The 144,179-nt window shown below is 43.2% G+C and overlaps 4 protein-coding genes across 4 annotated transcripts; all 4 read right to left on the reverse strand.

The window, feature by feature from the left end:
• Positions 1-41,015: 41,015 nt before the first annotated feature.
• LOC311236386 (tubulin beta-4B chain-like) lies at positions 41,016-62,399 on the reverse strand. Its single transcript, XM_084324052.1, has 4 exons — positions 62,252-62,399; positions 57,525-57,633; positions 54,516-54,626; positions 41,016-42,570 (listed from the first exon to the last, which is right to left on the reverse strand). Exons 1-4 carry the CDS (start codon positions 62,306-62,308, stop codon positions 41,510-41,512), a joined length of 1,338 nt encoding a protein of 445 aa, XP_084180178.1. The 5' UTR covers positions 62,309-62,399; the 3' UTR covers positions 41,016-41,509.
• Positions 62,400-69,617: 7,218 nt separating this feature from the next.
• Positions 69,618-79,553, reverse strand: LOC311236840 (tubulin beta-4B chain-like). The gene is made up of 4 exons (XM_084324623.1): positions 79,414-79,553; positions 73,467-73,575; positions 72,218-72,328; positions 69,618-70,864 (listed from the first exon to the last, which is right to left on the reverse strand). Exons 1-4 carry the CDS (start codon positions 79,468-79,470, stop codon positions 69,804-69,806), a joined length of 1,338 nt encoding a protein of 445 aa, XP_084180749.1. The 5' UTR covers positions 79,471-79,553; the 3' UTR covers positions 69,618-69,803.
• A 6,517-nt stretch (positions 79,554-86,070) lies between these two features.
• Positions 86,071-93,063, reverse strand: LOC311237380 (tubulin beta-4B chain-like). The gene is made up of 4 exons (XM_084325215.1): positions 92,923-93,063; positions 89,699-89,807; positions 88,910-89,020; positions 86,071-87,321 (listed from the first exon to the last, which is right to left on the reverse strand). Exons 1-4 carry the CDS (start codon positions 92,977-92,979, stop codon positions 86,261-86,263), a joined length of 1,338 nt encoding a protein of 445 aa, XP_084181341.1. The 5' UTR covers positions 92,980-93,063; the 3' UTR covers positions 86,071-86,260.
• Positions 93,064-100,971: 7,908 nt separating this feature from the next.
• On the reverse strand, positions 100,972-109,382 carry LOC311236560 (tubulin beta-4B chain). Its single transcript, XM_084324240.1, has 4 exons — positions 109,248-109,382; positions 105,198-105,306; positions 104,391-104,501; positions 100,972-102,222 (listed from the first exon to the last, which is right to left on the reverse strand). The coding sequence occupies exons 1-4, from the start codon at positions 109,302-109,304 to the stop codon at positions 101,162-101,164; spliced, it is 1,338 nt and encodes a 445-aa protein (XP_084180366.1). The 5' UTR covers positions 109,305-109,382; the 3' UTR covers positions 100,972-101,161.
• Between the last annotated feature and the right edge of the window lie 34,797 nt (positions 109,383-144,179).

Consider the following 144,179-nt stretch of genomic DNA (forward strand, 5'->3'; position numbering starts at 1 on the left):
AGTAGGATATGAAATACCCCAGACAGGTCTAGTACTATACCTAGGGAACTTGTCACAGAAAGACATTCAGGGAGAAGACAAATATTTGATTAAGATACTATTAGTAGCAACCAGGGGCGGAGCTAGGGGGTGGCTACCTGGGCTCAAGCCCCGGATGTATTCTGAAAAGCCCCAAATCTATTTAAAAAAAAATTAAAAGAAATAATAAAAAAATTCATCATTGTTACATGAAAATATGTTTGCACCAGATTTAGCAGAAGCTAATTTCCATCTGTAGTCTATCCAGCTGCTAACTGTATTTGAGTGAGTTAAGTCTTGGTGTTATGGTAGACTCAGACCTAAGCTTTAAATTAGGGATGTCCGATATTATCGGCCGACCGATATTATCGGCCGATATCGGTCGTAAAATGTGATATCGGAAAATATCGGTATCGGTTAAAAAAAAAAAAAAAAACAATAACAATATTTGTTATATATATATATACAGTGAAATTATTAGTTACCTGAAATTATAACGTTTTTTGGGTGGGGAAACCCTGCATATATCGGTATCGGTTGATATCGGTATCGGAAATTAAGAGTTGGACAATATCGGAATATCGGTATCGGTAAAAAAGCCAATATCGAGCATCCCTACTTTAAATCACAATCAACAAGTTGACAAAAACTTAATTCTTCCACCTTAGAAACATAGCTAAAGTACGGCCATTTATAAATCAAAAGGATGCTGAAAACCAGATCCATGCCTTTATCTCAAGCCAACTCGACTACTGTAATGCACTCCTTACCGGCCTCCCGATTAAATACGATGATAACTATTTTATTGCAATGCACTATTGCATTATTTTATTCTATTTTACTAACTATTTTATTGCACTGCACTATTTTACTTTGTATCAGTGAATCATAGACGCCTGGCCATAAGAGCATTCGGAGCATCTCTGCTCTCCCACTATTGAACTTGGGGGAGCAAAGGTATAATCTTGCTCCACCACTTTTTGATTATATGGAAAATATGATATACTGTATCCCCCCCCAATATATAAATCTAACCATAACTACGTTATGGTTAACTGAGTTTTATAGTGAAAAGAGCAGCTTTATTGGTCAAGGTTGAAGGCTCTATATTGCAGGAAATTGCACGTACAGGTACATTAAATTCAAAAAAAATCTGTCGTGGAGGGGATCGTGCCTGAGCCCCCCCAAACCACCCATTGCCTGCCAAAAAATAAATTAAAAATAAATTAAAAATAAATTAAAAAAAAAAAAAAAAATTAAAAAAAAAAAAAAAAAAAAAAAAAAGGGGGGGGGGGCCCATCTGGGCTAAGCCCCGGATCTCCTACAATCCTAAATCCGCCCCTGGTAGCAACCAAGAAAGCACTGACTAAGCTGTGGTACAGGGTAGAAGCACAGACGGAGGAACAATGGACAGAGATAATAGAGGGGATACAGGAAATGGAGAGAATCACACATATGCTAAGGCTGCAAGAGGAGACATTTTAGTCAAAATGGGAAAAGTGGGAGGAATATAGGAAGAAAAGGAACGACATCACAGAAGGATGAAAAGGAAACAAGAAAATAAATGTAAATGTAAATAAACAATGTAAAGATAGAAATGACCAATGAACCCATGTCACCCCCTGACTTTTATTTCAGTTTTCTTTTTGATATTATAATTTTTTCTTTATTGTTCCTGTCTGTTTAATGGTATTGTAAATTCTGTCTTTGTATTTTGTACCTGAAAGAACAACTGATCTAATGTTAATATTCACTGATGATGTTGTTTGTATGTTTGTAAATCAAAAATGAAAAGAAAAAAAATGTAAGTAAAAAAGAAAAAGAAAAAAAAAAGACCAACCCTTGTATGACAAGCCCCTGTACGACCAGCCCCTTTAAAGGGGACATGCATTGCTATTCCTTGTACTATTTGGGCAACTTTACACAATTCCTGTGAGTCTATGGAAGACATCTGTACGTTTTTTTTTTTTTTATTCATTATTTTATATTTCTAATGAAGTACTCAAAAGCATCAGAGAGAGAGAGAGAGAGAGAGAGAGAGAGAGAGAGAGAGAGAGAGAGAGAGAGAGAGAGAGAGAGAGAACAAGCAAGCGAGTCAAGTCAAGTCAAGAGTTTTATTTGACACGGCATACAAGCATACAGTGAAATGCGGGGGCAGTGGCGGCTCTGCCACTAGGGGCGCAAGGGCGCCGACCCACCTGCTGTTAAATCACAGAAGAAGAAAATAAAACTTTTTAGTTTTTTGTTTTATAGCCCTATAAATAATATAAACATGTTTAAAATGAATAATATTTACTCATTTTAAGTATGTTTGTATTTCCAATGCACAATATAACGTTATTATCTCAAATAAAAAAACACTCGTTTTCCTGAGCAGGAAGTGACATCACGTTTTTTTTATTTTTTTTTATTTTTTCGTATTTCTCGGCCCGGGCTAGACGCGATAGCGCTCTGAGTGCGCGTCACAGTTTGATCGCTGTATCCGTCACAGCCAATCAGTGCATAACGCGTTGTGCGTTGAAATATGACTATTATGTTGGAATCCGGGCGCGATTTGAAGCGGTCTAGCCAGTAGCGTCAAGAATTTCTGTAGCCGCATTTCGCGGAGACGCTCTCTGATTGGCCGACGCCAGTATTTTTTTCCGTAGCAGAATTTCACAGAGACGATCTCTGATTGGCCGAATCCAATTTCTAATGTTCCAATTCTAGCTTATTCCTACGTTGGTTCCTAGGTTGGTCCTAGGTTGTTTGTCTTAGAGCGTGCCGTGACTGCAAGTTCTTTAGACTGTTAAGCTTAGGCACTCTTTCAAAGTTGGTTAAGGTTAGAGTTTGTCTTAGAGCATGGCAATAGAACGCCAGGTAGTTTGCAGTCTGTTCGAGCGGAAATGGACAAAGGAATGAAGTACTTGTGACTGTTGTGTGGTGCTGCTAACAAGCTAACACTTGGCTAACAAGCTATATGGCGGATGCAGTCTGGACACAGTGGACAGTGGTCTGGAATACATCAACAGTGATACACTACTTTATCAAGGCAAGCCCTCCTGCCCTGGACGTGTCAACTAAACAGTGAGTGTCTCTCTCTCTCTCTCTCTCTCTCTCTCTCTCTCTCTCTCTCTCTCTCTCTCTCTCTCTCTCTCTCTCTCTCTCTCTCTCGCGTTTGGATTGAAAATACGTGGATTATGGCTTGTTCAATATCGTCTGTTTGAATGAATGAATGAATGAGAACTTTATTAACAGATTGCAGAATGGGTACAATACAGTACGGCTCAATACACACAATTGTTAAGGGGATGCAGACCAGAGAAAGACGTTTGTCTTGTTTACATCAGGGTCCCAGATTTTCGATTCATATCGATAGTTTAATAGCTAGCCTTGGCTCGTTTAACAATATGCAAAATATGTGTACAGCCCTGTACTCATACTGAAGTTATTCTTGGTATATAATAGGTCTGATTGTGTAACGAATCGATTCCACGTCGCGCTGTGTGTGAGAGAGAGAAGGAGAGAGGGAGAGATCTGCCTGTGTTTGGAGACGGGGCGAGTTTTGTTTCTAACTTTTCTATTTATATATTGTGTTTCAAGTTGTGAATTAGAGTCTAGACTATACTTTATTTGACTGGTTGTGTGTTGTTGTAGTAACAGCTGAGCGACTCGTTCATAAGAGCCGATTCATTGCCGTGAGCGTGAGTCGAATCGCTCACGTCTTGCCATGAGTCTGTTGCGTGGTACTGTACATGTTTGCAAAATGTTTGGTATAGCGCCCCTAGTGGCGAAGCACCCACCGGCCGCCACTGTGCGGGGGGTCATGCCTGCAGCGATTGTGCAATAATATAGTAATAAGAATAGGATGAGAATAAGACATGTGTGCAATAATACAAGTAATAAGAATAAGACATAACAGGTATATGTACATAAAGTTTACAAAAAGCATGGTAAGACATGCTAAGGTCCTGCAATAGTGCAACACACTGTTAGCTACGGATGAGGCACTGGGTCTTATGTACACTACTATACAATGCTATACTATACAATCTACAGTTATACTATGTGTCCTTATGCTAGCTTGCTATATCCATCTGTTTACTATACAAGAACCACTCCCGTTCTTGTTTTTAAAGTGACCTTTCATTGTGTAAAGTGACCATTGAGTGTGAGCGTGTGCAGCAGCGTTTCCGTTAGCCGGTAATTACCGGTATTTGACCGTTAAAATCTGTTGAAGTCCGACATATTTAATCTCTCCGGTCATAGTGTCCGGTGAAAATAGTTCCCTCTGGGCACAGTTTGATTATTTGAATTGTATTTGGATGGGCTGGAGTTGGGTGGCCTATGCGATGAACGAAACAATCATTGCGTGTGTTGTCGTTGCTTCGCTCAGCGAGAGCTTGCTGCTGGATTTGCGGAAGGCATGCAGCTGCAGACCCACAGAACCCACCAGCTTTGCTGGCACAGTGCGGTCCCCAGACCTGGAAAGCTGCTCTGCGGGTCTGCAGCTGGATGCTTCTTGCAAACTAACTGCGGCCGGCTCGCGCTGATAACAGCTTTCATTGTTGGACTGGCTGCTTGGTGGAGCAACGATGAAACGAATGTAATGAATCGTTCGTCGCATGGGCTATTTAATTTTGGCCTGTTTTGGTACGGTTCGGGTGGTCAAGTTGTGCTTGGAGGGAGTTGTTTTCACCGGACATTATGACCAGCACCAAGTCGTTGGGACGTGGAGATATACATCACGCAAACCCACGATAATGTTGCCGTCTCTCTCTGCAAACTTTCTCAGTTCTTCGCTTGATATAATTAATACAAATGTCCAATATAACGGAATTCGTTAGCTCATAAAAATGTGATTATAACAGACTGCTGTTTAGTGTCGGACCGACTGCCCACATACGCGGTCTATTTTATTTCAAGTCAGCAGCAGCACGGAGTATCGAGGGACTTATTTTATTTGGAATATATTAATGACTATACGCAAAAGTAGCCTCGTTTTAAGTAATAATATTATAAATCTACATGCCTTGAGGATGACATTCTTTATATAGCCTATATCAATTGTTTTAAAGCTCAATAAACTATGACCGGAATTAATCTCATTTGTCCGGTAGATTGAAATCTTGCAGGTCACGGAGACCGGCAACAATTTTTTCTAACGGAAACCCTGGTGTGCAGCATGTGTGTGTGTGTGTGTTCATGCTAAAGTGACTGCTAGTGTGTGAGCGTATACAGTCTGTGTGTTGTGTGTGTGCTCATGTGTGCTTGAGTTCAGTGTTCAAGACTCTGATGGCCTGGGGGAAGAAGCTGAGCCGAAGTCTCTCTGTCATAGTTGCTGGTGTTCGCAGGCGTTTGCCTGACCGCAGCAGCTTGAACAGGCTGTTGTTGGGGTGGTGAGGATCTTTCATTATTCTGCAGGCTCTGGATTTGCACCTCTTGTTATATAAGACCTGCAGGGGTGGTAGTGCAATGCCCGTAGTACGCTCAGCTGAGCGCACCACTCTCTGTAGGGCCTTCTTGTCCTGTGCGGTGCTGTTTCCATACCAGGCAGTGATGTTTCCAGTCAAGATGCTCTCTACAGCTCCGGAGTAGAAGGACTGGAGTATCTTCCCTGGAACTTCCTTAACTGTCTCAGGTGGTAGAGGCGCTGCTTCGCCTTCTTTACGACTGAGTCTATGTGTTGTCCATGTCAGGAGATGTGAACCCCCAGGTACTTGAAGCTGCTCACCCTGTCCACGGTAGCCCCGTTTATCCCCAGTTTATCCGCGAGAGAGAGAGAGAGAGAGAGAGAGAGAGAGAGATAGAGAGAGAGAGAGAGAGAGAGAGAGAGAGAGAGAGAGAGAGAGAGAGAGAGAGAGAGAGAGATAATAATAATAATATAATGCAGGACCTCTTTAGCGGGTCTTTATTCGGCATGCAACGAACTGGACATGCAATTGGAGCGGCACACACACACCGGGATACACACATGCATTGTCTTTTTCTCAGTCGCCGATGCGATTGAGTCTCTGCACTTGACCCATCCCGTCGTCCTTCCCCCCATGGGCAGCCGGGAGCAGATAGGGCGTCAACGTGAGCCGCGCCCCGGGGACCAATCCAAGTGCTCCTGCCTGTCTTCGTCAAGGACGCCACAGCGTTAGCGATCTGTTGTTGTGCATGTTTTTCCATTGGGTTTATCTTATCGGGGGGGAAACCCTTGCAAGCACGGGGAGAACATGCAAACTCCACACAGAAAGACCTGGGAGATACCCCACCTGGGTACCTGGCATCATGGAAACCTGGTCGCCAAGCGGGAATCGAACCCTGGACCTTCTTGCTGTGAGGCGACAGTGTTAACCACTACACCACCGTGCCGCTGTAGAGAGAGAGAGGGAGAGAGAGAGAGGAGAGATGCGTCCCCGACACACACACAGTCAAGTTTGTGTGTAAATGCTCTGACGAGGGAGAGGGAGAAAGGAGAGATGCGTCCCCGACACACACACAGTCAAGTTTGTGTGTAAATTCTCCGACGAGGGAGAGAGATGGCGCACACAAATTTTTACACACACTTCTGCACGGTCCCGCCGGTCCCTCTCTCTCTCTCCCTCTCTATCTCTCTCGCTCGCTCGTTCTCTGCCTCTCTGTCAAAACCCGTTTGAGGAAGTGTCGAGTTACACTATGCGCTACAACCATATAGGGGGCGTTACTGCAAATCAGTACCTTATTCACGTCAGCAATACCGTAAAATCAGAACAGCTTAGTTGAGTGAAGGAAGATCTCGTGAACTCGAGACTAGACTGATGAGTCAATATGATAATTAACGACACAGACCACATTGATATAATCCCCAATTACTAGGAAACAATGCTAAACACTGGAAAAGGCCATAAGACTAACCTCTGTAAGACAAACTCCTGTAAGACTAACTCCTGTAAGACTAACCCCTGTAAGACTAACCCCTGTAAGACTAACCTCTGTAAGACCAACTCCTGTAAGACCAACCCCTGTAAGACTAACCTCTGTAAGACCAACTCCTGTAAGACTAACTCCTGTAAGACTAACCTCTGTAAGACCAACTCCTGTAAGACTAACCTCTGTAAGACCAACTCCTGTAAGACCAACCCCTGTAAGACTAACCCCTGTAAGACCAACTCCTGTAAGACTAACCCCTGTAAGACTAACCTCTGTAAGACCAACTCCTGTAAGACTAACTCCTGTAAGACTAACCACTGTAAGACTTACCCCTGTAAGACTAACCTCTGTAAGACCAACTCCTGTAAGACTAACTCCTGTAAGACTAACCTCTGTAAGACCAACTCCTGTAAGACTAACTCCTGTAAGACTAACCTCTGTAAGACCAACTCCTGTAAAACTAACCCCTGTAAGACTAACCTCTGTAAGACCAACTCCTGTAAGACTAACTCCTGTAAGACTAACCTCTGTAAGACTAACTCCTGTAAGACTAACCCCTGTAAGACCAACTCCTGTAAGACTAACCTCTGTAAGACTAACTCCTGTAAGACTAACCTCTGTAAGACTAACCCCTGTAAGAATTACCTCTGTAAGACTAACTCCTGTAAGACTAACCCCTGTAAGACTAACCTCTGTAAGACCAACTCCTGTAAGACTAACCCCTGTAAGACTAACCCCTGAAAGACTAACTCCTGTCAGACTAACCCCTGTAAGACTAACTCCTGTACAACCAACTCCTGTAAGACTAACCTCTGTAAGACTAACCCCTGTAAGACTAACCCCTGTAAGACTAACCTCTGTAAGACCAACCCCTGTAAGACTAACCCCTGTAAGACTAACCCCTGTAAGATTAACCCCTGTAAGATTAACCTCTGTAAGACTAACCCCTGTAAGACTAACCTCTGTAAGACTAACCCCTGTAAGACTAACCCCTGTAAGACTAACCTCTGTAAGACCAACCCCTGTAAGACTAACCTCTGTAAGCCTAACCCCTGTATGACTAACCCCTGTAAGACTAACCTCTGTAAGACTAACCTCTGTAAGACTAACCCCTGTAAGACTAACCCCTGTAAGACTAACCTCTGTAAGACTAACCTCTGTAAGACCAACCCCTGTAAGACTAACCCCTGTAAGACTAACCCCTGTAAGTCTAACCCCTGTAAGACTAACCCCTGTAAGACTAACCTCTGTAAGACTAACCTCTGTAAGACCAACCCCTGTAACACTAACCCCTGTAAGACTAACCCCTGTAAGACTAACCCCTGTAAGACTAACCCCTGTAAGACTAACCTCTGTAAGACTAACCCCTGTAAGACTAACCTCTGTAAGACCAACTCCTGTAAGACCAACCTCTGTAAGACCAACTCCTGTAAGACTAACTCCTGTAAGACTAACCTCTGTAAGACCAACTCCTGTAAGACTAACCTCTGTAAGACTAACCTCTGTAAGACTAACCTCTGTAAGACTAACCTCTGTAAGACTAACCTCTGTAAGACCAACTCCTGTAAGACTAACCCCTGTAAGACCAACTCCTGTAAGACTAACCTCTGTAAGACTAACCTCTGTAAGACCAACTCCTGTAAGACTAACCTCTGTAAGACTAACCCCTGTAAGACCAACCTCTGTAAGACTAACCTCTGTAAGACCAACTCCTGTAAGACTAACCCCTGTAAGACTAACCTCTGTAAGACCAACTCCTGTAAGATGAACCTCTGTAAGACTAACCTCTGTAAGACCAACTCTTGTAAGACTAACCCCTGTAAGACTAACCCCTGTAAGACTAACCTCTGTAAGACCAACTCCTGTAAGACTAACCCCTGTAAGACTAACCTCTGTAAGACCAACTCCTGTAAGACTAACCTCTGTAAGACTAACTCCTGTAAGACTAACCTCTGTAAGACTAACTCCTGTAAGACTAACCCCTGTAAGACTAACCTCTGTAAGACCAACCCATGTAAGACTAACCTCTGTAAGACTAACCTCTGTAAGACTAACCCCTGTAAAACTAACCTCTGTAAGACTAACCCCTGTAAAACTAACCCCTGTAAAACGAACCCCTGTAAGACTAACTCCTGTAAAACTAACCCCTGTAAGACTAACTCCTGTAAGACTAACCTCTGTAAGACCAACTCCTGTAAGACTAACCCCTGTAAGACTAACCCCTGTAAAACTAACCCCTGTAAGACTAACTCCTGTAAGACTAACCTCTGTAAGACCAACCCCTGTAAGACTAACCCCTGTAAGACTAACCCCTGTAAGACGAACTCCTGTAAGACTAACCTCTGTAAGACTAACCCCTGGAAGACCAACTCCTGTAAGACTAACCCCTGTAAGACTAACCCCTGTAAGACTAATATGGTGGTAATGGTGATGGTAGCGGTTGTGGTAGATGGTGGTAGTGGTGGTGGTGGTGGTAATGGTGGTGATGGTGATGGTGGTGGTGGTGATGGTGGTAATGATGGTGGTGGTAATGGTGGTGATGGTGATGGTTAGACACAGAACTAATGTAAAGTTGACATGGTCACTATAAAAAGCTCTTTAATCCTACTGGAAAACAAACTTCTTTGCTTTGGGTGCACTGGACTAGCACTTATACAGGGCTTGTACAGACTGAAGCGTGGCCCCATTACTGTACACTCGATTCTGTGGCTAATTAGCTGGCTAGCACCTAATCACTAAATTCTTCAGATTTTGGAATTACTCCATGAGAATGACTCCATGGTCACAAGGGGCACTTCTATCAACACTATGCTCTGTATGTTCGTTAGGTCTGAGAACCTGGAAACCATTAGTGTTGTTAATTCCCACAAGCCAATTTAATGTCTTCCCGCTCTCTTAGGGCGTTTTCACACCTGTAGTTTGTTTGCTTTGTTCCGATTCAGGGAGACACAGGGACTATAATGATACAATGTTGCACTTGTCCCTTAGTTGGTTTGTGTTCACACGGCTGTGTTAACAGCGGACCAAAACAAACGCACGCGCGAGCAAACTGTCACTCATTGGTCAGATTTTGGGGTGTGCCCCCCCCCCCCCCCTGAATCTCTGCGTTACATTGAAATCGGGGAGGAGAGAGCGGAGGGAGCAAATGAATGAATGTGGATGAGAGCTGTGATGTAAATCGGCCGATTTAGTTCTGATCGATTAGGAATGGGTCGCGCCGTCTTCAGGAAACTCAGGCGCATAAAAGTCTATTCAATCATGTCTCTAGCACCCCCACAGCCGTAGCTGCAACCACTTACGTCAAGGCTCTCATCCACATTCATTCATATGCTCCCCCCGCTGTCTTCTCCCCGATTTCAATGTAACGCGGAAGTGCAGTGGTCTATAGCTAACTTTACCGATCTAGCTGCCTAAAGACCAGGGACGTGCACAGGACTTTAGAAAGGCAGGTGCCCGGAATCATAAAAGGGCATTAATTAGTAAATGTAAGGCGAGCGCGCGCAGCGCGCGAGCCCGATTTTTGGGGTTAATACAAGTCTATCATGGTACATTCAGTTTCACCGATAGATGTCACCAAAACTACATTGTCCCTTTAATAACACAATATGCGCTCCAGACCAACAGCTGCGAGAGAGAGAGAGAGAGAGAGAGAGAGAGAGAGAGAGAGAGAGAGAGAGAGAGAGAGAGAGAGAGAGAGAGAGAGAGAGAGAGAGAGAGAGAGAGAGAGAGAGAGAGAGAGAGAGAGAGAGAGAGAGAGAGAGAGAGAGATCGCATCATCGCAACTATACCTTGTTAAGTTGAAACGCACAGTGGTCCAGCAGGGCAGAATGGCTTGATAAAGTATATCCACTCCACTCCACTGTCCAGACTGTGTTGATGTCCATTGTCCATGCATGTCCAGTTGTCCACACTGCATCCATATAGCTTGTTGTTAGCCAACAACGGCAACAAGTACTGTGCAGAGCTGTGTCTTTGCCCATTTCCTCATCAAACAGCCTGCAAACTACCTGGCGTTCTATCGCCCTGCTCTAAGACAAACTCTAACCTTAACCAACTTTGAAAGAGTGCCTAAGCTTAGTTAACCGTCGAAAGAACTTGCCTTCACGCTCTAAGACAAATAGCTGCATCTCACAACAACACAGCCAGAAAATGGTGTTGGCCAATCAGAGAGAACGTCTCCGCGAAATGCGGCTAAGGAAAAAAATGAGAGAGAGAGAGAGAGAGAGAGAGAGAGAGAGAGAGAGAGAGAGAGAGAGAGAGAGAGAGAGAGAGAGAGAGAGAGAGAGTATGCTGCGTAGGCTGGAAGGACCTATTATTTACGAGAGGGGTGGCATTTCTCTCTCTTTCTTTACCTAATATTTAGATTCTATCGTGACATCTTTCATTTGGAAGGGCAGGGCAGTATATATATATGTGCAACTGTAAAAAGAAAAAAAAAAAAAAAAAAAGAGGGTGGCATAAAAAGGGCACTTTCTAATGAGAAATAAAAGGCAGGTGCCCGGGCACCCCTTCACCCCTATGTATGCACGTGCCTGCTAAAGACTACAAACTGATCCGCCCACAATTCAATGCGAAAGCGTCATCATGCAATGCGTATACAGTACGGCAAGTGAGTTGTGTCGGTTTGTTAAGTCGATTGCATTCTCACAGCGTACGAGTCGCTTCGGGTTCGGTTGGAAGTGCGCCGAGACCACCCTCTCTAGGCGTCTCGGCCCGCTTGTTTTGTTCCACAACATGTATGAATACTGATGTATGAAGCAGATAAGACGATTTCTCAATCTAATCTGGCAACACATATCACCCACACAAGATACATGGGAAATGTCAACAAAAACTGCACAAGCAGCTGCATTAAATGTGTGATTTTTCAGGACTTCTCCTGCCTTTGGTGTGGTTTGCTTTCACACCTCAAACAATCTTCACCAGGGTTCATTTGCAAGTGAACCGAGACCAACGTTTTCAGGCAGACCAGAGTCTGCTTGTTTGGTCCCCACCAGAGTTGGAATGAGCTTTCACATCACCCAAAACCAACCCGACTATCCAGGGTTCGATTAAAGCGGACCAATGAGCTCAGGTGTGAAAGCGAGCTTAGATGCACATACACATGGTCCCCTGCCTATACATGTCTGCATTTCCTCTCAGAGGTCAGAGTGCAGCAAAGCCGTAGCACCTTGGAGTCAAGTGCCTTGCTGAAGGGCACTTTGACAGGGATTGTGGACACTGTAGGTCTAATAACAACCATCCTCCAGCTGCTGCTGGAGACGCTGGGCTCGTCAGTCAGCGATCCACATTTGCTTTTAGTTTAGCTGGTCGTCCGTACTAATACACATTGGCCGTATTAGGGGGTGGGAAACTGATGGGTGGGGATCGGGCGTTGTGGACAGCGACTCCTACAGGTCGGTTGGTGCGCCTGCGCAGTAGAATCAGGAAGTGTCGGGGGCAGCGTGAGCCTCCCACGCGTTACTCCTCGCCACTGAGAGATCGAGCTGCGCAGGTGAAAAGATGCGACTGCTGTTACCTCAAGTACCGGAGGGGACTCGTGCTATGTATGACTTAGTCCACATTGCAGCCGGCTTGTGGGAGGCAAGAAACAGCGTCCGTGACAGGGGAGGGTTGAATTGGATGATACGAAATTGGGATGGGAGAAAATATAGAAAATGGGAGAAAAAGTGGATAAAAAAAAAAAAAAAAAAAATCTGCTTTGACAATGTTGACTGGAAAATGAGTCTTTGATAAGCGACGGGCAGATTAGACACATAGCCATAATTTAAAACATAGATTAGGCGATATTAACGTTAACATTGGAGTGGATTTGGGCATTCAAGGGGGTAAAAAGGAAAACACGGACTGGCTCTCAAAGTGTTAAGGTGAGTGATCTGCACAAACAAAAATACTCTTAACTTGCTGAAATCTTGACAGATTTACAAACGGTTTGGTTTATTACAAACGTTATTAACTCATTGGACGCCACCGCTTAAGTGCGCGAGAGGGCGCTAGAGCGCCACCGCTTTAATCAATGGGAGGACTGGGAGATTTGCGAGTGCTTAAAATATATCTTAAATTATGGCTATGGGTCTAATACACTCGTCGATTATCAGTGAGTTGCTTGCAGTCAACATGTACAAAACGGATTGTTTTTTCATCGGTACATTTCCGTTTTATACCATTTTGAATACGAGTATAGTTTTGGTGATTTCTAGTTATTACAGAGAAAGACGCGATAATAGCCCTTTAGTGGAATACACAAAACACGTAATTTTTCGGCTGATTATCGAATCTTCCTGAAATCAACGCTAGATCATCATTATTGTCCTTCCTCGTGCATATGAAATGGCCCTCGTAGCGCAGTGAGTCATCTAGTCTTTATATATCTATGGTTAGGCTTAGTAGTAAGTTCCTGGGAGAACTGAACTGTAGATACTTGCTTATATATTCACTGTATATATCCTCATAGTCCTGTGCTTTTGATCACTTCTTGTGATGGTTAATGTGTGTCTGTATGTTTGTATGCTGTGTTGTTGTTGGAGATACTGTAAGTGCAGAAAGCTATGCCGTATACCAGTGGTCACCAACCTTTTTAAGCCCAAGATCACTTTTTATTTTTTTGGTGAAGGCAAGATCTACTTATTGAAGCGTTGAGAGAAAAAGACAGCCAAGATTGTACTTTAAACTAAATGACTTTTATTTGCCTGTATTCTAATTACATGCAATGCTTTGGTCCAACATTAAAACGTCAAAGTAGAACTGTAATATGTACTTTCTCAGTCAGTGCTAAGTGCCGTCATCTTAGATAGATAGATAGATAGATAGATAGATAGATAGATAGATAGATAGATAGATAGATAGATAGATAGATAGATAGATAGATAGATAGATAGATAGATAGATAGATAGATAGATAGATAGATAGATAGATAGATAGATAGATAGATAGATAGATAGATAGATAGATAGATGGATAAGATAGATAAGATAGATAGATAGATAGATAGATAGATAGATAGATAGATAGATAGATAGATAGATAGATAGATAGATAGATAGATAGATAGATAGATAGATAGATAGATAGATAGATAGATAGATAGATAGATAGATAGATAGATAGATAGATATATGAAATATGAAATATGAAAAAAAATATATATATATATATAAAAATCTTTTTTAATATAGTTTACATTCTTTTTCATCTGTGCATCTGTGTTATAATTTTTTTTTTTTTTTTAAATGTCTCCCTCCTCTCCTTCTCACTCCCTCTAACACACTGTCAGACTCACTGTGCTCACTGCAGCTATAGAGGAGAGGAGGCAGGGGGTAGGTCTCTTTCTCCAGCCTCAACCATGTGATTCATGTATCTAGAGTCCAAATCCGATCCTAGCCAATCAGATTCGAGCTGACTGCCACACAGTGTGGCCTCCCCTCTGCACACCTCCCCTCTGCACTCTGAACATTGTATTAACCCGTGACTGCTCCCACGGGCCGAATATTGCCCCGATCCTCGCGAGATTAAATCCACGGGTACCTCTCGGCGTGCCGAAGCTTTTCCTAAATCACTTCCATCATCGAAAACGAGGGGAAAAGGTCGGCTCGCGACCCTGAAAATGTTGCGTGATTTTAAAAACGCTGTATTAAGTGAGCCTATAATGGGATCCACGCAAGCTTTCTATCATGGAAACATCTGGGCGTCCCGCAACTTTTACTCATTCACATGTAGCCCCGAAAATGCTTAGAAAAGGAAAACCGAAAGCGTGGAATAAACTCGCAGAAACGGAAAAGTGTCCCACGGGCGCGCCGTGATTCCGATCCACGTGAAATATTCACGGCCATAGAGGAGACCGTGGGACACCTTTTTGCAACCGAATATGTGTCTCGAATTTGCTCCCACGCGGCGCGCAAAATCGTGCAAGGAAAAATCGTACCAAAAATGAACCAATGCTCCAGCAGTATTAATGACCCTGATGTAAACAAGACAAACGTCTTTCTCTGGTCTGCATCCCCTTATACAATTGTGTGTATTGAGCCGTACTGTATTGTACCCATTCTGCAATCTGTTAAATAAATAAAAAGAAAGTTTGACTGGCCGCCGAGCCAGTATTTAATAATTTTTTTTAATAATTTTTTTTTGGCTTCCCCTGTTATTTTACCCACGCGACGCCACTGCACAGTGCAGCATCACTTTTCACATCAAAACAAAAGTAGAACTGTAATGTGGACTTTCTCATATTATTAACATTGACAAACATATTTACAATTAGCATTTTATAAAGTAGAACTGTAATGTGTACTTTCTCAGTCAGTCCTAAGTGCAGTCATCTTATGCAGCATCACTTTTCACATCAAAACAAAAGTAGAACTGTAATGTGGACTCTCATATTATTAACATTATAAAATGCTAATTGTAAATATGTTTGTCAAAGTAGAACTGTAATATGTACTTTCTCAGTCAGTGCTAAGTGCAGTCATCTTATGCAGCATCACTTTTCACATCAAAACAAAAGTAGAACTGTAATGTGGACTCTCAGGGAAAGATCTAAAAAAAATTATAATAATAATAATCTTTTTCAGGGAAAGATCTACAGGGAAAGTCTCAAATATCTATCAGTCGATCGCGATCGACGGGTTGGTGACCACTGCCGTACACCAATCATATATATGGATTGGTAGGCTATTGTCAAAATGCTGATATCAGAGAGTAGGACCGACAAGGAAGGTTTCTGATAACACAAGATTATGATGTGTACAGTGACCAAGGAATTGTGTCAACATTGCAGCTTTCAAGCCTGTTGCTGGTATTGCTTACTGTATTATCAGCCTTAGTTATTTGGGTTCTGGCATTTTTTTTGCAAGCAAATTATTCATATGATATTCATATGATATTCCAAGTCATATGGTAAAAGTTTTTAATTAAGTGCTTATTCCCCTTTAAGGCAGTCAAGAGTGTACAGAGAGAAGCCAACGCAGGCCAAAGCCCCGGAGAGGAAGTTGTAATTGAGGTCCATCCCCTGAATTGAAAAGGAAACAAACTGACCCCAAATAAACACAGAGCTGCATCATGTTGCTCCACTGCCATAAAAAGAAAAAAGAAGGACATTCATTTTCTACTTCGGCCTCTCTCCTCATTGGTGCAGATAATGGATGGTCCTGTTTCCATGGCGAGGAGGAGTCGGGAGGAGGAGACCATTTGCATGCGGAGGAGCTGCAATCGGGAGGCCCATCTGTCCACCGAAACGTTCTCCTAATTTATGTTAGCTGTTGTTGTTGTTGTTGTTGGTGTTGTCACCACCGCAGCACCCCCCCCCCCTCTCTCTCCTGGCTCACTGGAAGTGACAGCAAAGTAGCTCTGGCAGCAGAAGAGCAATCCATCATGTGTTTAGAGTCCTGCTCTGACACCACGCACAGCCTGGCAGTAACACCCAGGAAGATTATGACGAGAAGGCCTGGGGTGATCAGAGAACAGGAGAACATCCACCAGGAAGATCAAATACCAGATCTAAATAAAACTATTCATTGGGATTGAACTGGGAAAGAAAGAGAAAAGAAATATACTTTTTGAGTTTTTCCAAAGAATGTTTTGAGAGGGAATTTGGGGCCTGTTTTTGTGGAATACTCTCCTCGTCTGGCACCAAAAAGAATTGTTCATAATCGATAGTCCACCTATTTTAAGAAGCGTATCTGCCGTGTATGTGCATTGTAATTCATTGAAATTGATTGTATTGATTGTAATTCATTGAAATTCCACCAATTTCAAAAGCTATTAAAAACTTACAAAAAAGAAAGTTATCTAAATTGCTAGTGGAAGTCAATAGGGAATGACACTGAGGCACGCTGAAGATATATTATATATTGGGATATATTAGGATGTATTGTGGATATATATGTGTGTGTGAAGGTTGGTTTTATGAAGATGCATTGCGTGGTTCTACTGGGCATTTCTTTTAGTTGAGATGTTATAATAAAGAACAAGTCAACAGGGAATGAAAACACTGGTATAAATACTTTTTTAATGGACTGAAATGGCTCCCAGTTCATAACATACAGTATCAGATGGGCTTCTGTCACAGACAAGCGTTAATCAGTCGAGCAAAACAGCTCAGCGCTATAGTAGGGGCAAAGGAAGAAACCAGCTGGCCATGTCCAGGGCCGCCCTGGCGACTAGGCAGATTAGACACAGCGCTCAGAGCCCAGTTTTCCTTAATAGGGCCCCTAAACCACTTTTTTTTTTTAAATACAATAAAATCTCAGTATGACTGCCATAAACTAGCAGAATCGCTAGCCGACTTTCCAGCTACATCGTCAAGAAAAGGTAAAATATGTAATTCATCAAAAGATCTCTTTTAAAAAAGCTTCGCCAAACAACATTCAGAGTTTAAAATATCAAAACATAAGCCTCATGTACTTAAGCCATTTTACATTTCACTACATTAATTTTGGAGCTCCAAAGTAGCCACTCCTGGTCTATGATACTCCTGTCAGTGTAACCTTTACTAGTCGACAGAAAGGCTCAGAAAGGCTCAGGCCTGCCTTCAAAGTCAGTCCTCGAGTCATTCGCTGAAAGAGCTCAGGTGTTGGCTGCTGTATCTCTGACCAGCCCGAGCCTCATGCGTCGAGCCCAGACGTGCCTTCAGCATTCAGTAACACAGACGTGATCGCACAGACTACTTGAAACCAAACCAACACTAACCGGATGTGGACTCAAGTCAAGTATTTTTCCATACTAAATCAAATATTTTCCATACTGAGTTGAGTATTTTTCCATACTCAAAGTATATATTGTTAGTGTGTCAAGTCTTTTAAAAGTATATTTCCACCGATATGTACATTTCTGTGTTAGTTTGCAATGTATTTTGGTACTTCTTATGTGCTTCCATCATGTACTAATTCAATGCACTCATTCATATGCTATAAGTATATATACATTTTCAAAGATTAGATGTTTACCGTATTAAAAGCACACCTTAAGTACACATTTTAACACAGTTTTTTTTTATTGGGGACGTTACAAACAAGAAACAATGGTCCTCATTCTCGAACGGACATGTGTAAAAGTTACCAAGGAATTCTTTCGTAACTCGATTTGCATACTTATTCGGCATTCTCGAACAGCTTCGTATTGTAAATTCATTCTAGGATTTATGCAGGATTTACGAACTCAAAAAGGCAGTCGTAAGTTGGACAGACGGGTGTGCGCCCGAGTTTTCAACAGCTTTCTCTGGGACAAGTCATTGGGGGTTGCCGCCGATACTACAGACATCCGTGGAATTAAATAATTATAATGATAATAAATACGACAATATTTGTATCATTAACAATTATGTTTTGCAAACTAAATTAATAAAAACTCAACCGATTGCCGCGGATATAGCTAACCAACACTCAATATAGTGGAATATACTGTATTAATATGCCATATACTGTCTTCTTCTCTATGATATTATTTATTGTTGGTTTGATTCATTCCACTTCCTAGAACTAAATAAATGCGTGGAGAAACGGCTTAGTGAGCACACACACACACACACATACTGTATGCTAAATGAATCGTTCCAGCAAAGTAGGCTTCTATTATTCTAATGACTTGTTTTATTAGGTATTATAGTAGTAGGTCCTACTGTAGAACATGCCATAATTAGCATGACATGATTGGCTCTTGACAAGCGCGCATTCATTCAATATTGACATTACTAAATGAGATGTCTGGGTTTCATCACTTGTGCATTGTATGTTACTATTGCACTTCACTGTTACATTTTCACTCTGGTTGGATGGTGTGTTGTACTTGTGCTGTATAATGACAATACATTTGAATCTAATCTCTGTTATGTTGAGAATAATAAGACAACACGTTGTTGTAGCTTGACTGTCTTTACTGAACTTCAGACACACACAGTCGTACATCACAACGTCGACGTAAAGCGTGACATCCGGACCATATTCCTGTGAGGTTTCTGTCCTTGCTCACCTACTCGCTCTGTTCCTTTAAACCACCTCGCTCTGTTTTCCATTTGTTTCTGTTAATCATTTCATTCCCCCATTCACACGCTTCTTCCCAGAGACGTCGTTGATTGGTTCTCTCCCGTCCACACGCTTTTCAATCACATCCCCCAGCTGTCACTGCTTGTCAATCAATCAATCCCGTATTATTTATACCCCGTTTCCCCACTCAAGTTTTGTTGGATCGTTTTGATATTTTCTGTTTGCATTCGCCGTTCCTGCTGCTGCTGTTGTTCCCTGTGCTTTACCTCCAGGATATCCAAGAAGCCTTCCTCTTGGACACCTTTTTCCCGTGGCGACGCGCTCGCTCCGCTGCTGTTCCAGCGCTCTTTACGCACAACGCCTGGGTGAGTTTTTAATTACTGTCTTTGATCAAATTCCGTTTTGTGTGTTTTTATAACACTGAAGATTACCACCTTTTTATCAGACAGTCACTCACCCAGCGGTTGCCTTTTTTGATTGTTTCACTGGGATAATATTTTGACCTAACATCTCCCACTGTGTGTTTTTCACACCGAAGATATTATCACATTGGATTGTATTTTGGACTTCGCTCTCAGTGTCTATTTCTGTTTAGTTAGTCTCAATAAACAAGCCCCTGTTTTTGGCAACTCTGAATCCTACTCTCTTGTGTCGTTGCGTTTGGGGTCGGTGTCAAACCATAACATTACGATCCAACCAATGACGACCCCAGCCGACACAGAGAGAGTAGTCACCTTGGGCATCGAGGGGGTGGTAAGGCGTGCCCTACGCTTCCATCGCGCTCCAGGCAATGTACCGGTTAATCGTCTCTTTGTCCCCAACTCAGTCCGGTCCCGGGTCCTCCAGTGGGGCCATACCAGCCGGTTCGCCTGCCACCCGGGCGTTCATCGCACGTTCTCCTTCCTGGCTCGTCGATTCTGGTGGCCCACCATGAGGAACGACGTCAAGGGGTTCGTACTGGCCTGCGCGGTCTGCGCCCGCAAGAGAGTCAGCACAGCAGCGGCAGTCCAGTTAGGATGCGGCTGCAGCTGCTGTACAGGGACTCCGAGAGCAGGTCCTGCTTATTCAAGGGTCCCTGGCCGCTCTGGCAGGACAACAGTCAGGTATTCTCGTTCAGCTTCACACGCTGAGCGACACCGTTAACGCTTTAATTCCCTCACTTCCTTCAGGAGCATTCCCCGCAGTCCCAGCAGTTCCCACGCTTCCCGATCCCGCACCTCGGGAACCCCGTCTCTCCGTCCCACGGCTGTTCGACGGCAATCCCGAGGATTGTGCCACATTCATCATGCAATGTGAGTTGGTTTTCCGTCATCAACCAAGCCGTTTTACTGCTAGAGGGTCCCAAGTGGCCTATATGACGAACTTGCTCTCAGGCCGGGCAGCCCAGTGGGTCACTTCCTCCTGGGCAATGGATGCAGATTTTTGTTTCTCCTATCCAGACTTCGTGGCTGAGCTCCGCAGGGTGTTCCACCATCCAGCCCGTGGTCTGGACCCTGGAGCCCGGTTGGGTACCTTCCGACAGGGGAGCGGCGGGGTAACAGACTACGTCCTGGAGTTTCGACTGGCGGCGGTGGAGAGTGGTTGGAACGACTCAGCACTTCGCCTAACCTTCATGAGTGGGCTCAGTGACGCAGTCAGGGACCAGCTCGCGACCCGGGAGGAACCTGATTCCCTCGAGGACCTGTTCAGCCTCGCCATCCGCATCGACGGACGCCTCCAGGAGAGAAGACGTGAGGGAACCCGACGGGGACCCCCAGACGCACCCCCTGAGGTCCACGACCTCGAGGAGGTTTTCAGTACCCCAGACGTACCCCCCGAGGACCACGACCTCGAGGAGGTTTTCTGTACCCCAGACGTACCCCCCGAGTACCACGACCCCGAGGGGGTTTTCAGGGAGTCCAGGGCTCAGGTTTTTCCGCCTCGCCGGCTTTATGACTGTGCCATCGACCTCCGCTCAGGGGCCCCCTTTCCCGGCGGCCGCCTCTACAGTGCTGACCGCCCTGCCCCCTCCGTGACTGGTGGGTTTGTTCCCTCCCGAGCCGTGACCGAGGGGGAACCCATGCAGCTGGGACGCAACCGCCTTAGCCCGGCCGAACGGGAGTCCAGGCTCTTCTCCGGCCGTTGCCTCTACTGTGGCCGGGGTGGACACCGTGTCTCCAATTGCCGTGCCCGGCCAAGAGGACCAGGCTCGCCGAGACCCCGGGAGATCCTGGTGAGCCGTCTTTCCTGTTCCCCCACCCGTGCACCACCCAACCGTCTGGCGGACGTCACCCTAGCCTGGGCGGACCAGCGGGCGACGGTGGGTGAACTCATGGACTCTGGTGCTGATGGGAGTTTCATGGACGTTGGGTTTGCCACCCGGGCCAACATTCCACTTGAGGACCTCGAGAGGCCCTTGGAGGTCTTCGCAATGGATCATCGCCGCCTGGCTGACGTCACTCAACGCACCTGTCCAGTCCTTCTCACCGTTGCTGGTGACCACGTTGAGAGGCTCCAGTTTTTCGTCACCAGCTCTCCTCTTGTCCCTGTGGTCCTGGGCAGGCCCTGGCTCGCGCTGCACGAGCCCCACATCGCCTGGTCCTCCGGTACCATCAAGGGGTGGAGCTCCTCCTGTCGTGCTCGGTGTCTTCAGGTGCCGTCCAGCCCTCTCACCGGGTCCCAGTCCCCGTCTCCGGCCTCCCTCGCCGGTCCTCTGTCCACGTCTCCGGTCCCCCTCTCCGGGCCTCTGTCTTTGTCCCCCTCTCCGGTGCCCCTGATCGCCGGCTTCCTTGGGTCCCGCACAGGAGGCGGAAGTGGCAGTTCCCTCCGTGCAGGACCACCTCGACCGCTGCCGACGAGTTTGGGAGATCACCAGGACCGCGCTGCTCCGGACATCTGAGCGCGCCTGTCGTGGTGCCGACCGGCGCCGGGTTCCCGCGCCGACTTACCGCCCTGGGCAGAGGGTGTGGCTCTCCGCAAAGGACCTGCCGCTACGGTCCTCGGCCAAGAAACTCAACCTCCGTTTCGTCGGACCTTTCGAGGTCCTGAAGGTACTCAGTCCGGCGGCCCTGCGCCTGAAACTTCCTGCGTCCATGCACATCCACCCCGTGTTCCATGTCTCCCGGGTTAAGCCCGTCTCCCTCAGTCCCCTTATGCCTCCAGCTCCTGATCCTCCGCCTCCCGTGTTGGTGGATGGTCACCCCCAGTGGCAGGTCCGCCGGTTGATGGGCGTTCGTCGGCGGGGCCGGGGGTTCCAATACCTGGTAGACTGGGAGGGTTACGGTCCTGAGGAGCGTAGCTGGGTCTCCCGGCAGCTCATCGTGGATCCCAGCTTGATCACTGACTTCCATCGTGCCCATCCGGACGAGCCGGGTCGGCCTGGTCGCCGGGTGGCTCCCGTGGAGGAGGGGGTACTGTGAGGTTTCTGTCCTTGCTCACCTACTCGCTCTGTTCCTTTAAACCACCTCGCTCTGTTTTCCATTTGTTTCTGTTAATCATTTCATTCCCCCATTCACACGCTTCTTCCCAGAGACGTCGTTGATTGGTTCTCTCCCGTCCACACGCTTTTCAATCACATCCCCCAGCTGTCACTGCTTGTCAATCAATCAATCCCGTATTATTTATACCCCGTTTCCCCACTCAAGTTTTGTTGGATCGTTTTGATATTTTCTGTTTGCATTCGCCGTTCCTGCTGCTGCTGTTGTTCCCTGTGCTTTACCTCCAGGATATCCAAGAAGCCTTCCTCTTGGACACCTTTTTCCCGTGGCGACGCGCTCGCTCCGCTGCTGTTCCAGCGCTCTTTACGCACAACGCCTGGGTGAGTTTTTAATGACTGTCTTTGATCAAATTCCGTTTTCGTGTGTTTTTATAACACTGAAGATTACCACCTTTTTATCAGACAGTCACTCACCCAGCGGTTGCCTTTTTTGATTGTTTCACTGGGATAATATTTTGACCTAACATCTCCCACTGTGTGTTTTTCACACCGAAGATATTATCACATTGGCTTGTATTTTGGACTTCGCTCTCAGTGTCTATTTCTGTTTAGTTAGTCTCAATAAACAAGCCCCTGTTTTTGGCAACTCTGAATCCTACTCTCTTGTGTCGTTGCGTTTGGGGTCGGTGTCAAACCATAACAATTCCATAACGTGAACTAGAAAATGACACTGTCGTAATAGTCAAAACACTGGGTTAGGTGCTGTCACTCGCTAGAGTGTCAGACGTATACAATCTTTGCATTTTAAGAATGAGTGACGTATTTCATTCATGGAAACCCAGCTGTGAAGATTTTGTGTGTGTGTGTACGGAGACTGTTTCACGCGTTCAGGAATCTGGAGGAGGATTTTCGTAAATGTGTCAGTACAAATTTTTACCAAGATATTTACAAAGGTACTTACGAACATATTCGAGAATGAGGTTCAATGTCTGTGGCGAATCACGCATAATAAATATATAATGTGTAGATGCAAGTATTTATAGGCATGTCAGACTTTCTTTTGGCAGTGGGATTGGGTTTATTCATTGAGCGCTTATCCTTATCATTAGGGCACAAGTATCTTGTTTGATTATAAATTCAGACCATAGCCTGCTGTGAATAGAGCAGCTGACAACTAGGGAAACCCCATGTAATGGCCTGCAATGGAGGGAATAGACAGGGATGGAAGATGACTCACAGGCAGATTACACGGTTAAAAACCATGGAACGGACAGGACAATGAGTCAGATGAGCGATTCAATGAAGGACAGGGTCCTCAACTTCAACACCTTAATGAACATTGTTACTCAGCTGATCGTACAGAACTTGTAGCTAAATGACGAAATGGGAATTTTAATGTTTTGCAGGAAGAGCTAAGAAGTCTGTTAGCAGTACTCAGGAGGGCAGAACAACTTCGGAGGAAGAGAAAGAAGAAGGAGCGAGTCAGGACAGCATTTTATAGGGATCCATTTTAAATTGTTAAAGGAATTTTCAGCCAAGGAAAGGGAGGACAACTCAAAGCTTCAGAGCAAGAGAGAGGAATATTTAAATTAAAGCTGCCAAGGTTAACGTTATTAACACGTTAACGCACAATTATTTTAACGCCACTATTTTTTTCATCGCGAGATTAACGTTTAAAAAGAAATTTACAAAATGTATAAATAAAAAGATTTCTCATAATTTCTTTTATTTTTTTACTAGACTTCACTCAGTGTATTATTGACACTATCATTGATACTATGTTTGTTTCGGACTCAAAGTTTGTGTGTGTGAGAGAGAGAGAGAGAGAGAGAGAGAGAGAGAGAGAGAGAGAGAGAGAGAGAGAGAGAGAGAGAGAGAGAGAGAGAGAGAGGCCAAAGAGAAAGATCTGGGAGAGTGTGTGTGTGTGTGTGTGTGTGTGTGTGTGTGTGTGTGTGTGTGTGTGTGTGTGTGTGTGTGTGTGTGTGTGTGTGTGTGTGTGTGTGTGTGTGTGTGTGTGTGTGTGTGTGTGTGTGTGTGTGTGTGTGTGTGTGTGTGTGAGAGAGAGAGAGAGAGAGAGAGGGGGGGGCTTGCGAGTACTCAGCCCTTGTGTGGGTGAATGTAACAAGTTCCTAACTTTTTCTTTCCCCTATTATTTCATGCACACTTTATTCATTGTTTTAAATTATTATTTTCTTTTAAGTTATTTTGTTTGTTTTGAATTTGATGCAAATTTGCAATGCATGAGGGTCATCCTTTTGTGTTAAATGGCTGCTTAAACAAAAAAATGGGGATGAATAGTTCAAGTGTAAAGTTCAACACACTACTGTGTTAGTAATCATTACTATGTAATGTTACAGTTAGTAAATTGGTATGCCCATCTGCAATTTTTTTGTTGGCCTTTTTTTATGGAGTTTACACATCTTAGTTACTTGAAGATTCTGGACAGTATTTCTCAGTCGTGGGTTATGAGAATTAGACCATGCCTAGGGAGTCATAACCCACTCCTGCGCGTGATGTAATGCTTTAGTGCCTGATGTTCTCAGATTCTTGTGGAGGTTATTGAGAGTAGTATGGGATAAACAGGTTAGACCAATAGCTTGGTGGAATCATAATGCCCAAGGGAAAGAAGTCCTCAGTTTTAAGCCAGTTTCGGACCATATTCTTCCTGAATGTAGAAGGTAAGATTATCGTTAGTATAGTGGCACAGAGGCTAGCAGATTCAGATTCAGATTCAGATTCAGAGTTTTTATTTGCCACATGGAATCATACAATCAGAGTTTCTTCATTACACAATCATAAATAACATTCCATGGAATTCTCTCGCTATGGAGAGAATTCCACAACTTTACACCAATAACTGATGGACACATCTGTTTAAGTGGTACGTGCAAACTGATGTTTAAAATTGTATTTTCTCAAGTTTCAAGTTTCAAGTTTCTTTAATAGTTGTCATACAGAAGTACAGAATACTTTTATACAAAATGCTTCTTACTGTTACGCTCCAGAGACTGTGCAAGACAAGATAAGTATGAAATAAAATAACATAGTATAGCATGTAAATTAGAAGTAAAAAAATGAGGTCACAGTGTTCAGTATAGACATATGTACAATGTTCGATGCAGAATAGACGTAACTGAGTTACCATATAATATACAATACTGTGCAGTGTACTAATATACAATACTATATAGTGCAAGGCAGAAATGGGATGAGGTGCAATTTAGGTACAATTTACAGTAGGTGTACGAGTTGTAGTGCAAATCCTTTATCAATAAATATAAAGTGTGTTTGTGTGATCTAAAGTGTGGAGAGTGGGTGCTGCAGTGTGTTGTTTGTTTAAGTGAGTGTGTGCGTGTGGGTGTGTGTGCTGTGTGCATTTGATGGTTGTTGTTGCATAGTGTTTATTGTTCGTTTAGCAGCCTGATGGCCTGGGGATAGAAGCTTCTTCTGAGTCTTTCTGTGCTCGCCTTAAGACTCCGGTATCGCTTGCCTGACCGCAGCAGTTCAAAGAGGCAGTTGTTCGGGTGGCTCGAGTCCTTAATAATTCTCTTAGCCTTCCCCTTGCACTGCTTGTTGTAAATGTTCTGGAGGGTGGGAAGCCCCCCTCCAATTGTGCGTTCGGCTGAACGTGTCACTCTTTGTAGTCTGCTACGGTCTTGTGCAGTGCTATTCCCAAACCAGGAGGTGATGTTGCCAGTCAGGATGCTCTCTATTGTACATGAGTAGAAGTTCCTAAGGATCTTCTGACTGACTTGGAACTTCCTTAGGCGCCTGAGGAAGTAGAGGCGTTGTTGTGCCTTCTTCACAACACTGTCAATGTGTGTGGTCCATGTCAAATCCTCGGATATGTGGGCTCTGAGGTACTTGAAACCTACTAAACTCACTTTCTAAATGAAAAAGATTTTGTAGTTTTTCTGGCAGTGTATTATTTCTTGCCCTAAACATAATTAACATTGTTTGAAACTTAACCATGTCTTCAAGTTTAATTATTCTAGATTTAATAAATAATGTATTTGTGTGTTCTCTATAACTTACTTTATGTGTGATTCTTATGGCCCTCTTCTGTAGTATATATAATGGTTTTATATTGGTCCTATAAGTATTCCCCCACACTTCAATACAATAACTGATATAAGGTGAGATGAGTGAACAGTAGAGTGTTCTCATTGCCTCATACTCTAACACATCCTTTACTTTATTCATAACAAAAATACTCTTGGACATATTTTTTTTAACGTGTGCTATGTGCGATTTCCATGTTAATTTATCATCCATAATCACACCAAGAAAACGAAATTCATTAACTCTCTCTATATCAACTCCATCTATTGTCAGTACTATATTTTCATCTAGTTTTCGATTGCCAAAAATCATAAATTTAGTTTTTTTCAGATTCAGTGATAGCTTATTTACATCAAACCATTTCTTTAGCTTTGTCATTTCATACACAATATATTCTGCTAGTTCCTTTAAATTATTTCCAGAGCAAAAAAAATTGGTATCATCAGCAAACAAGACAAACTGTAATAGTTTTGAAACATCACAAATATCATTCATATATAAAAGAAAGAGTTTGGGCCCCAAAACCGAACCTTGCGGTACCCCACATTCAATTTTCATGAGCTCAGATTTGACATCTGCCAACTGCACATATTGTTGCCTATTGTGGAGATAACTACTCAACCATTCTAGAACCATTCCTCTCACACCATATGTGCGTAATTTAGAAATTAGAATATTATGATCTAAGGTATCAAATGCCTTTTTTAAATCAATAAACACCCCTATTGTTAATTTCCTTTTATCTGTTGCTGTTGTTATTTCTTCAATAATATTCATTAAGGCAGTCGCTGTTGATCTGTTTTGCCTAAAGCCATACTGGCTTTCGCTCAGCAGTTTGTTCTTTTCCACAAAACCATCTAACTTATGCGAAAACAGTTTTTCAAGCACTTTCGAGAACTGTGATAGCAATGACACTGGTCTATAGTTAGTGAAGCTGTGCTTATCTCCTACTTTGTAAAGTGGGATCACTTTTGCTACCTTCATCCTGTCTGGAAAAATACCTGTCTGAAAAGAAAGATTACAAATATAACAGAGAGGTTTGATCATACAATCAATTGTCTTCTTCACTATAATCATATCTATCCCATCACTGTCAATGGATGTCTTATTCTTTGACTTTGATACAATGGACATGATTTCTGCTTCACTGACATTTCCCAAAAACATAGACTGCAGTACTTTACTATCTCCTCTCCATCCTTCCTGTACTGGTTCATCATGTTTTTGAATGGCATCTGCCAGATTTGGCCCCACATTTACAAAAAAATAGTTGAATTCATTAACCACCTCATTCATGTTTTTTATTGTCTTACTATTACTAATGAAATGGCTAGGCATTTTTATGGACGCTGATTTATTTCCCATTACCTTATTTAGAATGTCCCATGTGCCCTTTATATTATTTTTATTTTCGCCTAACAATCTATTGTAATAATCTTTCTTAGCCCGTCTCATAATTAATACTAACTTATTCTTATACACTTTGTATTTAGTTTCAGCATTTTTTTTTCTACATTTGATAAAATCTCTATATAGTTTGTTTTTCTTTTTACATGCATTCTCTAACCCCCTCGTTATCCATGGTTTTCTATTGTCATTACTCTTTTGTTTATGTTGAACCATTGGGCAGTGCCTATCGTAAAGTGTCCGATAGATATTCAAAAAAGTATTGTAAGCAGCATTGACGTCTTCTACATAGACCCCCTTCCATTCTTCATTCAAAAGATCATTCCTGAACATGTTTACAGCATCATCCCTTCTTAACCTTTTATATCTGTACCCATTCTCATCCTTTGTTCTCTTCAATTGACAATCAAAAGTAACAAAAACAGGTAAGTGGTCACTTATATCATTTATAACTAATCCACTTATGATGTTATCCTTAAAGCTATTAATAAAAATATTATCTATTAATGTAGCAGAGGTTTCTGTTATTCTACTTGGCTTGCTGATCAGTGGATATAACCCTCTTCCATACAATAATTCAAAAAAATCTGCTGAAGCCTTATGCTTAGAAACCTTTAGTAGGTCAATATTATAATCTCCACAAATAATAAATGTCTTATTTCTGTTTACCCTACTCAACAAATCATCCAATGTGTCTGTAAATGTTTCTATCTTTGACCCAGGTCTCCTGTATATACAAGTAACAATTATATTGCTTATTCTTTCCATTTCGATTTCCACCGTTAAACATTCCATTATGTCATCAATAGCCATTGTCATATATCCAACTGGTTTACATTTAAAATCTCCATCCACAAAAAGTGCCACACCTCCTGCTTTCTTACTTGTTCTGTTTATATGATATAGTTCATACCTGTCAATGTGGAAATCAACACCCCTTTCATCCTCCAACCATGTCTCCGATAAGGCTATCAGCTTAAACTTGCCTTTAAGAGTATTCAAATAATCATTAATCTTATCAAAGTTTTTGTAGAGGCTTCTACAGTTGAAATGTATTAACGAAAATGTGTTATCTAATACTATACATTCACTAAATTGTTCCTCAGTATAATAATTACAATTGGCTTCAATGGAATTAAACACATGTCTTTCTGGGTCGATATCGCATTCAAAGTCTTGTATTTTATCGTCACATAAATATTCGTCTGTTGATTCTGTCATATTTCATGGAATATATATATATATATTCAACTGCTTTGCATTTCAAGTCACCGTCGACAAACACAGCTGCATTGTTGTTAAATTGTTCCTCGGTGTAGTATTCACAGTTTGGATTGATTGCATTACATAGATGATTTTCTGGGTCAACATCATATTCAAAATCATGTAATTTGTGTTCTGTGTATTCAGCTTTTGAGAGCAATTGGTACTCATCTCTATCGGTGTGCAGTCCCACTCGGTCATGTCCTTGTTCTTCCGTCATGATGGGTTAGTCATCTGAATGGCTCCAGATCCTTCACCTCTCGAATTGTGACAACCCTGGCTTCTTCACGTGTCTTCCCGTTTAGCCGGATCATGATTGTACAATTCCTCAAAACTATTTAGAAAGGAATAGTTTAATAGATACCACAGTGCAGAAATCAGGAATCTCATGTATTGCAGGGTGCATAGAATACATTAAAATACCATGGCACTAGATTCAGGCAGACCTGGTAAATGCATTTTGTTTGGTACCACATAGCCTAATTTGGAGTGCTTTTGATTCATTTAGAGTGCCAGGGCTGATTGTAAACTTGGTGAAAGCATACTTCCAAGATATTAAAGGAGCACTTCACCCAGAAATGATCATTTGTATATCAATTCACCCTGTGATGTCTTATTTTCTTCTCACATGTCTCCACGTGAGTTGTGGTGGTCATTAGGGGTCATGTGGTAGGGTATGCAACATCTATCTATCTGCACTATGAGTTGTACTGTTACATTTGTGACATATACGATATGCAAATATACAGTATTGTTACCCATAGATCCTGACAGAGAGTATATACATATGATGGGGAGGGGTCTGTACATTAGGAGGGGGTGGGTGGGTGGGAGAGAAATATACATACGGTGGGGAGAGAATATATACATACGGTGGGGAGGAGACTGTACATTAGGAGGGGGTGGGTGGGTGGGAGAGAAATATACATATACGGTGGGGAGAGAATATATACATACGGTGGGGAGGAGACTGTCTAATAGGAGGGGGTAGGGGGGTTTGGACATTTACGATGGCCAGTTTCGAATTGCAGCCTCCCGTAGATGCTCTTTAACACATTGGGCGCCATGCATTGTGCCCATCATTATGCCCTCTCTGCCACTGCTGTAAGCCTATGGAGATGTTTACCTTCTTTGCAGGGCTATTACTTTTTAAATATTATAGCTATATCTGCATTACTATGGCCCATTCAACATCGGGTATCTATCGTTCCGGATGTGGGAACGTTATATTTTTTCATTCATACATTGTTGTGTTAATACCGTCGAGAATATAAGTATGTTTTTAAGCTTTTCTGCTGTAATTCCAAAAACGCTAGTTATAGGCCCTGAAGCATATGATAGATTATCGATTGGCGTTTCTTTCCTATACACCATAGGTGTCAAACTCATGGCCCGCGGGCCAAATGTGGCCCGCCACGTCATTTGATGTGGCCCCCCAAGAGCCCTGGTAAAAAAATTAAAAATTAAAATTAAACATTAATCTTTGGTTAAAAAATAGCGGCGTTAAAAGAATTGTGGGTTAATGCGTTAATAAAGCTTTAACTTTGACAGCCTTAGTTATTACACATTCTTACACATACATGTATGTTGAACATCTGAGGTATTGATGAAGTAACAAAGGAAAAAAGCCAAAAGCACTTACTCCTCAGACATTCTTTGACAATTTTACAGCCCAAAATACAAAAAAGATCCAGGCGGAATAGGTAACAAAGGGTTGAAGAAATATTGTCTGAACTGTCAGATGCAAACTGGCTGTGTGACATAACCGAGCATCTCGCTCAATTGAATAAGAAGCTGTAGGGACGCAAACAAGTCCCACCCAAAACTTGACCAATATAGTTGAGAACTGAGACAACCCTTATTTTGTTATTTTTGAGTACAGTTACAGTTGTGTGTTCATGCAGACACATAATAGCAATTTCATTACGAATTAAAAATGGGGGACCCTGATGTAAACAAGTCGAAAGTCTTTCTCTGGTCTGCATCCCCTTAAAGGGGAACTCCACTTTTTTTGGAAATTAGCTTATTTAACATCTTCCCTGGAGTTAGACAAGAAGATGCATACTTTTTTTGTCTCTGTGCGTGCATTTTAGCTTTGGGAATAGACGCTCCGTTAGCATAGCTTAGCTTCATCACTGGAAGTGAGGCAGGACAGTAGCCTTACAGTGCCTTACAGTGTATTGCAAGGTCTGACATTGACCAAACTTGATATGCATGACCTTGGTGGGCTCTAGGTCAACTCCTGAAAAGGGGGTCAATGTCAGACCTTGCAATCAAAAGTTAGGGGGCGCACTGAAATTATGGCAAGGGTTATTAGCCCCCTAACTTTTGATTGCAAAGTCTGACATTGACCCCCTTTTCAGGAGTTGACCTAGAGCCCACCAAGGTCATGCATATCAAGTTTGGTCAATGTCAGACCTTGCAATACACTGTAAGGCACTGTAAGGCTACTGTCCTGCCTCACTTCCAGTGATGAAGCTAAGCTATGCTAACGGAGCGTCTATTCCCAAAGCTAAAATGCACGCACAGAGACAAAAAAGGTATGCATCTTCTTGTCTAACTCCAGGGAAGATGTTAAATAAGCTAATTTCCAAAAAAAGTGGAGTTCCCCTTTAACAATTGTGTGTATTGAGCTGTACTGTACTGTACCCATTCTGCAATCTGTTAATTAAAGTTAATTAAACTATCTTCCATTAGTTGGATGTATGGCCTCTGCAAGGTTGTGTGCAGCCATTTGTTTTTGTAACATCTGCTACATCTGTCCCACGTGTTCTTTGCAGCTCACAGTTGTTAGTTCTGCCCCTCTTGACTGTGACAAAAAGGTTTTGAACAAACTTAATGTCATAGCTTGTATTTGATGATATTCTTCTTTGTTATTTACTTGAATGGTTTGATCATTGATTGATGGAGTAATATGGGGTTCTGATAAACTAAAATTATTTGTTAAAATAACATAAGCTAACATATATTTTTACATCTATGCATATGCAATATGTATAACTTGAATAAGTAATAAATACAGAAACAACATGTTTAACAATATGTAAATGAGTAGCTACATTTATTTGACATTACATTAACATTTATACGGTCTTTGGCCCTTTGAGGGCAACCATAATGCTGATGTGGCCCTCTGTGAAAATGAGTTTGACACCCCTGCTATACACGCTATATTAAAAAATTCAAATGTATATGATCGGTATACATTATGCTTCATCATGCGTGAAGGAAAGGGGGAGGGGGTCGTTTATAATTCCTTGATCGTCAGTAACGGCTTTATTTAGTATGGGTTGATATATTGATCAGATGGATTGCAAACAAAGAAATGGACAATCAAGCTGAAAGTAACGTTAGTTTCCTCTTACCGTTCGCCGATGAGACTGGAGGAAAAATATCCCAATTATTTGATGTCGATCTGCTAGATCCATTTCCGGTTTGTATGACGCAATAAACGCCGAAATCATATCGATTATTGCGTTTCGAAAGCAATCCAAATGCACTCGAGTGTGTATATTGATCCACTCCACAATATATCTCTGGCGGAGAAATTTTCTCGATGCACCGATTGCCACTTCCGGTTGGTAGAGTATGTAGCATCAACATTGTCATTACCTGAAGCTCACATCAAAGGGCCACAGGTCTGTTGAAGTTGGCAATGCTGTTTGGGGGCCATTATGGGCCATAATAATACATTCATAGTATGTAGGTCCATAGTATTTATAGGCAGGTCAGACTTTCTTTTAGCAGTGGGATTGGGATTGGTTGATTCTTTATTGAGTGCATATCCTTATCATTAAGACACAATCTTGTTTTTATTATAAATTCAGGTTGGCACTTCCCTGTTATGCCACCCTACCACAAGTGGAAGTAAGAAAACATATCAATAACTCCATTCACATAACCCTATCTGACCTGTGACACCTCTTAAAACACACTGTGTAGGGAGGCTGGGTAGCGCAGTGGACTAAGCACTCGCCTACCACCGCAGAGACTCTGGGATCGAATCCAGCTGTCAGCTGTACCTCCGGCTTGGTCAGTCGTCCCTACTAACACAATTGGCAGTGTTAGCGGGTAGGAAGCCGGTGGGGTATTGTGTCCTGGTCGTTGTAAACTGCGACTCCTACTGGTCGGCAGGGAGGGGATCTGGGGGAAATAGCGTGAACCTCTGCATGCGTTACGTTCCCCCAGTGAAACTCCACGCTGTCAGGTGAAAAGAAGCGGCTGGCGACTCCACATGTATCGGAGGAGGCATGTGGTAGTTCTACACACCCTCCCCAGGCCGACAGTGGGGCAACGACCAGGAAGGGAATTGGCATAACGACTAAATTGGGATGGGTGAAAAAATACAGAAAGCCCAAAAATAAATAGAATACATTTTATTTTTTATTTTTTAAATACACTGTGTTTAGATTTGACCATCATTTGTGAATGAGGATTATGTAGACTCAACCACACACAAAATGATGTCGGAATTATGTCTACACAGCTCTCTTTCAACACGGTCCGGCAATGACATGTGTAGACTCAACCGCAAGAAAAATAGTCTTATTCTACGTGGTACGAGTCAACACAGTCCTCATTTCAAATGAATGAAAACCTTGTAAAATGCATATTTAAACATTGAGATTGGAGCAAGGCTTTGTCTGTGGAAGAAGTACACAGTTCTTAAGTAAAAGTAGGGGTCGTTAGGGGACTGTTAGGGGTTGTCACAGCGGATCATTTGATTCATGCTTTGCATATTTGACTTGGCATAATGTTTTACACCGGATGCCCTTCCTGACACAACCTGGTAACCCGGGGGGCGTTGCATGTCTTTGGTGAGGGAGGAAACTAGAGTCACTGAAGGAAACCCACACAAGCACAGAGAGAACATGCAACCCCTCTGGGGCTCGAACCCACAACCTTCTTGCTGTGAGGGACTGAGGGAACAGCATTAACCACTGCGCCACTGTGCCTCCATAGTAGTAAAAAGGTAAAAATACCATCTACTATTTTTCTACTTAAAAGTGGATAAGTACTTGATATTGGATGTACTTATGTATCAACCTTAAAAGTACACATTATATATGATGTGTGTGTATTCCAGTGCTTGGGAGCATTCAAACCATCCATCCACTGACCTCTAAACAAAGGTTATGTTGAAGTGGTATGTGGTCCAGTTATGTTGGCCCTGATTATGTATTGATTGGCAGGCTTCAAATGTAAAATTAGCCCAGGTATATTTTTCCTCAAAGTAACTATAAACGGATGAGTTCAGATACACCTATATTACAAATATTTATTTTGAAATGTAGTGGAGTAAAAGTAAAAATGTCCCTAAAATGGAAATACACGTATACCTCCAATTTTCTAAAGGTACTTACGACGTACGATTTTACTCCAGTAAGGGCTTGTGTCCATAGCGGACGTTGTATGAGTTGTCAGCTCCTTCCTGTCATTCATTTCTATGCTACAGCCCTATCGATTTTACTCCAGTAAGGCAGTCTTTCCATGAGTAAATCAGATACTCATTGTCCAGTTATGCAGCACAGGGTGGAGTGTTAGAGAGCTGCCGGTCATTAAAAGAAAACTCTGAGTAACTGTATGAACACGAACACACACACACACACACTCACACACACACACCAGATGTGCATATTAACAAACGCACAAGTCCACAGGCTCCTCGCGCTCAAAACAACGTCTCTTAACTGCTCATCTAATTTCAAAGATTTCCATTCCCGCAGATTTAGAGGGAAAGGCGATTACATTTGGCACGACAACAAATTAATTAATGCCACGTGTGGCATAAAATGCTATTACTTCAGTAATGAGTCACTCTCTCTTCTGTTTCTCCTTTAATGTACGGCAGTGCACAGATAGTTGATTCAATTAATGCCCCCCCCCCCTCTTCGCTTTGCTCGGTATAGCAGTTTAGAAGGCGGCTCAATACAGCGCTCCCTCAATGTTCCATGAAATTGGGCCATATTGTCATGTCTCTTTAATTACTTCTCTTACATGGAGATGGCCTCGCGGTGTAATGATTTCACTGTGGCGAACGACAGGCAGGCGTGGAGTTCTTTTTGTGACTAATTAAGTAACGCAAACAAATTCAACTTGTAATTATTTACATTTTATTATCGCTACACCACCGTGTGTGTTTAGGCGGTCGTGAACATTGTAAATTCTCCAAATGAGAACAAATTATTTGTTGAGGTCAGTGAGTCGAACGACACAAAGAACATAGATATCTATAGAACACTAGATAGCTTAAGGCGGAGTCACCAGCGTCACTGAACCGCCGCCATCTCGCTCCAGTTAGCCTTGAGTGAGAGTGAGTGAGCTGCACAGACAAAAATACTCATAACTCGCTGAAATATTGACGGATTTACAAACGGGTTGGTTTGCTATAAACATCAAATATGTGGTTATGATACTGCATACTTATAAAAAAAAATTAAAGATGTTTTTTTTTACAAACCACTTGAATCATAGCCACGTTAATAATGCTTGTAATAAACCAAACCGTTTGTAAATCCGTCAATATTTCAGCGAGTTATGAGTATTTTTGTCTGTGCAGCTCACTCACCCTCACTCAAGGCTAACTGGAGCAAGATGGCGGCGGTTCAGTGACGTCGCTCTCCATTGGCCGGCAGCGCGGGCAAGCTATCTAGTGTTCTATATATATCTATGCAAAGAATGCCCCAAATATTACCAGAGCATTTATTTAGAAAAGGTTTGAAAATAATCTAGGACCGTAACGTTATGCCTGTATGAATTTATGTTGGCATGAGGTTTTACGAGAAGTAACCTTTCATTGTCTCTCAAAAGGAATGAGTAACTGCATTGTCCTTGCGCAGTGACTTGACTACATCCATCTGGTATCGGGATTCGGGAATGAAAAAAAGTTAAATGCTTTGGTAGAATATAAAACTTTTTTCCTCTTGGATTTTAATCGTCTTGCTATATAACTCAAGCATGTAGGTCAATATAATTTGTAAAGGGTGTCATAATGGTTTACTTAATTTATTTGAGCTTGATGTGATATTGCCATCTACTGGCACAATTGTTTATTGTTTCATACACTAGTCCAGTAGTTACCTCAAATGGATTTTCATCATCATTTTGTTTTCTATTTTATTTTATTTTATACATATATAGTTTTAGTTTTTTGTTTTGCATATATATATTTTTTTTTCTTTTCTTTTTTATGTTTAAAATAGTACACTCATTTGAGTAGTGGAAAAGGGGTAGGATTAAATAAGTGTATACTTCTTCCTACTCCTTTTCGAACATGCAGATTGAGTTGTTTTTCTTTTTTGTTATTGTTTGTTGTATTCATTGCATGTTCGAAATAAAGACTTCAAATCAAATCAAATCAAATCATCGCATTTGATCAGATTTGGCCCCAGGGACAAATGAGTAATGTACATTATGCATATGGTTGTTGTCAATAGGTCAGATGATAACAGTGGAAACCCATAGTATATGTTTGATCAGAATAGTCTCCTTAAATATTCTCTCATTGGTTCTTACTTATAATCAAGTGAATGAAACAACAGTGATTTTAAACTATGCCTAATTTTGATATTGAGAGAATGACACAATAACTTAATTAATGTTAATGTGCTTTTCCATTAATGAAAAATATGTGTGTGACTGTGGGGGGGGGGGGGGGGGGTAGCTGCTTTGAGTGACCCATGGGCCATGCCATGTCTAGTTTTGACAAGCTACAACTATCACTATAAACTTAAATCATCTGAAAATGTGGTATTTGGATTGTTATTCCATCAATGGTAACATATCTATCTGCATCCTGACATTAATGACATGTTTGACAATTATTGTCTTGATACAAAAATGATGTCTACAACCTTTCAAAATATTGTATAGGCTTCCATTGTATCCGAAAAGGTGTCTTAAACACCACATCTGACTAACATACCATGCTAATATCTGACTAATACACCATGCTAACATCTGAAAGGTTTTGTTTGCTCTCCCTGAAAAGTTGCTCTATTGTGTCAAAATATGTTGTCTAAAAAGGAATTCCTCCTCAGACACTGTATTACATCACAATGGAAAAACATTTCAGAAAACAAGTGACATACCGATATCAAAATGACATTTTAAGATGACATTTTAAAGTCAGATCAGATGTGGTGACTTTCTTTAGTTCATGTGGTGTTTATAGTTAATGTGGTGTTTAAGACACATTTTCAGATACACTAGAAACCTGGCAGTGGTTTTATCTTAAATTATGAAAGATTGCAGACTTCATTCTTTTTTTATTAAGGCAAGAATTATTTAGGACCCACATGTCAAAACATACTTGCAAATATTAAAGCATCGAGTGTGTAGTAGGCAGGTATGGTGAATATGAGTTATGACAACCGAGTGGCAGTGTACTTGTTATTTGGTTGCCAATCACACCAGTAGATGGTAGTAGCACTTGGAGTTGATATTATGGTGGACAGTCTTTGTTACAGCCACAGCCAGGGCTTTTCTCTCCCCTGTGTGTGTCAGCAGGTTCCCAAGCCCATACATGGTCCTTCCTGTCCTTCCTGTCTAATCTACGAATTCCAATCTGGCTTCAGAACATCCCACTCCACTGACACATGCCTTCTCTATTTGAATGACCACATCAAACAAGAGGTGGAAGCAGGCAAATACTGCGGCATGGTCATGCTGGACCTACAAAAGGCCTTTGACACGGTCAATCACTCCATTCTGATTGACAAGCTAAAAGCAATCGGTTTTGATAGTCTATCAGTGAGCTGGATGCAATCCTACCTTGAGGGGAGGGAACAGATGGTGGAGGTAAACGGTACCCTATCCCCCCCCCCTCACAGTGAGCTGTGGTGTTCCACAAGGAAGCATACTAGGACCGCTACTCTTCCTAATTTATGCAAATGACATGTCGTCAGCTTGTGACTGCAACTTGTTCCTGTTTGTGGACGACTCAGCCCTGCTGGTCTCTGACAAGAACAAGTTACAGGTTGAAAAAACCCTCAGCTCGGAACTAGGCAGAATCTGCATATGGCTCGCTGATAACAAACTATCATTACACATGGGCAAAACAGAGTCCATTCTCTTCGGTTCAAATAACAAACTCAGCAAGACCGACGACGGCTTCTCAGTTACAGTGGGTGACAATATTGTCACAAGGAAAGATGAAATTACCTACCTGGGATCCATCCTAGAGGCTAATCTCTCCTGTGACAAAATGGCATCCAATGTAATAAAAAAAGTCAACCAACGAACTCGATTCTTGTACCGGATCTCCTCTCTGGTAAACAAGAATACCCTGAAGACTCTGGCAGGAGCACTCATTCAGGGGTACTACGACTATGCTTGCACCTCATGGTACCAAAGCACCTCAAAGGCGCTAAAAACAAAATTACAAACATCTCAAAACAAACTGGTCAGACTACTGCTTGACCTTACTCCTAGAACCCACCTCACCCCTGCCCACTTTGACAACCTAGGATGGCTTAGAGTAGACGACAGAGTACAGCAACTTGCAATGGGCCTGGTCTACAAGATACACTACACGACCAAGGTACCCATGTACATGTCAAAATACTTCCCAAAGGTCAGTGAATACCACGATCACAACACCAGAGGAAGCTCCACAAATCATGTTAAACCCAGATTCGGCTCAAATAAGGGACTAAACACGTTTCGCAATTATGCCACATCAATGTGGAACGCCCTACCCAAAGCTGTAAAGGAATGTGGATCACTACCCACTTTCAAAACCTCTCTCAAGGGACACCTACGGGAGACTGCAATTCAACACTGGCCCCTGTAAATATCCTAACCCAACCCCCTCCAATGTACAGTCATTTACCTAGTATGGTTTTGTCAATAGTCCAATGTACAATTTTGTTTGTTTGTAGTGTCTCCCCCCCCCCCCCCCCCCCTCAATGTACAGTTTTGCTTGTTTATACAGTGTGCCCCCCCCCCCCCCCAACCACCTCCAATGTAAATTACCCAGTATGGTTGTCAATATCCCAATGTACCCAACCCCCCCCACCCAACCTCCTCCAATGTACAGTTTCTACGTCAAATGTATATACTCCCTTTTCTTGACTCCTTTTGTATCACAAACAGTACTGTATTTGCAAATCTGGTATGTCATAAATGTATAGATGTAGCAGTACTGACTATCTGTATGTCATGTATGTCATATATGTCCTGATGAATTGAAAATGGGGGACCCTGATGTAAACAAGACGAAAGTCTTTCTCTGGTCTGCATCCCCTTAACAATTGTGTGTATTGAGCTGTACTGTATTGTACCCATTCTGCAATCTGTTAATAAAGTTTTCAATCAATCAATCAATCAAAACCTCACAACCATTGTCTACCTGGGTGCGGCCTACACGCGTCTATACTTTCCGTAGCCGCATTTCTGGCAGACGCTCTCTGATTGGCACTGACTGACGCTCTCTGATTGGCCACTGACGCGTTTGCCCAATAGCGTGACGAGCTGTGTCTTTGCCCATTTCCACGTCAAACAGCCTGCAAACTACCTGGCGTTCTATCGCCATGCTCTAAGACAAACTCTAACCTTAACCAACTTCGAAAGAGTGCCTAAGCTTAACCGTCGAAAGAACTTGCCGTCACGCTCTAAGACAAACTCTAACCTTAACCAACTTCGAAGAGTGCCTAAGCCTAACCAGTGTAGAAACTGGCGTTGGCCAATCAGAGAACGTCTGCCAGAAATGCGGCTACGGAAAGTATAGACGCGGCCTACACACCTGAGAACCCTCACATCAACAAGGAGCCAAGATAAAGAGGCCTGCACTCCTGTCACTCCTTGTCTGAGTGTTGTTCTCACCTCCCGTGGTATAGGACTCTATTCAGACATCAGCATTCATGGAATCATGTCTTCTTGTGCCCACTGCTGGCCAGTGACTTTTTGCTACTAACTCTTGTTCTCTGATATCCAGGATCTCACCTCTCCAGACTACACCTCAACCACCAACCCTCACCAGGCTGAACCATCATGGACCTCACACCCACCCACCCAGTCTGTCGCTCCTCCACTCCTTGAACCATGTCTCTGAGCTCCTCTCACCACCTTGAACCTTGCTTCCCATACTCTCATTAAATATTCTAAACTGCTCTATTCTCCTGTGCCCCGCTCCTGGGTTCTAGAAAAGACACGTAACCCTAACAGTCTTTGTATGGCTGTGGCAGTCTGAAATGTTATTTAATGTTAGATATGCACATGATTTAATTATTAGTTAGATGCATGGTTGAATTATTGTTAAATATGCATATTATTATTATTCATTAGATATGCATATTATTATACGCATATGATTTAATTATTGTTGTTAGATATGCATATGATTTAATTGTTAGATATGCATGATTTTATTATTGCTATACATGATTTAATCATTTGTATGCATTATGATTTAATTACTATTGTCAGATGTGCATGATTTAATTATTATTGTTAGATATGCATATGACAATATCCATACCTCATTTATGCATTTTTTTTAAGTTTGCATTTTGTACCTCATGTTGTACTTTGTAGTGTTGACTTTATTCTTTTTACTGTATGAAGCACATTCTCAGGGGCTCATACAGAACCAAGCATAAGCATTTCACTGTAATGTACTTTGTGATAAATAAAACAACTTGATTTAATTATTGTTAGATATGCATATGATTTTACTTGGTGTTATTACATGTGTGAATTCATAAATTGGGTGTAGTCCCCCTTTAATTCAGTTTTGAATTATTTTAGACAGCTCACCCATTTGCAGTTACGTCAATACAACTCAGTTGGATCACCAAAAAGTACTTAACCTCTACTCTTTAGCTTTGAATGTAAGTTACACAACTTACCATCTTGAGATAATTCGGTTTGAAAAAACACTGTTCATCTGAAAACGTAATAATGGACTTATATGGTTCTTAGTCTAAAAGTATTCAATTATGACCTTTTCAGGTGTACTGTGAAGCTCTGGGAGAGAAATTCTGAAAACTATTCAACATACATTTTCATAACTGATTTAATAAACTGTCCTCAGTGGATCAGCTACCATGTACAACAGCAACGGACCACAATTATGATTGCAAATATTTAACTCTTCAAAAGTAGAATCATCCGAGACTTGTTAAGTCAATGATTTTGACAAAATTATATCTGTGACGAAACATAGAATTACATAGTAAACGTTTTGTAAACTATTGCAAATTAGCATATTCATCTCCTCAATCTGCATAGTGCACCTTCAGTCTGTGACGGCTTCCAAAACAAGAGGACTGTAAACAAAAGACGACTCGCGACACAAGACTGTTATCAATGTCATTCTTTTAAGTTTTGGTAGCTTGAATTATTAAAGAGATTTGCACTACATTCATACCTCATTTGCACATTACCCTAAGTTTTGTACCTCATCTCATTTCTGCATTGTACCTCACTGTTACTCATTTTACTCTGTATTGTATATTGACTGAATATTCATAACTTGAACTTGAAACATTCTTAGGCCAAATCCTCCTCTCCCTCCTCCTCAAACTCCCCCTCCTCCTCTGCCGTAGCCTCCTGGTACTGCTGGTACTCGGACACCAGGTCGTTCATGTTGCTCTCCGCCTCCGTGAACTCCATCTCGTCCATGCCCTCGCCCGTGTACCAGTGGAGGAAGGCCTTGCGCCGGAACATGGCGGTGAACTGCTCTGAGATGCGCTTGAACAGCTCCTGGATCGCCGTGCTGTTGCCGATGAAGGTGGCGGCCATCTTCAGGCCGCGGGGCGGGATGTCGCAGACGGCCGTCTTCACGTTGTTGGGGATCCACTCCACGAAGTAGCTGCTGTTCTTGTTCTGCACGTTCAGCATCTGCTCGTCCACCTCCTTCATGGACATGCGGCCTCGGAAGATGGCGGCCACCGTCAGGTAGCGGCCGTGCCGCGGGTCACAGGCGGCCATCATGTTCTTAGCGTCAAACATCTGCTGGGTGAGCTCCGGGACAGTGAGGGCGCGGTACTGCTGGCTCCCCCTGCTGGTCAGGGGGGCGAAGCCGGGGATGAAGAAGTGAAGACGGGGGAAGGGCACCATGTTGACGGCCAGCTTCCTCAGGTCGGCGTTGAGCTGCCCGGGGAAGCGCAGGCAGGTGGTGATGCCGCTCATGGTGGCTGACACCAGGTGGTTGAGGTCTCCGTAGGTGGGCGTGGTGAGCTTGAGCGTGCGGAAGCAGATGTCGTAGAGGGCCTCGTTGTCGATGCAGAAGGTCTCGTCCGTGTTCTCCACCAGCTGGTGGATGGATAGTGTGGCGTTGTAGGGCTCCACCACGGTGTCAGACACCTTGGGGGAGGGCACCACGCTGAAGGTGTTCATGATGCGGTCGGGGTACTCCTCGCGGATCTTGCTGATGAGCAGCGTGCCCATCCCGGAGCCAGTGCCTCCGCCCAGGGAGTGGGTGAGCTGGAAGCCCTGGAGGCAATCGCAGCTCTCCGCCTCCTTCCTCACCACGTCCAGGACAGCGTCCACCAGCTCTGCTCCCTCCGTGTAGTGACCCTTGGCCCAGTTGTTGCCTGCACCACTCTGGCCTGACAGGGAATTACAAAAGAATTACCAAATATTCCATAAGATGTCCTTGTCCTAAATCATTTCAATGGCTTCTGAAGCTCCATATAGACACAAATTAAGTAAATACCCTGCAGAATGCACAAACACTGATCTGTGATGTCTGCAATATGGGAGAAATCAATATCATGATAATCATAATCATAATAGTTCTCTATATCGATATATATATCACAATACTTGCTCACACATTATGTAATCGAGTTGATGTTTATATCATTGATAATGTGAAGTGTGACATAATAACCAAAACTGACATTTTCAAATGACATATTATTATTTCAAATATTTCAGAAGTATGTGCTTTTTCTGGCATTTTACAACAGGATTGTGTATCAATATATGATTCCATTGTAAGAAGATAATTGATCATATTGAATTGTCCCTCAGCCCTAATGAAGCTACCCAAATATAACTATGGTCTCTACTTGACTAGTGGCATCCGAATAGGCTTCTACAATGTTAAAGGAACACGCCAACACAGAACTATTTTTTGCCGAACCACTGCTGCAGGGCTTTTGAGGTGATGAAATCCCTGCGCCCAGGCAGCAGTGGTTCGGCAAAAAAAATTCTGAGTATATATTATCTGCTTAGAGAATGAAAATGTAAAAAAATATATATATATATATATCTCCACATATCTACACAGGTCACAACATGTTTACAGGAACGTTTTGGAGTTGTATTTCGTGACTGTTGGGAACTAGGCTACACTGGCACACCTACTTCCAGTGAATGACGCTAAGCTAGGCTAACGGAGCGGCTGTTCCCTAAGCCTAATACATGCACAGAGAAGAAAAGGGTATGTATCTGCTATCTAACTCCAGGGTAGATGGCATAAGCTAATTTCCCAAAAAGTTGTTCCTTTAAATGGTAAATGGTGCATTTATATAGCGCTTTGCAATCTTTGCTCCTCACATTCACAGACGGCGGAGGCAACCATGCAAGGTGCCAACCTGCTCATCAGGAGCAATTAGTTAGGTGTCTTGCTCAAAGACACTTCCACACCGAACCTGGAACCTTCAGATTACATTTACATTTACACATTGTAATTTAGCTAACACTTTTATCCAAAGCAACAAGTTCTGTACGACAAGTCAGCAGGAAGGGTACAACTCTTTCAGCTGAGTAACAATGTTCATCAAACAGTGTTGAAACTTGGGTGCTGCAGTTTTGAGTGCATAGTAGTAGAGACATATTAGTATAGTAGGTAGTAAATTACCAGACAATTACCAGGCGACTGCTCTACCTCCTGAGCCACTGTCACCCTCCACAATGACAGTGCTGTATAGCCGTATATTACGTGTGACACATTACAGGCATAATTACATAAGTAGGAATAACAAATCATTTCAATGATGAAATCCAGTGACACTACAGTAGCATGTACTTTAGATTAAATACGTTCACTGTTGACTTCATGTTGAATGCTACAGGTCGCCTCTATACATCTCAATCACCTACTCGAGATATAAACCTGCGGCCGCTCGATATCCCCCGGCGAGGTGCTAAACTCACCAAGTTCTCGAGTCAATTTACTATTTCTGTCTAGATTACTTCAAGTCACTGGTCTTGTGATATCCAGTTGATATGAAATGTAATCATGAAGAGTTGTTAATCTCTTCTTGTTTGAAATAAACCGAATATTTTGTTTAGGAGAACTATTATATCATGTAATAAAAATAATATTATTATTATCATTATCATCATTTTACGAAAGGGCTTGTAATACTGCTCATTTGAAAGCTTGGTTGTATTACTACTTTTTTAATAAGTATTACCACTGTACTAACACGTAATCATTGTTTGCACTCCCCGGCCTTCTTTGTCCTCCTCCTCCTCCTCCAACGGAACCGACCGTCTGACCCTGCAGTGATTCAGACGGTCGAGGTCCCACACAAGACAGAGTCAGTCTGGACACAGAGACACCGGAACCCGCAAACAACACTCATCTACATGCTTAGTATTTCTTATCAGTACATAGCATATACATATATAAATATATATATTTTAGCTGAAAAGCATTAACCAGTCAATTGATTCAATCTGTATTTCAGGACATAGTCACCTCAGAGGAAATCAGGGCGCGGCTGGTATTTGCTGGCAGGGATCAGTCCAAGAACTCAATGGATTATAAAAAGTCATCTTTATTTCAATGAAGTTACAGAAAAAGACTAAATAAAAAATATCCATTACAGTTTAAAAGATTATATAAAAACAAAACATGTCATCTGCATCTTGTCTTCCAAGTCACACACTGGTAAAAACTTCAAAATCTCTCAAAGAAGTCTGTAGGCACCATTCTTCTTCTCTCTCCTTCTCCGTGTAAAAATCCCCTGTGCTCTCGCCAGTTGGCCCTTTTTATAAGGTCCGTCACGTCACGCCATCATCCGTACATAGCTCCAATCACTGTACAGTACGTGTCATATCCCTCCTTCAGTTATTTGTTACTTTGCAGTTACATATCAAATCAAGTAATTCATAAGAATACAATGCCCCTCTGACTAGAGCTCCCTCTTCTTGGCCTTGCATTCCAGCCGGTCACTTCCCTACTGCATGGGGCCTCTTTCGTTCTGAGACGAGGACGAGGCAGACTGCCGTAATATATCTTACATAGCCCACCACATACATATACAGATATATACAGGTACAATAGGTTACAGGTACAATACAGTACTCGGTGTACTATATTACATTAGTTTACATTACATTATAGTCATTATAGTCTGCTCTCCTCTCCTTCCTCTTCTGATTCAAGACTTCAACCAGCAACCCTTCCCGTCTGAAAGGGTTAACATTACACAGCTCTTTCTCCTCTGTCTCTGTCTCTCTCCTCTCCAGAGGCCCACATTCCGCTGGTTCACTCCCTTTTCACAGCTTTTCACAGACATTTTCTATGGAGACATTTAAAGGCTCAGTTCCATTTTTTTATAAGTAGAGCCATCATAGAGCTGTCTTTCCAGAGTTCAGTTTAAAGATTTATAATGGTCATATAGGAACGACCCAGGATGTCATTGTCAAAAAGTGTCACTTGTTCTGTGGCACTTCTCACCCACTCTGTCATTCTGGGCGGTCATTGTCCATCATCAACTGAATAATGAAGCATATAATTACATGTGAAAAATAGGTATATACGGCTATATTGGAACGACTCAGGATGTCATTGTCAAAAAGTGTCACTTGTTCTGTGGCACTTCTCACCCACTCTGTCATTCTGGGCGGTCATTTTCCATTGTCTTAATAGCGTCTGTACTGGGGGACGAGATGGCGATTGTGGGGTCACGTGGCTGTGACTCTCCACACCCCCTCTGCCATCTCGGTACCTTGTTACCCTGGTAGCCGGCGGGAAGACTTGCATCTGTTGTTCCCTGGCTGGACGGCTCGACAGGATAGGGGTCACGTTGTTGCTTGGTATCCGGCAGGAAGACTTGCATCTGTTGTTCCCGGCCGATGCACCCAGGCTGTTGTCGTCTCGGTCATCTTGGTCATCTTGGTCATCTTGGTCATCTTGGTCATCTTGGTCATCTTGGTCGTCTTGGGGTCGCCCCCTCTGACCTCTTGGATCTCTCCCATAGTTTGAGGTAGGTTGATTTGTCACTTCTCGGGCGACCCCCACGGGTCCCCGAGAATTGTAGCAGCAGTCCTCTATTGAAGTGTGGTTGCCCTGGTCGTGTGACCCTGTCCGTAGGCCTCGCAGGACATCACAGATACAGTCCACAGAGGACTCATTCCTTTTCTCTCTTTCAGGTCCATTCAGGGCTCTCGTCGCCCTGTAACCTGGGTCCAGGCCGATGTCTCTCTGTCCGGTCTGGGAGGTCTAGGAGGTCTGGGAGGTCTGGGAGGTCTAGATGAGGACCTTGAGGATGCTCTGGAGCTTGACCTATCGTGTGACCCTGTCCGTAGGCCTCGCAGGACATCACAGATACAGTCCACAGAGGACTCATTTCTTTTCTCTCTTTCAGGTCCATTCAGGGCTCTCGTCGCCCTGTAACCTGGGTCCAGGCCGAGGTCTCTCTGTCCGGTCTGGGAGGTCTAGGAGGTCTGGGAGGTCTGGGAGGTCTAGGAGGTCTGGGAGGTCTGGGAGGTCTAGGAGGTCTGGGAGGTCTGGGAGGTCTAGGAGGTCTGGGAGGTCTGGGAGGTCTGGGAGGTCTAGATGAGGACCCTGAGGATGCTCTGGAGCTTGACCTATCCCGGTCTTCCTCCATTTCCGATTTCTGACCTGAGTCAGTATATTCCTTTTTGCCATTCGCTGCGTCGTCCGCTGACTCCGGGGGACCCCCCCCCCCTGTCCAAGAATGCGGCACTGGTTCAGGTTTTGTCCCTTTACCAGCGCACATTGTTCACAGGCCTTTCGGACTGTTATCGCTCTTTGTTTGGCTTTATGTATGAGAATGTTGTTAGTTCTCAGGTATACCAACATCCTCCTGCTTCCGGCATGTCCAAGGTTATCATATACCTGTCCGATCATGTGAGTAGCCTCGTCCTGTTAGCAATGGCTAGTTAGCCTGCTATTCGCTCCTATTCGCAATGGCTATTTCAGCCTGCTCGCAATGGCTATTTCAGTCTGCTATTCGCAATGGCTATTTCAGCCTGCTATTCGCAATGGCTATTTCAGCCTGCTATTCGCAATGGCTATTTCAGCCTGCTATTCGCAATGGCTATTTCAGCCTGCTATTTGCAATGGCTATTTCAGCCTGCTATTCGCAATGGCTATTTCAGCCTGCTATTCGCAATGGCTATTTCAGCCTGCTATTCGCAATGGCTATTTCAGCCTGCTATTCACAAAGTAGAGTTTTTTCTACTTAAGTTCTGACTTTAAGTAAGCATTTAGTTACTTCAAGTTCAAGTGACTTTAGGGCTCCCTAGCCCTATTAGTCGCGAGTAAACGCCACTTCAAGTGGTTTCTTATGAACCCTCTCTTGTTCCTGATAGATTTTTTACCTCTTAGGCTGTCTGCTGCGCTTTGCAGACCTCTACGTCACTCATTGTTCCAGATCTCGAGCACTTAGGAGGAGTCTTGGTTGGAGAGGATTGCTTGCTGATAAGATCACACTTGAGTAAGGTTTTAACTCAAATCTGTAATAAATTTTACTCCAGAGGCCCCTGACCGCAGTTATTTCAGTTCATATTCTTTCGGCTTTTGATACCTATTCAATTAGCATAAAGCCCAACTCACGAATGTTCTAAGCCCCAGAACCTCCAATCCGTTTTGACAGACCTATAAACCAGTGACTCGGCCGCCCAAGCATCACAGCGTCCTGTATGCTGAAGCTTCCGAGTCCCCACAAATCTGATAGGCCCGTCGGATATAGAGACCCTGATGCTCGCTCTGTCCCCCCGCGTCAAGGTGCTAAGCTTGATGAGAGTTTGCAGAGTCTCAATTTTTATCCATAGGCGCTGGTGAGTGTACATCTCACGCAACTGATATGGTTGGTACAGGTGCTAACCTACCAGATGGTAGCTGTCAGGAAATCCCCTTTGCATGAAATAGATTACAAATTCTTTCGTCCTCTCTACTCTGGTTTAGAGAAAAGACGGACATCTTTACAGTATTTGTGTTGAGAAAGCATTTTGACTTGGTCATACAGCATGCATTCCGTCCGTAACTGGTCTCGGGACCATGCTGCGCATTTGGCTGCAAGACGGTTACCACCTGGTACACCGATGAATAGCTTTTCAAGCAGTAAGCCTGATCTTTGCCTAGGCGTTCCACGTATGACTGATTCTGCTGCAACAGTGAGAGACAAGCTCCCGTCTCGCACCTGTGGGATTAGTTTCTCCACCATATTTTCCCCTGGATCTTGACCGGGGATTCTTACTTCCATTTCCATCATTTGGGCCATTGAAGCCCCTTCGGGGACCTCCAGTCCTTTGAGGTGTCTCAAAATGCGAGCGGCCTCCGGGTCATCATAGAGAGGTGACCCATGGAAAATCTGAGCACACTTATGGATATAAGCAGCCTGGGTCTCCCCTCGAAGCATTTCTGGGGCCAGTTTTTTGAGCACTTGGGTTTTGCTTAACAATTCTTGTGCTTTGTTGCTTTCTCCATATTGGGTGCTGTCACGCAGACTCCTGCCTGTATGTGAACTCTTTCCTCTCGGTCGGTAAATGTCTCCGGGAGATTGGGCTAGTATGGAGTGAGGGCTCACTTCCGGTCGGTGTTCCTCTGTGCTGTGTCTCAGGGCTCGGATTGGGCTTATGGACGGGGCCTCGTTCAACCAGTTTCTTTCTCTCTTGGCTATTTCAGCCATGGCCCTGTCTAGCTTGTACACCTGTTCACGTAGTATGTCATAGCCTGCATGTAAGTGTGCATGCTTGTATGGTTCTGTTACCCCAGGGTGAGACAACACTTTTTCTGCCACGGGTGACCGGGCTAAGGCCTGAGCCGTTCCCCATCTCACGGGATATGCTGGCATAATATCCCCTGTCTTCTTTCCTTCCAAGTCTCCTTCACTCTCTTCGGAGACGTCCTCCAATCCTGAGCTCCAGGTCAAGCCCGAGGGTGACTGAAAGGTGGTGCCTTTCAGAGTAGGCCCCTTGCCTATAGGTCTCAGTTTGACCGGTTTCGCTCTCTTGTTTCGAGGTCTAGGAGGTTCGCCCCTCGGGTACCGAACTCTCTCCCTAGATCTTGATCGAGATGAAGACTTGGAGGATGCTCTGGAGCTTGACCTATCCCGGTCTCCCTCCATTCCTGAGTCCTGATTTAGGTCAGTATACTCCTGTTCGCTACTTGCTGGGTCGTCCCCTGAGTCCGGGGGACGGCCTAGAAGTCTATGGATACTCCTGGCCTGAGATCGCGCAGGTTCCGCCTTTTCAGGTTTGAACGGTACTGTCGGTCTCCTGGGTGTGGATGATCTCCCTCTCTCCGCTGCTCGGGAGGAGTTCTGGGAGTTGGACCTTTCTTTCCTGGGTACGGGTCCCGATCCCTTAGGGTTCGGAGGGGGAGTGAGAGGTACCAATGCAGGCTCATCGTCCTCGTCTTCCTCACCCTCCCCGGCTCTATCCACGGCCAGGGTTATTGACTCATGGTCCCTAGGTTCCATCATGAGACGGATCTCCGTGTGCCCTGCACTCCTTAGGCTTGAGATCGCGCTGATTACAGCTTTCCCCAACCATATGCCTCTTTGGCCATATCCTCGAGACCTGCCCCACATCAGGTTTATGGCTAGTCGGTAGGGCATGTCCTTAGTACCGTGGCCAGCATAGATTTCCCTTTTCTGCAGTAGTTCCTTTATACGGGACACCAGTCTGTCCCAGTTTATGTGTGAGGACTCTATCTCCTTGTATTGGTCTTGACTTAGTGTCACATGGACAATTTTCTCCGCGTGAAACACCTCATAATCACACTCTGTGATTACTGCCTTGCCTGGTTTCAGGGGCTTTTTGGTCCTTTTTTCCATTACCTGTTTCCTCAGGTTTCGGTAGTAAGAGCCTCCTGCCGTTACCATGCTTGTTTCCCATCTACCATAGTTCGTCAATGACGGTCCAGTGAAGGTGAGGATTGACCATGGTGTATCAGAGTTATCGGTCCAGACTGGGTGGTTAGTGACTGTTATGTTTGGTGATTGTCTGTGAGACCTTGTAGATGTCACTCTCACCCCTGAGTGTTCACCACGGGGAGATATATAGGTTGCTCTCGCTTGCCTCACTTCCTCGTGACCACGTGGTCCTGGGCTTATGCACTGCAGGGAGTGATCTCGCTCCTGCAGCTCCTTCGGCTCCTCCTCAAACTCCTCCTTCTCCAGACGAGACTGCAGCAGCTCCTGTTTGGTGCTTCGCAGTTCGTCTCTGGTGGTGTGGAACTGCTCCATCCAGTGGGCACTCTCGTCCCTGCAGTCCTCTAGCTGCTGCTGCAGGGAGCGCACCGAGGTGTTCACACGCTGCCGCTCTGCCTCGATACCTGCCAGAGACTGGGACACCTGCTCCATGCTGCTCCTCAGCCTCTCCATGTCGGTGCTGTACTGCTCCCTGAGGGTCTCGGATCTCCCGGTCGTGCGTGGCCACCTCGTCCTTCAGCGCCCCCTTCAGGGCCGTGAGCTCCCGCTCCCGCTGCCTCAGCGTCTCCTGGAGCTGGAGGTTGTCATCCAGTTAGCATTCAGTTCACTCCTGGCTTGTTGGCGGATGGCGAGCTAGTTAGCTTCCGTCTGGCTAAAGCCAGCTCATGGGTGTTAGCACTGGCTTGTTAGCCGATGTAGTGCTAGTTAGCTTCCGTCTGGCTACGGCCAGCTCCTGGGTCTTCCGTCTAGCCAGCTCATGGGTGTTAGCACTGGCTTGTTAGCCGATGTAGTGCTAGTTAGCTTCCGTCTGGCTACGGCCAGTTCCTGGGTCTTCCGTCTAGCCAGCTCATGGTTGTTAGCACTGGCTTGTTAGCCGATGTAGTGCTAGTTAGCTTCCGTCTGGCTACGGCCAGCTCATGGGTGTTAGCACTGGCTTGTTAGCCGATGTAGTGCTAGTTAGCTTGCAGTTCTGTGAATTCGTTTTGGCTTCGCTTCACATCCACACTCCGCTCATACAAAGTGTCTCTGGGCTAGGGAGCCCTCGCCTTTCTGTGAACGGCCGTTTTGGCTCGCTTCACATCCACACTCCGCTCATACAAAGTGTCTCTGGGCTAGGGAGCCCTCGCCTTTCTGTGAACGGCCGTTTTGGCTCGCTTCACATCCACACTCCGCTCATACAAAGTGTCTCTGGGCTAGGGAGCCCTCGCCTTTCTGTGAACGGCCGTTTTGGCTCGCTTCACATCCACACTCCGCTCATACAAAGTGTCTCTGGGCTAGGGAGCCCTCGCCTTTCTGTGAACGGCCGTTTTGGCTCGCTTCACATCCACACTCCGCTCATACAAAGTGTCTCTGGGCTAGGGAGCCCTCGCCTTTCTGTGAACGGCCGTTTTGGCTCGCTTCACATCCACACTCCGCTCATACAAAGTGTCTCTGGGCTAGGGAGCCCTCGCCTTTCTGTGAACGGCCGTTTTGGCTCGCTTCACATCCACACTCCGCTCATACAAAGTGTCTCTGGGCTAGGGAGCCCTCGCCTTTCTGTGAACGGCCGTTTTGGCTCGCTTCACATCCACACTCCGCTCATACAAAGTGTCTCTGGGCTAGGGAGCCCTCGCCTTTCTGTGAACGGCCGTTTTGGCTCGCTTCACATCCACACTCCGCTCATACAAAGTGTCTCTGGGCTAGGGAGCCCTCGCCTTTCTGTGAACGGCCGTTTTGGCTCGCTTCACATCCACACTCCGCTCATACAAAGTGTCTCTGGGCTAGGGAGCCCTCGCCTTTCTGTGAACGGCCGTTTTGGCTCGCTTCACATCCACACTCCGCTCATACAAAGTGTCTCTGGGCTAGGGAGCCCTCGCCTTTCTGTGAACGGCCGTTTTGGCTCGCGTCACATCCACAATCCGCTCATACAAAGTGTCTCTGGGCTAGGGAGCCCTCGCCTTTCTGTGAACGGCCGTTTTGGCTCGCTTCACATCCACACTCCGCTCATACAAAGTGTCTCTGGGCTAGGGAGCCCTCGCCTTTCTGTGAACGGCCGTTTTGGCTCGCTTCACATCCACACTCCGCTCATACAAAGTGTCTCTCTAAACTGCCAGACATTTTAGAGAGGGTTTTCTTTACCCCCTTTTTTTTTTTTTTTTTTTATCCAATTTTGCGGGCTCAACCGCTCCACCAGCAATGCCCCCACTATGCAGATGCCTTTAATTTGCCACTGCTCTCCATCGAGGGCCCTACAGATCAATATCCTTTGACTGGTGTATTCTAAAACTCGGTTCTCCGTTTTTTTTTTTTTCAATATTTCTAGTTTATTTTATTTTGGCTGTTATCTTACCGATCTCAGCCCTAACCAGGGACGCCATGTTGAATGCTACAGGTCGCCTCTATACATCTCAATCACCTACTCGAGATATAAACCTGCGGCCGCTCGATATCCCCCGGCGAGGTGCTAAACTCACCAAGTTCTCGAGTCAATTTACTATTTCTGTCTAGATTACTTCAAGTCACTGGTCTTGTGATATCCAGTTGATATGAAATGTAATCATGAAGAGTTGTTAATCTCTTCTTGTTTGAAATAAACCGAATATTTTGTTTAGGAGAACTATTATATCATGTAATAAAAATAATATTATTATTATCATTATCATCATTTTACGAAAGGGCTTGTAATACTGCTCATTTGAAAGCTTGGTTGTATTACTACTTTTTTAATAAGTATTACCACTGTACTAACACGTAATCATTGTTTGCACTCCCCGGCCTTCTTTGTCCTCCTCCTCCTCCTCCAACGGAACCGACCGTCTGACCCTGCAGTGATTCAGACGGTCGAGGTCCCACACAAGACAGAGTCAGTCTGGACACAGAGACACCGGAACCCGCAAACAACACTCATCTACATGCTTAGTATTTCTTATCAGTACATAGCATATACATATATAAATATATATATTTTAGCTGAAAAGCATTAACCAGTCAATTGATTCAATCTGTATTTCAGGACATAGTCACCTCAGAGGAAATCAGGGCGCGGCTGGTATTTGCTGGCAGGGATCAGTCCAAGAACTCAATGGATTATAAAAAGTCATCTTTATTTCAATGAAGTTACAGAAAAAGACTAAATAAAAAATATCCATTACAGTTTAAAAGATTATATAAAAACAAAACATGTCATCTGCATCTTGTCTTCCAAGTCACACACTGGTAAAAACTTCAAAATCTCTCAAAGAAGTCTGTAGGCACCATTCTTCTTCTCTCTCCTTCTCCGTGTAAAAATCCCCTGTGCTCTCGCCAGTTGGCCCTTTTTATAAGGTCCGTCACGTCACGCCATCATCCGTACATAGCTCCAATCACTGTACAGTACGTGTCATATCCCTCCTTCAGTTATTTGTTACTTTGCAGTTACATATCAAATCAAGTAATTCATAAGAATACAATGCCCCTCTGACTAGAGCTCCCTCTTCTTGGCCTTGCATTCCAGCCGGTCACTTCCCTACTGCATGGGGCCTCTTTCGTTCTGAGACGAGGACGAGGCAGACTGCCGTAATATATCTTACATAGCCCACCACATACATATACAGATATATACAGGTACAATAGGTTACAGGTACAATACAGTACTCGGTGTACTATATTACATTAGTTTACATTACATTATAGTCATTATAGTCTGCTCTCCTCTCCTTCCTCTTCTGATTCAAGACTTCAACCAGCAACCCTTCCCGTCTGAAAGGGTTAACATTACACAGCTCTTTCTCCTCTGTCTCTGTCTCTCTCCTCTCCAGAGGCCCACATTCCGCTGGTTCACTCCCTTTTCACAGCTTTTCACAGACATTTTCTATGGAGACATTTAAAGGCTCAGTTCCATTTTTTTATAAGTAGAGCCATCATAGAGCTGTCTTTCCAGAGTTCAGTTTAAAGATTTATAATGGTCATATAGGAACGACCCAGGATGTCATTGTCAAAAAGTGTCACTTGTTCTGTGGCACTTCTCACCCACTCTGTCATTCTGGGCGGTCATTGTCCATCATCAACTGAATAATGAAGCATATAATTACATGTGAAAAATAGGTATATACGGCTATATTGGAACGACTCAGGATGTCATTGTCAAAAAGTGTCACTTGTTCTGTGGCACTTCTCACCCACTCTGTCATTCTGGGCGGTCATTTTCCATTGTCTTAATAGCGTCTGTACTGGGGGACGAGATGGTGATTGTGGGGTCACGTGGCTGTGACTCTCCACACTTCATTACACACCCAATCCCCCACACGCATACAGTAGCAACACAATCCCAAATCACATCAATCTTACTGTACTTTTACACTTCTAAAAAATCTGTCAAAATGATATTTATCTCTACCATTCTGAACTACAGCCATATGTAATCCATTCACACACACAGACACAAAAAAACTCACCAAACACAAAGTTGTCCGGTCTAAAGATTTGTCCAAAAGGACCAGACCTCACTGAATCCATGGTGCCAGGTTCCAGGTCCACCAACACAGCCCGGGGTACATACTTGCCACCTGAACAAGAGGAGTCATTAGTAACTTATCAGGATGCAGTCCTGAGAATCACAACTGGGGATAAAGGGGCACATTTGTTTTGTGCATAATCTCACACATATCCATAAACTCTAAACAGTTTTGCGACAGGCTGGAATGGTCGTATCTATGGGCAGTATTAGAAAGGATGGGGTTAGGAAAAGGATTCATTGATATGATTAAAGTAGTATACAAAGACCCATCGGCCATGATTACAACAGGTACAATCATCTCCAAAATCTTTCCGGTATCACGCTCAGCCAGACAGGGTTGCCCTCTTAGTCCCGGACTATTCGATCTATCATTAGAGCCTTTAGCACAATATATAAGACAATCCCAATCCATAGAACCAATCGTAATCAAGGGCACACAACATAAAATTAGTTTATATGCGGACGACGTAATACTGTTCATGCAAAACCCCAACACCACATTGCCTCATCTGCTCAAGTTGATTGAGAACTTTGGTGACTTATCGGGATTTAAGATAAATTGGCCGAAGTCGGCTTTCCTTCCACTTAACACCCCTGCAAAAAAAGATATAACCCTTCCAGGAGAGATACCTATGGTAAAACATTTTAGATGGTACTTGAGAGTGGAAATATTCCCCACCATAAGACAAACGGTGAAGCACAATTACACAAAAATCCAAAACAAAATCAAAGACGACCTTGATAGGTGGGCAAAACTTAAAAACTCAGTACAGGCACGGATATCAATAGTTAAGATGGACGTACTACCTAGAATCAACTTCTTCAGTTCAATGCTACCGTTACCCCCTCCAGAGGGTTACTGGAAAAGATTACACTCCTCCACATACAAATTTATTTGGAATAACAAACCACCACGTATAAAAAGATCCACCGAACAGAGAAATAAAGCAGACGGTGGCATGGCATTTCCAGATTTTTTCCATTATTTTAAGGCGTACACATTAAGACCATTGACAACATGGTTTGATCCCCACGCATTAGTATCCTGGAGAAAATTAGAAGAAAACATAGTAGCCCAACATAGACTGAAGGACATAGCATACACTAAACTACCAATCAAGCACTGTGAACGGAAATTTGGCCCCATAATTACTCATGCGATCCAGATATGGCGTGAAACACAAAAAAAATATCCTAACCCACATAAATGGCACAATCATACTCCCTTATTCAACAACAATGCACTCTTAATTGAAAAACGACCTATAAGATTCCCTATATGGGAAGAGCAAGGCATACACTCATTAGGGGATGTTTTTAACAAACAGGGTTTTTGTAGTTATGGAGAAATATGCAAAAGAATTAATCTCACCAAGTCCACATGGCTTTTTTACATACAGTTACGGCTATGTTTGAAGTCTCACAGTGTTCCATTAGACATACCAATTGAACACCACAGATACCACAAATTCTTCTATGAAAGAGAGACATCGAGAGGTTTTGTTTCAGATTTGTATCATCAATTACTAACGTCCTCGTATGAAACCCTCCAACTAGACTCTGTCTGGAGGAGGGATATTATACCAGACCTGGAAAGTGACTTTGATTGGCAAGGAGCCTGGGCAAATGTCCGACTTACATCAAGGAACCCGGACCATCAACAAATCAATCTTAACTATATTCACAGGACATACTTGACTCCTATAAGACTGAACAGAATGGGTCTAAAACAAGACTCCAAATGCTCCCAATGTACAAATGGGGACGAAGGGATTTATGTATTGGGACTGCCCACCAGTTAAGATATTCTGGAAAGATGTGACCCAACAATTATCAAAACTCGTATCTTGGAATATACCTGTACACCCCTCTGTATTACTATTGAATGATGTTTTTGAGTTTGCAGTACATCCACAGCTAAAGAGATTGGTTTTATCGGGTATCACAGTGGCTAAAAAGCTGATAGCATCACGCTGGTTTCAACCGGAAAAAATGTGCCGGAAAGTTTGGTTTCTTACATATCTCGATGTGATTTATCAAGAAATATCTACAGCAAGAATTCTGGGTCTCAATGAATCCAAAATGACAATGTGGTTAGAAGTGGTGGAGAGAATAAAAGCTAGCTTATAATGGTAGTGTCTGGTTAGGAGCGAGGGATAATGGAGGTACTATCCAAAGAGGGGTCCGGGAGGGGGGGGTTCGAGCTGGAGCATATGTGTGTAGGTTTTTAGATAACAGGTATTAGGGGTATATCCTGTATAAGACATTGGTATAAATGGTAATTTCGTTGGATATACACTGTGTATTAATGCTTGTGTATCTTATCGTGTGTTGTCATGTTTGTTTATAATATAAATATTATGTGTGTTTAAAAAATTATAAAAAAAAAAAAAAAGTTTTGCACACATTCATTTATAGTTATTGAGATATATGGCCACCAGTGATGTCATCAGGGACAAGGTATTGCTATTTTCTTTCAGATTCAGATTCTTTATTGTCATAGCTTTTTTAAATGTACATAAATTCAGAAAAACGTGAGATGTTTTTTTCCCCGGCTCCTCCTAAAGTAGTTTGGAACGTACAAACTACACACAATCTATACAATACAAGGTAAAAAAAAACAGTGGATAAAATATAAAAAATACAGTTCAATACGGTTATTGAAAGTAAATTCATTTTTAATATAGCCACTAGTGATGTCATCTGGCACATTGAATCCTTGTGTGGTGTAATTACAGCTCCATGAAATTATGTAGATGAAGAAATAGCAATACCTTGGGACTGCTGCCTAACTCATTTACTCTCAATAAATGAACGTGTGTAAAAAAGAGTTTATGGATATGCTTGAGATTATGTGTAAAATAAATCAGCATTGTTTTTTGGTGAAGTGCCCCTTCAACAAGGTTAGCTGGGTGGCTCACTTCAAGTTTTGTTCTAGTTTCCTAACCTGTGGCTTCATTGAAGTAAACATTGATCCTCTGCAGCTGCAAGTCGCTGTCTCCGTGGTAGGTCCCGGTGGGGTCGATGCCATGCTCATCGCTGATCACCTCCCAAAACTAGGAGTGAGAACAAGATAGAAGCAACAGGTAAGTTAATTAGACGTTTATTACTAGGGATGCTCGATATTGGCTTTTTTACCGATACCGATATTCCGATATTGTCCAACTCTTAATTTCCGATACCGATACGATACCGATATCAACAGATACCGATATATGCAGGGTTTCCCCCCAAAATAATTTCAGGTAACTAATAATTTCACTGGATGCATTCAAAAGGCTTTCTAAATGTAAGCATTATCTGTGCAAAATATGATAATTAAAAAAAGTTACAGTACAGAAAGTTGTTGAATTAAACCAACATGCATACTTTTGACAATAAATAAAATAAGAATTGGTTCTTACTTGCTTGCCTGGGTAAATAAAGGTTAAAAAAAAAAAAAAAAAAAAAATTACCGATACCGATATTTTCCGATATCACATTTTACTGCCGATATCGGCCGATAATATCGGTCGGCCGATAATATCGGACATCCCTATTTATTACTGTTAGGATCTGTTTAAGGCGAGACACCCCAGGTGAATAGGCAAATATAAATTTTTTGGTTGATTTTGCGATTGTTATATTTAGCTTCCTAAACATGTCTTCTATGAAACTAGTGACAATCCAATTCAATTATCTTTAATGACCACCCAGCCAGGCTGGTGGAATTTGGTAAAAAATAAATTTGGTAAAACATTTAGCCTTATTGCATCCATAAATGTGCACATATTTAAGAAGTGCCTCATTTGCATATATAAACATAAAATTCAGAAAACTTGCAATATATTTTTTCTTAGTTTATATGTACATAACAAGACAACATCCCCTCCAAATTCCTCAGAGACTCAGCAGCCACCATCACCCGAGTCATCACACGCATAATAAAAATGAAATGTTTTGACAGGCTGGTTAAGGATCACATTTGTGCCTCCCTCCCCAGCGATATGGACCCTATGCAATTTGCATACAGGCCAAACAGGTCCACTGACGATGCGGTGTCCCAGGTACTGCACAGCACCCTCTCTCACCTAGACTGCCAGAAGGGGGGCTATGTGAGATTGTTGTTCATCGACTATAGCTCAGCGTTCAACACCATAGTCCCCACGAGACTGGTGGACAAGCTGATCGAGCTGGGTCTGAGCTCCGCTCTGAGCGCCTGGATACTGGACTTTGAGTGAAAGGCCCCAGGCGGTGAGGGTGGGGGGTCAGACTGTGGCGACACGCCACAGTCTAATTAGTCCCGCCACAGTTGTATAATAAACACAATTTAAATGTTTTTTTTATTTTTATTTTTTTATTATTATTATTTTTTACTATTTCTTTAAATATAAAGTTTGCCAATAGGGATGTATCAGTAGTATTGGCAGTGGTAGTAGTCGTAAAATAGTAATCCACTATATTTTTTTATTTTCTAAAAAATAAACTAGTTCAACACAGGTAACCACTTTTGCTTCATTTCTTTGATGGCTCAAATGTATGCTCTAGTCCAGTGGTTCCCAAACCTCTCCTCGAGAGCCGTTCCATGTATTTGTTAAATTCCACCACCAGCACACCTGATTCAACTAATAAAGGGCTAGTTAAGTTGAATCAGGTGTGCTGGTGGTAGAATTGAACAAATACATTGAACGGCTGGGGTGCTTCGAGGAGAGGATTGGGAAGCACTAGTCTAGTCGATTTTGTGTTTTGAGCACAAAGTTCATCATAGATCTAGCCTCTTTATTTTGCTTTCAAAGTGCACCAGATTGATGCATTTAACTTTAAAATGTACACACAAAAAATGTCAGGGGGGGCATGCCCCCGGACCCCCCTAGAGGGTCGGAGGTTCACCCGCCAGTCTCTGAAAATCCTGTGGGAAACACTGTGTAGTGTTGTCAAAAATATCGATTTTTTAATATATAGATTCTGAATATTTTAAACGGTTTCAATACTCATTTCCCGCAATATCGATATTTAATTATTCATAAAAAAATAAAAAAATAAAAAGTGTATAAGGAAGTTGCATTGTTCATTTCAACACCTGTAATAGTACAGTAGTCCCCACACACACACACACACACATGTGCATTCAGTTAAGTTGGAATATGACTGTAATACAAACAGTTCAGTTTGTCAGGTACATGCAACACAGATGAGTGTATTTTTATATGTGTGATCTAAAGATAAACAAAGGGTTTTAAAAGTGTTATATTTATCTTCTCTTATAGTACCAGAGAGAAGCTGAGGAGAATCAACCAGCAACAAAAGCAACATTTATTAAAAAATATATATATATTTATCTTTTTTTTCTTACATTTTAAGATTGAACCTTTTTCCCTGTGGTATGGAAAATGGTATCGATTCTATCGATACTTTTCAAGGTATCGTATCGAAGTTCAAAATTCCAGTATCGTCACAACACTAATATACCTATGTCTTTACTCTTATGACTTGTATTATTGCACAAATGTCGCATTCTCATCCCTTGGATTCTTATTATTGTATTATTGTACTATGCACAATCGTTGCGGGCAAGACCCCCTGCATTTCACTGTATACTTGTATGCCGTGACAAATAAAACTCTTGACTTGACTTGAATATTGTCACAAGGAAAGATGAAATTACATACCTAGGTTCCATCCTAGAGGCAAATCTTTCCGGTGACAAAATGGCATCCAATGTAATAAAAAAAAGTCAACCAACGAAGTCGATTCCTGTACCGGATCTCCTCTCTGGTAAACAAGAATACCCTGAAGACTCTGGCAGGAGCACTCATTCAAGGGTACTACGACTATGCTTGCACCTCATGGTACCAAAGCACCTCAAAGGCGATAAAAACAAAATTACAAACATCTCAAAACAAACTGGCCAGACTACTGCTTGACCTTACTCCTAGAACCCACCTCACACCTGCCCACTTTGACAACCTAGGATGGCTTAGAGTAGACGACAGAGTACAGCAACTTGCAATGGGCCTGGTCTACAAGATACACTACACGACTAAGGTACCCATGTACATGTCAAAATACTTCCCAAAGGTCAGTGAATACCACGATCACAACACCAGAGGGAGCTCCACAAATCATGTTAAACCCAGATTCGGCTCAAACAAGGGACTAAACACGTTTCGCAATTATGCTACATCAATGTGGAATGCCCTACCCAAAGCTGTAAAGGAATGTGAATCACTACCGACTTTCAAAACCACTCTCAAAGAACACCTACGGGAGACTGCAATTCGAAACTGGCCCCTGTAAATGTCCTAACCCAACCCCCTCCAATGTACAGTAAATGAACTAACCCAAGAATACATGAGACCCTCCTCTTGGAACCAAGTATGGTTGTCAATATTCCAATGTACAGTTTTGCTTGTACAGTTGTACAGTTTCCCCCACCCACCCCACCCCACCCAACCACCTCCAATGTAGTCACCCCCCCCCCCCCCACCCCACCTACCCAACGTAGTTTCTACGTCAAATGTATATACTCTCTTTTTTAGTATCACAAACAGTACTGTATTTGCAAATCTGGTATGTCATGAATGTATAGATGTAGCAGTACTGTCTATCTGTATGTTGTGTATGTCATATGTTATGATGAATTGAAAATGGGGGACCCTGATGTAAACAAGACGAAAGGTCTTTCTCTGGTCTGCATCCCCTTAACAATTGTATGTATTGAGCTGTACTGTACCCATTCTGCAGTCTGTTATTAAAGTTATCAATCAATCAATCAATCAATCAATCAATCAATCACGGAGGAAAAAGTGGCTGGCTAGCTCTAGTTCATGAGTCATGACAGCTAGCATAGCTTGTCCAACAATGAATGTAGTAGTACTACAGTACCGATAGGAGATTATCTTATCTAATCTTACGTGGATGTTTGATCAGGTAGTGGTACACATTTGGGTATTCGAGAGATGGCAATGTCTTTGGGTTCTTCTCCTAATGGTTGAGGGTGGGTGTCTACTGTCTAGCAGCCAGTCTGCTAGCTTGTTGGCTAGCCAACTGTTTTCCATATCCAAAATTCGGGTCAGTTAATAAGGAGGACAGTGAAGTGAACTGGACTGTAACAGTTATATTTGAGAGATGTCAATGTTCATTTAAAAAGGGGTTAACTACCCACGGGTGGCGGCAAGTAACGCCAACTGTCACATTTAGCTAACGCTGGGTAACAGTAGCTATATTTATATAGTTAGCTTAGCTCTAATTTAGCTCTATCGGTCATAATATGAATGAATGAATGAATGAATGAATGAATTAATGAATGAAAACTTTATTTAACAGATTGCAGAATGGGTACAATACAGTACGGCTCAATACACACAATTGTTAAGGGGATGCAGACCAGAGAAAGACGTTTGTCCTGTTTACATCAGGGTCACCCATTTTCAATTCATATCGATATAGTAGTTATAGTCCACCTTAGTCCGTGCAGGTTTTATTGGTTAAACTTGTGTAAATGGCAGCATGATGCGTAAAAAAAAGTCGTGATGGCGAAGCAGAGACTACTGCGGTGACGTTAACGTTCCAACATATCTTATACAGCATTATTGTACATGTATTGTGTACGTTACCTAGCGACCATGCACAAGCCAACTGTAACTTCCGACAAAAATGTTATTTAACATTGAATCCTGAAGAAAATCAACCGACCTTGGCTCCTATTTGATTGCCGCACTGTCCAGCCTGAAGATGAACGATTTCCCTCATTTTCACTTTGTGAAATACGTTTATTTTAAAAAGAAGAAAACTGCGACGCCCACAACACAGCCCGAGTGCCTGTACCGTCGGAGAGGTTGGATGAATGCGGCGAAACTCGAAAGCAACGGGAAGGGGAGTATTATATATTCACACCGGGCAGCACCGGGCACGTGGACCTCGACGACGCGATTCGTTTGAGAGCTTGTCAATCACAAATTGTAGCTATTTCATTGGGTAAGAAGAACCGGTCGGTAGTTTTGATTGGATGATCATCGTACTGACACCTGGGTCGAAAACATGATTGGAATCAAATGGCACGTTATAATCTTTAACTACAATGAGTTGTTAATGCATTCTATCAAATAAGATATTAGCTAAATGACAACCATGATCAATGAGATGTGGCATTGTGCCATATTGTATGGGAACAACTACACGCTGCTATGGATAGGCTACTGATAGTTGTCAATGGCAACATAATGAAAACATTGAACAAGTTATTAGTCTCTGGCTGCTTTTGCATTTTTTTGTTACTAGGCTTGTGAGCCACTGCCCAAACTCTAGATTACATTGATTGATGGATTGATGGATTAAAGATTGTATTAACAGATTGCAGAATGAGGGAGGGGATACATGCATGCTTTTGCAACCAGCTGGTAATAATAGTGTAATTTAAGGGGAGACACTGCAGGTGAATAGGGTAAGAAAATTAACTAATAGATATCACAATGAAACTTCCCCAGTTGATTACTTATATTAAGACAAGACTTTTTTGTATTACAAGTTTTCTGAAATTGTATGTTTAAATATGCAAATGAGGCATGATCTACTTAAATATGCACTAATTTGCATATAATTCCAGGACAGAAATCTGAACATTGGATAAAGCCATTTTCAAAATTATAGTTTCATTTTGTTGACATATTAGAGCCAAAGGTTATTACAGAGGGGATTTTGGATATCTCTTTTTATCACTCCATAAATCAGAAAATACTCCATTCAGTCTATTTTTATGGTAAAATTCCATATTTCGCCATGTTTTTAGGAATAAAATGTGATATAAATCAGGGTATGAATGCGATATCAACAAACCCTTCTGTAAATACCTTCAGAACATAGATATGAATAGAACTGGAAGTTTTGGTGTATGTGAGTGCTACTGAAGTGGAGATTTCTGGCTCAGAGTATGAGGAAAAACTCTTAAAACTCATTTTTGGGAAAACGCCTTCAAAGTTCTGTATTGTAAAATGCCATACTTTTTTTTTAAACAGATATTTACAAACACAATACCTAATCAAACCATTAGTAATAGACAACCTAAACACATGCCTGATAACTGAATAATAATAATAATGATGTTATTGAACTGAACAGAACTACACACAGGCTACAAACAGTGTAGTACAGTGTAGTACCCCCTAATAGGCAAAAACTATTTGAATAGATATCATTATGAAACTTTCCCAATTTGTTATGTACATATAAACTAAGAAAAAATATATTGCAATTTTTCTGAAATTTATGTTTATATATGCAAATGAGGCACTTCCCCATTAAATAGCTCTGTCCCCTCGTTGAGAAACCTGCCCGCCGTTCCCCACCCAGTCCATGGCTGACAGATCCAGTGAGAGAACAAAGACAGGTCCTGAGAGCAGCTGAAAGGAAGTATAGAAAGTCACGCCTCACTGCTGACATCGACACATATCACAACCTCTTGTTAACATTCTCCAAAACCATCACTAATGCCAAAGCTTCTTTCTTCCACCATAGGATCGAGGCCTCTGCCAAGAATCTTCGCAAACTGCATGCTACCATGTCCTCCCTCCTCACTCCCCCCCCACCCCCCCCTCCCTCATCTTTCTCTGCCGAAGACTTTGCGATCTTCTTTGAGGAAAAAGTGGAGAACATCCGCAGCTCCTTCTCCCAACCCCCACCCATTCCAAATGCTGAATCGAGAACCTCATCCTTCACTCTGTCATCTTTCTCTCCCATTACAGAAGCAGAGACCCTGACACTGGTAACGTCAAACCGTCCGACTACTTGCCAGCTGGACCAGCTACCCTCCCCACTCCTCCAGACCATAGCACCAGACATCCTCCCATTCCTAACTGCAACCATCAACTCCTCACTCAACTCGGGGGTGGTCCCCACCTCCCTAAAACAAGCCAGAGTCACGCCGCTCATAAAAAAACCAACCCTGAACCCTACTGTCATAGGCAACTACCGTCCTGTCTCTCTTCTCTCCTTCCTTTCTAAAACACTTGAACGTGCTGTATCCAACCAACTTACTACTTATCTCTTACAGAATGACCTCCTAGACCCTAATCAGTCAGGCTTCAGGACTGGTCACTCCACAGAGACAGCCCTCATTGCGGTCACAGAGGCACTTCACTTAGCAAAAGCGAAAGGCCTCTCCTCTGTCCTGATTCTCCTAGATCTATCTGCAGCCTTCGACACAGTCAACCACCAGATCCTCCTTGCGGCCCTCGCAGGAATGGGAGTGGCTGGCTCTGCGCTGACATGGCTGTCATCATACCTCAATGACCGCTCCTACCAAGTGTCATGGAGAGGGACCCTGTCGGCCACCCGCCCCCTGCGGACGGGTGTCCCCCAGGGCTCGGTTTTAGGACCCCTTCTCTTCTCCCTCTACACTAAATCACTGGGTAACATTATCACGTCTCATGGCTTCTCCTACCATTGTTATGCCGACGATACTCAACTCTTCCTCTCCTTCCCTCCCTCAGATATCCACGTCTCTGTGCGGATCTCGGCCTGTCTGTCCGACATCTCAGCCTGGATGACGTCCAACCACCTCAAACTGAACCTAAGCAAAACAGAATTGCTCCACCTGCCGGCCAAATCCTCCCCCCTAACCGACCTTTCAATCACAGTCGAGAATGCAGCTGTGACTGCGTCCCCGACCGCCAAGAACCTTGGTGTTGTCCTCGACGACCAGTTGAACTTCTCTGCTCACATCGCAGCGACGACCAGAACCTGCCGATTCCTCCTGAGCAACGTCAGAAGGATACGCCCCTTCCTGACAAAAGAAGCCACCCAACTCCTCGTCCAATCAACAGTCATCTCCCGCCTCGACTACTGCAATGCACTGCTCGCTGGCCTCCCGGCCACTGCCACTAAGCCTCTTCAACTCATTCAGAACGCAGCGGCCCGCCTGATCTCAAACCTACCGAAGTCGGCCCATGTCACCCCACTTCTTAGGGACCTGCACTGGCTCCCCATTGCTGCACGAATCCGCTTCAAGGCCCTCGACCTAGCATACCGTGCGGCAAAGGGAACCGCTCCCGCCTACCTCCGGTCAATGGTCTCTAACTACACACCCTCAAGACCCCTACGCTCTGCATCTTCTGGCCGCCTCAGACCTACTCCTATCCAAGCTCCGGGAGGGTCATCAAAGAGAAGTCGCCTATTCTCAGTCCTTGCCCCACAATGGTGGAATGAACTACCCACCCCAGTTAGGACAGCCGAATCACGTCCAATCTTTCGCCGTCGACTAAAGACGCACTTCTTCAACCATTATCTGAATTAAAAAAAAAAAAAAAAAAAAATCTAACCCTAACTAACCGTACTGTCCTAATAAACTAACCTACACTGTAGCACTCAACACTTTGATGAACATTGTTGCTCAGCTGATAGAGTTGTGCCCTTCCTGATGGCTTGTCGTACAGAACTTGTAAGTCGCTTTGGATAAAAGCGTCAGCTAAATGACTAAATGTAAATGTAAATGTAAATGTAAATATGTGTACATTTATGGATGCAATAAGGCAAAATGATGTAAAATAAACAACTAAATGTGTGTTATTGACGTTTTATTGTCACTAGTTTCATAGAAGACATGTTTAGGAAGCAAAATATAACAAAATCAACAAAAAAAAGTATATTTGACTATTCACCTGCAGTGTCTCGCCTTAAACAAAATAAAAAACATGCATAAAACCTGGTAAAGTAGAATATTGAATCCTTGCATTGTGTTAATTACAGCTCAATGAAATGATAAGGTAGCAGTCCCTGCTTTCAATAGTACCCAACCCCCTCCAATGTAGTTTCTTCCCCTTTGGATGTATATATTTATTTATGATCTCTTTTTCTTACACAGACTAGTACTGTATATTTGTATGTCTTATATATATGTCATACATGTCTTGATGAATTGAAAATGGAGGACCCTGATGTAAACAAGACAAAAGTATTTTTCTGGTCTGCATCGTCTTAGCAGTTGTTTGTATTGAGCCGTACTGTATTGTACCCATTCTGCAATCTGTTAATAAAGTTTTCAACCAATCAATCAAACCCTATCTCTCTCCCTCATTATAGCAAACTGTATACTACATTATGGGACTGAGGATATTAGTTTTGTATGAAAGAAACTGTTGTGGTGTTTTGGAGTTACTAGCCACATCCATAGTGATGCCTAGTTATATCAGTCTCTCCTTTCTTCTTCTTTTCCATCTTCTTACTTCTACCTCTTTTCCTCCTCCCACTTCTTCGTCTCCTTCTTTTCTTCTCCTTTTTCTTCTCCTTTTCTTGCAATCCGAGCTCATGTAATGTGCTAATTAAATCAGATAAATAGAAAGTCACGTAGAAGAGACATTTCAGTTCAGCTACTAGTGTTCATTTGTTGTATAGTATGGTGTCCTGAGAGAGGAGGCTTTAGTTTAGGGTATAGTATACATATAGTATGGTGTCCTGACATACAATAGCTTTACTTCTTTTCATTCCTTTAAAATTACACCCGTTGACCAGAAACCCAGTCAACAAGCACAGTTGTTGCTCTTTGTATAGCTGCTGACTTTTCAGCACAGAAAGAGACCAAGGGGAGGAGGATGTTTGTCAAAATGGTCACATTCTGTTTGTATGTGAATACACTCAACATACGTAGAGCGGTTGTCACATAGATACTGCTGAAGTCTGCACGCTACCTGTAGGTGAAATAAAAGGGCTTTGATCTGATCCGTGCAGATACAGAGCTCGTTCATGCTGACTCATCACGTTTCCCCCTCAAGACCAGTGTGACACTGGTGCTGAAACCAACATGAGAACAAGCCCAGAGGGGGATTAGGTGAGTGAAGTGTGGGGGGGGGGGTGGTGTGTGTGTGTGTGTGTGTGTGTGTGTGCGTGCGTGTGTGTCTTGGTCTCTTGGTAAAGCCATCTGGTCTCTGTGCAAACAATGGCCCTAAAAGGGGTCAAAATGTATGTTTTGTCTTTCGACCAAATGTTCTTTAACAGTTTGGTCAGAGGATTTCAAATGCAGACTAAAGAACATGATTAGCTACTTCAGAAATTCAGTGTGTGTGTGTCTACGTGTTTATTGTTATTTGCACTTACAAACATACATTCTGGAATAAAATAAGTAAAAGAAGAACAGTTAAAACGTGTCCAAGTGTGTAGTGCCCCATGTCAACACCAGTATCCACTATGTGCCACATGTTGTCGTCATTACTGTATGTCATAAGACACCTCCAATTACTTGAATAGCCCATATCATGACATGTTACTCCCCCCGTGCGTGCACGCGCACACACAGAATTTCTGAAGTAGCTACTCATGTTCTTTAGTCTGCATTTGAAATCCTCTGACCAAACTGTTAAACAACATTTGGTCGAAAGACAAAACATACTTGCGTTGTGCTTTAAAAGCACAAAATATTAAAGCATCCAGTGCGTAGTAGGCAGGTATGGTGAATATGAGTTATGACAACCGAGTGGCAGTGTACTTGCCATTTGGTTGCCAATCACACCAGTAGATGGTAGTAGCACTTTAATTTGATATTATGGTGGAAAGTCTTTGTTACAGCCACAGCCAGGGCTTTTCTCTCCCGTGTCAGCAGGTTCCCAAGCCCATACATGGTCCTTCCTGTCCTCACAACCACTGTCTACCTGGGCGCGGCTTACACACCTGAGAACCCTCACATCATCAAGGAGCCAGGATAAAGAGGCCTGCACTCCTCGTCAGTGTTGTTTTCACCTCCCGTGGTATAGGACCCTATTCAGACCTCAGCGTTCATGGAATCATGTCTTCTTGTGCCCACTGCTGCCCAGTGACTTTTTGCTACCAACTCTTGTTCTCTGATGTCCAGGATCTCACCTCTCCAGACTACACCTCAACCACCGACCCTCACCAGCCTGAACCATCATGGACCTCACACCCACCCACCCAGTCTGTCGCTCCTCCACCCTTGTCTCTGAGCTCCTCTCACCACCTTGAACCTTGCTTCCCATACTCTCATTAAATATTCTAAACTGCTCTATTCTCCTGTGCCTCGCTCCTGGGTTCTAGAAAAGACACGTAACCCCTACAGTCTTTGTATGGCTGTGGCAGTCTGAAATGTTATATGCACATGATTTAATTATTATTGTTAGATGCATGGTTGAATTAGTTAAATATGCATATTATTATAATTTGTTAGATATGCATGATATTATTAGATATGCATATGATTTATTTATTGTTGTTAGATATGCATGATTTAATTATAGTTATGATTTAATTATTGTTGTTAGATATGCATATGCATATTTAATTATTGGTATACATATGATTTAATCATTTGTCAGATATGCATATCTAACTATAATAATTAAATCATGCATATCTGACAAATGATTAAATCATATGTATACCAATAGTTAGATATGCATATGACAATATCCATACCTCATTTTAAAAAAGGTTGCATTTTGTACTTAGTAGTGTTTGGACTTTATTCTTTTTTACTTAGCCCTTTAATCCATAACTTAACCATTCAGTTTTGAATTATTTTGGACAGCTCACCCATTTGCAGTTATGTCAATACAACTCAGTTGGATCACCAAAAAGTACTTAACCTCTACTCTTTAGCTTTGAATGCAAGTCACACAACTTACCATCTTAAGATAATTCGGTTTGAAAAAAAACTGTTAATCTGAAAACGTAATAATGGACTTCTATGGTTCTTAGTCTAAAAGTATTCAATTATTGACCTTTTCAGGTGTACTGTGAAGCTCTGGGAGAGAAATTCTGAAAACTATTCAACATACATTTTCATAACTGATTTAATAAACTGTCCTCAGTGGATCAGCCACCATGTACAACAGCAACGGACCACAATTATGATTGCAAATATTTAACTCTTCAAAAGTAGAATCATCCGAGACTTGTTAAGTCAATGATTTTGACAATTATATTTGTGATGCCGAAACATAGAATTACATAGTAAACGTTTGTAAACTATTGCAAATTAGCATATTCCCCTCCTCAATCTGCATAGTCTGTGACGGCTTACAAAACAAGAGGACTGTAAACAAAAGACGACACAAGACTGTTATCAAAGTCATTCTTTTAAGTTTTGGTAGCTTGAATTATTAAAGAGATTTGCAATACATTCATACCTCATTTGCACCTTACCCTAAGTTCTCATTTCTGCATTGTACCTCACTGTTACTCATTTTACTCTGTATTGTATATATGTATATTGACTGAATATTCATAACTTGAACTTGAAACATTCTTAGGCCAAGTCCTCCTCTCCCTCCTCCTCAAACTCCCCCTCCTCCTCTGCCGTAGCCTCCTGGTACTGCTGGTACTCTGACACTAGGTCGTTCATGTTGCTCTCCGCCTCCGTGAACTCCATCTCGTCCATGCCCTCGCCCGTGTACCAGTGGAGGAAGGCCTTGCGCCGGAACATGGCGGTGAACTGCTCTGAGATGCGCTTGAACAGCTCCTGGATCGCCGTGCTGTTGCCGATGAAGGTGGCGGCCATCTTCAGGCCACGGGGCGGGATGTCGCAGACTGCCGTCTTCACGTTGTTGGGGATCCACTCCACGAAGTAGCTGCTGTTCTTGTTCTGCACGTTCAGCATCTGCTCGTCAACCTCCTTCATGGACATGCGGCCTCGGAAGATGGCGGCCACAGTCAGGTAGCGGCCGTGCCGCGGGTCACAGGCAGCCATCATGTTCTTGGCGTCAAACATCTGCTGGGTGAGCTCCGGGACGGTGAGGGCGCGGTACTGCTGGCTCCCCCTGCTGGTCAGGGGGGCGAAGCCGGGGATGAAGAAGTGAAGACGGGGGAAGGGCACCATGTTGACGGCCAGCTTCCTCAGGTCGGCGTTGAGCTGCCCGGGGAAGCGCAGGCAGGTGGTGATGCCGCTCATGGTGGCTGACACCAGGTGGTTGAGGTCTCCGTAGGTGGGCGTGGTGAGCTTGAGCGTGCGGAAGCAGATGTCGTAGAGGGCCTCGTTGTCGATGCAGAAGGTCTCGTCCGTGTTCTCCACCAGCTGGTGGACGGAGAGCGTGGCGTTGTAGGGCTCCACCACGGTGTCGGACACCTTGGGGGAGGGCACCACGCTGAAGGTGACCATGATGCGGTCGGGGTACTCCTCGCGGATCTTGCTGATGAGCAGCGTGCCCATCCCGGAGCCGGTGCCTCCGCCCAGGGAGTGGGTGAGCTGGAAGCCCTGGAGGCAGTCGCAGCTCTCCGCCTCCTTCCTCACCACGTCCAGGACAGAGTCCACCAGCTCTGCTCCCTCCGTGTAGTGACCCTTGGCCCAGTTGTTGCCTGCACCACTCTGGCCTGACAGGGAATTACAAAAGAATTACCAAATATTCCATAAGATGTCCTTGTCCTAAATCATTTCAATGGCTTCTGAAGCTCCATATAGACATGAATGAAGTAAACACCCTGCATGCAGAATGCACAAACAACACTGATCTGTGATGTCTGCAATATGGGAGAAATCAATATCATGATAATCATAATAGTTCTCGATATATATATCACAATACTTGCTCACACATTATGTAATCGAGTTGATGTTTATATCATTGATAATGTGAAGTGTGACATAATAACCAAAACTGACATTTTCAAATGACATATTATTATTTCAAATATTTCAGAAGTATGTGCTTTTTCTGGCATTTCAAAATAAAAGAGCGACGTTTAAAAGCACCGGAAATACGTTTATTTTGTTATTATCTAACGTTAACACGAACCTAAACTAACTTTGCGCGTCGATGTTGCAGAAGCATAAAGGCAGAGTGTCTACAACACCGTTGCTTTGTCGATGTTGTGGTGCAGTTGCTTTGAAGTTGCTGTAGCATGTAGAGGCCTTAATACATGCACAGAGAAGAAAAGGGTATGTATCTGCTTGTCTAACTCCAGGGTAGATGGCAAATAAGCTAATTTCCCAAAAAGTTGTTCCTTTAAAATGGTAAATGGTGCATTTATATAGCGCTTTGCAATCTTTGCTCCTCACATTCACCGACGGTGGAGGCAACCATGCAAGGTGCCAACCTGCTCATCAGGAGCAATTAGTTAGGTGTCTTGCTCAAAGACACTTCGACACCGAACCGGGAACCTTGCGATACATTTACATTTACACATTGTAATTTAGCTGACACTTTTATCCAAAGCAACAAGTTCTGTATGACAAGTCAGCAGGAAGGGTACAACTCTTTCAGCTGAGTAACAATGTTCATCAAACAGTGTTGAAACTTGGGTGCTGCAGTTTTGAGTGCATAGTAGTAGAGACATATTAGTATAGTAGGTAGTAAATTACCAGACAATTACCAGACGACTGCTCTACCTCCTGAGCCACTGTCGCCCTCCACTAAGTGCTGTATAGCCGTATATTACGTGTGACACATTACAGGCATAATTACATAAGTAAGAATAACAAATCATTTCAATGATGAAATCCAGTGACACTACAGTAGCATGTACTTTAGATTAAATACGTTCACCGTTGACTTCATTACACACCCAATCCCCCACACACATACAGTAGCAACACAATCCCAAATCACATCAATCTTACTGTACTTTTACACTTCTAAATAACCTGATATTTATCTCTACCATTCTGAACTACAGCCATATGTAATCCATTCACACACACAGACACCCACACAAAAAAAAACTCACCAAACACAAAGTTGTCCGGTCTAAAGATTTGTCCAAAAGGACCAGACCTCACTGAATCCATGGTGCCAGGTTCCAGGTCCACCAACACAGCCCGGGGTACATACTTGCCACCTGAACAAGAGGAGTCATTAGTAACTTATCAGGATGCAGTCCTGAGAATCACAACTGGGGATAGAGGAGCACATTTGTAGGCGGCTACGTGGCGTAGTGGGCAAGGCGCTCGCCACGAATGCGGAGACGCTGGGCTCGCCTGTTCGAGCCCAGCGCTCCACATTGCTTTCAGTTTAGCTGGTCGTTCATACTAATACACATTGGCCGTATTAGGGGGTGGGAAACTGATGGGTGGGGATCGGGCGTTGTGGACAGCGACTCCTACAGGTCGGTTGGTGCGCCTGCGCAGTAGAATCAGGAAGTGTCGGGGGCAGCGTGAGCCTCCCACGCGTTACTCCTCGCCACTGAGAGATCGAGCTGCGCAGGTCAAAAGATGCAACTGCCGTTACCTCAAGTACCGGAGGGGACTTGTGCCATGTATGACTTAGTCCACATTGCAGCCGGCTTGTGGGAGGCAAGAAACAGCGTTCGTGACAGGGGAGGGTTGAATTGGATGATATGAAATTGGGATGGGAGAAAATATAGAAAATGGGAGAAAAAGTGGATAAAAAAAAAAAAAAAAAAAAACACATTTGTTTTGTGCATAATCTCACACATATCCATAAACTCTAAACAGTTTTGCACACATTCATTTATAGTTATTGCAATATATGGCCACCACTGATGTCATCAGGGACAAGGTATTGCTATTTTCTTTCAGATTCTTTATCATAGCTTTTTTAAATGTACATAAATACAGAAAAACGAGAGATGTTTTTTTCCCCGGCTCCTCCTAAAGTAGTTTGGAACGTACAAACTACACAATCTATACAATACAAGGTAAAAAAAAACAGTGGATAAAATATAAAAAAATACAGTTCAATACAGTTATTGAAAGTAAATTCATTTTTTAATATAGCCACTAATAATGTCATCTGGCACATTGAATCCTTGTGTGGTGTAATTACAGCTCCATGAAATTATGTAGATGAAGAAATAGCAATACCTTGGGACTGCTGCCCAACTCATTTACTCTCAATAAATGAACGTGTGTAAAAAAGAGTTTTTGGATATGCTTGAGATTATGTGTAACATAAATCAGTATTATTTTTTGGTGCCCCTTCAACAAGGTTAGCAAGTTTTGTTCTAGTTTCCTAACCTGTGGCTTCATTGTAGTAAACATTGATCCTCTCCAGCTGCAAGTCGCTGTCTCCGTGGTAGGTCCCGGTGGGGTCGATGCCATGCTCATCGCTGATCACCTCCCAAAACTAGGAGTGAGAACAAGATAGAAGCGACAGGTAAGTTAATTAGACGTTTATTACTGTATTTACTGTTAGGATATGTTTAAGGCGAGACACCCCAGGTGAATAGGCAAATATATATTTTTTGGTTGATTTTGCGATTGTTATATTTTGCTTCCTAAACATGTCTATGAAACTAGTGACAATAAAATGTCAACACACATTTAGTTGTTTATTTTACTTCATTTAGCCTTATTGCATCCATAAATGTGCACATATTTAATGGGGAAGTGCCTCATTTGCATATATAAACATAAAATTCAGAAAACTTGCAATATCTTTTTTCTTAGTTTATATGTACATAACAAACTGGTTAAGTTTCATAGTGATATCTATTCAAATTGTTTGCCTATTAGGGGGTACTACACTGTAACTACACTGTTTGTAGCCTGTGTGTAGTTCTGTTCAGTTCAATAACATCATTATCATTATTATTCAGTTATCAGGCATGTGTTTAGGTTGTCTATTACTAATAGTTTGATTAGGTATTGTGTTTGTAAATAGCCGTTTCAAAAAGAAATGGCATTTTACAATACAGAACTTTTAAGGTGTTTTCCCAAAAATGAGTTTTTATGCGTTTTTCTTACACACTTGGGTATAAATCTACCATTCCATAGCACCTACACACACACTTTCCACATTTCTTCCTATATATACACCCTGCATCTTTCTACAGAGGGGTTTGTTGATATATCATTCATAGCCTGATTTATAGTACATTTAGACAAAACAACATGGCGAAAATTGCCTATTCACCTGGGGTGTCTCACCTTAACAGTACTGTATGCATGTCACAAATGTAACAGTAATGTATATCTGTATGTCATAAATGTCATGTTTAGATTAGATGATTAGATTTTTATATGTGTATATGATAAATGTCATTATGAATTGAAAATGGGGGACCCTGATGACATGAAAGTCTCTCTGGTCTGCATCCCCTTAAAGGGGAACTATCTTATAAATGGGCTTTTTCAGTGTTTAGCATTGTTTCCTAGCTATATGGACTTATATTAATAGGATGTAGGATCTATGTCTCCAATTCTCATATTGGCGCATTCTTCCAATTCTCCTCACAATATTCACCCTCACTGAACTGAGTCATCTGAAAATGTGCTGATCTGTGATGTCAGAGATGTCTCAGCTGCATAATAATAATAGTGGTTGGAGCCCAGCCTCAAAACGACTCGAGATCTTTAGGTAGAAAAATGCTGTTTGAGTACTTGATTAGAAATACAAAACAATGAAAAAAAAAATACAGAGGTGTTCCATAGACTCACAGGAATTGTGTAAAAGTGCCCAAATAGTGAAAGAAATAGTAAAATAGTTCCCCTTTAACAATCGTGTGTATTGAGCTGTGTATTGAGCTGTACTGTACCCATTCTGCAATCTGTTCATTAAAGTTTTCAACCAATCAATACCGTTTATATATATAACCAAAAATGTGAATGGTCTGTCTGATGGTGCATGCCAAAGTTTTAGATCATTTTGTCTTTGATGAGTGTCCATTACACTGGCTTTCAATAATGGCCATCTCCTTCAGAAAATGTATTAAGAAATCTAAGAGATTAAAAGTTGCTAAACAGCTAACTTAAGATTAGATAAAATAAGATAAGATAAAAGATAATGTATTCCTTTATTGATTCCCTTTGGACGCTGTGACCTGCTGTGGCAGCGGACTGAGAGCGGGGGACGCAAACAGGCTGGATAAGCTGGTCAGGAAGGCCAGTAACGTGGTAGCGGTGGAGCTGGACTCTCTAGCGGTGGTGGCGGAGAGGAGGAGCCTTTCTAAGCTCCATGCCATCAGGGACAACAACCCCTCCCACCCACAGACTTGGCTGACAGGAGGAGCATGTTCAGTGCTAGACTAACTCCCAAGAGGTAGCACTGAACGGCACAGGAAGTCCTTCATTCCGACAGCCATCAGACTTTACAATGCATCACTGTGCCTCACTGCATCACTGAGCACAGGGTGACAGTTACCATCTTCCTGGACTTTTATTTTTAAAACAACATTGTTTAATATTACACTTACTGTAGACTTCTGTATATTTTATACTAGAATGTATATACATAACATACGAAATGTGAATCCCGGACCGTACTTTATTATATTATTATCTTAGGCTTATTTTACTCTTTATTCTTAGGCAATTTTTTTTGTTATTCTTATTCGTGACTTTGTTCCATCTACCTAAATGTTTACTGTGAGCGATTAGTGCCAAATTTCCCTCGGGATGATTAAAGTATTTCCATTCTATTCTATATCCAGGCATCATAGCAGCACATGGGGGGGTACAGGTATGGGCTTTAGTGCAGATACGGATCGGAAAAGCGGTAAATTAAACACAATCAAGGGTAATTTTCTTCAGTGAATCACAATGCCAAAGAGCTGCTGTGTTACGTTTTGTATAATAACAAAAAACAAAAATCCAAATCGCAAGTTTTATATAATACTGAGCCGACTAGCCGAGGCAACAGACTAAGAAATGATGTAAACTCCATGATCAAAACTGCAAAAAAAAAAAAATCATCAATGACAAAAACTGAGGAAAACAAAAACAAAACTACGTGAACTTTGGAAATTACTCAATAATCAACTAGGCTGCAGTAAAAAACTTAAAGCCAGATTCTCAAACATAAACATAAAGACGGACAACACGCTCACAGACAAGCTGGATGTAGCCAATTAATTACTTAAAAATTCTTCACAAACATAGCCACAACACTGGTAAACAAACTACCCTCCCACTCAGGGCATTATGGGGTAGAACACATAGTAGCATACTACAAAAACCTAGGGGTCCACAAAGACGACTTCAAACTGGAAATGGTAACAACAGATGAGCAGGGGAGGAAATTAAGCCCTTTTACTCGCCAAATGCGAGTATTATTTATGTTTGGCGAGTGATTCATGAAGAGCACTCGCCACACTGGCGCATAGCTGTCAACATTGAGATTTGAAAAAACTGGATATTTCGCCCCGCCCCCTCCCAATGTAGTCTCCTCCCCCTCGTATGTATATTATATATATATATATTGTCTGCACTGCAGCCGTGGAATCGCGAGGCCATAGATTTAGAATAGATAGAAAGGGCACATTGTGGTGTATCATAATTAATTTGTTGAATACTAGGATTTTTATAACGTTGACACAAATTAAAGAATATTTACATTAAGTTCTCTTTTACCTCTTATTTAATTCATTAATTAATTTAATTGTAGGCACTGTTTATATTGTACATAGTCCTGTGTGTTGTATATTGTGTCCTATGTTACTTTTGTGTTTATCGTCTCTTTCTATATACACTGTGGGAAGGGGGGCACGTAATTGAATTTTTCTGTATGTCTTGCACAAATTGGAAAATGACAAAGTGGACTGACTTTTAACATGAGTCTATAGTGTCAGACACTAATTGTAATGTTAAAATCGGATACTGCTGTAATATCAAGTGAAATTCTACCATGCCTCAATGTATCAACTTTAAACATGCACTAAATTTTCATTTCCATTATTTCCACCATGTGCAACATTTCCTAAGAACAGCAATGTCCATTCTATCAACTCCAAATCTGTGCTATGAGCTCAATTCTCCAGGTGCATGCAGAAGTAGAATTGCTGTCTTGTTTTGGATGAATGAGTAGAAATGAAAACGGAAATATTTTATTAAAGTAGTTTTGACATGTGATATAGATAAATATATTGTTTCATTGTGTATTGATTAACTTTATATTTGCTCTTCATTCATATTACAAAAGTTATACTGGCACGTCTAATACAGCAATGGATTATGGGTAAATGCAACGTTAAAGCAGTGCCAATGTAAGACTGACTTTATACTATATTATTGTCATTCGTTTAATGTAAAGTAGGGTATTATTTGGACTAAAGAATGGTGTTGTCTCACACTACTCGCATGTTGAGGGAGAGCACCATACATAATACACTGAGAAACCACGGCCGAGAGTGAGCTCTGCGGGAACAACCCCACTTTGCCGGTTATAAGAACTGAGGAGGGCAGTAATACGCCTGCGGGAAATTCAAAAGAAGAAAGAAGAAGCTCATCAAAAGAACTGCGTAGGGCAGTAATACGCCACGATGCGTCTACACTGCCGGAAATTCTAAAGAAGAAGAAGATTTCTCTGCCTTTTGTAAGTAGTTGTAGAATGTAATACATTTCAAGCTAAACCCCTCCTTTATCTCATAGATATCTTGTCGCAGTTCTTCTTCTTCGTTTCGCAACAGTCTTCTGGTCTGACTTCCTGTGCTAACGCTCTAATCTACACTGCTGCCACCTGTCGTCACGGAGGGGAATTGCAGCAATTTTGTAAAAAAAAAATATATATATATTAAAAACGAGAAAAATACAGGAACGGGATGACGGCGGGAAGGTAAACCAGGAATGTGAATCACTACCCACTTTCAAAACCACTCTCAAAGAACACCGACGGGAGACTGCAATTCGAAACTGGCCCCTGTAAATGTCCTAACCCAACCCCCTCCAATGTACAGTAAATTACCTAACCCAAGAATACACAAGACACTCCTCTTGGAACCAAGTATGGTTTCGTCAATATTCCAATGTACAGTTTTGCTTGTACAGTTTCCCCCACCCACCCCCAATGTAGTCACCCCCCCCCCCCACCCCACCTACCCAATGTGTATATACTCTTTTTAGACTTTTGTATCACAAACAGTACTGTATTTGCAAATCTGGTATGTCATAAATGTATAGATGTAGCAGTACTGTATCTGTAGTGTATGTCATATTATGATGAATTGAAAATGGGGGACCCTGATGTAAACAAGACGAAAGGTCTTTCTCTGGTCTGCATCCCCTTAACAATTGTATGTATTGAGCTGTACTGTAGTCTGTACCCATTCTGCAGTCTGTTATTAAAGTTATCAATCAATCAAACACGGAGGAAAAGGTGGCTGGCTAGCTCTAGTTCATGAGTCATGACAGCTAGCATAGCTTGTCCAACAATGTAATAGTACTACAGTACCGATAGGAGCTTATCTTATCTAATCTTACGTGGATGTTTGATCAGGTAGTGGTACACATTTGGGTATTCGAGAGATGGCCATGTCTTTGGGTTCTTCTCCCAATGGTTGAGGCTGGGTGTCTACTGTCTAGCAGCCAGTCTGCTAGCTTGTTGGCTAGCCAGCTGTTTTCCATATCCAAAATTCGGGTCAGGTAATCAGGAGGACAGTGAAGTGAAGTGAACTGGAGTCTGTAACAGTTATATTTGAGAGATGTCAATGTTCATTTAAAAAAAGGGGTTAACTACCCACGGGTGGCGGCAAGTAACGCCAACTGTCACATTTAGCTAACGCTGGGTAACAGTAGCTATAGTTAGCTTAGCTCTAAGTTAGCTCTATCGGTCATGTCATGAATGAATGAAAACTTTATTTAACAGATTGCAGAATGGGTACAATACAGTACGGCTCAATACACACAATTGTTAAGGGGATGAGAAAGACGTTTGTCTTGTTTACATCAGGGTCCCCCATTTTCAATTCATAATATAGTTATAGTCCACAATTCATCAGTATGCAGAGGCCTTTAGTCCGTGCAGGTTTTAGTGATTCAATTTGTGTAAATGGCAGCATGAGGCGTAAAAAAAAAAAAGTCGTGATGGCGAAGCAGAGACTACTGCGGTGACGTTAACGTTCCAACAGATCTTATACAGCATTATTGTACATGTATTGTTGTACGTTACCTATAGCAACCATGCACAAGCCAACTGTAACTTCCGACAAAAAATGTATTTAACATTGAATCCTGAAGAAAATCAACCGACCTTGGCTCCTATTTGATTGCCGCACTGTCCAGCCTGAAGATGAACGATTTCCCTCATTTTCACTTTGTGAAATAAGCGTATTTTTAAACGAAGAAAACTGCAGACGCCCACAACACAGCCCGAGTCCCTGTACCGTCGGAGAGGTTGGATGAATGTGGCGAAAGCAACGGGAAGGGGAGTATATATACTCACACCGGGCACGTGGACCTCGACGACGCGATTCGTTTGAGAGCTTGTCAATCACAAATTGTAGCTATTTCATTGGGTAAGAAGAACCGGTCGGTAGTTTTGAATGGATGATGCTATTCATCGTACTGACACCTGGGTCGCAAACATGATTGGAATCAAATGGCACGTTATAATCTTTAACTACAATGAGTTGTTAATGCATTCTATCAAATAAATCAAATAAGATATTAGCTAAATGACAACCATGATCAATGAGATGTGGCATTGTGCCATATTGTATGGGAACAACTACACGCTGCTATGGACTGATAGTTGTCAATGGCAACATAATGAAAACATTGAACAAGTTATTAGTCTCTGGCTGCTTTTGCATTTTTTGTTACTAGGCTTGTGGGCCACTGGAGATTTATTGGAGTTTTGAATTGTTTCCAAGCACCACCTAACCCAAACTAGATTACATTGATTGATTGATTGATTGATTGATTGATTGATTGATTGATTGAAAATTGTATTAACAGATTGCAGAATGAGGGAGGGGATACATGCATGCTTTTGCAACCAGCTGGTAATAATAGTCATTTAAATAAAAATAAAAAATGCATAAAACCTGGTAAAGTAGAATATTGAATCCTTGCATTGTGTTAATTACAGCTCAATGAAATTATAAGGTAGCAGTCCCTGCTTTCAATAGTACCGAACCCCCTCCAATGTACAGTTTCTTCCCCTTCGGATGTATATATTTATTTATGGTCTCTTTTTCTTACACAGTACTGTATATTTGTATGTCTTATGTCATACATGTCTTGATTAATTGAAAATGGAGGACCCTGATGTAAACAAGACAAAAGTATTTTTCTGGTCTGCATCGTCTTAGCAGTTGTTTGTATTGAGCCGTACTGTAATGTACCCATTCTGCAATCTGTTAATAAAGTTTTCAACCAATCAATCAAACCCTATCTCTCTCTCATTATAGCAAACTGTATACTACATTATGGGACTGAGGATATTAGTTTTGTATGAAAGAAACTGTTGTGGTGTTTTGGAGTTACTAGCCACATCCATAGTGATGCCTAGTTATATCAGTCTCTCCTTTCTTCTACTTCTTTTCTATCTTCTTCTACTTCTTCTTCTTCTTCTCCTTTTTCTTTGCTTCTCCTTTTCTTCTTTTTCTTCTCCTTCTTTTCTTGCAATCTGAGCTCATGTAATGTGCTAATTAAATCAGATAAATAGAAAGTCACGTAGAAGAGACATTTCAGTTCAGCTACTAGTGTTCATTTGTTGTATAGTATGGTGTCCTGAGAGAGGAGGCTTTAGTTTAGGGTATAGTATACATATGGTGTCCTGACATACAATAGCTTTACTTCTTTTCATTCCTTTAAAATTACACCCGTTGACCAGAAACCCAGTCAACAAGCACAGTTGTTGCTCTTTGTATAGCTGCTGACTTTTCAGCACAGAAAGAGACCAAGGGGAGGAGGATGTTTGTCAAAATGGTCACATTCTGTTTGTATGTGAATACACTCAACATATGTAGAGCGGTTGTCACATAGATACTGCTGAAGTCTGCACGCTACCTGTAGGTGAAATAAAAGGGCTTTGATCTGATCCGTGCAGATACAGAGCTCGTTCATGCTGACTCATCACGTTTCCCCCTCAAGACCAGTGTGACACTGGTGCTGAAACCAACATGAGAACAGGCCCAGAGGGGGATTAGGTGAGTGAAGTGGGGGGGGGGGGGGTGTGTGTGTGTGTGTGTGTGTGTGTGTGTGTGTGTGTGTGTGTGTGTGTGTGTGTGTCTTGGTCTCTTGGTAAAGCCATCTGGTCTCTGTGCAAACAATGGCCATAAAAGGGGTCAAAATGTATGTTTTTCAACGGTCTTTCGACCTTAATGTTGTTTAACAGTTTGGTCAGAGGATTTCAAATGCAGAGAACATAACTAGCTACTTCAGAAATTCAGTGTGTGTGTGTCTACGTGTTTATGTTTATTTGTTTATTGTTATTTGCACTTACAAACATACATTCTGGAATAAAATAAGTAAAAGAAGAACAGTTAAAACGTGTAAGTGTGTAGTGCCCCATGTCAACACCAGTAGTTGCCAACTGTGCTGCAATAACTTGAGTATTCCACTATGTGCCACATGTTGTCGTCATTACTGTATGTCATAAGACACCTCCAATTACTTGAATAGCCCATATCATGACATGTTACTCCCCCCGTGCGTGCACGCACACACACAGAATTTCTGAAGTAGCTACTCATGTTCTTTAGTCTGCATTTGAAATCCTCTGACCAAACTGTTAAACAACATTTGGTCGAAAGACAAAACATACTTGCGTTGTGCTTTAAAAGCACAAAATATTAAAGCATCCAGTGCGTAGTAGGCAGGTATGGTGAATATGAGTTATGACAACCGAGTGGCAGTGTACTTGCTATTTGGTTGCCAATCACACCAGTAGACGGTAGTAGCACTTTAAGTTGATATTATGGTGGAAAGTCTTTGTTACAGCCACAGCCAGGGCTTTTCTCTCCCCTGTGTGTCAGCAGGTTCCCAAGCAGGGTGCGATCCATGGGGGAGCTCGGTGAGCCATAGCTCCCCTAGGTCAGGCACCAGCTCCCCTGAAAACATGATCTGTGAATTTTTGGGGGGTCTCTAAATTACTGAAAATAAATGGTACTTTTGCCATGCATTTCTCATTTTTCTGTAATTTTCTGTATCATCGTGTATAATAATAAACGTATGCTATTTTGATTTGCGCACTAATTCACACGCGTAATATGGCAACATGCATGCTATTCTTGCAATTACCATTTGGAGCGCGGCGGCGCTGCAGCCTGCACGCACGGCACAAATCAAACTTGACCCACGTTGTAACCTGTGACTTGTTGACAGTGATAGTTTTGACAGGTAAATAAGGTCACTCAGGAATGGATAATGTCTAAACGAAAAATGCAACAAGTAAGCCTTTTAACCAATTTTGGTTTCACGAAGAAAGTGAAGCAGTCAATCGACTTGACAGAGCAGCAGAAGGCGGGATCATCTACAGGCGACGCCGTTACACCTGCTGCTGCGGTGGGGACTATTATGTCTGACAACGCCCGGTGACCGTGCCGGCGCCTGCGGTAATATCAGAACACAGGATAAGCAGAGAGAAGAAGCTGGAGATGGGGGTAATTTGGGTAACAGCTCGACAGAAGAAGATACTGTAGACAGTGTTGGATCTATCATCTATTTAACTAAATGGATACTTTTTTATTATGGAATGTGCTGTGGAAGCCCAGACCGTCCAGACCACAACATCAACAAGTGAGTTGTCTATTACAATATGTGTTCTGTAGTTACTGAAACTGATTGAATATATGACAGGATTCAAGAGGTCTATTTGTCACATATACATACTACAGGCTACAGTACGTCTGCGATCACAGTATCCTCCGACAGTCCGACTCCTCCCTGCGAGGCGCAACCCCTCAACTGCCTTCACGAAATAAAAACCTGGATGTCATCTAATCTCCTCAAACTCAACAATAAAACCGAGCTCATGGTTGTGGCACCCAAGGCCTTGCTCCCGAAGGTTGCGGATCTCACCCTCAACATTGACGGCTGCTCCATCTCCCCATCCCCTAAGGTCCGCAACCTGGGCGTTATCCTGGACTCCACCCTTTCCTATCAATCCCATGTCAATTCCCTCACCAAATCCGCCTTCTTTCACCTCAGAAACATTTCCAGACTCCGACCATCACTTTCCGACACCACAGCTGAGACCCTCATCCACGCCTTCGTCACCTCCCGCCTGGACTACTGCAACGGGGTCCTGTCCGGGGTCCCAAGCAAAACCCTGGACAGGCTCCAGTATGTTCAAAATTCAGCTGCCAGGGTTCTAACCCGCACCAAACCCTGGCAGCACATCACCCCCATCCTCATCCACCTCCACTGGCTCCCCATCAAATCCTGCATCACCTACAAAACCCTCCTGCTCACCTACAAATCCCTCCACGCCCTGGCACCTCACTGACCTCCTCCACCCATACACTCAGTCATGGTCCCTGCGATCCACGGACACTGGTCAGCTCTCCATCCCCCGAACCAGACTACGGCAGTTCGGGGACAGAGCTTTCAGTGTGGCAGCTCCCACCCTCTGGAACTCCCTCCCCGCAGAACTCCGTACCGCCCCAACTCTGGACTCATTTAAAAAACTGCTCAAAACCCACCTTCAACCTGGCTTTCAACCCCTAACCTTCTCACTTTATATGTATATGTTGTGTCTGTCCACTATGTTAATTTGTCATCCACCCCCCCCCCCCCCTTATGTAAAGCGACATTGGGTCCTCTGAAAGGCGCTATATAAAACGAAATTATTATTATTATTATCATGGACCTCACACCCACCCACCCAGTCTGTCGCTCCTCCACTCCTCCACCCTTGTCTCTGAGCTCCTCTCACCACCTTGAACCTTGCTTCCCATACTCTCATTAAATATTCTAAACTGCTCTATTCTCATGTGCCTGTGTTCCGCTCCTGGGTTCTAGAAAAGACACGTAACCCCTACAGTCTTTGTATGGCTGTGGCAGTCTGAAATGTTATTTAATGTTAGATATGCACATGATTTAATTATTATTAGGCGTGTTCGAGATGGGATAGGCGGACGCAGATCTGCGCAGGTTTTACTACGGCCTCGCCAAGCGCGTTGCATGACTGTTAGAATGTTGTCTGACTTGATCTGAAAATCTGACGAGACGAGGCGCGGAAATATCGCGGGACCGAGCCACGCACAGCCTTCAGAGCGAGGCGCCACAGTACCGCTCACTCAGCTGCTCCACGCAAATCCATGATGGGGAACGACTTGCTGTCGTTGCGCAAAGCGCCTATTGGCTCAGAAAAGTTGTCACCTGGTTGTCACCACACCAGCCATGCCACCAAGTGGATTTATTGATTGATTGAAAAGTTTATTAACAGATTGCAGAATGGGTACAGTACAGCTCAATACATACAATTGTTAAGGGGATGCAGACCAGAGAAAGACCTTTCGTCTTGTTTATTGATTTAATTTATTACAGTACGGGTCCCGTCTATCAATTATATTTAATTTTATTAATGGATACAGGAGTTTGGGTACCAAGAGCTTCTTCAAATAAAGTTCTCATTCATTCATCATATCATGATAAACTTCAAGTTGCGTGTTGTGTGCGCGCACTGCGGTGGCCAGGAGCAAGCAACAAGATGGTATACATTACGGTATATATACTATCAGTATATGGTGTGCTGTACATTTGAATCTAATCTAATTTTGCACAAGGCCATCGAATTATTATGAGCTGGACAGTATGTGTAATGTGTGGTGGTGACGTGAAAGCGTATCTTCCATGCGAGACTAGACGAGGCTCTCGTGAAATCTGAAGTGTCCGACGTTCCGACTCCTCCCCCGGCTGCACTCGGCTACTCTCGAGGCGAACCGAAATCCATCGCGAACACGCCCATTGTTAGATGCATGGTTGAATTATTGTTAAATATGCATATTATTATTTTAATTTGTTAGATATGCATATGATTTAATTATTGTTGTTAGATATGCATATGATTTAATTACTGCTGTTAGATATGCATATATAATTTTTATTGCTATACATATGATTTAATCATTGTCAGATATGCATGATTTAATTATTGTTGTCAGATATGCATGATTTAATTATTATCGTTAGATATGCATTATGATTTAATTACTATTGTCAGATATGCATGATTTAATTATTATCGTTAGATATGCATATGACAATATCCATACCTAATTTTTGCATTTTTAAAAAGTTTGCATTTTGTACTTGTAGTGTTTGACTTTATTCTTATTCCTTTTTTCTTTTTCTTTTAACTTATACCTTTAATCCATAACTTAACCATTCAGTTTTGAATTATTTTGGACAGCTCACCCATTTGCAGTTACGTCAATACAACTCAGTTGGATCACCAAAAAGTACTTAACCTCTACTCTTTAGCTTTGAATGTAAGTTACACAACTTACCATCTTGAGATAATTCGGTTTGAAAAAACACGGTTCATCTGAAAACGTAATAATGGATTTATATGGTTCTTAGTCTAATAGTATTCAATTATTGACCTTTTCAGGTGTACTGTGAAGCTCTGGGAGAGAAATTCTGAAAACTATTCAACATACATTTTAATAACTGATTTAATAAACTGTCCAGTGGATCAGCTACCATGTACAAACGCAACGGACCACAATAATGATTGCAAATATTTAACTCTTCAAAAGTAGAATCATCCGAGACTTGTTAAATCAATGATTTTGACAATTATATTTGTGATGACGAAACATAGAATTACATAGTAAACGTTTTGTAAACTATTGCAAATTAGCATATTCCTCCTCAATCTGCATAGTGCACCTTCAGTCTGTGACGGCTTCCAAAACAAGGACTGTAAACAAAAGACGACTCTCGACACAAGACCGTTTTCAAAGTCATTCTTTTAAGTTTTGGTAGCTTGAATTATTAAAGAGATTTGCACTACATTCATACTTCATTTGCACCTTACCCTAAGTTTTGTATCTCATCTCATTTCTGCATTGTACCTCACCGTTACTCATTTTACTCTGTATTGTATATATGTATATTGACTGAATATTCATAACTTGAAACATTTAGGCCAAATCCTCCTCTGCCTCCTCCTCAAACTCCCCCTCCTCCTCTGCCGTAGCATCCTGGTACTGCTGGTACTCGGACACCAGGTCGTTCATGTTGCTCTCCGCCTCCGTGAACTCCATCTCGTCCATGCCCTCGCCCGTGTACCAGTGGAGGAAGGCCTTGCGCCGGAACATGGCGGTGAACTGCTCTGAGATGCGCTTGAACAGCTCCTGGATCGCCGTGCTGTTGCCGATGAAGGTGGCGGCCATCTTCAGGCCGCGGGGCGGGATGTCGCAGACGGCCGTCTTCACGTTGTTGGGGATCCACTCCACGAAGTAGCTGCTGTTCTTGTTCTGCACGTTCAGCATCTGCTCGTCCACCTCCTTCATGGACATGCGGCCTCGGAAGATGGCGGCCACCGTCAGGTAGCGGCCGTGACGCGGGTCACAGGCGGCCATCATGTTCTTAGCGTCAAACATCTGCTGGGTGAGCTCCGGGACGGTGAGGGCGCGGTACTGCTGGCTCCCCCTGCTGGTCAGAGGGGCGAAGCCGGGGATGAAGAAGTGAAGACGGGGGAAGGGCACCATGTTGACGGCCAGCTTCCTCAGGTCGGCGTTGAGCTGCCCGGGGAAGCGCAGGCAGGTGGTGATGCCGCTCATGGTGGCCGACACCAGGTGGTTGAGGTCTCCGTAGGTGGGCGTGGTGAGCTTGAGCGTGCGGAAGCAGATGTCGTAGAGGGCCTCGTTGTCGATGCAGAAGGTCTCGTCAGTGTTCTCCACCAGCTGGTGGACGGAGAGCGTGGCGTTGTAGGGCTCCACCACGGTGTCGGACACCTTGGGGGAGGGCACCACGCTGAAGGTGACCATGATGCGGTCAGGGTACTCCTCGCGGATCTTGCTGATGAGCAGCGTGCCCATCCCGGAGCCAGTGCCTCCACCCAGGGAGTGGGTGAGCTGGAAGCCCTGGAGGCAGTCGCAGCTCTCCGCCTCCTTCCTCACCACGTCCAGGACAGCGTCCACCAGCTCTGCTCCCTCTGTGTAGTGACCCTTGGCCCAGTTGTTGCCTGCACCACTCTGGCCTGACAGGGAATTACAAAAGAATGACCAAATATTCCATAAGATGTCCTTGTCCTAAATCATTTCAATGGCTTCTGAAGCTTATATAGACATGAATGAAGTAAACACCCTGCAGAATGCACAAACACTGATCTGTGATGTCAGCAATATGAGAGAAATCAATATCATGATAATCACAATCATAATAGTTCTCGATATATACATCACAAAACTTGCTCACACATTATGTAATCGAGTTGATGTTTATATCATTGATAATGTGAAGTGTGACATAATAACCAAAACTGACATTTTCAAACGACATATATTATTATTTCAAATATTTCAGAAGTATGTGCTTTTTCTAGCATTTTACAACAGGATTGTGTATCACTATATGATTAAATTGAAAGATAATTGATCATATTGAATTGTCCCTCAGCCCTAATGAAGCTACTCAAATGTAACTCTATGGTCTCTACTTGACTAGTGGCATCCGAATAGGCTTCTACAATGTTAAAGGAACACGCCAACACAGAATTTTTTTTTGCAGAACCACTGCTGCAGGGCTTTTGAGGTGATGAAATCCCTGCGCCCAGGCAGCAGTGGTTCGGCAAGAAATTGTTCCGAGTATATATTATCTGCTTAGAGAATGAAAATGTAAAAAAAAAAATATATATATACATCTCCACAGGTCACAACATGTTTACAGGAACGTTTTAGAGTTGTATTTAGAGTGTATTTCGTGACTGTTGGGAACTAGGCTACACTGACACACCTACTTCCAGTGAATGACACTAAGCTAGGCTAATGGAGCGGCTGTTCCCTAAGCCTAATACATGCACAGAGAAGAAAGGGGTATGTATCTGCTCGTCTAACTCCAGGGTAGATGGCAAATAAGCTAATTTCCCAAAAAGTTGTTCCTTTAAATGGTAAATGGTGCATTTATATAGCGCTTTGCAATCTTTGCTCCTCACATTCACTCACACACCGACGGCGGAGGCAACCATGCAAGGTGCCAACCTGCTCATCAGAAGCAATTAGTTAGGTGTCTTGCTCAAAGACACTTCGACACCGAACCGGGAACCTTGCGATACATTTACACATTGTAATTTAGCTGACACTTTTATCCAAAGCAACAAGTTCTGTACGACAAGTCAGGAAGGGTACAACTCTTTCAGCTGAGTAACAATGTTCATCATGTTGAAACTTGGGTGCTGCAGTTTTGAGTGCATAGTAGTAGAGACATTAGTATAGTAGGTAGTAAATTACCAGACAACTGCTCTACCTCCTGAGCCACTGTCGCCCTCCACACTGACAGTGCTGTATAGCCGTATATTACGTGCGACACATTACAGGCATAATTACACAAGTAGGAATAACAAATCATTTCAATGATGAAATCCAGTGACACTACAGTAGCATGTACTTTAGATTAAATACATTCACTGTTGACTTCATTACACACCCAATCCCGCACACAATCCCAAATCACATCAATCTTACTGTACTTTTACACTTCTAAATAAATCTTGTCAAAATGATATTTATCTACCATTCTGAACTACAGCCATATGTAATCCATTCAAACACACACAAAAAAAAACTCACCAAACACAAAGTTGTCCGGTCTAAAGATTTGTCCAAAAGGACCAGACCTCACTGAATCCATGGTGCCAGGTTCCAGGTCCACCAACACAGCCCGGGGTACATACTTGCCACCTGAACAAGAGGAGTCATTAGTAATTTAACATCAGGATGCAGTCCTGAAAATCACAACTGGGGATAAAGGAGCACATTTGTTTTGTGCATAATCTCACACATATCCATAAACTCTAAACCGTTTTGCACATATTAATTTATAGTTATTGAAATATATGGCCACCAGTGATGTCATCAGGGACAAGGTATTGCTATTTTCTTTCAGATTCAGATTCTTTATTGTCATAGCTTTTTTAAATGTACATAAATTCAGAAAAACATGAAATGTTTTTTTTCCCAGCTCCTCCTAAAGTAGTTTGGAACATACAAACTACACAATCTATACAATACAAGGTAAAAAAAAGAAAAAAACAGTGGATAAAATATAAAAAATGCAGTTCAATACAGTTAATGAAAGTAAATTAGTTTTTAATATAGCCACTAGTGATGCCATCTGGCACATTGAATCCTTGTGTGGCATAATTACAGCTCCATGAAATTATGTAGATGAAGAAATAGCAATACCTTGGGACTGCTGCCTAACTCATTTACTCTGAATAAATGAACTTGTGTAAAAAAATAGTTTTTGGATATGCTTGAGATTATGTGTAAAATAAATCAGCATTGTTTTTTGGTGAAGTGCCCCTTCAACAACGTTAGCTGGGTGGCTCACTTCAAGTTTTGTTCTAGTTTCCTAACCTGAGGCTTCATTGTAGTAAACATTGATCCTCTCCAGCTGCAAGTCGCTGTCTCCGTGGTAGGTCCCGGTGGGGTCGATGCCATGCTCATCGCTGATCACCTCCCAAAACTAGGAGTGAGAACAAGATAGAAGCGACAGGTAAGTTAATTAGACGTTTATTACTGTATTTACTGTTAGGATATGTTTAAGGCGAGACACCCCAGGTGAATAGGCAAATATATATTTTTTGGTTGATTTTGCGATTTTGTCTTCTATGAAACTAGTGACAATAAAACATCAATAACACACATTTAGTTGTTTATTTTACTTTATTTAGCCTTATTGCATCCATAAATGTGCACATATTTAATGGGGAAGTGCCTCGTTTGCATATGGTCTGTCTGATGCTGCATGCCAACGTTTTAGATCATTTCGTCTTTGATGCGTGTCCATTACACTGGCTTTCAATAATGGCCATCTTCAGAAAATGTATTAAAAAAGCTAAGAGATTAAAAGTTGCTAAACAGCTGATATAAGATAAGATAAAATAAGATAAGGTATTCCTTTATTGATTCCCTTGGGACGCTGTGACCTGCTGTGGCAGCGGACTGAGGGGGGGACGCAAACAGGCTGGATAAGCTGGTCAGGAAGGCCAGTAACATGGTAGTGGTGGACATCCCTCGAATACCCAAATGTGTACCACTACCTGATCAAACAAGATAAGCTCCTATCGATACTGTAGTACTACTACATTGTTGGACAAGCTATGCTAGCTGTCATGACTCATGAACTAGAGCTAGCCAGCCACTTTTTCCTCCATGATTGGGTAGGCGGGGGAAACTGTACAAGCAAAACTGTACATTGGAATATTGACGAAACCATACTTGGTTCCAAGAGGAGGGTCTTGTGTATTCTTGGGTTAGGTAATTTACTGTACATTGGAGGGGGTTGGGTTAGGACATTTACAGGGGCCAGTCAACATTGGGATTTGAAAAAACTGGATATTTCACCCCACCCCCTTCCCCGCCCCCTTGTATGTATATTATATATATTATATATATATATATTGTCTGCACTGCGCAGCCGTGGAATCGCGAGGCCATAGATTTAGAATAGATAGAAAGGGCACATTGTGGTGTATCCTAATTAATTTGTAGGATTTTTATAACGTTGACACAAATTAAAGAATATTTACACTAAGTTCTCTTTTACCTCTTTATTTAATTCATTCATTTAATTGTAGGCACCGTTTATATTGTACATAGTCCTGTGTGTTGTATATTGTGTCCCATGTTACTTTTGTGTTTATTGTCTTTCTATATACACCATGGGGAAGGGGGGCACGTAATTGAATTTTTCTGTATGTCTTGCACAAATTGGAAAATGACAAAGTTGACTTTGACTTTTAACATGAGTCTATAGTGTCAGACACAATTTGTAATGTTAAAAACGGATACTGCTGTAATATAAAGTGAAATTCTACCATGCCTCAATGTATCAACTTTAATCATACACTAAATATTAATATTAGAAATGTTCATTTCCATTATTTCCACCATGTGCAACATTTCCTAAGAACAGCAATGTCATTCTATCAACTCCAAATCTGTGCTATGAGCTCAATTCTCCCGGTGCATGCAGAAGTAGAATTGCCGTCTTGTTTTGGATGAATGAGTAGAAATGAAAACGAAAATCTTTTATTAAAGTAGTTTTGACATGTGATATAGATAAAGATATTGTTTCATTGTGTATTGATTAACTTTATATTTGCTCTTCATTCATATTACAAAAGTTATACTGGCACGTCTAATACAGCAATGGATTATGGGTAAATGCAACGTTAAAGCAGTGCCAATGTAAGACTGACTTTACATTAAACGAATGACAATAATATAGTATAAAGTAGGGTATTATTTGGACTAAAGAATGGTGTTGTCTCACCCTACTCTCATTTTGAGGGAGAGCACCATACATTATACACTGAGAAACCACGGCCGAGAGTGAGCTCTCCGGGAACAACCCCACTTTGCCGGTATCGCTTCTCTGCCTTTTGTTATTTGTAGGTAGTTGTAGAATGCAATACATTTCACGCTAAACCCCTCCTTTATCCGGTCGCTGTTCTTCTTCCGGTCGCAACAGTCTTCTGGTCTGACTTCCTGTGCTAACGTTCTAATCTACACTGCTGCCACCTGTCGTCACTGAGGGGAATTGCAGCCATTTTGTAAAAAAAAATATATATATATATATATATATTAAAATCGGGGGAAATACGGGAACGGGATGACGGCGGGAAGGTAGGTTGAAATACGTGACAACCCTGGGGAAAACGGGATTGTTGACAGCGTCTGGGTTCCATTCTGCAGTCTGTTAATAAAGTTTTCAATCAATCAATCGGGGATGAAAAAGTGGCTAGCTAGCTCTAGTTCATGAGTCATGACAGCTAGCATAGCTTGTCCAACAATGTAGTAGTACTACAGTACAGATAGGAGCTTCTTATCTAATCTTACGTGGATGTTTGATCAGGTAGTGGTACACATTTGGGTATTCGAGAGATGGCCATGTCTTTGGGTTCTTCTTCCAATGGTTGAGGCTGGGTGTCTACTGTCTAGCAGCCAGTCTGCTAGCTTGTTGGCTAGCCAGCTGTTTTCCATATAAAAAATTCGGGTCAGGTAATCAGGAGGACAGTGAAGTGAACTGGACTGTAACAGTTATATTTGAGAGATGTCAATGTTCATTTAAAAAGGGGTTAACTACCGACGGGTGGCGGCAAGTAACGCCAACTGTCACATTTAGCTAACGCTGGGTAACAGTAGCTATAGTTAGCTTAGCTCTAATTTAGCTCTATCGGTCATAATATAGTTGATTGATTGAAAACTGTATTAACAGATTGCAGAATGGGTACAGTACAGCTCAATACACACAATTGTTAGGGGGATGCAGACCAGAGAAAGACTTTAGTCTGGTTTACATCAGGCTCGCCCTTTTTCAATTCATCAGCATGCAGAGGCCTTTAGTCCGTGCAGGTTTTAGTGATTCAATTTGTGTAAATGGCAGCATGAGGCGTAAAAAGAAAAGTCGTGATGGCGAAGCAGAGACTACTTCGGTGACGTTAACGTTCCAACAGATCTTATACAGCATTATTGTACATGTATTGTTGTACGTTACCTAGCAACCATGCACAAGTCAACTGTAACTTCGGACAAAAATGTTATTTAACATTAAATCCTGAAGAAAATCAACCGACCTTGGCTCCTATTTGATTGCCGCACTGTCCAGCCTGAAGATGAACGATTTCCCTCATTTTCACGTTGTGAAATAAGTGTATTTTTAAACGAAGAAAACTGCAGACGCCCACAACACAGCCCGAGTCCGTGTACCGTCGGAGAGGTTGGATGAATGTGGCGAAAGCAACTGGAAGGGGAGTATATATACTCACACCGGCACTTGGACCTCGACGACGCGATTCGTTTGAGAGCTTGTCAATCACAAACTGTAGCTATTTCATTGGGTAAGAAGAACCGGTCGGTAGTTTTGATTGATTGATTGATTGATTGAAAAGTTTATTAACAGATTGCAGAATGGGTACAGTACAGTACAGCTCAATACATACAATTGTTAAGAGGATGCAGACCTGAGAAAGACTTTCGTCTTGTTTCCATCAGGGTCCTCCATTTTCAATTAATCATATGACACACACAACATACAGATAGACAGTACTGCTACATCTATACATTTATGACATACCAGATTTTCAAATACTGTTTGTGATACTAAAAAAATCCAGAAAAAGAGTGTATATACATTTGACATAGAAACTGTGCATTGGGGGAGGTTGGGTAGGTGGGGTGGGGCTGTACATTGGAGGGGGGGGGGACACACACTGTACATTGGAATACTGACCTACATTTGACATAGAAACTGTACATTGGATGATACTATTCATCGTACTGACACCTGGGTCGCAAACATGATTGGAATCAAATCAAATGGCACGTTATAATCTTTAACTACAATTAGTTGTTAATGCATTCTATCAAATAAATCAAATAAGATATTAGCTAAATGACAACCATGATCAATGAGATGTGGCATTGTGCCATATTTTATGGGAACAACTACACGATATGGATAGACTACTGATAGTTGTCAATGGCAACATAATGAAAACATTGAACAAGTTATTTATAGTAGAAAAGTAGATAGAGGGTAGGGGGGTAGCATTCACCCACCGGAAATATACTTCTAACCTGACTTTCTAGAATGGAAAAAAGGTGAAAAAAATGATATGCTATGTTAACAAGTTGTCAGTGTCCCATGTATCATTTATATGCAAATTAAGGACACGATTATCAAGAAATCGCAAAAAATCTGTTTCATATCTCAGCCAACATTGTAGATAACTGAACAAATGAGGTGTCTAGACCCATGTTTTGAGGGCCAAAGATCACAATAACACTATCCCTAGAGTGATCACATGTTTCTATGTAATTTTGCCCATGCAAATCTGTGCCGTCAATACAAAATAATCAAATTTTTACTAATTAGTTGAGTAGGAAAGCGGATACTATCATGCACCCCCTGGAAATATATTGTTAACCAGTGTTTCTAGATAGGATTTTTTTTTAAGAAAATGATAGGCTATGTTAAAAATCTGTCAGTGTCCCATGTATCATTTATATGCAAATGAATGACGTCATCATCAAAAAATGAATGTCGCTATTTCAGCCAATATTGCAAATAACTGAACAAGGTTGTCTAGATCCATATTTTGAGGGTCAAAAATCATAATAAAACTATTCCCAGAATGATCACCTGTTTGTGGTGAGCTAGTATGCAAATGAGTGTAACCTTTACAAAGAATAAACCATTTTTACCAATAAAGACACATCATATTGTAGATGACTGAACAAAAAAAGATGTGGGCTCATGTTTTGAGGGTTAAAGATGGTAATACAATTTCTGAAGTGGTCACATATATCTCTGGCATGCTTAGAGTGCTGCTTTCACTGCCATTTCTTACGTAGGTCTACATGTATGTAATACGGTAAATACGTCCTCTGTTCTGGATATCTTCTTTGTTGACACAACATTCAAGTCTTTTTTTCTATTTGTATATTGTAATATATCTAAAACTACTAATCATCATCATCACTAAAACAATTGTCAAAGTCTATCTCTTCGATCTCCATCTCTTCCTCCGCCTCATCATCCATGTTATTTTTTGCATAATCTGCCTTCTTATCAAGAGCTTCTTGCTCTTCTTACTCCACTTTCTGGGCCAGTACCTCAACAAGAGAAGGACGGAGGATGGGTCCAACCATCCAGACAGGCTCTAACACCTCATCCATTGTTTTTTTGATCATAGGCTTTGGGCCTCAAATATTGGCTGTTCTGCTCTTTTGTAGCAGGCGACTCTGAAGTTGGCTTGCTGTACATGTGGGATGAGACAGACCCAGGCGTTCAAGGTCTACTTTGGAGTTTGCATCCAGGACTTTATCTGCACCCATCATTTTCTGCGGCATCTTGGCTCACACAGCATCAACTGACTTCATCCGACCATGGCCATCCATAATGCATGTGAAGGACTCCATCTCCTGTTGGAGCTCATCTGTTACCAGCGACAATGCGCCAAGCTGACTAAAAGCCTTCTGGAATCTAGGGTTCTTCTGCAGCTTATTCAACGGATTCACCTGTCTCTTTCCTTTTAAAGCGCTGACACAGTCATCCCCAGAAAAGTCATAGTATCCCAGCAGAGTGCTGCAGTACTCTGAGCCCAGAGACTCAGCCAGTTCGGACACATGTATTAGCTTGCAGTGCCAGTGCCATGGTCGGGGAGCCAGCGCCGTGGTCCAGGTATCTGGAGAGGTTGGTCATGCTGACATGGTAGAGGAGGATCATCAGTATATAGAGGTTGGTCATGCTGACATGGTAGATGAGGATCATCAGTATATAGAGGTTGGTCATGCTGACATTGTGGATGAGGATTTGTTTATTTGTTTATTTAAACGGATCCCCATTAGCTGATGCCTTAGTGGCAGCTAGTCTTCCTGGGGTCCAACAACATACATATACACAAGATAACATACACCGATAGAACATAAGAAAGCATATATCACAAAGAAAATGAATCATAGAATAGAGAAAAACATGTATCATAGAATAAAAAGAAATGTAAAACAGGAGATGAAAAACAAGAGATAAAAAACAAGAGATGAAATCCAGTTAGAACCAAATAAAACTATCAGGGTGTGCATGTATTCAAGCTGTGCTGTATCATGAATTGAAAATGGGGGACAAGACGAAAGTTCCCCTCTGGTCCGCATCCCCCCCAAGTAGTCAAGTCAAGTCAAGAGTTATTTGTCACGGCATACAAGTATACAATGAAATGCGGGTGGTCTTGCCCGCAACAATGCATTACAGTGGTACAACATATATAGAATCCAATAAAAAAAAAAACATTGTGCAATTAACAGGTAACATGGTGTGACATCTCGGTATCTGTACATAGTTATTTACAGAGCATATAGGACATGCTAGGTAGCTTTAGTAGTGCAATACACTGTTCCTGTTGTTATACTAATTTAAAGTGGCCTTTCCTTTTGGCCATATGTGTGCGTGTGTGCGGCATGAGTGTGTGCCCGCTCATGTTAAAGTGGCTGCTAGTGTGTGAGCGTGCACAGCGTGCGTGTCGTGTGTGTGCTCATGTGTGCTTGTGTGTGGATGGTAGATGAGGATCATCAGTATATAGAGGTTTGTCATGCTGGTAGAGGAGGTTCATCAAGGTATCTGGAGATGTTGGTCATGTTGACATGGTAGATGAGGATCATCACTATATAGAGGTTGGTCATGTTGACATGGTAGATGAGGATCATCACTATATAGAGGTTGGTCATGTTGACATGGTAGATGAGGATCATCAGTATATAGAGAGGTTGGTCATGTTGACATGGTAGATGAGGATCATCAGTATATAGAGGTTGGTCATGTTGACATGGTAGATGAGGATCACCAGTATATAGAGAGGTTGGTCATGTTGACATGGTAGATGAGGATCATCAGTATATAGAGGTTGGTCATGCTGGCATGGTAAATGAGGATCATCAGTATATAGAGGTTGGTCATGCTGACATGGTAGATGAGGATCATCAGTATATAGAGGTTGGTCATGCTGACATGGTAGATGAGGATCATCAGTATATAGAGAGGTTGGTCATGTTGACATGGTAGATGAGGATCATCAGTATATAGAGGTTGGTCATGTTGACATGGTAGATGAGGATCACCAGTATATAGAGAGGTTGGTCATGTTGACATGGTAGATGAGGATCATCAGTATATAGAGAGGTTGGTCATGTTGACATGGTAGATGAGGATCATCAGTATATAGAGGTTGGTCATGTTGACATGGTAGATGAGGATCACCAGTATATAGAGAGGTTGGTCATGTTGACATGGTAGATGAGGATCACCAGTATATAGAGAGGTTGGTCATGTTGACATGGTAGATGAGGATCATCAGTATATAGAGGTTGGTCATGCTGACATGGTAAATGAGGATCATCAGTATATAGAGGTTGGTCATGCTGACATGGTAGATGAGGATCATCAGTATATAGAGGTTGGTCATGCTGACATGGTAGATGAGGATCATCAGTATATAGAGAGGTTGGTCATGTTGACATGGTAGATGAGGATCATCAGTATATAGAGGTTGGTCATGTTGACATGGTAGATGAGGATCACCAGTATATAGAGAGGTTGGTCATGTTGACATGGTAGATGAGGATCATCAGTATATAGAGGTTGGTCATGTTGACATGGTAGATGAGGATCATCAGTATATAGAGGTTGGTCATGTTGACATGGTAGATGAGGATCATCAGTATATAGAGGTTGGTCATGCTGACATGGTAAATGAGGATCATCAGTATATAGAGGTTGGTCATGTTGACATGGTAGATGAGGATCATCAGTATATAGAGGTTGGTCATGTTGACATGGTAGATGAGGATCATCAGTATATGGAGAGGTTGGTCATGCTGACATGGTAAATGAGGATCATCAGTATATAGAGAGGTTGGTCATGTTGACATGGTAGATGAGGATCATCAGTATATAGAGGTTGGTCATGTTGACATGGTAGATGAGGATCATCAGTATATAGAGAGGTTGGTCATGCTGACATGGTAGATGAGGATCATCAGTATATAGAGGTTGGTCATGCTGACATGGTAGAGAAGGATCATCAGTATATAGAGGTTGGTCATGCTGACATGGTAAAAGGATCATCAGTATATGGAGAGGTTGGTCATGCTGACATGGTAGAGAAGGATCATCAGTATAGAGCAGGGGTAGGCAACCCTAGGCACGCGTGCCTGCACATTGAAATATAGTGAAATATTTTGCACTGTTGTCGCATTTATCTTGTTGAAATCCTCCCACAGGTTCTTTTTACTACCACATATTTAATTGAGACCCTTTATTTTTGTTTATTATTTCAATTTAGCTGGTATTATTTCAATTTAGCTGGAAATACATTGCTACATCATTCAGTAACATTTGCAGAGCCTTATAACAAAAACATTATTACGGTCACCATTGTGACCAGTGGGATTAATCAACACATTTTATTATTTATTTTTCTATTTCATTGAACATTGCACATGTTAAAAGCCATTTTTTTTCCTCAAAATGTGAGTATTACCAAGTCAACTTGTGTTCTTAAAACAATGACAATAAACATAGTTTTATTAGGTTGAAATAATGTGGTTGTGTACTTATTTTTCTGTTAACTTATTATGGATTGAAAACTGAAAACCTTAATGCGCAGTAACTGAACTCAATATTTTTAAGTTCTGGTAACTTATTATTATTTTTTTTTACAGTGTAGTCTTGCGATCAATCAAAACTTATTTACACGATATACCTCACATTCACCCTCCATTCACATCCTGGTGTTCTCCTGGTGTTCTCCATTAGGCCTGTAGGTGGAGCTATGACAGCACACGTACAGTACACAAACCGATGGTGTGTGATGTGTCCAAAAATGAATGGGCAAATGTGAGTGAAATGGTCGCACTGTATGCAGCTGTTTGTCTGCATTGCATTCCCCCCCCCCCCCCAACTCAGATTTAGGGTTGATACAACCATCATAATAATATTGTTAATAATAACAATAACAATAATGATGTAATAATGTAAAAATTATCATTAAAAATACCTGATTATGAGAAGAAAAAAATTACGATGCATGGAATATTGTTGAGGCACACTAGTTACAACTATATTTCAAACAGGCACTCCATGTCAAAAAGGTTGCTGACCCCTGGTATAGAGGTTGGTCATGCTGGCAAAGGAGGATCATCAGTATATATATAACAAAAAATAACATGGATGAGGAGGATGGAGAGTACGAGTGTGATGAGGTGGAGGAAGAGATGGAGATCGAAGAGATAGACTGACAATTGTTTTAGTGATGATGATGATTAGTAGTTTAGGGCACAAAATACAAATAGAAAAAAATACTTGAATGTTGTGTCAACAAAGAAGATATCCAGAACAGAGGACGTATTTACCGTATTACATACATGTAGACCTATACGTAAGAAATGGCATTGAAAGCAGCACTCTTGTATATAAGCATGCTAGAGATATGTGACCACTTCAGAAATTGTATTACCATCTTTAACCCTCAAAACATGAGTCCACATCTTTTTTTGTTCAGTCATCTACAATATGGTCTTTATTGGTAAAAATGCTGCCACTAATTTGCATACTAGCTCTCACCTCTCCAGACTACACCTCAACCACCGACCCTCACCAGCCTGAACCATCATGGACCTCACACCCATCCAGTCTGTCGCTCCTCCACTCCTTGACCCTTGTCTCTGAGCTCCTCTCACCACCTTGAACCTTGCTTCCCATACTCTCATAAAATATTCTAAACTGCTCTATTCTCCTGTGCCCCGCTCCTGGGTTCTAGAAAAGACACGTAACCCTAACAGTCTTTGTATGGCTGTGGCAGTCTGAAATGTTATTTAATGTTAGATATGCACATGATATAATTAGTATTGTTAAATATGCATGATATTATTATTATTTTTGTTAGATATGCATATTATTGTTAGATATGCATGATTTAATTATTGTTGTTAGATATGCATATGATTTAATTATTGCTGTTAGATATGCATATTTAATTATTATTGCTATACATATGATTTAATCATTTTTGTTATATGCATGATTTAATTATTGTTAGATATGCATTATGATTTAATTACTATAGTCATGATTTAATTATTATTGTTAGATATGCATATGACAATATCCATACCTAATTTTTGCATTTTAAAAAAGTTTGCATTTTGTACCTCATGTTGTACTTTGTAGTGTTTGGACTTTATTCTTTTAACTGTATGAAGCACATTCTCAGGGGCTCATACAGAACCAAGCATTTCACTGTAATGTACTTTATGTGATAAATAAAATAAAATTTGATTTAATTATTGTTAGATATGCATATGATTTTACTTGTTTTGTGTTATTACATAATACAAATTCATAAATTGGGTGTAGTCACCCTTTAATCCATAACTTAACCATTCAGTTTTGAATTATTTTGGACAGCTCACCCATTTGCAGATACGTCAATACAACTCAGATGGATCACCAAAAAGTACTTAACCTCTACTCTTTAGCTTTGAATGTAAGTTACACAACTTACCATCTTGAGATAATTCGGTTTGAAAAAACACTTCATCTGAAAACGTAATAATGGACTTATATGGTTCTTAGTCTAAAAGTATTCAATTATGACCTTTTCAGGTGTACTGTGAAGCTCTGTGAGAGAAATTCTGAAAACTATTCAACATACATTTTCATAACTGATTTAATAAACTGTCCTCAGTGGATCAGCTACCATGTACAACAGCAACGGACCACAATTATGATTGCAAATATTTAACTCTTCAAAACTAGAATCATCTGAGACTTATTAAGTCAATGATTTTGACAAAATTATATGATGACGAAACATAGAATTACATAGTAAACGTTTTTGTAAACTATTGCAAATTAGCATATTCCTCTCCTCAATCTGCATAGTGCACCTTCAGTCTGTGACGGCATCCAAAACAAGAGGACTGTAAACAAAAGATGACTCGCGACACAAGACTTATCAAAGTCATTCTTTTAAGTTTTGGTAGCTTGAATGCCAACAGTACAAAAGTTATCAAACATGTATAAACATTCAATGTTTCTAAAAGAAACAAGTAAAAGAACATTAGCCAACATTCACTCACCTTACCACTCACTTTAGACACTTTAACACACTTGATATTTATCTATTATTAAAGAGATTTGCACTACATTCATACCTCATTTGCGCCCTACTCTAAGTTTTGTACCTCATCTCATTTCACTCTGTATTGTATGTATATTGACTGAATATTCATAACTTGAAACTTGAACTTGAAACATTCTTAGGCCAAATCCTCCTCTCCCTCCTCCTCAAACTCCCCCTCCTCCTCTGCCGTAGCCTCCTGGTACTGCTGGTACTCGGACACCAGGTCGTTCATGTTGCTCTCCGCCTCCGTGAACTCCATCTCGTCCATGCCCTCGCCCGTGTACCAGTGGAGGAAGGCCTTGCGCCGGAACATGGCGGTGAACTGCTCTGAGATGCGCTTGAACAGCTCCTGGATCGCCGTGCTGTTGCCGATGAAGGTGGCGGCCATCTTCAGGCCGCGGGGCGGGATGTCGCAGACGGCCGTCTTCACGTTGTTGGGGATCCACTCCACGAAGTAGCTGCTGTTCTTGTTCTGCACGTTCAGCATCTGCTCGTCCACCTCCTTCATGGACATGCGGCCACGGAAGATGGCGGCCACCGTCAGGTAGCGGCCGTGCCGCGGGTCACAGGCGGCCATCATGTTCTTGGCGTCAAACATCTGCTGGGTGAGCTCCGGGACGGTGAGGGCGCGGTACTGCTGGCTCCCCCTGCTGGTCAGGGGGGCGAAGCCGGGGATGAAGAAGTGAAGACGGGGGAAGGGCACCATGTTGACGGCCAGCTTCCTCAGGTCGGCGTTGAGCTGCCCGGGGAAGCGCAGGCAGGTGGTGACGCCGCTCATGGTGGCCGACACCAGGTGGTTGAGGTCTCCGTAGGTGGGCGTGGTGAGCTTGAGCGTGCGGAAGCAGATGTCGTAGAGGGCCTCGTTGTCGATGCAGAAGGTCTCGTCCGTGTTCTCCACCAGCTGGTGGACGGAGAGCGTGGCGTTGTAGGGCTCCACCACGGTGTCGGACACCTTGGGGGAGGGCACCACGCTGAAAGTGTTCATGATGCGGTCGGGGTACTCCTCGCGGATCTTGCTGATGAGCAGCGTGCCCATCCCAGAGCCAGTGCCTCCGCCCAGGGAGTGGGTGAGCTGGAAGCCCTGGAGGCAGTCGCAGCTCTCCGCCTCCTTCCTCACCACGTCCAGGACAGCGTCCACCAGCTCTGCTCCCTCCGTGTAGTGACCCTTGGCCCAGTTGTTGCCTGCACCACTCTGGCCTGACAGGGAATTACAAAAGAATTACCAAATATTCCATAAGATGTCCTTGTCCTAAATCATTTCAATGGCTTCTGAAGCTCCATATAGACATGAATGAAGTAAACACCCTGCAGAATGCATAAACAACACTGATCTGTGATGTCTGCAATATGGGAGAAATCAATATCATGATAATCACAATCATAATCATAATAGTTTTCTCGATATATATATCACAATACTTGCTCACACATTATGTAATCGAGTTGATGTTTATATCATTGATAAGGTGAAGTGTGACATAATAACCAAAACTGACATTTTCAAATGACATAAATATTATTATTTCAAATATTTCAGAAGTATGTGCTTTTTCTGGCATTTTACAACAGGATTGTGTATATATATGATTCCATTGAAAGAAGATAATTGATCATATTGAATTGTCCCTCAGCCCTAATGAAGCTACTCAAATATAACTCTATGGTCTCTACTTGAATAGTGGCATCCGAATAGGCTTCTACAATGTTAAAGGAACACGCCAACACAGAACAATTTTTTGCCGAACCACTGCTGCAGGGCTTTTGAGGTGATGAAATCCCTGCGCCCAGGCAGCAGTGGTTCGGCAAAAAGAATGTCTGAGTATATATTATCTGCTTAGAGAATGAAAATGTTAAAAAAAAATATATATATATATATATATATCCACATATCTACACAGGTCACAACATGTTTACAGGAACGTTTTAGAGTTGTATTTGGAGTGTATTTCGTGACTGTTGGGAACTAGGCTACACTGGCACACCTACTTCCAGTGAATGACGCTAAGCTAGGCTAACGGAGCCGCTGTTACCTAAGCCTAATACATGCACAGAGATGAAAAGGGTATGTATCTGCTGTCTAACTCCAGGGTAGATGGCAAATAAGCTAATTTCCCAAAAAGTTGTTCCTTTAAATGGTAAATGGTGCATTTATATAGCGCTTTGCAATCTTTGCTCCTCACATTCACCGACGGCGGAGGCAACCATGCAAGGTGCCAACCTGCTCATCAGGAGCAATTAGTTAGGTGTCTTGCTCAAAGACACTTCCACACCGAACCGGGAACCTTCCGATTACATTTACATTTACACATTGTAATTTAGCTGACACTTTTATCCAAAGCAACAAGTCAGCAGGAAGGGTACAACTCTTTCAGCTGAGTAACAATGTTCATCAAACAGTGTTGAAACTTGGGTGCTGCAGTTTTGAGTGCATAGTAGTAGAGACATATTAGTATAGTAGGTACCAGACAATTACCAGACGACTGCTCTACCTCCTGAGCCACTGTCGCCCTCCACACTGACAGTGCTGTATAGCAAGTTTCAAGTTTCTTTAATAGTTGTCATACAGAAGTACAGAATACTTTCATACAAAATGCTTCTTACTGTTACGCTCCAGAGACTGTGCTAGACAAGATAGTATCAAATAACATAGTATAGCATGTAATTTAGAAGTAGAAAATGAGGTCACAGTGTTCAGTATAGACATATGTACAATGTTCGATGCAGAATAGACGTAACTGAGTTACCATATAATATACAATACTATGCAGTGTACTAATGTACAATACTATATAGTGCAAAGCAGAAATGGGATGAGGTACAATTTAGGTACAATTTACAGTAAGGTGTACGAGTTGTAGTGCAATCCTTCATCAATAAATATAAAGTCTGGGGAGTGGGTGCTACAGTGTGTTTGTTTAAAGTGAGTGTGTGCTATAAAGTGTGTGGAGTGGGTGCTACAGTGTGTTTGTTTAAAGTGAGTGTGTGCGTGTGGATGTGTGTGCTATGTGCGTTTGATGGTTGTTGTGTAGTGTTCATTGTTCGTTTAGCAGCCTGATGGCCTGGGGATAGAAGCTGTATATTACGTGAGACACATTACAGGCATAATTACATAAGTAGGAATAACAAATCATTTCAATGATGAAATCCATTGACACTACAGTTGTACTTTAGATTAAATACTTCATTACACACCCAATCCCCCACACACATACAGTAGCAACACAATCCCAAATCACATCAATCTTACTGTACTTTTACACTTCTAAAAAATCTGTCAAAATGATATTTATCTCTACCATTCTCAACTACAGCCATATGTAATCCATTCACACACACACATACACACACAGACACAAAAAACTCACCAAACACAAAGTTGTCCGGTCTAAAGATTTGTCCAAAAGGACCAGACCTCACTGAATCCATGGTGCCAGGTTCCAGGTCCACCAACACAGCCCGGGGTACATACTTGCCACCTGAACAAGAGGAGTCATTAGAAACTTATCAGGATGCAGTCCTGAGAATCACAACTGTGGATAAAGGGGCACATTTGTTTTGTGCATAATCTCACACATATCCATAAACTCTAAACCGTTTTGCACACATTCATTTAGTTATTGAGATATATGGCCACCAGTGATGTCATCAGGGACACTGAATCCTTGTGTTGTGTTAATTACAGCTCAATGAAATTATAAGGTAGCAGTCCCTATAAGACAAGGTATTGCTATTTTCTTTCAGATTCAGATTCTTTATTGTCATAGCTTTTTTACATGTACATTTAGGCTCCTCCTAAAGTAGTTTGGAACGTACAAACTACACACAATCTATACAATACAAGGTAAAAAAAACTGGATAAAATATAAAAAATACAGTTCAATACAGTTATTGAAAGTAAATAGTTTTAATATAGCCACTAGTGATGTCATCTGGCACATTGAATCCTTGTGTGGTGTAATTACAGCTTCATGAAATTATGTAGCAATATAGCAATACCTTGGGACTGCTGCCTAACTAATTTACTCTCAATAAATGAACGTGTGTAAAAAAAGAGTTTTTGGATATGCTTGAGATTATGTGTAAAATAAATCAGCATTGTTTTTTGGTGAAGTGACCCTCTTCAACAAGGTTAGCTGGGTGGCTCACTTCAAGTTTTGTTCTAGTTTCCTAACCTGTGGCTTCATTGTAGTAAACATTGATCCTCTCCAGCTGCAAGTCGCTGTCTCCGTGGTAGGTCCCGGTGGGGTCGATGCCATGCTCATCGCTGATCACCTCCCAAAACTAGGAGTGAGAACAAGATAGAAGCGACAGGTAAGTTAATTAGACGTTTATTACTGTATTTACTGTTAGGATCTGTTTAACAGTACTGTATATTTGCATATCTTGTATGTCACAAATGTAACAGTACTGTATATCTGTATGTCATGTATGTCATAAATGTCATAGTTTAGATTAGATGATTAGATTAGATTTGTATATCTGTATGTTGTGTATGTTATAAATGTCATTATGAATTGAAAATGGGGGACCCTGATGACAAGATGAAAGTCTTTCTCTGGTCTGCATCCCCTTAACAATTGTGTGTACTGTACCCATTCTTTAAATTAAAGTTTTCAATCAATCAAAACTGTTTATATTTATATATAACCAAAAATGTGAATGGTCTGTCTGATGCTGCATGCCAACGTTTTAGATCATTTTGTCTTTGATGTGTGTCCATTACACTGGCTTTCAATAATGGCCATCTCCTTCAGAATTCTGAAAATGTATTAAGAAAGCTAAGAGATTAAAAGTTGCTAAACAGCTGATAACCTAAGATTATATCAAATAAGATAAGATAAAATAAGATAATGTATTCCTTTATTGATTCCCTTGGGACGCTGTGACCTGCTGTGGCAGCGGACTGAGAGCGGGGGACGCAAACAGGCTGAATAAGCTGGTGAGGAAGGCCAGTAACATGGTAGTGGTGGAGCTGGACTCTTTAGCAGTGGTGGCGGAGAGGAGGAGCCTTGCTAAACTCCATGCCATCAGGGACAACAACCCCTCCCACCCACAGACTTGGCTGACAGGAGGAGCATGTTCAGTGCTAGACTTAACTCCCAAGATGTAGCACTGAACGGCACAGGAAGTCCTTCATTCCGACAGCCATCAGACTTTACAATGCATCACTGTGCCTCACTGCATCACTGAGCACAGGGTGACAGTTACCATCTTCCTGGACTTTTATTTTTAAAACATTGTTTAATATTACACTTACTGTACACTTACTGTAGACTTCTGTATATTTTATACTAGAATGTATATACAAACATATACGAAATGTGAATCCCGGACCGTACTTTATTATTATTATCTTATTCTTAGGCTTATTTGACTCTTTATTCTTAGGCAATTTTTGTTGTTGTTCTTATTCGTGACTTTGTTCTGTCTACCTAAATGTTTACTGTGAGCGATTTGTAGTGCCAAATTTCCCTCGGGATGATTAAAGTATTTCTATTCTATTCTATTCTAAATCCAGGCATAGCAGCATCACATGGGGGGGGGGTACAGCCAGGTATGGGCAGCAGTGGTGCAGTGCTGGTATAACGCAGTATAACGGCGTTTTACCTCGGTCACTGAGGCTGAAGTACGCGCAATCGCGCACGGATATGTTCCCGCGTGTACTCGCAGTCACGCACACAAAAATCCGCTGTTCCCATTCGTTGTAACTAAGTACCGGCTCGGCCCGCGGGGCCGCGGCCACCGTTTTTACATAACAAAAGCACAGGTAGAGTGTCTCCAACGGCCACGTCCGCGAGTACACGGTATAAACGGATCATTTTGACAACAACAATAGTATCATGTTCATGTTCCTACCTGCAACGCAAGGATGCCACCGGGGGGGGGGAGGGAGAGAGAGAGAGAGAGAGAGAGAGAGGGAGGGGGGGGGGAGAGAGAGTGTAAGAGGGGGAGAGAGAGAGAGAGAGAGAGAGAGAGAGTGAGTGAGTGAGTGAGTGAGTGAGTGAGTGAGTGAGTGAGTGAGTGAGTGAGTGAGTGAGTGAGAGAGAGAGAGAGTGGAGTAGAGGGAGAAATATATGGGGGTTGAGAGATTGTTAAGTAAGAGAGCGATGGAGAAATATATGGGGGTTGAGAGATTATTAAGTAAGAGAGCGATGGAGAAAGATAGGGGAAGAGAGAGAGTGAAGTAGAGAGAGATGGAGAAAGATAAGGGAAGAGAGAGAGTGAAGTAGAGAGAGATGGAGAAAGATAAGGGAAGAGAGAGAGTGAAGTGAGAGATGGAGAAAGATAAGGGAAGAGAGAGAGTGAAGTAGAGAGATGGAGAAAGATAAGGGAAGAGAGAGAGTGAAGTAGAGAGAGATGGAGAAAGATAGGGGAGAGAGAGTGAAGTAGAGAGATGGAGAAAAGAGAGAGAGTTGAACATTGTACATATGTCTATACTGAACACTGGGACCTCTATTTTTACTTCTTTTTACATGCTACTGAAAAAATTTAAGTGATGTGTACTTTTTCCCCTTCTCAAAATAAAGAACCAAGTAAACACAAGTTGTCTGATTATTTTAAGTTTGCTTTTGTGTTTGTGTGTAAAACAATTTCTTTAACACTTTGGTTGCCTAAGGTTAAATTAATGGTATACCATAGATTGCCAGCGCTATTTGTCTATGGAGAAAGTCCCCTTCTTTGCAGGGCTATAACTTTTTAAATTCTATTGCTACATTGCCATTATTAGGGCCCATTCAAAGTCCTATATGTATTGTTCATTGTGTAGCAACGTTAAACTTTTTCATTCACATATTCATAGTAAAGTATGGTCTAATGTATAAGTATGTTTTCATCTCTTTCTGCAGCTTTCTCCAGAACGTGATATATAGCCCCAAATGCATTATATTGATGATGAAATACAGTTTGATGGCAATCAGCGCGATATAAAAAATTCCAACTAGACGTACTTCTAGAAGTTACTACACGTCATCTGATGTTGATCGGATGGGCGAGGGGGCGTTTATAATTCCGTGGGCAGCGTTATACCAATCATCTAATGTGGGTCAAATGTTGATAATATCAGTTATTATCGAAGACGGTAACGTTACACGCTGAAACTCACCCCAGTCTCCGCGCGCCGTTGGGCGATCATCGTCGAGTAGAAATTTGATCATTATGGGATATATTATTACCCGGTCCATCTCCAGCTTGTATAATGGTATATACGTCCAAATCATGTTGTTTATCGAGTTATTGGCAATCGATCGCTATGTAGTGTGACGAGCTAGAGTGCCGGAACCTATACCGAGTGCCCGGAAGTAATATGGCCCACCAGCAAAACCTCTACTGCGCTTCCTGTTAAGCGGTTGCGCCGATCGGCCACCAGATGGCGCTCCTGAACCGCCAGAGAGCTCAGTGGGTCCTGCTGGTGGATCTCAGGCCAGCGGAGGGACATTATGAATCCGATCGCAGATTTTTGAAATATTGATATAAGGACGCTGTACAGCGTCCCCCGGCAACTTTAGCATGGCCAGCAAAGACGTGAGAAGACGTGTCCCGGCACTCAAAGTGTTAATTGAATTAACTTAAACTAAAAGTAAATACAAACTAAATTAACAATGTAACTTACATTGTTAATTTAGTTTGTATTTACTTTTCTAGTTTAAGTTGATTCAATTAAAGAAATTGTATCAATACATTTAAAACATTGTTTGTTTTTCAACCATATCTGTTGACAATATAGGCAACATCCTGCTACCTTTTTCAGCTTCTCTATTTCAAGGCAAAAAAAAAAAAAATCTGTGCCAAAAAAAACTGTGCATGCGCGCGCGCGCACGCGCGTGGAGCGTTTGACCTACTGTCAATTTGCCACTGCACCACTGATGGGCAGCATGAGCATGGTAATAGAAGAAAAACCTAAATATGAATATAAAATATAAGAACAGTATACAACTATACACAAGGTGCATATATGAGGATCTATACTCTATCGGTCATAATATAGTGATAGTCCAAGTCCGTGCAGGTTTTAGTGGTTAAACTTATGGCAATGAGGCGTAAAAAAAAGTCGTGATAGCGAAGCAGAGACTACTGTGGTGACGTTAACGTTCCAACAGGCAACAGATCTTATACAGCATTATTGTACATGTATTGTGTACGTTACCTAGCGACCATGCACAAGCCAACTGTAACTTCCGACACATTTTTTATTTAACATTAAATCCTGAAGAAAATCAACCGACCTTGGCTCCTATTTGATTGCCGCACTGTCCAGCCTGAAGATGAACGATTTCCCTCATTTTCACTTTGTGAAATAAGTTTATTTTTAAACGAAGAAAACTGCAGACGCCCACAACACAGCCCGAGTCCCTGTACCGTCGGAGAGGTTGGATGAATGTGGCGAAAGCAACTGGAAGGGGAGTATATATACTCACATCTGCACGTGGACCTCGACGACGCGATTCGTTTGAGAGCTTGTCAATCACAAACTGTAGCTATTTCATTGGGTAAGAAGAACCGGTTTTGATTGATTGATTGAAAAGTTTATTAACAGATTGCAGAATGGGTACAGTACAGTACAGCTCAATACATACAATTGTTAAGGGGATGCAGACCAGATGAATTGAAAATGGGGGACCCTGGTGGAAACAAGACGAAAGTCTTTCTCTGGTCTGCATCCCCTTAACAATTGTGTGTATTGAGCTGTACTGTATTGTACCCATTCTGCAATCTGTTAATAAAGTTTTCAATCAATCAATCAATCAAAGAGAAAGACTTTCGTCTTGTTTACATCAGGGTCCCCCATTTTCAATTCATCATATGACACACACGACATACAGATAGACAGTACTGCTACATCTATACATTTATGACATACCAGATTTGCAAATACAGTACTGTTTGTGATACAAAAAGTGTCCAGAAAAAGAGTGTATATACATTTGACATAGAAACTGTACATTGGAGGAGGTCGGTAGTTTTGATTGGATGATGCTATTCATCGTACTGATACCTGTGTAACTCCTTCAAGCACTGCAGACACAAGTGGTTTCCTTTCGACGGGTTTATTAAAGGCTTGGTCCTCCAATCCACCATGAAAACTTAAACAGAAACATATACGTTGCGTCAGGTCAACACAAACAATAATATACACGATATGAAAACAATACATCAGAAAAGCAAAATACAAACAAACATTAATTACCTCGTTGGCTGCATGCTACATAACAAAGGGGTCTTGTTCTTCTGTTCTTGGTAACAGTCTTAGTGGTACACTACACATAGTCGTACACTCTTCGAATCTAGAGAGCCTGTACAACTCGTCTCTGTCCTGCTGCTTGCTCGCAGGTGTTTTAATGAGTCCCAGTCTCCCAACATCCCTGCCGCTTGCTCGCAGGTGTCTTAATCAGACCCAAATGTAACAACACAACAGCAGCCTAACGGGACACCACATATGACCAGACGTCAAAATGAATATATTATAAATTGTAGCAAATTAAATAATAAAGAAAATAAGAAATGAAACATAAATACATTCTCAAATATTACACTTAAACTGAAATAACATAAATGATGAAACCATATAATGGCCACAGTTACACTCCCACCAAATCGCACACACGTGGGATTTCTCTGAACATAATTTGGTTATCTTCTAAATTAAATATTTCTTGTGGTCATTCAGCTGCTAGTTGTGCCCCTCCTGGGGACTTGTACAGAACTTGTAAGTCGCCATGTATAAAAGCGTCAGCTAAATGACTAAATGTAAGTATCATTATTAACATAGTTTTAGGCAAAACATTAAATTAGTCTGCTTCGAGTAGCGTTACAACCTTCTGTACAGGTCTATCAAGGAACACTCTTTTAGTTGTAGGTTTCCCTTTTTTGTCAACGGTGGTGTCACTCACCAGCAATTTAAATTTTCTCACCCTACCATCTGACCCTGTTTATGGCCCTTAAACATAGACAGGTAAGTAAGAGATCATGTATTTTGAGATTCTTCCTACCTTCTTTAACATGGATCGGACCAACGCAGTCTATGCCAGCGTAAGTGAAGGGTGGAGTTGCTTCCGATCTTGTGGTAAGTCACCCCCTCTTTGTCCTTCAGTACATCTTCTGTACTTTCTACACTTGACACATTCCGAGAATCTCTGTAGGCGATCCAATGATGATCTGTTTTCCTTTGCTTTAGTGTTGCACACAAAAGCCTTGTGGAGTTCAGGATCATCTTCCTTAATTTCTCCCACCTTGAGTTCTCTGACAGGTCGTTTTTTCTTCTTTTTTCTTTTTCCTTTTCTTTTCTTTTCCTTTTCTTTGAATGGTAACGGCATGTCGTAGTGACCATTGTTCTTTTGCGTGATGGTCTCTCTCAACTTCGACAGGCACTTGATATGTTCTTGAGACACAGGGTCATGTTCTCCAGTTCTTTCTGAGAAGTCTGGTTCAAGAACTCTTATGTCTGAGGGAGTCATTTCTTTTACTTGGGTTCGGCTCACACAGTGTACTTCAGTTTTGAGATTAACAGAACGTTTCACACCTGCTGTTACTCGTCTCAATACTATGCGATGGCTGATTCCGATGTCTACACAGGGATTCCCATGGCCAACAATACTCCATCCAAGGTCTGTACGCTGTGCATAAGGCTGACTTTCTTCGCCAGACACAACTTCCCTTGGAAGCAGGGCTTGTGAGCAGTCGTACCCAATGAGCAGACCTACTTTACAGTCCTGCATAGGTGCAATCTTTCCTTGGAGGTGCTCTAGATGGGACCACGCTTTTGCAGTTCCATCTGTTGGTATGTGTGTTCTGTTGGCTGGAATGAAATCCCGAGTATAGACTGGTGGTAACAATATCTTCTTACCAGAGTAAAAGCCACGGATTTGTAAGTTGTCTATTCTTTCAGAGCTTACTACTGTCGTTCTTGAGGTCATAGTAGAGAGCTTGACTTTGACCTTGACTTTGGTTGCTTCCAACGCTTCTGCTACTTCCCTTATAACAAAGGTTGTGTCGCTTTGAGAATCCAACAGAGCGTAAACAAGGACTTCTTGTGTTGGTTGATCTGTGGATGAAAGCCAGACAGGAATTATTGCAGTCGTTTGTGTGTTAGCTTCATGAAGTATTACTCTATGTGAAGTAGAGTTTGTGGTTGTTTCTTTGCATTGTGTCGATTGAGGTCTTTCTTTGTACCATTGTTGACTTGTACTTGGCTTTTCTTCATTTAGCTTTAGCTTGGCTTGTGGTGGTCTTTGTCCTTCTTTGGCTCACTCCTCATGCAGACATGTAGGATGTTGCTTGTGGCACACGTCGCACACATTCCTACTGTTGCAGCTCTTTGAGTAGTGACCAGACTTGAGACAACCAAAGCATAGCTTTCCAGCTTGAACAAACTTGACTCTGTCTGAAACAGTTTTCTCCATGAACGTCCTGCATTTATGCAAAGTATGCCCTGACTTCTCACAGAAAATACATGTTATGACAGTCTTTTCATTGGAACATGTGGTCAGTGCCTTTGCTTCAAAGCTTTGATATCTTGGGCATTTTGGTTTTTCAGTCTCACCTTGTTTTAGTGACTGTAGTGATGTAACAGGGTTGCAGGCAATTTTCGCTTCTCTTGTCAGAAACTTTACAAATTGGCTGAAGGAGGGGAATTGGTTACGCTCTTCTTCTTCTTGGATAACCATCCTGTTCCATCTCGCTGTTAGCCAATCAGGCAACTTTAAAAGAATTTTCCTGTTTTCATTACAGTCATTTAAAATGTCCAATGCCTTGATGTTGACCATGGCAGCCTCACAACTCCTGAGAAAGTCTGCAAACTCTCTGAGCTCAAAGCTGTCCTTAGATCCCATCTTGGGCCATGCTTGGAGCTTGTCTCTGTATGCTTTTGCTATTGTAAATGGATTACCATATCTCTCCTCCAAAGTCTTCCATGCTGCAACATAGGCAGATTTGGTTCCGAGTAAGAAATAGCCATCAAGTGCTTTCTTAGCTTGTCCACTTACATACCTACGGAGGTAGTATATCTTCTCCTTATCTTCAATGCTCTTCTGATCAATCAGTATTTCAAAGGAAAGTTTCCAGTCATTGTATTTCAATGGGTCCCCACTGAATGATGAAGGTTCAGGAATTGGAATTCTGTTGGCACTTAAAGCACCTGCCAGCATCTTAACAAGCTCTGCTGTACTGTCATTTGAGGAGGTGGTCACAACTTGTGGTACGGGAGACGTATACAGGGACAGAGGACTTGTGGGAGCAGGCACTTTGTTGTCTGCTACCCTCTCATGTTCTAGTACGTCTTTCCGCTCTTCTTCTGTGGCCTCCACTTGATCGTACACAAGGATTCTTGCTCGTGCTGCATTAAGACCTTTCACTGCCTCCAAATGCTGTATCTTTCTCCGCTTTTCCTCCAGAGTCCTTTGTATAGCTCCATGTTCTTCTTCCAGTTGAGCTTTAATTTTAGCTTCCTCTTCCTCTTGTTCTAAACGACGCTCTAAACGACGCTTTATGCCTGCTGCCTCTTGCTCAGCTATCTTCTTTTTAGCTTCTGCTTCTAGGCACTGCATTTCCAATTGTTCTTTTTCTTGTTCTTTTAACACTTCCAGAACAGCTTGGCTTGCAGCAGCATCAGCGACAGCATCTCGTCGCTTTACAGAAGAACTGCTTGAATGCACTGAGGTGCCTTTTCTGGAAGAAGTGGCAGAACCAGATTTATAAGCACTTTTCCTGGAAGAAGTGGCAGAACCAGATTTATAGGTGCTTGAGTCAAAGAGAGAGCCTGCTTCTGGCCACTCTTTCTCTCCTTCTTCTAACACACTTCCCCCCAGTCTAAATGTGGCTCTGGACACAATTATCTCAGAAATCCCTGCACACAGATCCACTCTTAGACGCGTGTCCTGGTCTGGAGTTGAGATGTCACGTAGTTCATCATAAATATGCTGCACATCATTAGAAAGACCTGTGACATCTGTAATGATATCAGTAAGCAGCTCATTAGACAAATGTTCTGTTGATTGTGATAACGGACCTTTAGAAGATTTAACTTGTGTCCTCCATTTATTGTAAATGTAATTAAATCTTTGTTGAAGCGCTTTGATCTTATCCTCCTGCATTGCTTTACCCTTCTCTGTTAGAGTTCTGGTTCTTTGAGATCGTTTTGGTACCTCTTGCTGGGCTTCAGCACCTTCTTCCTGACCTTCTTCAGGTCGGTCTTGGGAATTTGCACTATCCCTAACACTGTCCCCTACTTCAATTGCAGGCCTAATTGGCTCTGTCATTGTAAATCACTACTTTAAATTGACCAAAATTTGTAAAGAAAAAATAGTAAATACACCTTTAAACCTTTAGCCTGTTTTGTACTCAAATTTGAATTAAATGCAGTACTCTCCGAGCAAATCAAATTGCTTAATTCAATTGGCTTTCAAAATAACCTCCACATATATATTAAGCACTTCAGAACGCGTAGGAACATAAATATTAGATGCCAATAATAGCCTTCACCTATAAATTATACGTGCTTTTTATAGGTTACAATTTCCAAAACACACTTTAAATTAGAAATGGGTGTTCAATCAGAAAACATATTTATACTTTAACGTTGACACCTTAATGTGTGTACAAATGGTTAGCTTCAGTTAAATTATATAGGCAAATAAGTCAAAACGTTTTTGCACGCACACCACAGTAATTAGAATTCGCAGTCAAATATATTATAGAAACGTTTACAAAGCACTCTTCTTGACCTGACCACTCTTAACTTATAATGTCCAAGTCCTTTATGGCTTTATCTTGAAACGCTGCTCATTATACTGTGTGCATCTTCTTACTTCTTGTGTTTATGCGTGTAGTGCGTATTGTTTGTGACTCATCTGTCCTTTAATGTCGGCGCGCCGGCAGCGCAGCAAACAATTGTCGGGGAAGATCCGCTGGACGCCGGCCTTAAACTTGGACTTGCTTCATCGCCCACTTGCATCGATGAACAGTCGAGTTTTCACTATAACTCCTTCAAGCACTGCAGACACAAGTGGTTTCCTTTCGACGGGTTTATTAAAGGCTTGGTCCTCCAATCCACCATGAAAACTTAAACAGAAACATATACGTTGCGTCAGGTCAACACAAACAATAATATACACGATATGAAAACAATACATCAGAAAAGCAAAATACAAACAAACATTAATTACCTCGTTGGCTGCATGCTACATAACAAAGGGGTCTTGTTCTTCTGTTCTTGGTAACAGTCTTAGTGGTACACTACACATAGTCGTACACTCTTCGAATCTAGAGAGCCTGTACAACTCGTCTCTGTCCTGCTGCTTGCTCGCAGGTGTTTTAATGAGTCCCAGTCTCCCAACATCCCTGCCGCTTGCTCGCAGGTGTCTTAATCAGACCCAAATGTAACAACACAACAGCAGCCTAACGGGACACCACATATGACCAGACGTCAAAATGAATATATTATAAATTGTAGCAAATTAAATAATAAAGAAAATAAGAAATGAAACATAAATACATTTTCAAATATTACACTTAAACTGAAATAACATAAATGATGAAACCATATAATGGCCACAGTTACAACCTGGGTCGCAAACATGATTGGAATCAAATAGCACGTTATAATCTTTAACTACAAGGAGTTGTTAATGCATTCGATCAAATAAATCAAATAAGATATTAGCTAAATGACAACCATGATCAATGAGATGTGGCATTGTGCCATATTATATGGGAACAACTACACGCTATGCTATGGATAGGCTACTGATAGTTGTCAATGGCAACATAATGAAAACATTGAACAAGTTATTAGTCTCTGGCTGCTTTTGCATTTTTTGTTACTAGGCTTGTAAGCCACTAGAGATTTATTGGAGTTTTGAATTGTTTCCAAGCACCACCTAACCCAAACTCTAGTTATATAGCATTACTGGCATCCATAGGCGGCGCGTATATAAGGCCAGGGGAGGCTATGCCTACCTAGAATATTATGCTCGGAATTTTGAAATGTATATAATATGTGCGCAGGCTGCTGGCTATTGTGTGTGTCTTGTGCTGCAGCCGGCTGGCCGAGGTGTCAACGACGAAGGTGTCAATCGGTGGCAGCGTTTAACATTCCAGGTACAGGCAGTAACCAATCACGCATAGGCTCAGGTTAAATACTGTAGCCAATCACATCATTCACATGATCATCCTGATCCCATATTTTTCCAAGGCTGTATGTTGTTTTATCTTGGCAAACAAGGGCTTGCTCTAAGAGGACATGATGAGAGTCAGAGTTCATCAAATCGTGGAAACTTTTTAGAGCTACTGTATGTACATTGTTTTCAAAGCATGATGAGATCTAAATTACGAAAAACGTTCCCTTCATTGCAACTTGTGATTCAAGTTGTGAACGGTCTTTCTCACCAAGACGAAACGTCGCATTTATCTGCATTAAGGTAAGACAATGGTTAATATATTATTGGATGCCTTCATTTGAACACTTAATTTGCACTATATGAAATGAGTGGGGCTCGCTGTAGTAGCCTAGTAGTGTGTGTGTGTATATGAAATCAGAACCTGGACAGCATCATTTGCGTGCAACCAAAAATAAAAGGTCAAATTTTTCACGCTACGCGCTGGGGGTGTTCCCTTCAAAGCTTACCCGGACCTAAAGCCCACGCGCCGCCTATGCTGGCATCGCATGTCGCTCTTCGCCATATTGAGATATATCTTTATCTCCAGCACCTACTGTGCTTCATTAACAAAACAATGCACACATGCACCTGACCAGGCCCCGCCCCAGTGTCCTCCTATAAGACACCGGACATGGTCACACTCCCCCTTCCTCTTTTTTGTTTCCATCATGGACGCTGCAGTGCATGCCTTGAACTAGTAGTTATGAAATGCAGAAGGAAATTGAACAATGTTGGGTTTTCGCTGGAGATTTTCCAGCCCCTGGAATCTTCTTGGCACATTCTAACAGCGCATCGGGCCTGTCCTGGGGTTTCCTCGTCTTCTGACAGCGGATCGAGGGACGTCGCGTGGCGGCTAGCTGTCGGGCTAGGTCGCGCACAGGTAGGGCCTGCGCTACCAGGCATCAATGCTAGCATTTGTGATACTGCTCGTTGTCCCGTGAGACAACCGCGTTGTGTATTGGCGCAAGCGGCAGGATATCTGGGTAAACGTTGTCGTCATGACTCTGAGTTGGATGTTTTCCCAGCTATCCTGGAGCGCGCGGCTAATGCTAATGCTACGATGCTGGGTCACTGTTCCTTTGTTCCCCGCCGAGGGCTGTCTTTTTAAAAAAGGTCTTCCCTCCTCTTAACCATTCATGCTGACGGTCAATCGGTGTCTACTGTTGGGAGTTTTGACCGGGGCTTGTTTACCATTTCATGGGTGGATGGGCTGAGGCCTAGGGCTGGTGTGCTTTTTGTGAATCTATGAATTGTGTGCGGGACTGGTGTTTCTCTGGTCTGCATCCCCTTAACATTGTGTGTTTGGGCTAGCCCATTCTGCAGTGTGTTGGTGGAGTTTTCATTAATTTACCCCTTCATGGGTGCACACCACAGTGGAGATTGCTGCATTCCTACTAGTGAGGCAGCGCTAGTCCCGCCATGAGGTGAGTCGGCCCGGCAGGTGGCTGGTGGGCTGTTAAGCCTATACCGCCACGGTATAGAATTAGCAGCGACTAGTAACAGTAACATTGTTCGAATTGCTGTTTTTTCTGTCAAAAATGTTGTCGGGTGGCGGGGCCTTGAAGGCCAGCCGACGTCGAAACATCGCGCAAGGTTTTGACGTTATTAGCTTTGACCTAGCCGCAAGCTATAACCACAGGGAGGGCTAGGATGCTGTCAACGCTTGTTTACAGACATCTTGGTTGGATCAGTCTCCCCTTGAGGGGGTGAGAAGTTTTTTCCCTCCTCAGGGCTCCCCTCTCCGCAGAGGGACTTTGGTCTTTCCGCAGGAGCGCGGGCGGTATTTGACCTAGGCCCCACACCGCCTCACACCGCACAGCCAGAGGTGAGGGCGAGGCCTCGCCAGCAGCTGTGGCGAGGCCCTCAACCAGCGGCCATGTTTCCCCCGCCTGAGGTACCCTGGACACAACAAAAACAGGTGACCGCAAGGCCGACAGCCTTGGCGGCCGAGGGATCGGCTACATTAGATGAGCACGCCCTAAAAAAACATCGCCGTCTAGCTGTGTCTAGCTCGCTCTCCGGTCACTCCCTCCCCCCAACACCAGCGGGATAATGGCTCTGATTTGTTTCCTTTGGCTGCGGGCCGCGTGCCTTCAATGAAGCGCAAACGGCCCCATGTTTCGCTTCTCATGGGGACAGGGGCTGACACCTGTTGCTGGCTAGGCCTGGGTCTGTCCGTGAGAATGTTGTGCTGTCAAGCGGCTCCCACGCCACACGTTCTGCGTCTGTGTTTGGTGAGCCTGGTGTTACGTCTGTCAATTACAAAGGTTGTCAGCAGGGGGGCTCGAGACCTCTTGAGGCAAACAGTGCGGGTTCCCCCGACCTCGCCTTCGCCAGGCCGGGTATCACGTTAGTGCCTCCCACTCCCGGAAGACCGGCAGTGGTCTGGCAGGCACGCGTGATTTGGGTGGTAGTAATATCACTGCAGGGCTACGGTGTGTAGGAACCCACCCTATCGGGCAGTGTGGGGGCCTCACACCTTGCATGTCCAGCTGTAGAACAGTTCCTCAGAAATCCATGCTGGCGAGGTGTTCAGTGGGTGGGCTTTTGTCACCCAGTGTGATGTCAGCTTTCGCCGTATCAAACCGGCCCTTTCTGTCGGGGTCCCCCCTTGGGTGCGATTGCCTCGTTGGTAGTGTCGGGGTGCGGTATCCCAGCTCCACGAGACAACCTGCTCGCGCGGTTGGCGAGTCCAGGGTTGGCAACGCACAGCGGGTGGGACCGGGCCGCCTATCTACGGTTTCTGGCGGACCAGCGCCAAGTGGCGGCGGGTGCACTTGGGATTATCATCACATATGGCTACAGCAGTGCCATATGTCGAGGTGGATGGAGAGAACGCTGAGGCGGGATCTTGTGTTTACACAACCCCACCCGTTTTCAGGTTTGGTACAGACCCTATTGTCAGGGTCACCAGCAGTGACAGCTCTGGCCGACGAGATCCAATCTCTGTGGGCGAAGCAAGCCATCGTCGTGGTCCCAAAGGAGGACGCGATGCGTGGCGTTTCCTCCCGGTATTATCTGGTGCCCGAGAAATCGGGGGGGGGGGGGGGGGGGGGGGTGTCAGACCCATACTGGACCTGTCCCATGGAAGGTTCAGCATCCCAATCTTCCATCCTAGGGCTTACCTACGCTTCCTTTGCAGGGTTTATCGTATGTGTACCAGAGGCTGCCGTTCGGCTATTCTCTGGCTCCCCGCATCTTCACCAAGTGCGTGTAGACCGCACTGGGGCCTCTGCGTCGTCGGGGGTTACGGCGCTGTCCGTGATGCGCCTGCTCGGTATGATGGCATCTGCTCACTCTGTGGTCCCTCTTGGCCTCCTCTTCATGAGGAGGATACAGAGGTGGTTTTCCAGTATGCAAATGGTCCGGTGAGAGACAAGTGGAAGCGGCTGAAAGTTCCCATGTCAGTACTGGGGGAACTCGTCCGTCCGGGATTCTGTACGCTTTCCCCGCCCCCCTTACACCTGATAGCTCAGCTGTTGGGGCGGGTACGTCGGGACTTGGTCCTGGTCGTGCCGGGCCGGGGCTCAGCTGTGTGGTCCCCGGCCCTGATTCAGCTCTGTGTGGGCCCGCCGTGGCCTGTTCCGTGGTCACCATGGGCCCTCTCTCAGGCACGCGGAACTCTGTTCTGCCTTCCTGTTCTGGGGCAGCCTCTAGGCTTGGCTGCTGACAGTGTGAATCTGGTGGGGATGCGTCTTGATTATTCTGTGGTTGACGTTATCCGGTACGCGCGCGCTCCATCCTCTTCCGCGGCTTACGCTGGGGAGTGGCATATGGTCGAGTGTGGGGGCGGAACGTTGTTCAGCCACCCTCTCGTGGGACGTTCCTGCTTGGCACTTGGCGTCTCAAGCCGGTGGAACGTTCTCTGTCTCCGAGTGGAACCTCCAACTGGTCCTCGACCGGTTGTCTGAGGCCCCGTTTGAGCCTCTTGAGCAGGCGTCGTTGGAGCAGCTGTCTTCAAGACTGCGTTCCTATTGGCCATCACCTCCGCTAAGCGTGTGGATCTACTGTGTGCTCTCTCGGTGCGGCCTGAGTGCTTGTCTATTCGTGCCAATAGCGGTGCGACTCTGAGGCCTAATCCAGTCTTCGTGCCAAAGAATATCCGGAGCTCTTTTCGCTCCAGGGATATTGTGATTCAGGCGTTTCATCCGCCTCCTCACGCTGATGAGTTAGAGGCGGGCCTTCACCTGTCGTGTCCCGTCCTGGCTTTGGGGGTTTACCTCAGTCGGACTCGGGACCTCTGGGCTACCGAGCAGCTCTTTGTTTGTTACGGTGGCCCTCGCGTTGGTAAGGCACTGTCCAAGCAGCGCCTGTCACATTGGTTGTGCGAGGGCATTGCCCTTTGCTACACGTTGGCTGGGCTGCCCCCCCCCCCTAGGGGTGTCAGGGCGCACTCCACTCGTGGTGTGGCGGCCTCTGCCGCCTTGTTAGGGGGGGCCTCGGTGGAGGACATCTGTGCTGCGGCCTCCTGGTCCTCCCCGGGTCCCTTCGTTAGGTTTTACCTCATGGACATGACTGGGGGTTCTGTCTCCCAGGCGGTTCTGAGGTCTGGGACCTCCCCTGCGTCCCGCCTGTCGGTGGGTTAGCAGGGGTGTGTGGGTGTGTGCCACGGGGTGATGTGTCACACGTGGTCCCGCCTGTGCTGTGCATTTTTAGGGGTATCTGGTTCCCTCTTTTTTCGCACTTTGGTGGAGTTGACTGCCGCACCCTCTTCACTAGGAAGGGCGGGTGGACGGGACTCCCCTCCCCCCTGGTGGTAGGGCTTGCGGGTCCTCAGGGGGTAGATTTGTCGGGCCACGCATCTGCTCTGCCCCATATCTCAATATGGCGAAGAGCGAGACGCGATGCCAGTAATGCTATATAACGAAAGGTTATCCTATAACCTAGTTATATGAATACTGGCTGAGCGTCTCGCTCTTAGCGCCCTGAGGTCCCTTGGTTGGGTTTTCTATGATGGAAACCTTTTCCTGAGGAAGGGGGAGTGTGACCATGTCCGGTGTCTTATAGGAGGACACTGGGGCGGGGCCTGGTCAGGTGCATGGGTGCATTGTTTTGTTAATGAAGCACAGTAGGTGCTGGAGATAAAGATATATCTCAATATGGCGAAGAGCGAGACGTTCAGCCAGTATTCATATAACTAGGTTATAGGATAACCTTTTGATTAAATTGATTGATTGATTGAACATTTTATTAGATTGCAGAATGGGTACAATACAGTACAGCTCAATACACACAATTGTTAAGGGGATGCAGACCAGAGAAAGACTTGCGTCTTGTTTACATCAGGGTCCCCCATTTTCAATTCATCATAACATGATGTATGCATGTAACATGTATGAACACGTTTGCACTCTGATCAAGTATTGTCCAGTGATATGTTGTTAAAGCTGCAGTAGGCAACTTCTGATGAATTAGCAATAGTGAGTTTTGATTGATTGATTGAAAACTTTATTAACAGATTGCAGAATGGGTACAGTACAGTACAGCTCAATACATACAATTGTTAAGGGGATGCAGACCAGAGAAAGACTTTCGTCTTGTTTACATCAGGGTCCCCCATGCAGTCACTGTGTGTTGTTGTAGCCACCGGGTAAATCGTGATTTTTTTATTTGTTTGTCATGACAAACCAATTACATAATCCAACATATGTGTAAAGGCACAACATATTCCAGTTAACGGTATATTTTTTTAATGATTAGTTACGGCGTAGTCAATACTTCCATGCGTATAAATTGAGGAAGGCAAGAACACACAGGGACCTCTGCCGCGCGCTGCAACACACAGAGCGGCAGGCGTGGATAAGGGGGCGTGCTAGCGCGTGGTCACGTGGGCGTCTTGGCCAATCAGAGAAACACTGAACGCAAGTTAGTTACCTTAAGTGTTCACGCCACCTGGGGAGCAAAATAACTGGTCATGACAACAAGGTCCTCTTTAGCATTAACTGCGTGGTTTATTTTATACATTTCCACCACTGCTCTCCTTGAGAGCTAGAGTGAGAGAGACAGAGGGGGAGGGAACATTCCCTCTTATACCTGCTACCTGACGTCAGCTGCTATAGCTGCGTCTCCTTACGCCTATAGCGCCCTCTTGTGGAACAGTTAAAGTGCAGTTATATTCAATCATATTATTACTTACATTTAACACTCCCACTTATGAATGACGTGTATACTGTACAACTTTTCCAAGAAAAAATACAGTTCAAAACATCAAAAGAACATGGCAGTCAATATTACATAACAGGCAATATTTTACACACCAAACATGACCCCTGCAAATCTTTTCAATTTCAGTTTGGAGACAGGCTTGGTCATAGCGTCTGCAACCATGTTGTCTGTAGGACAGTAAACAAGTGTCATCCTTTCTTCTCTGATGATCTAATGAAGTGATATTTTATATCCACATGTTTACACCTCTGTCAGTACACAGGGTTTCTAGCAAGTGCAATGGTTCCCTGGTTGTCTTCATAAACAACAGTTTTCTTATATACATAGGTATCCATTCCTTTGAGCAGTTGTTCTAGATAAATACATTCCTGTATTGTCATATATTTGGCTTCACAAGTTGATAGTGCCACTGTGGGCTGTTTCTTTGTTTTCCATGAAACCAGTGAGCTGTCTCTACCCATACTCACACAATACCCTGTGGTACTCCTCCTGTCTGTGGCATCTGCCGCCCAATCTGCATCACTATAGGCTTGAAGTCCTAAGCCCTCGCTGCTCTTTCTGAAACAAAGCTGTTTATCTGTTGTGCCTTTGAGATAACGGAAAACATGTTTTGCTGTAATTCTGTGGGATCAGCTAAATGCGGTGATAATTTACTCACTACAAAACATAGGTCAGGGCGAGTACATGTTGTCAAATAAATGAGGCTACCTACAGCTTCTCTGTACATTTTTACATCTGTCAATTTCTGAGCATCCTCTTGGTAGTCTAGCTTTTGATCACATGGTGTTTCCCTAGTTCTACCTTCTTGCATGTCAAAACGATTCAGGATCTTTTCCACATATCTCTTCTGGGATATTTTTACACAACTGGCAGACTGTTCGAAGTCCATGCCTAGAAAATGTTTTAACCTACCTAGGTCTTTCATTTTGAATCTGGTGGAGAGCATACCTTTCACCTGATCTAGGTTTCTAGTGTTGTCTGCTGCGATGATTAAATCATCCACCCATATCACAATTATCACTTTTCCTGACTCTTTTGACTCCTTTGTGTAAACACAGGGGTCTACTGGGTTCTGTATGAAGTGATCTTCAATTAGATATGTATGAAGCATCTCGTTCCAATTTCGCCCAGACTGTTTCAGGCCGTAAATGGATTTTTCTAGCTTACACACTAGCTTCTCTCCTTTCTTCTCGTAACCTTCAGGTTGTTCCATATATCTCTCTATCAATGGGTGCATGCAGGTAGGCTGTCTTCACATCCATCTGGTGTAAAATCAAGTTGTCTTCAGCTGCCTTCTGCATCACTACCCGTACACTGGTCAGATTGGCTGTAGGGGAGAATGTCTCACCGTAGTCTATTCCTTCCCTCTGACTGTAGCCTTTAGCTACAAACCTGGCCTTGTACTTGTCGTGCCCTTCAATACCCTCCTTGATTGAGTACACCCATTTGCCTCCCACTGTCTGTCTACCCTCTGGTAAATTTGTTAGAGTAAAAGTATGATTGTCCTCTAGGGACCTCATCTCCTCATCAGGGCCGGATTAACGACCGGGCCGTTTGGGCCGCAGCCCGTGGGCCTCTAGTGACGAGGGGCCTTTTTTTTTCTTCTTATTTTGGAGATCGATGTCATACTGTGACACTGAAATGAAAAAATATTTCATCAACTAAAATATTTCAGTACGTCACACCCCGTGCCTCTCCCTGCCGTCTGCAAGTGGCTAATCTTGAGTTTCCGACCCCCCAGTAAGCTAACCATGGATAAATCCAAAAAAAGGAAAGTCTGAGGAAAATAGAGGGTTTAATTCAGCGTGGACAGATTAATTTGCTTTCACGACTAACAATGCAGGATTACCTGTTGCCTATGCCTGATATGTGGTGCGAAATTTGTGAACAACGAAAAATTTACTTTTTATTTTATAGATTTTCCACAAATAAGGGAAGGACTCAAATATAGCTGCATAGTTCAGGGTTTTATTTCAAAGTAGGTCTACAGATGCCAGTGTTTTTTCTCCTTTTCTGTGTTTTATTTCAAAGTAGGTCTACACATGGTAGTATTTCTTTTAAAGTGGACTACTTTTTATTTTATAAATGTTCCACAAATAAGGGAAGGACTCAAATATACCTGAATAGTTCAGGGTTTTATTTCAAAGACGGTCTACAGATACCAGTGTTTTGTCTCCTCTTCTGTGTTTTATTTAAAAATAGGTCTACACAGCCAGTATTTTTCACCTCTTCATAAGAGTTTGAGGTTTTCCTTTGTTATAACAGGTAAAAACAGCAATAAAAAGTCAAAACTTTTCTTTTTGTTGCTTTATAATTCCATTAATGCAATAAGTATTGTAACTGAGGGGTACAATTCCCTGACTGTATTAATCAAGTATGGTATCATTAAACCACTACCGTCTTATGTACATTATACTGGCCATACAGTACACGAGTATATGATGAGAACACTTCCCCACAATGAATCGGTTCTACACAAAGTTGTCTTTAAGTATTTATTAGCAGCAAGAATACATAATATACTTTACTTGAATGCGCTTATAAGGCAAAGGAATGTGCATAGGCAAATCAATAACGAATGTCCATTCTCATATTACGCATGAGATAAGAATACAACCTGAATATTAGGAACTATATCTAGGGGATACTGGTAGGGGGGTTCCTACCGGTTGTAAGCCAGCAGGGGGAGCAAATGCTCTAATGCAAAGTCTGGTTCCACGGGGACTCAATAAGCTCCTGCTCGGGGAGGCGGTATTACTCCCTGGATCAGCGGACGAAAGGCAGCCGCTGTAATCCCAGTATGCGTGCAGCACAGGTGGAAGCCGGTCAGCCTCTCCAATAGAGACGGGCTCGAATGATGTTCCTCACGGTAGATCCCACAGCAGTGGGTGTAGACGATTCTTATCCGATCCAACAGCCTGGTTAAAAGCAATAAGAATAATAATCCAGCCGGAGAGGGGCTCTGCATTCACCGGTGTAGATCCTCCGGTGCGCGGTACTTCACATTAACTAAGTCGAACTTGACGTTATTCAACCAAGCTCTGATACCCTACTACCCTATTCGCACGCGGCTATAAGTGCTCTATTTAGACGCACAGTTGCTCACTTCACTTGGTCTTTGACTCGTGATGAAGGCTTACTAGTAAGGAGCGAACGATACGTTGAACAAACGTATTAGGATAAAACAAGACTCTATTTTGGGGCAAAACGGGCCCACTTCACAGCACGTTGTATCGTAGTGTGAGGCTTCAACTTGTTACTAAGACACGAACTGAACTGAACTGAACTACTTCTGTATTCACCTGCGCCATATTTATATGTACGGGGAATAATCTAGTGCCAGCCTCATTTCTGTCTCGTAGTCCTGGGCAGAACCGGGCATGTACAGACATGTCTTGACGGTAGCTTTGAACTCGACTCTGGGGGTAAGACACTGGCGCTGGTGGCACGCCACCCAATAAGAGAACGAAATATTATGGTCTGCACTAGGTTAAAGGGATATTCCGTGTATATGTACAAAGAATACACAAGGGATATCAAACGATATACAAATATTATGCAATATATATCAATCAATAAATACATATATTCGGTTTAATCTGACCCTTTGTAACAGCCGCCTCCTAATTAGTCCCACCTAATTAGCTAAGCAGAGACAGATTAACCGCACTGTCCACTACTCAATGTTCGTTGTGAGGGTAGGCAGTTCACAAAGTCAGTGGGTCATGGTCGTCATTAAGCGAGTCGGGGAGCCTTGGCGACTCTATCAGCCTCGCCACGGGTCGGTTGTATGTCCGCCCTTGGCCGAGCACTTCTGCCACTCTGACCTTTCCGTCGGCACCAGTGGTCACTTTGCTTACGCGGCCGGCCGGCCACGCAGCTCGGGGTAGTGACTGGTCTATGGTCATGACGACTGGACGGGATGAAGGGGGGCTTAGGAGGAAGCGGGCCTGAGACTGCTTTGATCTGTGCTTGGCTGTGCCTCCTCCTCCTCCGTCTGTTTCTCTTGTTTGCTCTGTACCCCGTCTGAGGAGGGGCCGGTCCCGGCCGCCCCGTCAAGGAGTCGCTTGGGGTGCTGGGTTCGAGGTCAGCTACGTCTGAAGCGCAGCTGAGGGGGGTGGAGTTCCGAACTCCCTCTGGTGCCCACGGTTCTCTCACGGGCCTCTCGCTTAATGTCAATAGCCTCTGCTGTACGAGGGAGTGGCCGGTGTCGCTCGCCTTTGTGTGTAGGCAGCGTGTAGACGTGGGTTGACTGTCAAGTCCATAGAGGGGGCCCTGGAGCGTCCATCCCAGTCGGGTCTGAACCGCGACTGGGCATCCTTTGGGTCCGATGTGGGCCGCCTCAATTGGGAGAATGAGGTCCGCGTGGTCGGAGCCGATGAGCAGGGTCGGTGTGGCGCCGTCGATAAGCGGTATAGGTAGTTGACGTAGGTGCACATACTTAGCCATCAGCTGTGGGATGGGGTAGGTGTACTGAGCCAAACCTATGTCGTGGCTGGTGAAGACGTTGGTTATACTATACTGCTTCTCGGGCTGGTCCACCGCTGCCATCTTGAAGGAGACCTTTTCGCCTTTTATGGTCTTCTGGTCCCTTCTGATGGTGCGTATGGTCATGGTATCTTTGACACCCCGCAGGCCCAACTGGGCTGCTGCGGAAGCGAGGAGGAGAGTCTTTTCAGACCCATCGTCCAGGACGGCGTAAGTATCCAGGACCTTGTCCTCGTAGCTCAGGAGCACTCTGACCACTTTGAGGAGCACTTGGGGGGTCCCGCTCTGCTTGGGGTCTATGTGGAGCACTCCTGTCTCGGGGGGGTTGTCACCTGTCTGTGGTGACACAGAATCTATATGGTGCGAGTCGCACCGTGACTCCCAGTGTCTGCTGTAGCAGTCGGGACACCAGGGAGCGGTCTGGTGGAACTTTGGTGCTGGTGCCACCGCCTCGGCATGGTACATTACCGCGACGGGCCCACTCTGTTGTCCTGTGGTCTTCTGGTGGGCTCCGCACAGTGCTGCGCGGTAAGTGGCGCCCGCCTGGGCCGCCCCTGCGCGGTAAGCGGCGCCCGCCTGGGCCGCCTCACGCCACTGGTCAACCTGGACGGGGTTCAGTGTCTTATATTCGGCGCACTGTGCCAGCCAGTGTCCGCCGTCGCAGTAGGTACAGCAGGGAGCGGTCTGGTGGCTCTTCGGTACTGGTGCCACCGCCTCGGCATGATACATTACCGCGACGGGCCCACTCTGTTGTCCTGGCTGACGCCTGTTGATGTCATGCAGGACCTCCAAGTGGGTGCCACCGCACCTGCTGCACTTCTTCTTCAAGCGGCACTCTAGCTGCTAGGTGGCTGCGCGCGCAGCGGAAGCAGCGGCGGTGGTCCTTGATCCACTGACTCACCTCGTCCGTGGTCAGCTTCCCGAAAGTGTCGCATTGGTACAGCCGATGTTCTCCCTCACAGTACTGGCACTCAATCTTCCACTGGTCCTCTTTCGTCGAGGGGGTGTGGTGGTTCTTGTGCTGCGGTACTGATTCGGCTTGGTGCATAACGGTCACCAACCGGCAGTTATCCGTTGATCCCCGAGGTCCGAGTCTTGGGCTTGGTCCACTCCATACGAACATGTCGAGTCGTAGGCTACTGACCTCCCTGGCGAGGAACTCAGATAGGTCTAGGAGGGATGCCTCTGGACCGTTGGGGTCGCGGTAGTCTCTCTGCCGCCGAAAACGCTCTTGTCGGGCGGGAGGGAGCTTCTCTAGTATCCTCTCTACATTAGAGTTAGCGTACAGTTCATAGATCCCTTTTTCCTTTTGGGACCCCAGCATCCCTACCAGGGACTGTACCTTGATAGCGAGGTCATCTAATGCTCTATTGTCTCTGGCTGGGGGGAGACGGTCAATGTCTCTTATCTCCTGTATCACGTAGTCCCATATGCGTCCATAACATTGGTCGAGGGCTACTAGAGCCGCGGTGTATGGGGTAGTAGAGCTGGAATATGCCAGCGCTATATTGTGCGCTCTGGGCACCTTCAGGTGCTTGAGTAGGATAGCATACTTGTACGGTTCATCTGGTACGTCGGACAGCATAGTCTCTAGGCACATTCGTAGCTCTGTGTACTGTGCTCTGTTCTCGTGTGTGAAGTCCGGGAACGTCGGTGTGCCAAGGTACGATGCCATGGATGACTGGCACATCGGTGAGCGTTGGGGGAGAGGCCTCCTAGGCGAGTCTCCTCTTACGTGTTGTCTTGGGCTGGTACTTGGTGGGTACCAAGGGCCGGGTACCCAGGTGCTGTTCCTCGGGGCTGGCGGTGCGTCAAACTCACCCGTGAGTTGAGTCGGGGGTTTGTAGCGCAGGGCCTCGGGGGTGACTTCTGGGCTGTACTGGGCCTTCTGGTCCAGAGTACGTTGCTGTTGGTCGGCTTGACATTCCTCCTCTTCCTCCTCCTCTCCCTCTGCTAGGACCTGGAGTCTTCTGTTCAGTCTCTCGGCGTGGTCCGGTTCTTCCCGGTTGCTGGGTCTCGTATGGACCGGCCGGGGAGGGGGTTCGGAGACGTGGACAGGATCCTCCTGTTGGCGGGGTCCCGGGTCGCTTGGTCGGGTAGGGGAATGTGTCCTAGACCCTTGTCGTGACGATCTCCGGGAGCTCCGTGCGGAGTGAGGGGGTGTCGCCATGGTAATCAATTTGTCCATCAGCTGCGCCTGCAGCCGGTCGCGCTCTGTCTCGCGCTGGGCATGGGCGGCGTCGCGCGCTGCTTCGCGCTGGGCATTGGCGGCGTCGCGCTGCGCATTGGCTGCGGCGTGCTGCGCATCGGCGCGGCTTCTCTCAATGTTCTCTTCTGTCTGGAGGCGTCTGGTCTCCAGTCTTATGCGGTCGTCTTCACTCCTTTGTTGCGCCTGGAAGCGCTCTCGCTCGGCTGCAAAATGTTCGCGCTCGCGCGTCTGTTGCGCTTGAAGTCGATCGCGTTCGGTGGAGGCTGCCAGGGTGGCGATGAGTGCCTGCGCCAGCATCTTGTCCGCCTCGCTGGGGGAAGACGCCGGTCGAGGCGATCGGCTCCCGGCAGTACTCGTTGGAGATCTGTTCTCCGGGCGCGCCCCGAGGTCCGTCTCCTGGGCGCGCTTCTCTTCTGGTAGTGGGTCGGGTTCCGTCCCTGGAGCGCTTTCTTTATCCTGGAGCTCTCCGGGGACTGTCCCGTTGGCGTTGTCTGGGGGTAAAGTCATGTCATGTCCCTCCTGGTCCCCCCCGTGAGCTTGGTCAATTACGTTAGAACCCACTAGGGTCTCTACTGGCGGGGTAGCCTGGTCGGTAGGGTTGGACATAATTTTACTATCCGCTTTAGTTACTTTATCCGTATTTAACTTCCCTTTAAAGCTAGGTATTGGACTGACAGTGTATGCCTCTAGATAGGGAGGTGGCTGCCGTCTGCGCTGCGGGCGTTCTAGTTCGGGAGAACCGTTTGTGGAGTGTTCATCATCGGCCATGTTAATATTAATATTATATTAATATTACGCTAATTCTTATCTCCGGCTCGAAGGACCAATTGTAACTGAGGGGTACAATTCCCTGACTGTATTAATCAAGTATGGTATCATTAAACCACTACCGTCTTATGTACATTATACTGGCCATACCGTACACGAGTATATGATGAGAACACTTCCCCACAATGAATCGGTTCTACACAAAGTTGTCTTTAAGTATTTATTAGCAGCAAGAATACATAATATACTTTACTTGAATGCGCTTATAAGGCAAAGGAATGTGCGTAGGCAAATCAATAACGAATGTCCATTCTCATATTACGCATGAGATAAGAATACAACCTGAATATTAGGAACTATATCTAGGGGATACTGGTAGGGGGGTTCCTACCGGTTGTAAGCCAGCAGGGGGAGCAAATGCTCTAATGCAAAGTCTGGTTCCACGGGGACTCAATAAGCTCCTGCTCGGGGAGGCAGTATTACTCCCTGGATCAGCGGACGAAAGGCAGCCGCTGTAATCCCAGTATGCGTGCAGCACAGGTGGAAGCCGGTCAGCCTCTCCAATAGAGACGGGCTCGAATGATGTTCCTCACGGTAGATCCCACAGCAGTGGGTGTTGACGATTCTTATCCGATCCAACAGCCTGGTTAAAAGCAATAAGAATAATAATCCAGCCGGAGAGGGGCTCTGCATTCACCGGTGTAGATCCTCCGGTACTTCACATTAACTAAGTCGAACTTGACGTTATTCAACCAAGCTCTGATACCCTACTACCAGGGGAGGAAATTAGGCCACTTTACTCGCCAAATGCGAGTATTTTTTACGTTTGGCGAGTGATTCATGAAGACCACTCGCCAGTCTGGCGAGTATACAAAAAAAAAAAAACATTCTGCAATCACTGCACTGGCAAACGGTGCGCGTCTTCTGAGTGCTCGCTTTAGTTGACAGTGCCACGAGAGCACTGCACAAGACCACCCGCGGACATATAATGTTTAATAAACGTTTGCGCAGTACTGGCCAACCCGCGGACATATAATGATAAAAGTCCTGCGTTACTAGGCTAGCCATCAGGAGCACTCGCAAACGGATAACGTTAAACACAGCAGAAGATGGAAAACAGACAGACTGACCAACGGGGAACTGCATCCAACCCTAGTACAACCCTCGAGTATAAGTTACTAAGGACACATTTAAATCACAGAGGTGTAATGTTAGTCTACTGGAAATGTATAGTGGTTAGCTTCTAGTTTTAGCGATAGCTGCTTGCTAGCTAACGTTAGCCCCGTGTGCTCAAAGCAGCCAGCTAGGTGTATCTGTTATGACTATAATGTTTCCAAAAAAGCACCGGACTACGACGTAAGGTTAGACATTTTATTTCATGCTCAAAAGCCCCTGGCTTGCACATCGCAGTCACGAAAGGGGCTAGCTAAGCTCAACCAGTGCACTGTGTACAACAGCACACCAACCCAACTGACGTTATCACAACACTTGACGGTACTGTCGTAAGACCACCGTGCTGTCTTAAAGGCACAGTGTGCCTACCCAGATGCATACACAACATTGACGAGGCTTGACAACCGAGGTTCAAAGTTAACTTGATTGATTGAAAACTTTATTAACAGATTGCAGAATGGGTACAATACAGTACGGCATTTTCAATTCATCATAACATATGACATACAGATAGACTACTGCTACATCTATATATTTCACATCTATCTATACACTTCACAACATACTTCGTTTTTTTTCTTTCACTGCCCAACCCAGTCCAACCCAGCATCTTTCACTGCCCAGTTCAGCCCAACCCAGTCCAGAATAGATACCTCTTTCATGTTAATATGTTTTATGCTAATATTGTGAAGAGTAGAGATTAATGTTTTATGCTAATACTAGTAATACATATTTTAAAGAGTAGAGACACGGTGTGATTATTTTACTATGATTGAAAATCTATTTAGACGAAGACATACAAAGAAGTAATTATCACAATTAGCGATTTTTTTTGTCTGGTAAAAAATCTGTTTGGCTGGTGAAAAAAATCAGATACTCGCCAGTTGGCTGGTAAGCCAAAAAGTTAGTTTCCTCCCCTGCCTACTACCCTATTCGCACGCGGCTATAAGTGCTCTATTTAGACGCACAGTTGCTCACTTCACTTGGTCTTTGACTCGTGATGAAGGCTTACTAGTAAGGAGCGAACGATACGTTGAACAAACGTATTAGGATAAAACAAGACTCTATTTTGGGGCAAAACGGGCCCACTTCACAGCACGTTGTATCGTAGTGTGAGGCTTCAACTTGTTACTAAGACACGAACTGAACTGAACTGAACTACTTCTGTATTCACCTGCGCCATATTTATATGTACGGGGAATAATCTAGTGCCAGCCTCATTTCTGTCTCGTAGTCCTGGGCAGAACCGGGCATGTACAGACATGTCTTGACGGTAGCTTTGAACTCGACTCTGGGGGTAAGACACTGGCGCTGGTGGCACGCCACCCAATAAGAGAACGAAATATTATGGTCTGCACTAGGTTAAAGGGATATTCCGTGTATATGTACAAAGAATACACAAGGGATATCAAACGATATACAAATATTATGCAATATATATCAATCAATAAATACATATATTCGGTTTAATCTGACCCTTTGTAACAAGTATAAAGTATAATAAATCTCAAATTACTTTGGGTATGCAATTGTCAGGCGTTTTATGCTAAATGTGGGGTATGCTTGGGGATATATAAAACATTATACACTGTGTTATCTTCATTTTAAGGGTAAATAGGTTGTGCGGCTCCCTGAACATTTCATTTTGTGGGAGGGGGGAAAAGTGGCTCTTTTGATAGTAACGGTTGCTGACCCCTGGACTAGACATATAGGGAGGGCTGGAAATCTATAGTGCTCCCTCTGTCCTGTGGAGGGCGGCAATATGCCTAGACACGTAGTCCGCCGGAAATATACAAGAAGAAGAAGAAGAAGACTAGACGTAGAGTCTGCTGTCACGCCCGCATCTCCACATCCCAGCCCCGACACGAATGCGGCAGATTCGGATCATGACAGCAGAAACCCGCCGGTGCTAAATAGTCCTTTTTCCTTTTATTTTTTTATTGCTTATAGACCAGCAATACCCAAAAGTCACAACAGCAAGTCACAAACTGCACTGTTGCAGAACTGTTCTTTCTTTGTTCGCCTTCCAAATTGAAAATCAAAATGACAATTTTCTGGTTGTGTTTTCCTGCATTTAACATTTTCAAACAAAGCCATCATGAAACTGACAGAATAACTGAACAATAAAGTATAATATATTGTGTGGTACCCTGTCAATAACTTTGGCAGACAGGGAATATAATACATTTTCAATACTTAAAAAAAAGTCCTCAACTATACTTTCTCTCTCGATGGATAGCTGTTTGTTGATGTGTTAAAAACGCAATTTTACTTTAATTTTTTACTGTAATTTAAACTGTAATTACTGTAATTTTGTAGCTTTTTTGTTGTTTTAGTTTGCCTGGTATGTAGCCTTGGTTGGTGGCTGCCCCACCAATGTTTTACATATAAAAACGTCACTGTGCGTGCACGTGTGTGTGTGGGGGGCCTCCACAAGAGTCTGGCCCAGAGGCCTCTGAATTCTTAATCTGGCCTTGCTCCTCATCCATTGCTCTCTCCCATTTTCCTGACTCAGGGGATATCATGGCCTCTTTAAAAGTCTGAGGTACACAACTCACTACTCGGTAGCAGTAATCTATGCTGGTAAGTGTACTGTCATCCTCGTCACTTTCTCTTTGGGCATAGTCTTTCAGATACTTTGGTGGATTATGTTCCCGGGAGGGATATCTCCCACTGCATGAGGCACATGACGTCACCCTAGGGTGCTTCCCGTCATCATCCTCTGGGGGTTGTTGACTGTCTGTCTGCATGTCTGTGCTCAGTACACTAGGCTGTGGTGTCTCTCTTTCCTCACACCCTACTCTGGAGTCCAGCTCTGGCTCCTGTGTCTGAGTCTCATTCTCACATGTTGTCTTTGTGACAAACTTTACTAACCTGTGCTTTTGCACTTTTCTTTTACCGGGATAATAGACTAGAAAAGCGGGGCTGCCCTTGTCATGCCCTACAAAAAGTCCTTTTTCACACCTGGACTCGAGCTTTCCTCTGTCCTGTTGGTAAGCATAACACACTGACCCAAACTTGTGCATCCTGGCTAGATCACACCTTTTTCCTGTCAGTGCTGTATACGGGGTAATGTGCTTGTTAAAACACCGATTTCTGGTGTAAGCGGCTTCTTGTACCGTATAATGCCATAGACTCTTAGATAAGTTACCGTCTATTAGCTTACAGCCATTTCGAAAAGAGTGCGTCCTTCCCTCTCTGCTATCCCGTTCTGGTGCGGGGAGTAAGGACAGGACGTCTTGTGTCTGATCTTGTTCCTTCTCAGCAGTGATTGGAACTCTCTATTTGTGAACTCTGTTCCGTTATCGGACCTTAAGCATTTTATGCTGCCATACGGAGCTACATCTGCAAGGAATTTTTCTGTGGCCTGGAGTGTGTCACTCTTTGCTCTGAGAAAGTAAACAAACACTGCCCCTGTACACACATCTGTGAAAGACTGCACATATTTAAAGCCACCTATGGACTCATTATTTACTGGACCGGCTAGATCTGTGTTAACTAGCTCAAGTGGTGTCTTTACCTTTTCTGTGGGACCTCTGTTCCTTGTTTGAGTGAACTTTCCCTTTATACACACATCACATTCTTTGTTAGGTCTATGCTTTTCACTGCCTGCAGCTTCAGTATATCCTCGTAATTACAATGACCCATGATCTCATGCTATGTCTGAATATCATGACTTACATTACACATATCATTTTCATTACATTCTGTTTGTAGATAATACATTCTCTTGTACACCTCAATGTTAAACCCCGTACCGTCAGGCTCTACAAGAACATCTTTACCTTCATTGAAGAACACTTTGGCACCGTTTGCAGTAGCAGATTTTACAGAGAATAGTTCTTGTGGGAATGAGGGTATGTAGAGGGCGTTCTTCAACGTCACTGTACACCGGCGCCCCTCACTGTCTATGAGGCATACCTGTGCGTCTCCTCTCCCCTGCGCCAAACCCGAATGTGCGCTTCCCGTCTGCCAGCTCCATGCTGTGTCTCTCCGGCTCGAAGGTGCTGTCAAAGTTCTTGAATCGGTTCCTGTCGTTGATAATGTGGGACGACGCACCTGTGTCCACGATCAGCCCCTTCCTTTGGACCTGCTGCTTCTGCGTTGACTGGCTGACGTATGCTGTTTGCACCCCGAAGGTGAGGTCCTCTCTTCAAGCTGCTCTCCGGGCGTCGTCTCGACTCGCCTCACGTCCACCGCTGCCGCCATCTTGCACACAGCCGCCATCTTGCACGTGCGCATACCGAGCGCTCTGTTCGCGCTTCTTTCTACACACTCTGTCCGCGTGTCCCGAAGTTCCACAGAAACTACACCAAACGGTTTTTATGCACTTATCTTTTCGGTGACTGTGGTACCCTTGACTGAGATTTCATAATCAAAATGTTAGATTAACCCTGAAAACTGAAAATATCTGTGGGAATAGTTCCTAACATGGACTCTCAGAGTGATGGAACAAACAGTAGCAGGTGGCAGTGTTGTGTGACATTCTGGAGAGCCTTCAGGCAAAACCCCCATGCTAAAACTACTTACTCAGCTGGATTTAGAAGAACAGTTGGAGACACAGGTCATAAAAGCCCCCTCATGCTAAAACTGTTTGTGACACATTCAAGGAGTCTTGAAGACAGTTGGGCAACGGTGAAACAAAACCATACACTGGAGATCATTTGACTGGGACCGCCTGCAAGAAGACACCAAAGAGGACTGCCTGTTTTTAAGATACTTGTGATTGGTTGAACCAGTTGAAAGATAGGAAGGTCATTTTGGGCCTATAAGTATAGGAGCAGTGCAGTTAGTTGGGAGGCCAGCCCACCGACCCGTCTCCAGGGGGGTCCGGCTGAGCCTCCATCGATCCACCAGAGAATGTGCTGTTATACATGTGAGTAGAATCATGGACTCTTATTGTTGGTTAGAGTAACATGTACAGATTCCTACCTTAGGACCAGGTTGTGCCCATATGTATGGCTTAGTACATTCTCAGTTCATTAACATAACATGACTAATATTTATGTGCAATACTGTCTTGATGTAGAGAGCCAACGTGAAAGGGCTATTGTGATTTACCTCATCAAATCCTTTTGTACAATCATGTATTATGCTGAATTAATTCCTGTATGTAACTAATGCATTATCCACTCTCGGCCGCTCTGCAAATAAATGAGTATTGGACCATAGCTCCTGGTTGTCTGGCTATACAAGCTTATTCTCTACTGGCTATTTTTGGAAGTCAGACGAGGACCATGTTAATATCACTCTCCTTCTCTCCCTCTAGTTAGCACCCTCATGTGTGCTGTAATTAACAGTAGATATTCATTTAGGAATATACGACAATCTGGTGCCGTGAGAAGACCCGTTCTGATTTGTTCACATAATGAGCACGCAGAAAAAGAGCCGGGAGTTGGGAATTTGCAGTACACAGTGGGGGCTGTCTGGAGGATGAGGGAAACGTGGGGTGAATAGGAATATTCATGGTCATGTGTAGCCACAGTAGGACCCAGGGTGGATGTATTGGTTGCATACAGGACTGGTGGGGTGATGTTAGATTTAGACTGTCCAAAAATAAAGGCAGCGCGCTTGTTGTTCAGTAAAGGGGCAATCATGAGCTTTTTGATGGTTGTGTTGTTATTAGAAACAGGAGGCCGCTGTCGACCTGCTTGTTTTGGGTTTTATTGCAGTAAATGCGAGCAGCGTATTTTGCCATGCCATTGTGAGCAGGAGGATGAAACTTGCGAAATTTTTGTTGATTATATAAAAGCGGCGGCCCGACGAAGAGTTATTAGTCATATTGTAGGGACAAGCTAGGGCTGATGTTAGGAGGCGCTGAGGAAATGATTGACGAGATGTCGAGTTAGGAGGCTGCGTGGATTAAGCAGGCCTAAGTAAGGGAAAGTATACGAATCTGTATGTCTGTCTGGTGAAGGCAAGAGCTTAGGTGATAAGCGTATAGTTTAGTTTAGGTAAAATATTTGAAGGTGACGGCGTGGAGTGGTAGAACGTGGATTAAGTCACAGAGATGCAGGAAGCGGGACTGAGAAGTGACGAGAAAATTGATGGATAATGCGGGGTAGTCAGACTTATCTTAAAGAAAAGAATGTAGTGTAGGGTTAGGTAAAGGAGTATGATGAGTGTGTGATAGTGGGAATTCTATACCCTGTTAGTGGGTCGAAATTGTATTATTAAGTATATGACTGGGCTCGCCGCTCGGAGGGACTGTGTATGACGCGGGAGATTAGGAAAATATGGGGTATTTAGGAAAAGGACACATAGAGGATGTTCAGTGATCAATTTTTAGATGAAAAGTCGGCTTACACAAGAATCCAAGGTTAATAGCGTTGCGCCATGTAATCGATGTCTCGTACGGGGGGTCGGTTTGTTTGTATTTTTGTATTTATGTATTTGTGTAAATGTATGTGATTAGTAGCAAGCTTGACGAAGGTTGTTATGTTGTGACGTGGATCAGATCAATACTAGTCTGTGGATCATATTGGAAGTTGGGGCTAACTAGCTTAGCTCTGTGGAAGAGCTGCGGTATTCTAGAGATGTTAGGGCGACGATGGGAAAAAATTTACGGAACACTGTGAGAGCAATTGTTGTTAGGAAGCGAGCCGAGGCGTTCGTTGAGGTGATTGTGGCCGTTTTAGTGGTTATATATGATGCGGTGACAATTGTGTACGAGAGTATCGTGAATGAAGGAAGTCGCATGATGATGACGTCATGGTGTTGCGTGGAGAGTGTGAAAGCGCCCATGGAGCCAGGCGGAGAGAAGGGTAGGAGAAAGGATTCATGTTGATCTGTGTAACGGCGTTGATATATGAGAATGTTTTTAAATTCTTTTACGATAGTTGTTCTTTTAAAGTAGGTATTTAGGCATGTGTAAATTGTTTAGAGTTGGATTGGTACTGAGCGGATTGAATGAATGTACGGATCTCGAACAGCATGGCTCCCGGAAGGGCGTTGAACGTCGCATTGGGTTGGCTAGCGGGTTAGCTGGTATGAGAGTTTGGGAGATAGCGCCGTGGAAAGGGCTCGTGCAATATTATGGTTAGAAGCGGCATGGTGGCGTTAAGTGAGCGATGCTTATGTGTGAAGCGATTGTGTGCTAATAACGTTGATTGGGAGTTATTTGCAGAAGTTGGTCGCTTCTGACGTCATATTGTGGGACCTTGAAAGGGGAACAGCGGCAGGGCTGGCTAGGCTATTAGCTTGCATGCGGCTGTTTTGTGAGATTGCGGGCGACATATGGGATGATTAGAGTATGGGAAATGATGTTTGGGGAGTAGTAGTGGACGCGGTAGGATGTCGTGGCATTTTTAGGAATGTCGTGGCAAATTTTTTTAGGTTGTCGTTGCAACGTTGAAACAAAGTGTTTTATGGTGGTAGTCGCATCCGTTGCTACTGCGCATGTGCGGATCGCTGTTTCGTTCATTTTCGCTCAGGGGACAGTGGTGAGTGTTTATGTTTTTGCTTTATGTTATAAAGGTGATCTGGAAGTGGTTCTGTTTATGGTTGTTATTACTACAAGTGTGTGTACACAGGGGAAGAGATGTAACGTTATCAGTGGTTGGTTTAGGGGAGGAAGTTGAGAATAGGTTGCAAACATTGCAGTGTGCCTGTCAGAGTGTAGATGATTTGATATACATGCCCATAACTAAGCTGGGATTCACAAAACCAGCTAAACTGGGTAGATTGTATTATTGTCTTTAATGGGAACGTACATACGCACATTTGACACAGGGATATTTTTAACCAAGGGGGGATGAGTAGTTGATTGATTAAAAATAGTACAGCTAAATACATACAAATGGTTAAGGGGAGGTAGACAGAGACCAGAGTACAAGGAAAATGAGATGGGCTGCATTGGGTAAAGTGTTCTACAAAGTAAGATACATGTAGAATCGGTTTGTCACAATGTGTATGGTATGAGGAAGTATTTAGGACTAACCACTATAATGTTTTTCTGAAATTAATGATGCTTACATGTATAATGATTAGATTTGATGAACATTGCCAGTTTTTTAAATCTGTGTAACGTGTACAATTGTAAACTTGGAATAATGATGTTGTGTTTTACTGGAGTTTATTATGTAGCTTGAATTAAGATGCTTGTATAGAATGCATTGATGTTAAAATGTCAGATTTTGATACACTGTTGGATTAATGTTGCTGCAAGTCTTTAGATCAAAGGGAGGTGATACTTTTATGATGTAGGCTTGTTGGCATGTTATTTGGTTGCATTGCTATGTTAAAATACTGTTTAGCTTGTGTTGGATTGTTATATCTTTAATGCCATTGGTTTACATAGGCTGATGTTTTATATTAAGATTGATTGCAAATCCTTGGGTCACAATGGGATAATTTAGTGACAGGGGATTTGTTTAGATGCTGCTTTGATGTAAGATTGTGTTTTAGCAGTTATTATAAATGATTTGTGTGTGATGACTAACTTCTTGTTGAGTTACAGGGGGGTCATGGGGTAAAGCAATTTAGGAACGGCCCAAGGGGGGTCAAGAAGGGGCAGCTGATTAGATGCAATAGGGGCGGTTATACGACAGGAAGATGGAGCGGAGCTAATCAGTTAAATGCAGGGGAAGTAGAGGTCAGAGGTGAAGATTGCCGAAGACAGTTGTAAAGTGAGATAACAGTTGACAGTTATTTTTACAACAGGGGACATGGGGGTTGAGACAGGAAGCGACTAATTTAGGAAGAGAGGGTAGGAGACGGTTGAATAGGAGCCAAATCAGATGAGGTTATTTACGTTGATTGGGGCGGACTATTTGATTGATGGAATAGCCGGGAGTTGTCACAGTTCTAGCGGGCTGGGGTGACTTCAGGTTGAAAAAGGGGTTCCGCTAGACCCTTTGAGTGCAGAGGTTGAGTGTTAGATTGTGTTAGCCAGAGATTGAGTGCAGGGCGAGCTGAATGAGAGCAGGAAGCGAAACTAACCATTGTTTGTGTATATATGTGGGTGATTAACAAGTGTGGGAGCAGCGTGAAAGTATTTGTTTATAATATAAGTGATGTATGTTGGAAAGGACAAGGTTGAAATGATCAGAGTGGCTGAGAATGATTGAGAGAGTGTTGGTTAATTTGTGTGGTTGAGAGAAAGGGGTTGGCTGTGTCATTTTTAATTTCAGTTCATATCATTTGAATGAAAGAGTTTGTTTTGTTTAAGGTAACAGCCACTGTGGTGTGCTCAGAATGTGTGGATGATGTTGAATTGTGATGTTTGATTGGTTTTTGCTTTTCTTTCTTTTCTGAGGACTCTAAAGTTCAGGATTGAATGTGTTGTGAAACTATGAGAAATTGGATGAAAGCGTTTACTTTAGGTCATATTATTTGGTTGGGTGTCAAGGTTTATAGTGTTATTTTAGAAACAGTGGTGGTGTTGGTACGGATACACTACTTTCATTTAAGGTAAATTTTTTTGTATGTATGAGTGAGCGTGAATGTACATTTTTAGATTTGTTTTCTAAATTTTTTGATCTATGATTGTGTGGACTGTAAGGAGGTTGAATAGGTCAAAGCGTTAGGTGTCGAGTCACAGGGACAGGATGCTGTTCCGATTGAGGGTGTGTGTGAGAATTGATGATAGAGGTAGATGGATGGTTTTGGAAACATGGTTTTTATTTTCTTTCTGATAACTTTTGATGTGAAGTTTGGAGCTTGTTGGTTTTATTGATTTACTGTTTTAGGTATGAATGATAATTTCTCATGTAGAAGTTGCGAGACATGTGGTAGTAGGGTGTGATATATTTAGATATTTGGTTAATTGTTTGGTTTTTGTTTTTCCCAAACTGTTTTACATGATTTGGCGGGAGAGGACTGTTGGAGGCTGGGATGCATTGGAACAGATCGATGAAAGATGAGTAGTGCCACCACGATTTGCATATGGAATTAATGGCTTCCCTTATTAAAGTATGTTGACATATGGTGTAAAAAGATTTGCTTTGTGCTTGTTTCTTCAACAGCTCAGTCAAGGAGGGGAATTGCAGATCAGCGGTGGGAGACACATGAATACATTACATTAGAGCGGTAACGTAGGGTTTCATTTCCCCTGTTACTCTGCAGTCCAATGGTGGTCATTACAAATTGTGGTGAGAGAATTCTTGTACACGGAGGCCCCGTCTATACAAACCCCATGCGGGGGGACCAGGTTGTAGAAACTGAACAGACGTAGTTTGGAGGAACTTCCACGCTAAAAGAGTCGTCTGATGACGGGTTGTCATGAGATAATAGATGACTGGACCTTGGGCATGTGACCTGGCCTGGGGGTTCGGAGCCGGTCTGAGGGCTGAGCTGAAAGAGTGTGAACAAGGTTCTCTGGGGAGTTATGAAGTTGTGATTGGACTGTAGGGGACAGGGACAAGACTGAATAGATACTGATGGGCTTTGTTTTGTGCACATTGATTTGGTAGGACGCGCAAACAAAGGGCGGATAAATTACACAACGCAGGGACGGTTAAGACTCATTCACATAGTGAGGTTATGGCCAGAGTGAGGAGAGTAAGTGAAAGAAATTTTTCGTTGAAAATCTGCTTTCCTCTGCCGGACTGGGCTGTGGACACAAGGTGGTAGGTTATGACCATTATATGGGTCATAAAGGGGGGAGGATAGGTGGGAAGCAGTTGATTGATTATGCAAATGTGAGTGTACTATTTTAAGATAAAATGAGCAGAAAGAAGAGATTATTTCAGAAAATGAATGTAAAGTGAAAATATGAAACTAATGCATGTTGTCTCCCCCAGATCATTTGAGAGTGTTGGAAAAACTGAAAATACTGGTTATAAGTTGTGTGTTTTTAGACTTAACTTACCTTTGATTATGTTAGTTCTCTTTCCATTTAGTATATTTCTGGTTGGGAACCCAGTGATAGCCATGTGGTAAACACAGGGTCACAAGGGATAAGTTAATTAGGAGGCTGATAAATGGGTTATTAGCCTCCCGGGAGGGGTCATAGTCAAGGGGTCAAAGTGGGAAAGAAAAGAAGAAGACAAGAAGGCCAGAATTGATGAGATGTACCAAAGAAGAATGGAAAAAATTGAGAAGAAAAATTGAGAAAAATTCAAAATGTATGATTTTGTTATTATGTTAAATTGTATGGCTAGTATGTATAGAAATCAAGTCAAGGTACTTGTAATATGACATTAGTAAAATGTCAAAGGGAGGAATTGTGGTACCCTTGACTGAGATTTCATAATCAAAATGTTAGATTAACCCTGAAAACTGAAAATATCTGTGGGAATAGTTCCTAACATGGACTCTCAGAGTGATGGAACAAACAGTAGCAGGTGGCAGTGTTGTGTGACATTCTGGAGAGCCTTCAGGCAAAACCCCCATGCTAAAACTACTTACTCAGCTGGATTTAGAAGAACAGTTGGAGACAGGTCATAAAAGCCCCCTCATGCTAAAACTGTTTGTGACACATTCAAGGAGTCTTGAAGACAGTTGGGCAACGGTGAAACAAAACCATACACTGGAGATCATTTGACTGGGACCGCCTGCAAGAAGACACCAAAGAGGACTGCCTGTTTTTAAGATACTTGTGATTGGTTGAACCAGTTGAAAGATAGGAAGGTCATTTTGGGCCTATAAGTATAGGAGCAGTGCAGTTAGTTGGGAGGCCAGCCCACCGACCCGTCTCCAGGGGGGTCCGGCTGAGCCTCCATCGATCCACCAGAGAATGTGCTGTTATACATGTGAGTAGAATCATGGACTCTTATTGTTGGTTAGAGTAACATGTACAGATTCCTACCTTAGGACCAGGTTGTGCCCATATGTATGGCTTAGTACATTCTCAGTTCATTAACATAACATGACTAATATTTATGTGCAATACTGTCTTGATGTAGAGAGCCAACGTGAAAGGGCTATTGTGATTTACCTCATCAAATCCTTTTGTACAATCATGTATTATGCTGAATTAATTCCTGTATGTAACTAATGCATTATCCACTCTCGGCCGCTCTGCAAATAAATGAGTATTGGACCATAGCTCCTGGTTGTCTGGCTATACAAGCTTATTCTCTACTGGCTATTTTTGGAAGTCAGACGAGGACCATGTTAATATCACTCTCCTTCTCTCCCTCTAGTTAGCACCCTCATGTGTGCTGTAATTAACAGTAGATATTCATTTAGGAATATACGACATGACCCTTTTCTCCACATCGCCAACACGCCATCTCCGTCAGGGGTCCGGTCTTTTTCTTTGGCGCTGCCCGGGCCTTCATTACCCTTTCTCCCGCCTCTTCGGCGACCGGGTCTGGGTCTTCTGAGGCCTCAAAGTTCCGCAGCTTGGCCTTGAACTCCCCCAGCGACATGTCCACTGAACTGTGTGTCACCAACAGTGTGAATGGTTTATACATCTCCGGTAGTCCCCTCATAACCATCGCCATCATTAGTCCATCGCTATAGCTGTGTCTCCTTCAGTGGCGAATCCTCATGGAAGCCAACGGAAGCCAGGCCTCCCTATAAAAATATGAATTAATATCAAATATGAAATATGAAAAAAGAAAAAAGAAAAAAAAATTATATATAGTTTACAATAATAATAAAAAATCATTATTTTTCATCTGTGTTATAATTTTTTTTTTTTTTAAATGTCTCCCTCTTCTCCTTCTCACTCTCTCTAACACACTGTCAGACTCACTGCAGCAGAGGAGACTGGAGAGGAGGCAGTGGGGATGTGTTTTTTTCCAGCCTCCCCATGTATGTGGACTCCAAAACCAATACTAGCCAATCAGATTCGAGCTGACTAAAGCCCTGCCCACACCTTAAAACGGGCCTGTCAGCAGACTAAGTAGTCTGGCCTCCCCTCTCCACGGGCGCGCCGTGATTCCGATCCGCGTGTATTCACGGCCATAGAGGAGACCGTGGGACACCTTTTTGCAACCGAATATGTGTCTCGAATTTGCTCCGACGCGGCGCGCAAAATCGTGCAAGGAAAAATCGGACCAAAAATGAACCAATGCTCCAGCAGTATTAATGACCCTGATGTAAACAAGACAAACGTCTTTCTCTGGTCTGCATCCCCTTATAAAATTGTGTGTATTGAGCCGTACTGTATTGTACCCATTCTGCAATCTGCTAAATAAATAAAAATAAAGTTTGACTGGCCGCCGAGCCATACTGTAGTGTACATGGTGACTGCTTGGCTTAAAAAAACAAAAAGAAATAAAAAAAATATTAATAAAAATATTTAATAAAAC

The sequence above is a fragment of the Notolepis coatsorum genome (genome assembly GCF_963971535.1).
Source record: "Notolepis coatsorum genome assembly, chromosome: 11".
Classification (NCBI taxonomy): Eukaryota; Metazoa; Chordata; class Actinopteri; order Aulopiformes; family Paralepididae; genus Notolepis; species Notolepis coatsorum.

Excerpts from the sequence above, each read along its gene's own strand:
- LOC311236386 (XM_084324052.1), bottom strand. The coding sequence starts at position 62,308 with ATGAGGGAAATCGTTCATCTTCAGGCTGGACAGTGCGGCAATCAAATA. Across the intron at positions 54,627-57,524 it reads TTACTTCAATGAAGCCACAG|GTGGCAAGTATGTACCCCGG; the intron begins GTTAGGAAACTA and ends CCTCTTGTTCAG. Across the intron at positions 42,571-54,515 it reads ACCGGACAACTTTGTGTTTG|GCCAGAGTGGTGCAGGCAAC; the intron begins GTGAGTTTTTTT and ends ATTCCCTGTCAG.
- LOC311236560 (XM_084324240.1), bottom strand. The coding sequence starts at position 109,304 with ATGAGGGAAATCGTTCATCTTCAGGCTGGACAGTGCGGCAATCAAATA. Across the intron at positions 105,307-109,247 it reads GCAATCAAATAGGAGCCAAG|TTTTGGGAGGTGATCAGCGA; the intron begins GTCGGTTGATTT and ends TCTCACTCCTAG. Across the intron at positions 104,502-105,197 it reads TTACTACAATGAAGCCACAG|GTGGCAAGTATGTACCCCGG; the intron begins GTTAGGAAACTA and ends CCTCTTGTTCAG.
- LOC311236840 (XM_084324623.1), bottom strand. The coding sequence starts at position 79,470 with ATGAGGGAAATCGTTCATCTTCAGGCTGGACAGTGCGGCAATCAAATA. Across the intron at positions 72,329-73,466 it reads TTACTACAATGAAGCCACAG|GTGGCAAGTATGTACCCCGG; the intron begins GTTAGGAAACTA and ends CCTCTTGTTCAG. Across the intron at positions 70,865-72,217 it reads ACCGGACAACTTTGTGTTTG|GCCAGAGTGGTGCAGGCAAC; the intron begins GTGAGTTTTTTT and ends ATTCCCTGTCAG.
- LOC311237380 (XM_084325215.1), bottom strand. The coding sequence starts at position 92,979 with ATGAGGGAAATCGTTCATCTTCAGGCTGGACAGTGCGGCAATCAAATA. Across the intron at positions 89,808-92,922 it reads GCAATCAAATAGGAGCCAAG|TTTTGGGAGGTGATCAGCGA; the intron begins GTCGGTTGATTT and ends TCTCACTCCTAG. Across the intron at positions 87,322-88,909 it reads ACCGGACAACTTTGTGTTTG|GCCAGAGTGGTGCAGGCAAC; the intron begins GTGAGTTTTTTT and ends ATTCCCTGTCAG.